This window comes from Platalea leucorodia (assembly GCF_965183815.1).
Source record: "Platalea leucorodia genome assembly, chromosome: 8".
Lineage (NCBI taxonomy): Eukaryota > Metazoa > Chordata > Aves > Pelecaniformes > Threskiornithidae > Platalea > Platalea leucorodia.
Window position 1 is genome coordinate 18,262,393 of NC_138830.1, and position 141,103 is coordinate 18,403,495.

Here is a 141,103-nt window from a genome sequence, read left to right on the forward strand (position 1 = left end):
GGACGCTCCCGCCGCGGGGACCCGACGGGCGCAGGAGCCCGCAGCACCAGCCTGAACGGCTCCCAAACCCGCGAACGCTCTCCCAGCCCCACCAGCCCACAGCATTACTCACCGACACGAAATTGCAGCATTCCTCAACATTCAACTTCTGTATTGTTTCTACTTTTCATTGTTCCTACATTTCATTATACACACACTATGAAAATTCCTCTCCAATTCCTCTTGTGAAAATACCACAAATATCTTACCTTCACAGTTCTCAAAGTCTATAGTCTCTAGTAACTGAAAGCTAGGTCTGGTTCGACAGCAGTAATCATGGAAATGGTCAGTTAAATATGGCTACTTCGTAATGTCGGAGTAGGATAGGCTGACTTTACTTGCTAATTTATCAGCTCGGATTTGTGAGAGGACAAAAAAAAAAAAAATCAGCAGAACATAGGTAAGAGTTGTGAAGCACTAGGGAACTAAAAAACTAAAAGGGAATTTTAAAGCCGCTGATTACATTAAAAAATAAAATATTTACATATACAACTACATACATCTTGAAAAGTGGAGCTTCAAAGTGTGGATAAGAACAAAGCTAAACAATAGACATCATTAATTTGAAAGATAATAGAAAGTTGAATTTCTTTTCTAATCTTTACCCAAATAAAAGTATTGGATAAGTTAGTTTTGTATATAGTGCCCTGTCTCTTTAAGCCTACTTTAAGTTTCTTAAATAATGTTGATATTCATGTACAACTTAAACTTTAAAAGATACAATGTTCTAGTTAAAGTTAGGACAAACAAATTAATGGAAGTTGTAAGACCTGAAGTTAGAAACAGTCCACCTTTCTTTTCCTTTTCTCAAGACTTACCAGTATTTCATCTGCACAAAAGTTCTCCTATCACATTGCCAAATAGATCAACTACATTCAGAGAACCTGACTGTGCCCAACACAAATCATTTTCTTGGCAGCTTTAGGTACATACACAGCACTTATTTTTGTATGTAGCCTAGGACATTCCTATGGAGGTATACCCTAAAAGAGTAACATACCCCATCATACACCTTGAACAGGAAGGATCAACAAGACATTACAGATGTGCATGGACCACACTGGTTCACCGCAGTTTATCCACAAAGTGAAAAACTAAAAGGCAAAAGTCTTCTCTAGCCCTGATCTGGCCCTTGCGTGTGCCTGCCCACACACACCCCCCTCTTCCCCCCCTTTAATTTCTGATCAGCTCATTGCAATTTATCAAGTCTCTGACCACACTGCAGAAATCTCACTATGTCCACGTTGGTTTTGGTGGTTGGGCTGAACTTTAAAGCATCAGTTTGCAAAGCCAAATGACTCCAGACAATCACGCTTATATTGCTGGTTGAGGCAAGATCTTAAATGTGAGTCAGTTCCCACTTGTACTTTAGAAAAATCAGTTGATTCTCTATTCACTAACACACTATTAGAAAAGTCACACCAACCAGCATACTTATCTTCACTGTTCTGTACTAGTACTGGTCCAGTTCTGGATCTACATCAGATTGTGGTGCTAAACTTTAAAAACTAGGCTGGATTACTGCTTACTAACTTGAGAAATTGTTTCTCTTCTCTACCATTTTAAAAAAATACTATCTGTGCTCAACAGAAATGCTACTGAGTTGGGGTTTCAAAATACTAACTTTTTGTTTTTGCCAACTTCAATAACAATTGCTGCTGATTGTCACAGCTGGATTACATATGATTATAAAAGCACAGGAATAATGATGTATAAGAATATGGTATAAATAAGAGTACAGAGTCAAAAATGTGATATTTTAAAAGGAAGGGAAGGGCAGAGACAGAAATTTAATTTCTTAATCCCCTTTTACCATTCAAAATATCATTCAATCCAGAAATGTAGTTTTCCTTGTAACAGAAATAACTATCATTTATCTCTGTAATTCAGCTCTTGGTAACAACAATAAAGTAATATGTACAAAGTTAATGTGAATTTTAAAATTCATTTGAGAAAAAGCAATTTTGGATAACTTGAATGTCGTCATCCCTAATCAAGCCCAGATTTTCTTTGCATTGAGGAACCAGAGAATCTTTATTTGTAGAACTTTGAATACTTTAAATTGGGACCATTCCTACCTTCAGTTACGTTGAATATAATACATGTTAAAACTCACACTGGTTTGATGCTCTAAACAAACTTTTCTGCTTGCCTGGTATAGCAGACAACAACCGAGTTCAAGTTGCTGAGAAGGAAAGCAGCTCCAGGTCATTCTGTGGACCATGTATCGACCTCAGAACATTGCTAGCGTAGAAAAGGAGTACATGGTGCACCCATCCAGCTTTGCAAGTGCTGTAGAGTAATACAAAGTGTGAATAGAAATAAAACTTTTCCTATGTAATCACACATTTTTAAAGCCAAGGAAGACTTTATGCAAGATTTTTGAGTGCATTTATGTATTTTTAAAACACTTTTTATGTTTCAACAGGACACCTAGCAGGTGCCAAATTGACCTTCCTCATGAAGGATATTATTTACACAGAGAGTATTACGAGCAGTTGGAGTGCAAGTTTCTCCAGTTGTGAATCACAGCTTCACCTAAATGGACTGGACTGCCTTCACTAAGGGGAGAGGATGACCAAATCCTCCTGGAATTCCAACTCTCGATGTGTTTCCTAAGACTGCTAACAGAGTATGCCATACACTTCGGCAGTGGCTTGCATGTTGTGCACGTTGGCCAGAGAAATCTGACCTTTGGTAATAAAGTAAAAAATAAAAATAGTTCCGTCACTTCAATTATACTGATCTTAAAGATCTTCTGTTTCTACATTAATCAACTATCAGGTCAGAAGGACCTAAAATTTCCTTGAAAACACTATTAAACAACTTGTAAGATCTTTTGCTCTTACCTCGTCTGATTCACACTTCTCTCAATCCACACTGTCCAATTCCCAAACTCTCAAAAGTCAGCCATAGAAGGAACAACGGCTGTCTTGATGTCACCGAGTCTCTGGTTTGGCCAGAGTTGAAAGATCTATAAACTCAGAGGGCCCACCATATGTAGCCGGCATGACGCTCAAGCTACTACTATCATGCTAATAATACAGCAGTGTCTGATGATAACATGGACTACAGCATATATACTAAAAAAAAACCCCCTCCTTACTCTATTTCCCAATCAGAAAGAAATATTACAATTAAACTACAATGAAAATATTTAGATGCAAAATTGCTTCTGTTTTTCCTCACTGTGGATGTATCTTACCAATAGGCCTCTCTCAATAGGTTCTCAACAGCTATCGCAGAAATTTTGAAAAGATCAATGATACAAAGTTGAAGTAACTTTCTACTCATAAGCTTGTCATTAACTGATAATTAAGTTCTCTGTAACTCATCATAGTCTTTTTTCTCCTTTTTTTAAGCCATCATGGCACTTCTGAATCTGAATTACTAGGACTAGGCGTAATCCAGGGAAGTTTAAAATTAAAACCGCTTTTTGGAAAACTTGAAAAGAAAATTCATACATAATTTTCCTTTGATATAACATTGTATTTTTACACCTTTTGCATAGATGTTTAAGTTTTGAATATACCTGTTCCTAAAGCAAAAAAATTCTGAAATTTAAGCACATGTAATATCTATGTAAAATGTCAACTGCCTTGAAATAGATTAAAAAAAAAAAAAGCCTGTTGTAGTCATACTTCTTTTTTTGAACTTAAAAAATTTGCCTTGTCATCTCTAATTTTTCTTAGCAGGGATGAGATGGAAAATGGATGCAATTCTCCTCTTCAGGACCAAGAGCTCATAAGAGCAAACTATGACACAGATTATGTTTGGGTGCTGTCAAAATGTCACACATTTGCTGTACACTTTGCAAATGCAAACATAAAACACACTGATTTCAATAATTTGGCAATGCTAGTTTTAACCTGTAACCATTCCCTGAACTTAATCGCTTCATGATGCCATAAAGCAGTTTTTCCTGCACAACGGGGCAGGGGGCAGCAAAACAAGCGGCTCAAGTATATAGGAACTGCTCTGGATGCCTATGGGTAGAAAAAGGTCAGTAATATATCAAATGTGGTCATTAAAACAATTACGATCCCTTCCTTTAATCTCTCCTCCTCATGTAAGAAGCCATCAGGCATAACCAGCTTCTTTGCTGAGCATGTCAGTTCAAATGAGATGCAGCTCTGAATTTATTCCAGAAGACTGGGATATCCTTTGATAGAAGAGAGATTGCCAACATGAAACACCATTTTCAGTATTAGGATGGAAGATGTTTTGAAAACTAATTTTTTCAAAACAGAAAGGAGGTAACTTTTGATTTGATATACTCTTGCTTGCTTTGTCTTGTCTACTCTTAAAATCACGCATCTTTACTGTGCAGTGCCAGAACTTACATTAACAGTGAAAGTTGTAGAGCAAATATGATACAGGTACCTTTAACTCCATCCATACTGCTTTATAGAAGTAAAATAATAGTTTCCCAACTAGTAATTATTTTCTTGGCTATTTTATCACCTAAAGAGCTGTATAAAAATTTTCAAGCTGTTTTGGAGAAATACTGTCCTGGCACTCTAGAATTCATCTGTTCCCTACAGACACGCATGACATTAAGGAGGTCACACATGGGAGAGTGGCACAAAAAATGAGAGCTTTTTCAGCGAGTCTTCCGTCTGTACTTTGTCACTGTTTTTAACTGTAAATAAAAACTCATTATTTCAGATTGGGCAGGGGAAGGCTGCATTGGTTTCTCTCATTCAGACTTTACTGAAAATGTTCCAAATTTAGTATCTAAATATAGGAACTTGAACTAAGTTCCTTTAAGCCCACCAAGTGATTGTTCAGCTAGAATTATAGCTGCTCAGCCAATTGTGTGCTATAGAACGGGAAAAAACAACTTGTTTGGCAACTGTGAATGGGGATGTGCACAATAGTAGGTATCCAAATTTCGAATATTGTTTTATATTATACAATTTATAATCCAATAAATTTCTGCAATAATTTCACAGTAAGGATGCAGTGTAAGTCATCAAAGATTGATTCTGGATTCTGATTGTCTCCATGTCAAATAATACTCATTCAAAGCTCCAAGGGGTTGACACCCAACTTAGATAATTGCCATAGTAGTTTTCTTTTCATACTCCTAATCCCATTTCAAATGAATATACAGATGCATCTTCACCTTGTAAGAACGTTTTCATTCTCTGTACACCTTTTAAAATTCTGAATATTGCACAGACGGTGGTTTGGAAGCATGTACAATGCCTTTCATAGATTTTCATTAATCTTTTGAGAATGGAGTTGTCTGGAAATGACCTGACTTTTGTTCTTTTTTTCTTTCTTCTTTCCTCTTACAACTTTTTGAGATTCTGTTGTTGTTTCCACAGCTTGCTTACTCTGAAACATAGAATCAAAGATTATTTTTACTAATAACAAAACTGTTACAGAAATGTCAGTTTTATGATAATGCAAAGAACAGTTATGTAAGTATGTGTGTATCTTGGCCAACTAATGCACGTGCTGGATGGTATTATTACACTTACTGTTTGTTCTGTCAATAGACTAACATATATCAGAGCACTTAAGTACTGAGTCAATTTATCTGCCAAAGAAAAGAATTTAAGCATAGCTCTGTGCCAAAATTATTTCTTAAACTCTAGATCATGTATGCCTCTCTACAGTACCAACAGGAATATGCTAAACAGGGCTATTAATGGCCAGTGCTAATAATACTGTTGCGGTTATAGCTGAGGCCTTGGTACGGGCAGACAGTGGGGCTGCAACAGAAGACGGCACAGAAAATGGCACTGTATCAGCACACCAGCTATCACCTGTGACAAAACCACTTGTAGTGGTTCTTAAGGTTTTACTGAAGCTGCCTGATGCAATTGCCAAAATGGAAAATAGACTTCAATGTTAATATGCACAGTTCCTGTGAAAAGGCAGCATGAAGCGGGCATCCAGAAATAAGAAAGAAAGCAGAACAGGAGTTAGGGATACATACTGCATTTGTGGAACAAATTACATATCACTTTTACACTGGGAGGATCTCATTGGAAGGGAGACTGGAGTGAAGAAATCACAGAGAGATACTGCTACCCAGAATAGCAAATGGAGTTAAAGGAAGTACATCCCCACCATTTTCCCTATATTGCTACATACATATGTGATTTGGCATGAACTTTACAGAAGTCCAGGAATGAGTTCAAAGACAGAGAAGTACCAGTAATGCAGATTCTTAAATGCATTGTGCATTACTCACTAAGTGAAACAAATGGACATCGTGACACCTAATATATAGAAGGGAAATCCTTAAACAAGTTTTACAAAAGAAGTTAATGACTTCTGCATGGGAACTTTTCTGCTTTAATGGGAAAACCCTGTCTACAAGAGACTAAATAGCTCCAGACTTTGCTGAGCTGCTTTAATTAAGTCTAAACCCTTGAAACTTCTCCATACTTCATACAACACCCAGGGTCATCCATCTCCCCTTCTGAAGCAGAGATTTAAAGCCAATGACACAAAGACCCCAGATTACTTTATCAAATTCTACACTAGGTTCTTGTTTGCCAATTGTTTTACTCTCTGAAGTAAAGCTCAGCTATTACTATTCCCCCTGGACAGTGTGGATTTTCAAGTTAGAAGCTTGTCTCATATTCCATTTATTAATTAAAAAAAATTAACTGTGAAGACAAAATTATGCATATTTTAACTGAGGTTAGCTGTTTGAAAATGGAACTACATTCTGAATTGAAAACTGAAACCCAAGTTATGTTGTTTTGCTGTTATGAGGGGGCACACCCCCCACCTATTTTGAAATACTGACACTTCCTATAAATTCAGGAGGTAGTGCAGTTTGTCTTAATATTTTTAACATCTCACCAATATTTGGAACCTGCCTAGTATCAGGATAGACCCCATAAGCCACTGTTAGCAAATCTTGCCCTCCAATCCAAACCTCTCCCCCCCCACCCCCCCCAAAAAAACCAACCCCCGAACTAAAACACTAGCAAGGGAAGCCACAAAGAAACTTGCCTTATGGAAACTCCCTTTACTCACATGTTTACATTACTGGAAGGTATTGCATAAACTTGCAGACATTATGTCCTGTGTACCATGTCACTCAACACATTTTTTGACTTTGAACCAACTTTCTACTTTTAGATTTTGGCCAAGGTAGTGCCAGAATATATGCATATACAATTCAAGTATATATATAAATAATAAATTAAAACAAACAAACAAAAAAACCCCAACAAAATCACCAAAAAACCAAAACCTTGTAAATGTCACACCATGACAGAATGGTGTGACAGGGAAGACTCGACAGGCATTTGAATCAACTACTCAGGAGGAAGCTAGGTGAATTATTTTGGTTGTTACAGAAATCATTGTATGTTTTGTGTTTAAAAAAGTTAGATCTTTTACAGAGTTTTTCAGCAGTACTGGAACTTGTCCTTGTATTTTTCCATTTGTACAGCTTGATGCTTTATTTAAGATCTCATATCTAGGATGAGGATTATTTCTGTTTCAATTTTAAGATACTTGTAAAATCAATCAGGTAATCTGTAACATGTTTGCTCTAATTTATACTAGAGTAAATTAGCAAGATTAGGAGAAAAAGTGAGAGAGGGAAAGGTACAGGACTAAATACAACTTGCAAGATAAACGATAAGCCACATTGCATCATTATCACGGAGCAAATGCTTGTACAAACCTCTCAGCTTACACTGTCACCCTCTGGGGTGTCAGTTCATGACTCAAGATGATTAAAACGACCAAATATTTGACAAAGCATTTTGCCAGCATCTGGCACCATTTAAATACTTTTTAGTTACAGAAAGTACAGGGAAGTACTCCTTCCTCTTGGATTTTTAAAATTTGCATTGCTATACAACACATAGCACCTTGCTATCCCCCAGTGTGGAAAGAGGAGACTGAATTGTATATACTTACCCTCCTTTCATTAAGTACTTCAAAGGTCTATGGATGAAAGATGCAACATAAACGTCAGGTCTGAGTGTTATTGTAGATCACTTGATTTTTATAGGGGAGTTTCCCTCTTTCTAATTTTATTTCTGTTGCCTGCTTTTTGCCATCTGATGAAGGCTTGTTTCTGTATCACCTAGCAACAATGTCATGGTGTCCAGGAAAAGTGAAGGCTGAGCAGGCGGTGTTAAACCCCGTGGAGCTCCCACCCCCAAGCTTCTTAGCCGGCTACCGAAGTAACCCTTCAGGAGTACAGTGTCTGCAGGCTGATCTAGGAGGAAAACACTGCGTGAACATGAGTCTGACTGGCTTTGAAGCCTTCTGTTGTTGTACACACACATACATCCCTCAAAATACCATCATCTGTCTCTGCTCCCTAACAAAGTGGAGTTTGTCACTGAAACACCAACCTGGAGTAAAGCAGGGAATATCTTGCATTTTTTGAGAAACCAGAGCCAAAATCTTCTGCACTACTATTTCAGAGGGACCAGGTAAGAGATTTTTACCTTTAAGTCTTGAATTCAAGTCACACAGTAGATTTACTTTGGCTGTTCTATGATTCTCTCAGCTTTTTTCCCTGTGTAGGAAGAATGACCAAAAATAGAGGATGAAAGTGGGGAACAAAACCACAACCCCTTAAAGCAAACTGAATCGTCTGACTGGATTTAAAAACCCATATAATTAATGTTTCTAAAACGAGAATAAAGATTTATATACTCTTTTTGGTGAAACTGTTAACTAGACTTTATACAAAACTGCCACAGCATTTGCAATAGTAATTATGCTAAAATACTTAGGACCTAAAACAGTTAAAAAGCTTGGTCATACAATTTTATGGAACATCGTATTAAGTAGGACTTACATATGGATGAATTGTTATTTTCCATAAACATTTATTAATGTAAAGAATAGTTTAAAAGCAATTCAGCAAGGTTGTCTAATAATTTTGGGGGTTTTTTTGGTGGTTTGGTTTTGTTTTATTTTGGTTTTTTTGTTTTTGGGTTTTTTTTTGTTTTTTGTTTGTTTTTTTTTTAAATTCTCACAAAGCATATGCATTTCCTGAACACTGCAGCCACTGGATCTTTTCAAACCTTATTCTGATTGTAGAGCAACTGATTATCAAATTTCTGCCCCTGATTTAGGTACATAAAGTGACTTTTTAAACTTCTATTTTTAAACTAAGTAATTTAGCTAAATCACAGTCTATATTCCCAGTTCTTATAGCTCTACCCTCAAACTCTGAATTAATTTTTTTTTTTTTTAGGCAGCTGCCTATATTGCTCAGTCTCAGGAACAGACAAAGTATTTCAGCAGTAGTCTCATCGCAGCTGAACACAGTGACACTGGTATAGTCTCCTTATTGCTCTTAAAGGATTTCTGGTTTATTTAATCTGCATAAGTCATATAAAACTTAGTTAAATATGTTTCTGTAACTATTTGTGAGAACCTTAAGTAAATTGTATGCATTTGTCCATTCTACTGGAAGTTGCTCTTATTTGTCACTGGGAGCTGTTGCTTATTGGCCTGCTTTTTATTCCATATGCATGCTCTTTTAAAAACAATACTGAATCAGTCCTTATCACGTGTGAGAATGTTGCAAACTTTAAAATACATATAAATGAGCAGAAATTAAAGATAATGTCTCCTAAACACTTATTTATTCATATATTATTGATTCTGTTTATTATATATATCATCTATAGGTAGACTATATGAAGATAAATATATAGGCTATAAGTATGCATTTTCTCACTATAGTCATCTGCATGTATGATGGGGGACAAAGATGTCTAGAACTGTGCGAGAAACTAGCACAGATTTTCAAGGAATCCAGAGTCCTAGGAAGAACTTTCTAGCTACAGAGGCCTTATGCTTCTACAATTGCTAGCCTAGCCCACATCTTGAAAGTATGATCAGCGCAGAAGCTACAGATCTTAAATGGGAATGCCCTTTTCATGTATGTCATGGTTTAGAGAAAACTCAGCTTAATGGAACAGTAGGAGAAGGTAGCATATTAGCAGTGAAAAGAATAGATCACTCTGCTATAATCATCACAGAATCCTTACAAAAATTTTTTTAATGTCCACAGAAAAAAACCCTCTTGCTGTACTTCCAATTTAATCTTTAACTTCCTCTGCCTTCTGATCTCTGAAATGAATGTAGCGACCACTCAGACTGGGTCTTAATACAGCTTACCTCAGAAGTAATCAAAATTAATTCCAAAATGGCTGGAAGGTTTGCACCGTAACTCCTAGTAAGAGCTTCCACACCAGCAATAAAGGACAACAGGTCAGCTCTCTGTACAAGGAAACAAAATATCTCAAGACATTAAAACACGCTTGTACAAAATCGTCATATAAAAAATGTCCATAAGCATACGAGGGGGAGAGCAGGTGGCAAAAAAAGTGCCCAGATTACATAAAGAAAGAAGACTGAGAAAAATAAAGACTATTTTTTCCATATGCAATATATTTAAAATAGGTCTGACAAATTATACAGCTGGTACTGGTACACAGGACAGATAATGAAAGACAAATACGTAAGCAAGAAAAAAAAAAATTAGTCATAGAACACTGATAACATACTACTAGATATCCTTCAATACATCAGACCAGTCATTGTAAAGATTTTAAAAACTGCCAAATTACTAAGGCTTCTATGCACACTGTTATGCTAAATGATTAATTTTAATCACTTCTCTCTCCAACCATCAATCTTAATCAGAATGTAACAACACTGTAGATGAACATGCAAGATCCCTCAACTTAACTTTGGGGTTTTTCTTCCTGTCAACTAGATTTATCTCTTTATACCCAACTCCTGTATGTAAACCCCTATTAATTCAGTCTTCAGATAAATGCTAACATTTTAAAAAGCCAGGCCTCACAATAAACACACAGCATATCTCAAGTCTGTTGTAATTTATTTGTGAGTTATTCTCAGGTAAAGTTACAAAACATTTTAATGTCTTGATAAGAAAATAAAATTTAAATAAAAATACATTCAACAATACATCATTATAATACAAATTAAATCTAATGATAATTTACAATCCTAACAGAACTAATTACTGAATAACATCATCTTTCTAGACTAATCAAAATGAAGGCAACTTTTATTATTAATAATCCTACTTGTACCTAATTAAATTCTAGAACATCTACTGCATTTTAAAACATTATAAAATGAGAAATCAAATCTTAATGGTCACAAATATTCAATGGCCTTTGTTTTTTTTCCTAGATATTCCAGTACCAAAGCAAAAAAGTGCATATTTTAAAAAAATGTTGCAAGAGTATACAATTTTTCATAAATTTGACTTTGAAAACAACAGAAAATGGCTCCAAGGAACAGACAATTTGCCACAGGGTTAATCCATATACAGCAAAACCTAACTTTGACACTCAACCACATTCAACTTCGTTTAATGGCAGCTTTTTATTAACGGCAATTAATCAGACCCACTTTACCTTGGCAAAACACATTTCTTGGCATTGCTATATTTCCCCCCCGCCCCCATTTCAACTGCTGGCAAATAAAAGTCCCTTAGAATACATCAAATGTGTGAAAAAGGAAAAGGCAAAAACAGCTGAGTTGATTAAATGATTATGACATTGCAGACACTAGTATTGAATCCCGGATATTCTAAAATAGTTTACCTGGTATTAAACCAAATAGTTGTTCTAACAAGTTACATTCATTCCAAAAGAGATTTTAATCCTGTCTTGCCAACTTGCTTCTATTACAGAAAGCCTCCCTACAGCAGTATAATAAATGTATAGTAATTTAAACATATTACAGTTTCAAGCATTGTGGATTTCTATTCTATTTGTAAGTTACATTCCTAATTAATTTGGCCAAATCATGATTGTAAAAAAAACCAACAAAACAAAACAAACCCAAAAAACCCAAACCCAAAAAACTCTCAGCAAAACAACAACAAAAGACCCCACAGCAAATGCTCCAAAAATAAAAGTACCACGTATTTATTATTAAAAATAATATTCCAAGGAGTACCATTGTATTTAATACTGATGAAGCAAAGTTGCCACAGTAATACCTTTGCTTCTTCCTGGTTATGTAAATGTATGTTCTTTCAACATAAACTTAACTTCTCAGATGAACTTAACTGCTCAGATGAAGTAAGCAAAAATTAATCTTGCTAAAGTCAAGGACGCCAGTTTAAAATTGTGTTCAGTGGCAATATGAATCCATGTAACTAAAGATACAAAAATATTCACTGAAGCATTGCTTAAAGACAACAGAATGTTGATCATTCAACTGATCATAACAAGCAGATACTACAAAGTATCTAAAAATAATCTGGGATAGTCCAGATATCTAAAGTGCTTTGAGTGATTATAGTAGAGATTATTTATCAGATTTGTAGTCAAAAGGTGAGCTGGACCTAGTTATTACCTTTTATAAAAAAAAAAATCATACACGGGATGATGTAAATTCATCAGTACTTAACCACAACCTGTTCACATTTAAATTTTCATATCTGTCGGCAAACTTATTTAAAAAGAATGTTGCTACCCTGCATTTCTTTTTAGATTAAGAAAAAATATGTACCTTAAAAAATCCTAAAGAAAATAGATAGTGGTCTAATGTCACTCCATATATTACTCACCCCAAATGTAAACAAGAGGTACAACATAAGTTCCCTGATTTCTTCTTCTTTAGTACTTAAAAACATAACTAACACTGGGATCTGCTGTCCAGATTATTTGCAGCATACTGCATGATTTTGTAAGACTTCAGCTGTAGATAAATCAAGTCCTGACAACACCTAATACAAGGAAAAAAGTCAAATGAATCGTGGGTGAAGCTTCAGATCTTTTCCATGTCATTCATCTTGGGATTTCTATTTCAAGATCCATATCAGCAGGGCAGGCACTCATGGTGAACTCATGCAAGTTTGCAGTGTATATATTGAGAGATGTAATCCAACCCACAAATGCCGTGTGGATTTTCTTCCATTAAACAGCTTATTTGTTTAGAAAGTTCTTTCCAATAAGACAACAATGGCAAAATAACATTTAGATTTATTCACACCTGTTACTTCAAGAACCCGGAACTTCAAGTTCTTCAGTAAAATGAGAATAAACCTTAAGACCAGATTTCCAAGTAGATACTCTTCTATTAAATATTAAATAGATTGTCAACACAACTAGCATTTACGTTCATTCTTAAATACTTTGTAAAAATGCATATAACGAATTAAAAAAAAAAACAAAACCAAAACAAGACCCCAAAACACTCAAGAACATTTCCAGTTTCTTTTTTCATCCAAGTGTGACACAGTTTGTTTTGGTTAGGAAACTTTTCCAACAATTGGATTTTCTCTGAAAAAAAAAAAATATTATATGTAAATATTTTTAAGGTTAACGTTTGCTTTCTAGTTCTCATCATACAATTTTAATTTATTAAGCAAACATATATTTTGCATAATTTCTACCACTACTTGTGAAATTTCATGGTTTGTGGAAAACCTCACATACTTTCAAGTGAGACCTCCTAATCAAAGTCAATTTTTCTACACAACTTGGGTCAAATACTAAACTAGGCAAACCAAATTGGGGTTTGAGCACTCCTTTTTTCTGGTGAAACAAGCCTTATTGATGCAAACAAGAAATCAGAAAACTTGCTAGTGGTGTTCCATAGATATCAGCTGGGATTGAAGAGAATTGAAAGAATCTGCTCTGGAACAACAATGTACCCAAAGAACAATTTTTTTTTTTTTTTAACTTCACCCAAAATAGTATTTATCATTGAGTGTGGTGAGTGAATTAGAAACAGTAAATACACTGCATGAAAGATATGTTTCTGTAGTTTAATTTTTACAGTTTTATATAACTTGATATTTTAATTATTTCTTAACTGAAAAAAAATTAGAAGGCAGGCAGACAGTTAGGAATAAATTTTGTGTGCACTTCAGATGTTAAGTTGTAAGGAAACAACAGTCATTGCACCCGCTTATGGTAATCTCAACAGGAACACAGATGAATCCCACACCAGAGGAACTTCTTGTATCCCCTAATAACCAGTAAAAAGCTGCATTAGTACAAATGATGCACCTTATTTTCTCCACGTTTCTATTGTCTAAATCTATCTTTAGCTTAATTATCTCTATATGAACAAACCTGGCCTTGTTCTACGATTTATTTTTTCAAAAATACACATTTATATATGTCAAAATGACATAAGATACTTACTCACTACCATATTTAGCACTAGATGATCTCTTCTTTCGGTATTTTTCATGTGATTCATTCAGCTTTTCTACTGTATCTATTATCTGTTTAAGTGTATGAAAAGTCGCTACAGAGTCTTCAATTGTGAAGTTAGAATAATCATCTGGTTCTTTCCGTGGACCTTGATAGACTGCTATACTTCCACAAGCCTCTACAAAAATCACCACAATTATCCCAATTAGAATTTTGATAATTAACAAACAGACTCTTACATAAATAGTGATTCCGAAATTCGAAATGTAAAGTTACTCCAGCTTGTACATAAAATGGGTTAAGACAAAACCAGGAGACAGTATCAACTAGATGTATTTACAGTTCTGTGGCTTGTTCTCTGCTGGTTGTATTCAGCACCTTAGGCATCCAGCTCTCTCCTGTTCACATGAACAGAAGACCAATGCTTTCTTGCAACTCAACCATGTTCAACAGAATTCATAATCAGGAAAAGGAGAGCAAAGACACATTTTATATATGCAAATTCAATTAGAACAATGTGCATGCCTGATGTCTACTGTAATGACATGATTGAAGAATGTCAGATGCATAGCACTACGAAGACAAAAATATAATCTATGTCTCTACTCTCTATTATTTTCAGGTAAATTGTTAAGACATCAAACTGGCGTTATGGGCCTAAAGAATTAGAGCTGAATAACACCAGTCTAATTCTTGTGAATTATTATTTGAGTACCTTCCAACTTCTGTAGTCTAGACATGTTGATAGTGAAAAGTGAGTAAATTCTTTCTGTCTCTCTGTCTCCATCAATCTCAATCTGAGTATCAGCAGGAACATCTCTAAGAGGTGAAAGAAGAGACAGGTAGTCAATATAAATCATTCTTGAAAGGTTTGAAAGCAAGTAAAAACTGATTCTGTTTCAATATACTTAGCCTTTTAATATGTCGACCACTCACAGACAGCTTCACAATTGCTATACAAAACTTAGTATTTGTTGGAAGTGTTCTATAGAAACAGGCATATACAGTTTTGAAGGCAATGAATACAGCAATACTAAAAATTGCTTTTCCCAATAGAATTTATGATTCAGTATATCAGGAGAAAAATATTTCAGCAATATCAAAGTAAGGTTAATTGTTACTAAATGACAATTAAACATTTCTTTTAAAATCTACTATACTTGAAAGGTAACCAGAACAGAAGCACAAGATACATTCCTAAACCACAACAGTTAAAAAAAAACCAGAAAGACAAAACTAACCAAAAGTTATTTAGCAACAGGAATCTTTTGAGCTGTTGACAAACCTAATGTAGGAATGAACTGAGTTACATGGAAAAAGTATTATATATATTTTCAGAAAGTTATCTTGTAGGACTTAAACTGAATTTTAGAAGACTGACTGAGATCTTTAGTCTGTAATTTATGCAACCTATCCAGTTAAGGATAAATTTATTTCTAAAAAACATCAGATCATTTGTTTGTTTTCAGAAATCCACAGCTTAAAGAAAGGCATTAATGCATTATAAGACATTATTAATTTTCCTGAGATACCTACAAAAACCAAATGATTTGCCAGAATCTACATCCAAGATTATTAATCTTATTTTCTTAGTACACCGTGTTTTAAAATATGTGAGGTTCAAATAAATAAGTGACTGTATAAAACAAGACAATGCCATTAGGGAAAGAGACAGACCTCCAGGCTGAGCCCTCTGCAGCAAGATATTTAAATTACTTCATACAGATGATCTAAGCATGGCATGTTTCTGCATTCAGCATGGCATCTGACTAAACCTGAGCTATTAAATCTGTTATTCTGCATGGAAAGAAATCAGCCATTCCATATTTCTGATTTACATGCTGAATTGGTTACCTGCACTTCATATAGTGGCTGACAAAATAATAGACTTGGTAAAATCCAGTACTTTGGGCCTTATTAGTAAGGCATGTTTTTAGTAGCGTAACTTGCTAAAGTAGACAGGGAAAGCCTTGCCTTCAGATTTTCAAGTTGTATAGTGAATCATACATTATTTGTCCTACAAAACGTATGTATTTTCATTTGAGAAGCAACTTACGCAGTGCAACGAGCACAGCCCACTGTGTTCTCTAATGTAGCCTTGCAGCAAAGCCAGTTCCCATTCAGAAAAGCAGAAGGATGGTAAAAACTAAGCCTCTTCTGGTTGCATCTTGTTACCCGGCAAAGAGCTTCTATCCACTCACTAGCTTCTACACAGTTATTTGCTTGGATATAGAGCGGCTTTTCTCCATGTAGTACTTGAAACATCTGTAGAAGGAATGTAACATTATTCTGCTCAATTAAAAAAAAAAAAATCCAGTTATTGAGCAACTTTGAATATGTCAAAATAGATTTCAAAGCTCAGGCAATTCAACAAAGCCAAATTAAGACAGAAGGTGAGATAAGGGAGAAAAGACGACTTTTCACCTCTTTCATTTTACTACACAGCCCTATTTAGAGGAAAAAAAAAAACCAAACCAAACAGCTGCCTGTGTTCTGCCTACATTATTTTCTCATGCAAAAAAGAATCCTTAAAGAATTAGAACATGATGCATTTTCTGCCCTCTTCTTTCACGTATCTCTAAATGTGACCTCAGACTTCATATCCTGAGAGTAACAGAAGATTTCCAGAAGTCTCTCCTTTACCCATCCTCAGCCTAAGTAACAGCTGTACTTTTATCACTGCCTCAGAATTTCTGATTGAAATAACAATAGAAATACTGATGTGTTACAGGTCCAGAATGAGGTTGTAAGCACAGACAACTGTCTCAGCTAATGAAGGTATTGTAGGAAGTTCTCATCAAAAGGAATAAATGTATGTTTGGTAACATCACATTTCTAGTAGAATGTAATATAATACATACTACTAATAGCTTACATAAAAGTGCTTTGTAATAAGGTCACAGTAGTTTTAACCTTCATTCCAGAAATGGGGGGGGGGGGGGCACACAAAAATCATAAAATAAGTCAGAAAAGTTGGTGCAGAGATCCAAATCTCCAGGTTAAGTTCCATGTTCAGAGTACTCGGAAATACTGTGTACAGCTTTTTATTCCTGATCCAAAAAAGACTTTTTGCTGAAGTGTTTAGTAATAGTGTTTTAGTAACTCTATAAGCTAATTGTAATCCTTTATTTAAAGAACACATCAAGAATTACATATAAACTATCTTTTGACTCACATTTTTCTTGTTGAAGGAGTTCTCATCAAGTTTCTCCACTGCAAGAATGTTTTTGATTGGAATAGTGAAAATTGGTTCTTTATCTGTAAAAAATTGTAAACAGATGAGTGAAGCGATTATTAAAAAACTGTTTTATAGCCTCAGTGCACTGATACTGTAGGTCAAGTTCTCAAAAAGTGCATTATTATTGAGAAAATGTACACGAATCAGAAGCATTTGGTAATCGGGGCAAAGGTAACTAAAACATATCATGTGTACTTTAGGAAAAGAAAAAATTTGTGCATTTTAAAAAGCACAAATCAGATGCAAACACTTAGAAAATATTGAGAAAATAAAAATAATTGTAAAATAAACAATTTACCTTGCTGTTTGTGGTAGGTGAATTCTCTACTTGTTAGACAGAACCACCGTTTCTTGAAATTCTTTTTACCAATCCGAGTCCTTCCCTGAGCTCTTTTGTACATTTCTCTGTAAAGACAGAATGAAATGAAATGCAACCATTAGTCTTCTGAAGAGCTTTCAAAACCATTTATTGAGATAACACACTATTGTTCATCATGCAGCAACGTAAAAATCTACTTCATTGTAGATTAAAAAAAAAAAAATCTATTAGTTGTTCAAAACAGCTCCTCAGGATAACCTCCCAATATGGTGATCGTGTACAGGGTTCCACAAACAGGAAAGGAGTTTAAAAAATATGGAATCCAGACTCTTGTTCATAGAGGTAAATTTGGAGAAGGTACTTATTTATTCAGATCCAGAACTCCAAATTTTCCCAAAATGGAGTAAGGTGGATCCAACCACAAGACTTTCTCTTTCCTGCCACTTTCTAAATGTGAATATACTTGCCCTTATCTGGATCAGAAACTGAATATAAATGAAATGATGCTGAACACGACTCAGTAGCAAGGGTAGACACTTTAAGTGTACTCACTGGCAACTATTTTTTTTGAGCAATAGCCATCCATTTATAATACAGATTAGCTTCCAAATTGCTATAACTAAGTGTTGATCCACTACAATTGGCTCCGTCATTTCTATTTAGTATTTTAATAAGAGGTACATTTCTTCCTTGTTTGAAATTTGGATGCTCGTTTCACAGAAGAATCTTTACTTGCTATGAATCTGCTTCTCAGGTAAATACAAGTATTTTTCCCCATAAATTTTGTCTGAATTACTTCATCAGCTATTCTTGATCAACATTAAAAAAGAGACAGTTCATTTCTTAGAGTGATTTTCACCTCAATTTTTATAAAAGCATTTATCATTTACTGTTAAGTATTCCAATTACGGGGTAATTTTTTCCCCTACTTTAAAGGCAGAACATTTAGCTGGCCAGGCTTAAGCAGCACTCAAAGTAATTTTAAATTAAATTAATACGTTCTTTTAAAATACACTTTCACAATCCTGAATAAACCATCACAGAGCACACACTGAATTGTAACAGAAATGCAGACAGGCTTTAACAGGTTTGGAAAAAATAATTAAAAGCATCTCAAAAGTACTTAAAGGATGAGTTATGAAAGTTTACAGCTGTTGGTTTAAACCAATTCTGTAAGCTAACAGAATTATCACAAATTACAAATATCATAATTCATACAGTATATCAAACATTTTAATAAGCATTAATCTGACATTGGCATTAATGAAAAAACAGTGACATCAATTCTGCTTTGCATGATGTAGATTCAAGATGTATTTACCCTTCTTTTAGATGTACTGGCTCACTCAGACCACTGGGCTCTTTACTTTCAGTAGAGGAAACATCGTCTAGGAACTTAAGGAAAAATACAAAGGGAATATATACTATTCAGCAACACAGAACAACCAAAGGCTATTTTGAAAATATACATGCACAGTTTCTCCCGGAACAGAACAATTACTTTATGCAACAGATGAAATGAAAATATATTGCAGGGACTTGGAACAATGTAACAAGGGATACCCACAAGCCACACAAGATTTCTTTAATCAGTTCCTAAACAGCAGATCTAATAATGTCTGTTTCAAAAAATTTATATTACTTTTTTTTTTTTTAAACTGAATTAGCTTAGTCCACTATGTATAACTCTTGTGTATTCGATTGTGTGGATGTTTGGGTTTTGGGTTTTTTTTTGTTGGGTTTTTTTGTTTGTTTTTTGTTGTTTTTTTTAAACATCTGAAACTGACCACAATTTTTCTTTTTCTCTTTAGTAGAAAACTGAACAATAACATCACCTTCTAATAATTAAAGACTGATCAGTTACATCAACCATTAAAAAAAAAAAAAATCTAGTTGAAAGGTACCTTTTTAACAGATTCAGTAAATTTTTCTTCTTGAAATGCTTTGAAGAACTCACACATAAACGTCTCCTTGAAACTTGACTGAAAGAAAAAGTATATTGACATAAACAAACTTTCAAAGAATGCTGCCTATGAAATGAGAAATAACTTTAGTAGCCTTACAAGTTTGCTTTTGGTCAAACTTCCCCAACTCCCCAAAGTCTGGATGGCTTTTGATATAAGAGTTAATGTTCTAGAAGTCTGTGCATCCTAAAATAAAGAAACAAAATTCAGAAGTCACATTTTTTTCACAATTCCAGGTAAAACTTTGATTTAAAAATGAAAATGTCACAAAAATTATTATATTACACAATGTAGTAAAACTGACACATCCTCATTCCTTTTCTTCTTCTCCCAAAAAGAGGAAATGCATATGCGGTATTGTCCTCTATTAGCACTTGTGCTTTGTGAATATATGCAAATTTTATAAGCCACTGCACAGTGTTTAATATTTTACTTACTACCGCTAGAATTTAGTATTAGTACTTGGAAAAATATTTTTACCTATAAAACATCTCAAACCCCTCAAATCCTGTAATTGTTACTATACATCTAATGCTTCTGAACTACTCAAAACTTAATACTAAACATAATGAACTATTGCTGGACAAATGGTAGAAATTTTCATAATACAAAGTGAACTTAAAACTTTGTCTTTAAGGCTTTTGCCTCATTTCTTTGCTACCTCAATGCTTGCATTTTCGTACAGGATTATAAACATAGCCACAGAAAGGGGCCTTGCTGTTCCCTTTAAAATGTTTAACCCTCAAGTGATAAAATCCTGTAATCTTTTTACTCAATGAACTGGATAATATCAAAGGAACGAATTTGAGTGAGATTTTTTTTCCTTTTGAAAGCACAACAGCCTTAAGTAGATAAAATAAGTTAATAAAGATAACCTCTGGAGCAGAAGATTTCATACATATTCTGTATTTTATGTGAAAATAATACAGTATTTTTTTCTTATTTCCATATTCCTGTCTTTGAAGATTTTTTTTTTTTTATGCCTATCTACTTGACAATCTGAAAATTGAAAATGGAAGATTTGGCAACTCACTGCAACTAGTGGAGTCCAGAATAAATACACAGACCAACTATTGGATAACTCTATAACCTCTGTTTAAGACACAAACGGAAATATTTTTTTAAAAGTAAAAGCAACATCTGGATGTTTAACTTCCATGGTGGAAGGAACCAATGCAGTTTAGGCATATGCCTTAAAGAACCCTCAGTCATGTTGCTGTTCTAACAACACAGCACATTCCCAAAAAAGGTACAGTGTCTTTATTATCAATAGCTCTTCTACAGCATTTGAGAACACCTCATAAAGACTAAGAAATTTGATGCTTAAAGAACTGTGAATGTCTTAGTTCCTCTGGTGAGGTATAAAATTGAAAACTCAACCTAGAGACACTTAGTAATCTTATTTCCCAGTTATGGACCCACTGAAAGTAACTTAACGCCTTCCCAGATAAACAGATCTGACGGTTATGAGTAAAACAGAACAAAGCATCACAAAACTTACTGGATGGTGAGGTCGTAAATGAAAAGTATGAGGTGAGACTACGGCTACAGCAAAGAAACGAAGAAACACAAAGCTGCTCACTGCAGAATACTGTACATGAGGGTCATCTGCAGAGAAAAACCATGAAATGTAACATGCACTAAACTTAATAGGAAATAATGAAGACAGTCAAATAAAAATCCTTAAGAAGATAACATCAGAAGAGACATTTATATTTTAAAATAGAATAGAAAAATCAATGAAGTACATGAAATGAGAAAGGTGATCATGGTAAGAAATGTTTACTTATAATGGAGAGTTTATTTCTCTGAAGTTCTGTTCTCATAAAACTGGCTCATCAGCTCCACTACTAGGAATGATGAGATTATTGCAAGCATTTACATACACAGTGTTGATTAGGTACAGCTGTATGCATGTTGAACCAAAAGAGAAAATACTGTAGCAGTTGCCTTTAAACACTAGGGCTATCAGGTTTATTCACCCGTAAAGCTAATCACTGATCAACTCAAATACACCAATGCTGCACAACAAATGCAGTCAACACATATGAGCAACTTCAACTCCAATTCTGAGCTGCAACATAAAACCATGGTGTTTATATAATTTTGATGCTGTAAATGAGGATTTTCTCATTTAATATTTTGGGCATATTTACACCTTTATACTGGGAAATATTGTGGGATGACATCCTTACTCTAATGACCACTTCAATCTGATCTGTTTGGGAAGTTAGCTATTCTGAAAGGCCTGTCTTAACTAGAGGAATTTATGGCATCAGTTCCAGTGAAAAACATGAATCAGAGTAAGGCTCCAGATTATACCAAGTATATTCTTTCTTTGTAGCTTATTATATGACATTTCAGATTTTAACTGAGTGAAGTATAAGAGTATTTCAGACCCGCTACATTATTCCTATATTAAAACCATTCTGAAAGAATAAAACTGTTCTAATACTGGTCACATTACAAACGCATTAAATATTTTATATTATCCACCCTCCCCAAAACCACCCATAAACAGTAAAGCTGGACACTTAAGTTATGAATGTGCTAGTCATAGTTAACATAGTTGCAGTTCATGTAGTTAAGATGTAACAGCAACAGACCAGCTCTTCCAAGTATCACGTATCTTTCAACTAAATCACTTCCTGTATTACTTGTGCTTTTCTTCTAGTATCTCATATTTTTGTTGGTGACTTCTTATTTGCTGCTGTCTTGCAGTGTTTCTGACCTGTTATATTTTTCTATCAGAAAACAGAAAATTCTTGCTGACTGACTGCAAGGCTTTACTATAACTTACAGATTGACAGAAAAACAAATGCCTGATTATCAACGTAAAAGGTTCAGGGAACAGCTTTGGACAAGGCAAGAATTTTAACAATCCCCATATGGTAACTGCAGAAGTTAAGTATTTCACTTGGAACACCATTTTCAAAAGTTTTTAGAGAACACTTACTTGGAAATCTTTTGGCAGCCAGATGCCTCAAAGAATAAAAAACATCACACATTAGGGTAGGACAACTTATACTTGACCGCACAATTTCACTGAATACTTTGTCTACATAATAGCGTAGATTTTCCTGCAATTATGAAAAAAGGTATTTTTTTCAGACCATTAACATTTGCATTTCTATGTTTTTTCCTGAACACAAACAACACTACAATTCATATTTTCAAAACACTGCCTGACTATTCAATTATGTATTTTAGTACACTGCGTATTTTAAAAGCCTCATAATATTTATATAGGATTACTAGCGTTAAAAGATAGTTTAATGATATTCACTTACATTAAAGTACATAAGCAGTGTCTGGCAATATACAACTATCTATCAAAACCCGGTTTTGTAATCTGACAACAGCACGTTACAAGAAAGGAGCACTTCCCATGCATACCTAGTGAATGTTAATTTAGTTTGTTGCAGCTACTATTGCCTTAAATGTCATTCTCTGGTAACAGGCAAGCAGCAAGCAAAACTTCAATGAAAACTGTTAAAGCAGTTCTAATTAGCTACTTCATCATCTAGATGCCAAGTACAGAACATCAGGAATCACAACACCCAATAAATCGGTAAGGAGGGCTGTAATACTCTGTTTAGTTTCTCCTCCCCATCCCGTTTTCCGTTGGACTATTCCTTTGCTGTTTTCATAAATAGGGATGTGAAAATACCACTCTTCCATTGCTTACTCTGGAATTAAAGAATTACACTGTTACCATAAGCTACTCGTTTTCCATTTACACAGAGATGCTTTTTAAAATGTTTTTCTATCAGATTTTGAGGAAGTTTAAATTAGGAAAAACAGATTAGGAAACTCACCATGTTATTTTCTCCATTTTCCCCTTCTTTTAATCTGATGGGATCTATTTCACAGGGTTTAGGAGACTCACATATCTGAAACAAACAAACAAAACTACAGGAGTTCAATTTTTCAGACAGAAAGCATGAAAATGCACCTATTTAAAATCAGATTCTGTCCTAGATTTAGGGGTAAAACTCCAAATAGGTTCTAATGAGCCATAACAGCATGCAATAATCATCCTCACTTTTGTGTGTACCTTTTTACATGGATCAATTACATGAAGCATCATGCGGGTAAATTCTGCAATATGTTAGAGGCTGGAGCAATTGTCATTGACTGCTTATTTTCAAGCATCCGGAACATAAATAACAAAAAGTAGCTCCTCCCACTGAACTTAACCAATTATTGCTCAATTTAACTTTCCTCTAGAATTACCCCAAGTGAGTGATTACTACCACACAGGGAGCTGTAAGATGAATGCCAATCAAAGAGACAGGATACCGCAGGGGGCTAAGTGTCCTGAAAACAGTTTCAGTAGGATAACCTACCTCATCAATAACAGGTTTCAAAGTAACCTTTAGGTAGTGCTTCCCCACTATTTTCATCATTTCATCTACACACCGAGTTGCTAACGAGTTGCCTCTGAAGACTGTGTTTGCTTCTCTGTAAGAAAAGAATAGGTTTTATTTGAACAGGAAAAAATAAGAAGCTTGGTTACAAAATCTGATAAAGTATTAATCTTGCTACTAAATAATTAATATTTTGAAAACATTTTTTCATATATTTCAGTCAGGAATTCCAGAAACTAGATACTCAGCTTGCAATGGTACTCAGGAGCAGGAATAAAAAAAAACAAACCCCAAGAATATTATTACAGATATTGCCAAAACCAAGAACATAACTAAAACCATAAGGAAAAGCCTAAGAAATTTTACACAAAGGTTATAATCCAGTGCTGAATATGAGAAAGAACAATTGGAGAAAGTTCCAAAATAATGCAGGCTTGTACCTCATCAATATACAGTTCTTCCTCCAGTAGTCCTGCTGAAAAAAAACCTTAGAGCTACAATAAATAGCATACTGCTACACTACACTGATAAACTCAGACACTTTAACCAAAACATATTTAATCTAGGGTTATACTTTTTATTCATTACAGCTGTTGAAGAAAACTGAAAGCCAGCTATGCAAAGCAAATCTTTCTAATCTGAGAGATTTAGTTTAATCTTTCTTTGTTACAGTTCAATTGTAACAGAAAGGAATGTGTGTACTAAAATGCAGTTTAGAAAATTATTTTCCATCAATCACCTCTTTCTACACAGTTAAATTGTCCACCTTACTTAAATCTGGAATAAGTCAGCTTTGAAATGAACCATTCTGTGGTGACAAAATCCCTTCCACCTCTCCACAGGACATGACTCGGCACCTCAGTGGCCACTACTGAGGTCTATTTAATTTCTCTCCTAACCACAGAGCTGCAAATTCACAGGCCATACACTGCTACTTGGAAAAACTCCTGTGCTTGCTACTTTCAAGGCATGCAGGAGGACACGTACTTACTTACACGGCATCTTTGCAGAAAGAGTACCCCTCACTTAAGTCACATACTAAAGGAAATGAGATAAGATTCTCAGTAATTTTAAAAAAGTACCAATCTAATGACCAGTAAAATTTGACAACTGGGCAAATTATGACATTTTCAAATAGAATCTATGTGCTTTTAGACACAACTCTAGACTGCTGGCTTGCTATGTTTAGCTGTATACTAGCTCTGAGAAAATTTTACAAAATTTTACCAAATAGCACATAATCATTAACTCTGACTCCCAGCTTTAATGTGATTTTAATGAATGCTTTTATAAACTAGCATTAAAAGATGAATGTATTCAGTCAGTTTTACAGAATGAGAGAAAGAAATTCGACATGCTTACTGATCAATGTTGTATCATGAAACCCTTTGAAACTCAAAGAATAATTTAAAAAGGCATGACATCACTAAACATGAAATACATACTGCGTGTCCTTCAGATCTAGTTCTGCCACTGCAGCAACAAATGGAACTAGCTTATGGTGGTGTAGCAACAATCGTACAAGAGGCAGAACAGCATCATACTTGTCTCGACAAACTTCACTCAGTATGTAGGCAGCAGATGCAGAAATCGGCTGTGAGAAAGCAGAATATTGAATCAAGAGTGAAGTAGTTAAATGTTCTTCATGTATTTGGCAAAGTACATATCAAATCTAACAAGACTACAGATATAGCTTCTTAAAAGAAAGTTTCGACATTTGCTGTATAACATGGCAATTAAAAAGTTTCCATTCTACAGAAATACTTAATTGAAATTTGGTATTATCAACGCTATACTTGACATTTAAGAATGAAATTCAGCATCTACTCACCCTTCGCATTCTCCCTAAAGGGTTAGAATATGGCTTTGTCACAAATCCAAGTAAAAGGCAGTATGCAATTGCTTTATAATAATGTCATATATCTTTATAGGACTTTTAAAACTATAATCAGAGCACATTAAAATACAGTTCTCACACTTCCAAAGTGTCTCTCACCATTCTACAGTTGAGAATTTCAAGACAAAAACTGATCAAGTTATTTCACTTAAGTTAAAAAACAGCTGCTGACTGCTGCTAGCTACATACTCAGCTCTTCTTGAATTCCAGTGAAGTAGTATTTGAGTATGGGCTAGCAAACATTTTAGTCACAGTCTGCTTCCTCTTTACCTTTCTTCTCCTCTGCCAGTACTTCACACTGAAGTGAAGAAAGGCTATAGAAGACCTAGGAATATAAAGCCTGGTTACTATAATTTGATTCCTGTCTCAATGCTATGCTAACCATCTACCACACTTCCCTCTTTGTCACCACGTCCCCATCAGAAATCCAGTCATGCTGATTAACATACTGGGGAAGACAGAAGCAATTCAGAAGAAGTGGAATTAGAAATCAATTCTGAAGCAGACCATTTTTGGTAAAGGTGATTATCTGCCCCTTCAGTGTCAATAATGCCCTGGAAAACCACTAAATCCAGGGGGCCAATAGCAGCCAGTGGGAGAAGACAATGTTGAAAAGAGCAACCAAGGAGAAGAAAGTATTTTATCTCTTCCAGTCACACAGCACAGGTTATTTCACTGTCTCTGCTGGTTCTTCTAAAATAAGAAGAAAATCTTCGTAGTTTGGAGCAGCAGTAAATGCTCTACAAGATGCTCATCTGGTTGTGACAGAAGTAATTTATGCAAAGGAACAAAAAAATTCCCTAGATATGCATAATTCACATTGTCTTATCCAGAACTGCATAATCCACTTTAAGTTTTCATTTTAAAAGAAATTTTCAACAAAAGTACCTGAACATCTGATGACTTTAGCAGCAAGTTTCTTAGAGAAGTGTAATATTCAGATGGAAGCACACAGTCTTCAGTATAACAAATATTTAATCTAAGCGATCCCAAATCATCAGTTTTAGAAGACTTGTTTCCATTTTCTCTTGGCTGAAGCAAGTACCTGAAAGCAACAGGGCAATTCTAAAATATTAGATTCACATTTCATTAATTTGACTAATTCTACAATAAAGCAAAGTATCACATTTAATTATTTCAGTATACATAAACTGAGTCCGAAAACTGGCAATAAAATTCATATAAAAAAAACTTGAGACACAAAAGAAAAAAGAGGAGCAGCATTTGATGCACCTTTAGCACATAATGAAACATTTATCTTCTCATCTCATCCTGAAGAGTGAAATAGGATACTTTTCTTGCAGCTTAACTGGGATAGCAGGAATAGTTAGAAATTATGTTGGACCTTCTCATTTCACATCTAGGTTATATTTAGGTGTTGGACATTGCAGATGGAACAGCTAGTGTGAAGAATTTAAACGGTCTAGTCTGAAACCAGTAAAAATACATAATATTAAGAGGCTGCATTCCTGATAAACAAGTAAGATTACAGGGAAAAAAATTGTGCCTTTTTCCTATTCTCAATACAAAATATATTCAGCAATTCTTCATTGGCTTTTGCTGTAGTTCAACTGTATTCCAACAGGAGGTGCAGCCCTACAAAAATTTTAACAGCTTTTAAGTAGTGTCACAGTATAGTTTCAATATTCAGCCCGATAAACTAAAATCATATCTTCAAATATTCTTTTACAATCATTTATATTTGTATTTCTACAATCAGAAGATCAGACTTTTTTTTTTTAATAATCAGATGCATTGCCCATGAAGGCATGCCAATATAAAGTAAAACCAATTTACAAGGAGAACCTCTACTTGACAGCATGACCCTTAGGCTTATTTTCCTAATATTTAGTACTAGCGATACTATTTTATCTACTGTACTTCAGCTGTATTCAAAAACATTTAGTATAAATTAATAATAGTATAAAGAATCAGTTATTTTTAATCATGGAAGTGTTTTGATGAGCAGATCACAATTGGATATGAGGATGTTCAATACAAGGTATGCCTACAAAGTATCTTAGACACAAACCTCTCTATCAATGCTTCAAGTGAACTAGACATGAGTCAGGTCAATTCAAAAAAGCTATACGACCACAATACACTGGTAATGAGTCCATGCTCATATAACCTTTCTCTTAGCAGGTTGCTAATGGAGGCATGTCATTATGTTAATATGTTCATACAGCTTTTGATCAGTTCAGAGAACTGGCAGAACAAGCCTGTGTCTGCAATACACCATGTAAAAAATTGAAAATACTGACACAAACATTTATTATGTTTTGGATCACATTCAAACACTAAGAATCAGAGTTCAACTTTGACATGTCCAAGACACTTGGAGCCTGAGGTGGGTATGTGGAGCAGACCCATAACGGTTCCTCGCGAAGACCTGTGTTCCATTTAGTTCCTATTTACCCACTTCCTTCATATGTATTTTCTACATCAATATGCGAGGGCTTCCTCCACTCTTTTCTCTGTACTGAAAGGTTCACTAAAAGCAGAATATGCTACACACTTTGAGGCATTCGAATCTGTTGTACTCATCGCTTCCTGCTGCTAAGCAGTTGGGACAGTAAAGGGGCTAGAGATTGGCTCCTGCTTGCAAGAACTTCAGAAGGGAGGTTGTTGCTATGTTATAAGCAGGTATCTGTCTTTCCTGAATTCCCTTCATACCTTACGCTTCCAGCTTTTAAACTTCTGTGCCTGCTCCCCTGAAATTACATTGGATTAGTTCCAGAAGATACTTTCTGAACCTCCCCAAGGGGAAGAAAAAAAAAAAAAAAAAAAAAAAAAAAAATCAGTCATTCTGGAAGTCTGAGTTAGGAATTTAATTACAAGTGATGCAATTCTGAGAAGTTCCACATTTGCTGGTTAGGCTGAAAAGCATACACAGATCACTAAAATACAGCAAGCTGACTGAAAGATAGCTACGCTCGGTCTTCCCTTTCTTCACTCTCTGCACGTTCCCTTCAAATGCACGAACTATTCTGTGGGAGTAGGCAGATGGGGGGAAGAGAAGAGCTGAATGTACCCTCTGGCTAGGTTAATTTATTGAGCAAGGAAACTCTCTAGAAAGACATTTTACCTAGATTAGAACAGAAGACATATTTTAATGGATAGTTAGAATAAAACATATCCTTTGCAAGGGAAGATCTGCAAGATAGAAGCAAATTCACTTCTAAGCCACCATTTCTCACCATGCTTGAAAGGAATCATTTCTTAACACCTTCACAGGAACTTTAATTTCTCCTAGAAAGACGTCTTGTACCAAATTTCCATTATTCCATAGGTCAACCCTGAAAATAAGAACATGGCTTAATTTTTTTTTCTCCCAGAGAGAAATAAAAATCTTCAAGTTAACAGTAACTGCCTTACAGCAATAATCCACATGCATGCAGGCAGGAAATGTTAGAAATCTCACTCCATTCTAATTAAATCAAGAAGAATCAAACGAGTGGCTTATTAACCCACAAAGAACAGATAAAGAAACAAACAGTGAGAGTTAGACTCGCAAACCTTGCATCAGTAAATAAAAGTGATACTGGCAACATATGGATTCTGAGCAGTCTCCACCCCCAAAACTGTGCACATTTCTTCTCAGGTAATTCAAGTGAACTTTTTAACCGATATATTTACATATCCCTATCTAATCGCTAAAATTTGGCACACTGCAATGCCACACCAACACATGCGCTTGTTTTCCAAACAGCAGCTCGTATGCTTACAACCTCAAAAGGAATCACAGACTCCAGACATGCACCTTGGGTTTTTTCTATTACTTCTTACCTCTCTGACATTTCTGACAGACAGCAGTTGTTAAGGAGAACAAACAAAATTAATACTAGATTTGTTGGGGCATCACTATTTTTCTAAATATATTTGCATCTATAATGAAACATACAATTCTAATTAAGATATTCATTAATCTAATAGTTAAAAATGCACATACCTAGTTAGTTCTACAATGGCTATTAAAACTAACTACTTCATTCTTCTGATGTCTGTTAGGAAACATACACTAGCCTTGACTTTTCATCATTCAGCAGATTTGGTGCATGTTATGTACATGAGCACAATAAAGAAAAGAAACTGAGTACAGGGGCTCTCAACTGTTCTAGCTACATAGCACAAATACTGACAGACCTGCTCTAAGGGTAAAGGAGCAGAAAAGGGGAATATACTTTGAAGTATTCTTTGCATTTGCAACAAAAAGATGCAACACATGTTCCTCTAAGAAGCAATGCAAAACACTAAGAATCTCATAGAAGAGGCTTTTCCCTCTGTTTTTATTAGAACAGCCAACTATATTTGAAACCATAGACTAGCATTAGGTATGCTGTTATCCTTCAGTACAAATTCTATTATCAATATTCTGCCCAGACTAATATATATTGATAGGACATCCTCACACCTCTTTACTCACAGGCATGGGAAACAAGTTTAGGCTGCTAGGTATACTCTACCACTATTCAGTTAAAAACAAAACCCCCCATCTTCAGTATGAAACACACTAAAAAATTTGAGTAATTTTATATGTTAGAAGGAGCTTTTCTACAAGTCTGATCAGTAATTCTCTGGAGTTACACTAAAATAAAACCTTTCTTTATTGTCTTGGTGATAAAATGTTATGATTTATTAATGATAAAATAAATCACTTTCTACTCTACATAACTTACCTGACTTCTAGTTTCTCAATATCTTCTTCTTCCACCTGAAACTGGGACTTTTTGGTGTAACTGCTGGACCTGGTTACCTGCAAGTAAATTCCTCCTATTAACACACTTAACTGTTGTATTATGGATGTCAAAAAACAAATAAATCCCTGCCTCTTTAACATTGGTAAATAGTTACTGTTCCTTTTAAAAAGGAAGAAGTTCCATTCACCAAACAAACTGCCTTTTGACAGAAAGCAGGTGAAAAATAGGTCAGGAAGGGTTCATGGTGGAGCCTGAAGAGGGCTAGCCAATATCTAAGGGAATTATAGTATAGCTCTACCAGGAAAAACAAGAAGGAAGTACGACATGGAACTGGCAAGAATTTATTTGGTTTCAGCATGAGCCCCAAGAAATCATTAAAGTTAGTTCTGAGATGTTTAAGGAAACAACACATAAGAAGTCCACTCTTCTTGCCCTAGTTATACCACAATTTTAACCTCTTATTTTAATTTTCCTTGTTTCTTGCCTGATTACATTCTCAGTTTAACTCCAATAAATTTTAAGTCATAAAGTTAACAGAGTGGTTTGGATCACGTTTTTATCCCAATATCTTACTTCCTAAGAAATTACATTCAGCATCTTGAGCGGGTCAACTGATACACATGCCATATGTTGATACTCTATACATAAGTATGGAACAATTTCTCACTCAAGTCCCGCAGCAGGACCAGGATCTATATAAACACAGTAAATTATAATACATTTGAGGCACATATATAGTTGTACCATTTCCAACTCTCAACTGAACAGTATAGTATGCTTACATGCAAATGTAGGTTTTATTACAGAGACAAATCAGATCAAAATTCAAACTTGTAATTTGGTTATTATATGGTAATTCATGTAGAATTGAAATCAAATCCTAAGTAACAAAAAAGTTAACATTTTTTTAATAAAATAATGAAATTAGCCTTTATTGGGTATAATTGCTACATTGTTTTATTAAAGAAATAAGTTTGTTTTTTTTTTTTTTTTTTAGCTTAATGTCTTGAAAATATTTAAATCAAATTCCACAGGATAGGTTAAAGCTCTCTTAGAATTCCTGATGGCAACAGATGCTATATAAAGTGACTCAAGGTAATGAATTACCTTCACATATGTGCCTGTGAGGAAGTAATTTTTCACATAGCAATTGAAGGGGAATGCTATTGTCTGGTAGTCCCCAGAAATGTAAGTTTGTCATTCACTTACATTTGAGAGGCTAGTAAAAGCTCTTCAATATGCTTGAAGAGAGCTTTCTGCATTAGGTACTGCTATGCAGCTTACTTAAAAATATTTGAAGGGTTGCATAAAATAGATAAACAGGCAGAATACCACACAAAAAGTTACCTCAAAATAAAATGTTTCGTTAAACTGCGGATTGCTTGTTTTCTTCTTTACTTTGGTCTTCTTTTGGTCATTCCTGTTCCAATGTGGTAAAATTTTTACCATAGACAACTTAAACACACAATTTTAAAGACATTCTATTGTCAAGAAGGACCCATGCATTTAAGTTAAAACGTTTTTTGTCATTTTAGAGATCACTTTGATCAGTGAAGAAAATGTTAAAATAAAACGAGTTCATCTTCACAATATAGTTTGGAAAGTTAAAATTTTAAGTGCTGTATCTAGTTAATCGTGCGTCTGTCCAGCCCAAAGTTTCTATTTCATTTCACAAATGAATATGACTTACACATATCAGGTAAAACAAATCAACAATTTCTAAAGCGTTTCAAACTTAAGTCTGCAGACAATTTCTTTACCCCTGCTTGCAGGTTACAAGCACAGTTTTTATTGTCTTGTTCAGCTGCCAATTTCTGCTTTTCCCACCCTTTTTTGTTGGGGAAATACCCACTACTTCTTTACAGACAGAGGCTTACACCAAGCCACTGAATGTTTCCTTTGGAAGGAATTGCTGCTAATGCTAGATACTAAATAGCATAGGGTCAAACAAAACAATTGCTCCCCATGCCCTTGTGTTTTATGTAATTTCTTTTTTTAATTTCACATATTTTATAAAAGAATACAGTCTTATTTAGTTAGTAAAGGGCTATGATAGTATAAAAATGCTTTCCAAAAGAAACAAACACAAAATGGGGGGGAAAAACAGATGAGGGAGAAGAAAAATTGTCCTAGACATCAACTAACCATTTTCAGGCGCTGGCCATCTAAATATTCCAACCATGGTACATGAGTCACACATGCATGAGATTGGAAAATCTTAACTAGGAACTTCTGTCAGATTTGCACATATATTCCTATACCAACAGGGTAAATATATTGTGGGGGACCAACATTCACCCAGTTCCACCTGTATCACAGGACTCAAACAGGAAATATATGTCAATTTACCTTCTTTGGCAATTAAGACCATGCTTCCTAGGTATAATGGTCAAATCTCCCCAGCCCTCTTAAAAAAAACCCAACCAACCAAAACAAAACACCCCACCCACCAAAAAACCCCAACCCAAACCTAAACAAAATATGATCATGTATTACCAAGGAGGAAAAAATGCCCCATTCATTCAGAGCTTATTTGGGGACAATCCTTCCAAAGTCTTTAAAACACGCAAGTTTGCTAGAAGACATTCTGGTAATATGCTCACAGTGGCAATTCTTCAGTACCAGAGAAAGTAGATGGACTTAGGTTTGGTGTTGCAAAAAGGAAACAACTGAAACCTAGCTTACTTTAGATGTTATTGGGCAGGGACTTACAGATAGTGAATGTGTGGGATACGGGATTTTTCTTAAATGAAAAACCCCAACCATTATTCAGGATTACTGATCAAAAAAAAAAAAAAAAAAAAAAAGGAGGCATGTAAACTGTGGGGACTTTTAGTAGCATCCTGAAGGTGCTGGCATTAGAAAGGTCTCACTAGAACCCCTATTCTCTTGCTTCCTCCAAGTTGCTAAACATTTGCTGCAAAGAAACTCATGCATTAAGAAAAACAGGGAACAGAGGAAAGCAGGTGAGCAACTATCTCATCCCATACAGGAATTTGACAAAAATTAACAGGAAGTACAGTGCAGATATCAAGAGTCCAGTACAAAACCTGAGAATAAAGAACAAACTGAGCGACAAGTGGTTCTTGATTAGTCCAGGCCATTCAGACAGACCAAACACCTTCACAATCTGAGAGTATGGTAGGGAAGGGAAGAGTACAGTAACAATGGAAGATGTGATATACGCAGAAAGCATTTTAAGATTTTTTCTAGATTTTAAGGACTTTGCTTAAAACCTATGGCTTTCTTTCCCCGTTTAAGATCACAGCATTTTAGATTCATTAATTTTATACTAAAATGTTACCTGGAAGGCCCCACAAGAGAGACTGTGGCGTAAGGGTCACAATTCTGTCCATTTATAAGCGGCAACCCATGGCACTCCTTTATGCTACAAGGAAAAGGCAATCAATAGATCAGTGAAGCAATGTCTTTGGCTTAAAAAAAACCCAAACAACAAAAAAAACCCCAACAATAACAACAAAAAAAACCCCAAACAACCCTTTCTTTTTAAAAGATTTGTTTAAGTTCTGCTGTATTACACACTAATATATATGTTGATCCAACGTAATGTACATACATGAATTAGATCATAATTACAGATCTCTGGATGGTAATACAAGGTAATACTCAAGTGTATAGTCAGGCTTAGGGGGGGCTCTGTGAGAACAAAATTCTTGGAATTGCTTCAATAACAGACATTCCAGTATCACACATGCATGGCAAAACCTTAAGTAAAATGTTAGGGGAAACTGCAGACTTCATTAACTTTTAAATTTGATTTCTCAAGGCCCACAAAAAGCTATTTGGCCTCATCCACATGGCAGCAACTACATTTGGAAGGCATTAAAATGGATTTAAATATTTTGTTTCGGATAAACTACATTCTGAGTTGAATAAGATGAGAAATGCAAAATCATATCCTGAAATGTTGTTTAAAATTAAGCATCCAAAACTATCAGTATATAGTCCTAGCACGTCTAGGTTCCATCCATACTATTCAGCCACAAAGAGAAAATTAGTTTACCTTCGAAATAGTATTTAAAGTTTATTTTCAAACTGTTTTCACAATAGTGCATGATCAGTGTTAAATGGCCCTTTAAAAAATACGGTTTTCTTCCATAATTCATACAGTAAGTTGTAAGCTGGTGTTTAACAGCTACATAGACACACTGTTCACCATTCCTGATGCAAAAGGGACGGGATGGTTCGAAAGTAATGCTCATGGGGACAGAGATACATTTTCTGGACCTTTCCTGAAGGCTTGCAATCTTTCTGAGTTACCACAGCAGCAGCACTACTAGAAACAGAGCTGGGTCAGCAAGCTGGCTAACCTTCAGATGCTGCCCACATATGAGTACTAACTAAAAACAGCTGGAACAACAAAAATAGAGAAAAAAGTTTGTAAATTTACAGCAGAAACCAGACTTTCTAGCAAAATGATGCTCTAATGTAGCCATGCACACTGTAGTATTAAGTCCAGATACATTCAGCAGATTACAAAATTTCATAAACAAGACACAAATGAGATCTGAATGTTATATTCCTGCTCTCTCTTTTAAAAATAATCTATTTTTAAGTAATGTATTACAGGAATTTAACTAAATTAATGCAAGTAAGTTTTGGTTGCCATAATTAGACAGTTTGAATAAAATCCAAACCCCATGTAACTTAAGGAGAAAACAGACTTTTCTACTCTAAGTTCATATAAATAATCAAGTGTCCTAATACTACTATAATGTGGAATAAATAGTTGTGCAGATCAAGTTAAAGTTACATAGCAGCAACAGTAGCTACACATTGTTGTTAAGTAAAAGCCTTCTGTACTGTAGAAAAGCAAGTGTTAAAAGAATAACAAGAGTTGCAAACTCAAACACTCGCAAGTGAGGAAACAAGAGACACTAACACTCCTGTGCTGCCTCAAAACTCCACCCTCTTTGGAGTATGCACGACTATAAACCAGATGGTATTTCCCCCCCAAAAGTCCCTTTGTCTTAGCCAGTTCAGGGAACATTTAGTGCTGAACCACTGCACAATCATTTGTTATTTTTCTTCCAGTTTTCAAGCACATGGCCTTCAGCATTTCAATAATTTTTGAATCACAATGAACCCTACAGTGATTTCAAACCCACCATTTAAATGGGTTCTTGAAACATCCAGTTGTTTCATAAGCATTAATTGATTCCTCCTCCAACACATACGTGACATAGAAGAGTGGCGACAAAATTGAACTGTCTAGACTTTTCAGTCATTTGGGGTATCTGATTTGAGGCAGCTAGGGCTTGATTCTTTCAGACTATCAGGCATTTTGTAGCACTTAACATACTGTCTCTGCAGCTCTCAGATTTTTGGTTTCAGGTGTAAATGCTGAGTGTAACTCTAATCCTCAACTTGAATCTCGTAGAAATTCATAGATGATGGATCAAGTCAAACTTATCTGGATAGAATTAAACTATTTTAACAACACAACTTCTCTTCCTACAGCCTGTGTCATATTCAGCAAGCTCCTGGATTTCTCTAGCAAACAGATATGTCTTACAGAAAGCAGTTTCTTTCCCTGTGTATGAAGTTTCTTACTCCTTCCCCAATCACTGTATGAACGACCTGCATACTTGACATAATGATCCTGTGGGAAAACATCTATTATCATATGAATAAAAATTGATCACAATGCCCTACTTTTGGTTACAGAAACAGCTTGTTTCAGCCTCCCCTGTCTCCTTACAGCTTGACCACAACATACACAAACTAAAGAAAGGCTTGCCTGTGATTTCTTGCAAGTTGAAAAACATTTTACTGACAACTACGCAGCCTTGCAGCAGAACTAGAATCTCCGGATTCATCATATAGATCTGTCACTTCAAGCTGATTTCATGCTCCAGTCAGTCTCCCTGTGTAGGCAGCTCTACCATTTCCTTTTCATCTCCTGCCCAAGTCACAGTTCTGTTGCCAGCAAGTAAGGTCTACCGAGCTTAGACAGCCTACCCTGTTCCAACATCTCAAGAAACAAACAGTATCCCACCAGTCCCCCTGACCATCAACTCCGAACATTCCCAAATCTTTCCTCTTCAGACCCATGAGGCTCAAGAATTTCTTTCAAATTTATCTCACCTCCTCCCCTTCCATCTCCAACTCTAAGCTAGCCAACCATAACCATCCCTTACCTCTCCAGTTACTACCTGGAGTCTGCCTTACGCACATTATCTGATAGCACAGCTAAGGCAACTGAACTGCACCAAAATGAGGGATCCTCCTCTTTCTCTCACACTCCTGCCTTGCATCTAACACCTATGGTGGTTCTGTTTACTAACCTTACAGAAAGCTATTTAAGTTTCAAGCCGATTTTCAGTCAGTTTGGCAACCTGAATTAACCTAGTCATGCAGAAGATCTCACAAGCTCCAAAGGCAGTGTCAGGCAAGTAGCCATTAAGGGTAGGAAGCCATTAAATCAACTCAGCACTATCAAACCGGATTGTTACTCCCTAGGGACTGAATACACAAGACTGAATTATTGCAGATAGTTTTAAGCTACTAAACAAACATCCTGCAGTAAACATGTTTTAAATTTTTTGAAGATGTTTTAAGTGGCTCAATTAAAGTAGACTTAACAGAAATAGAAAAGTGCATCCTCAACAAGTTTACCAGCTAGCAAAGCTCACGGGAATACTGCCCTTCCCCAAAGAATCAGGCAAAGTGCTAGAACTGCAATCTTCTACAGCAGGAAAAAAAAACAAACAAAAACCCCACCAAAACCAACAAAAAACCTCCAAACACTTTGACCAATCAAAAAATAAAATAACACTAAATATACATTCCTATTCTGACAACCATAATAAATATATTTCCACCATATGGTAAACATTTCAGCTTTGACAAATTGTTTCATCTATTTAGGCTGGCACAAGCAATTTTCATTCAGAAAGCATAAATGCATGGAGTTTGAAGAAGTAGACAGGAACTTAAAAGCCTTTTATTTTATATTTTAAACTACTACATCTTTATGTAAAGCCTAAGCAATAACTAACAGAAGGACTTTTGTTCTTTTCTTGAACTATGGATCAGTTACGGCACAGTGTAAGAGATCTTTCAGTTTACATTAATTCTTGCTTCACATCTCAGTAGTTTTTTCTGCAAGAGGAGTTTCATACAGGAAATACGAACCTTTCAGATACAACTGGCATATATTCAGCTCATAAGATGGAAATAAGTCCTTAAAAAGACACAGCCCGCAATGAAGCCCCTCAAGGGCCCTCTGAGGGACTCTACCTCCACCATTCAAATCAACTGAAGTCCTCCAAGTGCAGAAACTAAATAACTGCAGCCATTAGGATTTGTACACTTCATAAAAATGGTTACATTCCCTAGAACGACTTCATGCGGGCAGATAAACAGGACAATAACAAACTGACAGGTCAATTTAAGATAGTATAGCATATAATTTATTTAGAAAAGTAAGTGCAAAAAGAGACAAAATCTAGCTGTAACAAGCCATTTCTGGGCTTTCAAGTATTCGCATTGTAAATACATAAAACTGTTTCTTTCAGAGCTGCAGTCATGTCAAACACAGAGAAGGCAAGTACTACCATCCAATAGCCTAATTTGGCAAGAAACCGTTCAAGTATCGTCTGTTTCAGCAGCAGCAAATATGCAAACAATGGTCACGCAAACTTGTTTTTACAGACTCCCAAAAAGGAGAGCTGCAAGCATATATTTTTGAAATGTGCTACTATACATGCCATTGTGGTTTTGAAAAAAGAGCCCACACTGAGTCAGCAGTTAATCAATTGCATTATCTTTTTCCCCTCCTCATTCACACATTAGAAAAGGAAACAACTAGAATGGGAGACAAAACAAAATTTTAATTCAGAAATGGTCTGTGGGTGTATCTGCATGCAATTTAACAGCAAGTTTCCAATTAATACAAAAATTATGTGTAAAATCAGGGCTTAGCCCTCTGTACCTGGTCTCTAAGATAGCCCTTCACCAAAGGAAGATTAACTTTGTACTTGTATTTCAAAAAAAGTGTAAGGGCTTCATTGATATAAGATAAGCAATTGCAAGTCTTAATTTGACTTTCTCCAGGGAAAAAAAATGTATTTCAATATCACATTTTTAGAATGCTTACACAACCTGAAAGCCGTAACTGACTTCAGAAAGTCCCACCTTAAGAAAATTGGCCACCATTTTTTCCTCTCCCCTGCCCCGTCATCAAGTAAGACCAGATCAGTCAGTTGTGGCATATCTTGTACGTGACCACTTTTTGTCAACTTGAGCAAAAGAAGGAAACTTCCAGTTTTTAAGAAGTGAGGGGTTTTTTTGACTGTTATCCACAGCTTTGCTGACAGAAACATAGTTTGAGATGTATTAATACTTATCCTTCCCCAAGCTTACTTCCCTTACCTAAAGTTGGGGAATAGAGCCCGAATAAGGATCTAAATTAAAAACAAAAACAGAAGGGGGTGCGTTGAGGGATAGAGGACAAAAAGAAACGTGAGGAATCGCATTCCTGGTTCTGTTATAGGACAACTGACCATCCCTTCATCATATGCAGCAACACTTATCTTTCTACAATCACATGTTCTTTTCCCAACAACTTCTTGTTTGGAAAAGATGGTTTTACTATACATACTAGCATGAGAAATTAAGCCTTCCTCCCTCCCACATTAGCTGTAAGAGGCTACCATCCGCAGCAGCTCTCTTGTCCAAATCCTTAACTTTCCAAAACTGCTTCCTACTGGAATCACCTTCAGTTTTTAAATCAATTCTTATCATAAAACCCATCTAGAAGACCAGCAAACAAAGCTTCTACAACCATGTCTACAAAACCAAAATGATACGGATCCATCTCCTAGTCAGGTCTAATCCCTCACTTTCATTCATCCACAAGCAAAAAGGTGGCAGGAGACTCCAGATAACGCTCAGAACCACCACCCTTGAATTACTTGCTATTGTGTGTGCGCTTAACATGATCTTCAATCTTGTGTTGTGAAAGTTATAGCTATATTTTCCATCTTTGTAGAACTTCCGGGCTCTCAGGGAATACATGGTGGAAATCCATTAGAAACTTACCTATGCACAGAAGCCAGCAGAAGTGTCTAGAATTCTCTTATCCTACAAAAAATGTAACTGGTGAAGGTTTAAAAGCTTCCCTGCCTCATTACATTGAGAGACCATTAATTTGGACATGAAGTAAAACATGGCTCTGAAAGGCAAGTATTATAGCCCATATTTTAAGAATTATTTTTTCCATGTTATTTTTTTCTTTGGCCAATACTTTTTCAGTTTTGGACAGATTGAGAAGAAGCCAGGACAGAAACACATACACATGCCCACTCTTTGCCTTTTTTTACTCAATCACAGCTCTGCTACTTCCTATCTTTCAGCTTTTTTAAAGGAGTTACTAATACAATGACTTCTCAGGGCCTGGTGACTAACAAAACATAGCGATAAGTGCATCACTGACTAATTACCCTCAGAAATTTACAAAATAAGCAGACTGTTAAAGAGTTCACATTTTCTGTTAAAGAATCTCACATGTATTTTCTGTAAGGTCCTCATGCTTTAAGATCAAAAAGGTCTCAAAAATGCCCTCACATCCATTTCTATAATACTATATCCAGGGAGAGACTTCTTATTTCTCATATTCTCACATGTACATCCAAAAAATATATTTATGTACAATGTATTACTTATACAGCCAATTTTTTCAAGGCTATCAGCTTGTGTGATAAAATACTACTGAACATTTTTAGTTTAAGGAACTCCAGTGCATTTCATAATCTCAGATGAAGGCAAAAGTACTGATGTAATACTGCAGTGTTTAACGCACAGTCCTCTCCCACGTGTCAGTGAGTGGGTGAGTACAGCAACCACGAGAGAACCCTGGCTTCCTTTTGATCATTTATCTCCGTCATAAAGAGATCCTAAGAGAGGGCACAGTGAGTAACCCACTTCCTACTCAAAACTGCAATCTGCAACAGTAACTTTCTAAAACAACTTTTCTTCATCATATTAAAAATCCAAACATGTTTTAAAAATAAAATAATTTAACTTAGACTAAAGTGCACAGATATATAAAAAAATAAATTAAAAAAATATTCTATCAGAAAGTTAAGTTGGGAGTAAAACACAAAGTCATCAAGCTCCAGCCAGCTTTTGGTGGTGAATAGTCCATGGGGGAAAAGCTGTTCTAATTCTGCCTTGTGCTTCAGGTGGGATACAAAAACAAGAGCAGCAGGACTCCCAGTGAAGCAAGCTGCCACCCACTATACAAGTAGAAACACATTCAGAATTATCTTTAAGTTATAAATATACATTGATGTACAATGAGTTTCCATATCTTACCTGAATTATCAGCCTACAATATCCACTAAAGCACTACCAGTTTCACTGGCTTAGTTCTACCAACGAACTAGCTTCCGTTTTCATACCAAGTAACAGAAAAGCAAAGAGATTATTTTGCTAGGTCTGGCTCCAACTAAACTACTCATCTTCGTTTAGATAGTTGACTAAGACAGAAAGAATGTAATTTAAACCTCATAATGAAAATTACATTAGCAAAATTGACAGTGTAAGGGTCTCTCCCTGCTCCCTGGAGCTGATCTGAACATGAAGTCACTGAGACAAACAGAAGACCACACACCATTTCCTCCCCTCACAGTTTCACGATACAACCCATTCTTTCATACTAAATTCTCAGAGAAGATTTAAAAAAAACAAACCCCCAAAAAAACCCCAAAACCCCACAACAACCCTTACTCTCTGAATAAATATATAAGTTAATGAACAATGTTTGAAAGCAAAATTAAGAATCTTACTACGTTTTGAGTTTTTAATCTTAATTTTCACTTAGTCTTTACACCCCCTGTATCTGTACCCTTTTCTTCACATGGCCTATCCCACAACCTGTTAGGAGACAAGTGCAGAAAAGCTTTTATTTCTTTCTGAAGCACTAAAAATAAAAAAACTGCAGCAAGACTGGCTTGTTCTCCTGAACGTAACTCATGCTGAGAACGTAGAGTCACAAGAGAACACTGTCAGTCTGAGTCTCTGCAAGTCATTGGTTTCCACTGGTCTTTTCAATGAAAGCAGTCTCTCCGAGGCAAGTAACATAGAAGGCTGTCAGACTTCTTCCAAAGTAAAGGATAGGATTAGTTTCTAGAGAGACCAGTATCTTCTAGTATGCCCTTATCAGACAAACTTTTTATGACAGTGTTGAAACATTTTTGTATAGCTGTATTTGCATTAGCTTCTTATCAATTTCTGGCCCTAAGTGTATTGCTTAATAATGAATAAAAAGAAACTGAGTGACCAGTACATGTGGAATTTTGGTCTTCTGTGACTAACATCTGTAACCTGTATATTCAGACTCCCAAAGCCATCACATAGGATCATTATCAAACACAGCTCTAACAGTAACAATACAAGAGTACAGACTGGTTAGTATCTTCCAATATGTCTCATTCTGTGCTTTTTCTTTAATATTGGTGAAATTTGTCTTTTCTGAAATAATATATACCAAAAATGTACTGTTTCCATGAGGCTCTTTGACATGCTGTAATGTCTTTACACTTTGGAGTCAAAATTAAATTTGGTAATGAAAACTCCTTAAGCTGTTGCTACGAAATTTTACTGAAACGTGGCAACATTATGCTGCTGCAAAACGGCAGCTCCTGTACTTTGTTCCTCTATAAACATTCCTTATCATGGTTAACCATGAGAAAGTAATTCTGAAGCAAAACTAAAAGTGGATTTTCACATACCAAACCAAAATCTTACTACCGAAAATGTTTCACGCTGTTCCCACCACCACCACTAGCAGCTCAATTCTGTCAGGAAGAGCAGTACTGCAAGTTCTGGCTGTCAGCTGCAGTGGGCATTCCTAGCTTTCTCACTAGACCCAATTCAGCTGGAATTACAAGACACTGAACTACCGATACCAGATAGCCATGCTGAGTCCTAATAAAAGCGAGTGCTTTGGGAGCAGCAGAGATGAGCAGTTGTGAAAAACTTCTGTAGGAGTTCCCTAAGCATATACCCATTCCCTCAGCATATACCCATTCCGGCAGCAAGGTAGGCTCCAAGGAAAGTCATATAAAAAGAAAAATGTTATTGGTACCAGGATGTGCAGATATTCAGTATTAAGAGAGACAAATCACATAACGTTCTAACAAACAACTAAATATTCAAGGATTAATGGATTTTCTTACTGTACTACTAGTTGCTGGCACACAGATCCATTATCTGTTATCAGTTCATTCAGTTTTAATTCAAGGTGAACTTTTCCCTGAAAAAACAAGAGAGAAAAACAAATAGTTTTAAAAGCCTTTATTTTAAAAGTAGTAATTAGAACAATAACATAGTTTACAGTTAGAAGCTATTTAAGGTAATTCCAATATATCCACTTCAAGCAAATATCTATCCTAAAGCACATATCCTGCAAGTAGGGTATGATGAATGCATTTGAACTTCGAGAGACAACAATAAAGAGAAGCATTATCCTCAACTGCAGCCAGCACATGAATTGGTCAAGCCTCCACAGATTTAACACACACACGCGCGCGCACACACACACACACACATTTCTTCCAGCATGAGGAAGTACCAATAGCAAAAGTGCCTCTCAGCTCTCTTGTCCTAAGCACAGGATGAATCCTTGAGCAAATAGACAGCGAATTTATAAGCATTTCAGGAGAAAGTTCTAAAATGACCTTGGACTCTGAAGGCAGTTAGGTGTATTTAGAAAAGTAGAATAGTATGCAGTAGCCATAAACAGCAACATTTAATATCCAGCTGTGAAATCCTGTCCATCCCACCAGACTGAAGATCATTTAGAAATTTATTATGCATCCCAGTGCAGCTTTCATCTATCTCATGAAGTCTGCTGATATACTCATGGAACAGTAAACACAACAAAGGAGAGGAAATGGTGGCAATAATTGCTAAACCTGGCTTCCTTCTTTCCTTTTTCTGATATGGTAGGATGTATTAAGAAAAAGAATCCACAAATGATGGCACAGCATGGACTAACTTCAGAACTCAGCAAGGGCCAGCCTACTCTGCCCTCTCAATAAAAGGCTCCAAAAACTCTAAACCATGATACGCAACTTTCTTGGGATGACCAAAATTTGGTACCCTAACCTTGCTCCAAACATCTACTGCCTGAACAATACTGCTGCTCCTTTCGGTGCCTGGCTATTTGTGCTGGCTTTCACATCTAAGATAACCAGACACTGACACAGTCCTTCCTCTAAACCATCTTCTCCTCAGTATTCTTGGAATTTGTCTATTTGCTAAATGGAACATCAGGTGACACTAGTCTGTCCACGATTATGATTCTTAGGGAAGGGACCTGGAAGGTAATTTTAAAGTGCGGCAAAGGAAGCAAGCTGTAATTTTAACTACAATTTTGCTGTAAACGCTAAAATGGAAGTAAAACCCTTAGCTGACCTTGCACACATTTCTATAGCACTTATGTTTTGACATAGAACTGAAATGTTTTTATTGTAAATCCCCTGAGGCAAGGGCTGTGTTTCTCTCTCTGTACGTCACATGGGAGGAGAAGTGAAGTTTCTTATATAAGGAAGTTTTAAACGTAACTATTTTGGGATGCCTGCCAAGTGTTTTGCAAACTGTTACTACATGGATTGGAACACAGGTACATTAAGAAAATATTTGTCAAGCAGAGAAACTCAGTTACAAAAATAGATTTACAGGATAAAAACAGGATACTGAGAAGCATGCCAACAGCCTTACAAGGCAAAGCTTTTGAATGACAAATGAAAAGACAACATTAGTAGTATTTATTGTAATAGCTGACTTAACTAGTTTTAGTAGGCAGACCTTGTGAATGGCCTAAACATCTTCCTTTTGCTTTTAAAAAAAAACAACAACAAAAAAAACCACCCAAAACAAACACCAATCGTGTTCTACCCGATGAGTAGGACTAAAATAGAAAGTTTACTGCTCCTGAGAACTATCTGTAGAAGTAGTTTGTTCAAAACTCAGCACCATGATGGCTACAGTAACATGATTCTAAGTAAATATTTCCCTGACATGTATGGAGAGTTTTGGGTACATTTGTTTTGTTTGTTGAGAGCAGTGTGATGGTTTCCTAAAGTGGCTGATCTGCAGATTTATATCAGAACTTTTGACATGATATGCAACCGGGTTTTAAACGTGGTTGTACAGATGGGTTTTAGTTCAAAACATAAAGAGAAATCAGCCATTCTTACACAATAAATAAGCAGTGCACTTTATGTGAATGTACTTTTCAAATCTGTAGATCTCGGGGCTGTTCAAAGGCAGGTAGGTACCATTTTAACTTTACAAATGGATTAACAATCAATTTTCAGATACTGACTAGAGGAAGATGGAACTGTTGATTATGTGGCCAAGATTCACATAGTAACAAAGAAGGCAAAACCAGAGTGTCCAAATCACCATCCTAAACTTCAGAGCTACAAAAACAATTTAGTTACACAGTTTTGTTTTTAGCATTGCTACTGCATTTTAACACTGTATTTTAAGAGGTTTTTTTCTCCCCCCAGTTTCGATATTTTGGTCATTGCCACATTATGAAATATTACAAGTATCCATAATAAATACAATTTTTCTAGTTTTCTAAAACTCTTAGGTCAAAACTGGGCTAGCAACTGTATTTTAAATATTTACGCCAATAGCTGCTCATATACAGTGCCCACATTCCATATACAGAATCACACTACTGTTCCAAGTGTACCACAAAGTAACTTTTGACAGTGTTAGTTTCCTTCATAAAACTTTCTCTCCTTTAAATTCAAGAGGAGGAGATGCATACTCTTTCATCTAAAAGATAGTCTATGCTTGCTTGGGAAAGTTATTGAGGGGGGTGGTGGGGTTTAAACAGAGTTAGAAATGCTAACAGTTATTTTCCAGTTCCTCCCTCAATGTCAGAAACTCTAGGTTACAGTATTTCTCTTGAACTCTCTGTCCTCTTCCTTCCACTTCCCCCAACTCAATGGAACAAATATCACAACTGAACTATTGAATTTGTAAGAATAAGGAAGGTCATCTTTATGCCATACACACTATGTCAATATCTAAGTAGAAGAAAAAAATTCTAAGCCAAAAGTTAGAGAAGTTTAATTAAAACTAAAGAACCTTAAATAACCCAAGTTGTCCATTCAGAAGCATCTTCAGTAAACTAAAGTCCTTGGGGCACATGGAAAGTAAAACTGGGGCTCTAGAATACTCCACAAATTACATAATATTCCCACATTTAGTACCGCCCGAATTGTTAATTCTGTGTGCTTACTGCAAAAATGTCTCTACATAGCAGATACAGGTTCTATTTCCTGGAACTCAGGAAAAAAAGGAGCGCTTACCACCTTTGGAAGAAGGGGAAGGTGACTCAGGAGGACTACAAAGATGATGTGAGGTTACACAGGGAGAAGGTTAGACAGGAGAAGGCCCAGCTAGAACTTAAACTGGCCACCGCTGTTAAAGACAACAAAAATGTTTTTACAAATATATCAGCGAGAAAAGGAGGGCAAGGGAGAATGTCCCTCCTTTGGTGGATGTGGAGGGAAACATTGCCACGAAGGATGAGGAGAAAGCTGTGGTACTTAATGCCTTCTTTGCCTCAGTCTTTAATAGTCAGACTGGTCATCCTTGGGGTTTTCAGGCCCCTGAGCTGGGAGATGGAGATAAGATGCAGAATGAAGCCCCGGTTGTCAAAGAGGTGGCAGTCACCGACCTGCTCCTCCACCTAGATGTTCACAAGTCTACAGGGCCAGACAGGATCCACCCGAGAATACTGAGGGAGCTGGCAGAGGAGCTTGCCAAGCCTCTCTCCATCATTTCTCAGCAGTCCTGGTCAAGCGGGGAGGTCCCGGATGACTGGACGTTAGCAAATGCGACGCCCTTCTACAGGAAGGGTCGGAAGGAGGATCCGGGGAACTACAGGCCTGTCAACCTGACCTCGGTGCCAGGAAAGGTCATGGAGCAGATCATCTTGAGTGCCATTACGCAGCACGTGTGGGACAACCGGGGGACCAGGCTCAGCCAGCATGGGTTTACAAAACGGAGGTCCTGCTTGACTAACCTGGTCTCCTTCTATGACAAGGTGACCTGCTTAGTGGATGAGGGGAAGGCTGTGGATGTCGTCTACCTGGACTTTAGTGAAGCCTTTGACACTGTCTCCCACAGCATTCTCCTGGAGAGACTGGCTGCTCATGGCTTGGACGGGCATACTCTTCACTGGGTAAAAAAAATGGCTGGATGGCCAGCACCAAAGAGTTGTGTCGAATGGAGTTAAATCCAGCTGGTGGCTGGTCACAAGTGGTGTTCGCCAGGGGTATTGGGGCCAGTCCAGTTTAATATCTTTATCAAATGATCTGGATGAGGGGATCGAGTGCACCCTCAGTAAGTTTGCAGATGACACCAAGTTGGGCGGGAGTGTTGATCTGCTGGAGGGTAGGAAGGCCCTACAGAGGGATCTGGACAGGCTGGATCGATGGGCCGAGGCCAGTTGCATGAGGTTCAACAAGGCTCGGTGCCAGGTCCTGCACTTCAGTCACAACAACCCCATGCAACGCTACAGGCTTGGGGAAGAGTGGCTGGAGAGCTGCCTGGCAGAAAAGGACCTCGGGGTGTTGGTTGACAGCCGCCTGAACATGAGCCAGCAGCGTGCTCAGGTGGCCAAGAAGGCCAATGGCATCCTGGCTTGTATCAGGAATAGTGCGGCCAGCAGGACCAGGGAGGTAATAGTGCCCCTGTACTCAGCACTGGTGAGGCCGCACCTCGAGTACTGTGTTCAGTTTTGGGCCCCTCACTACAAGAAGGACATCGAGGTTCTGGAGCGTGTCCAGAGAAGGGCAACGAAGTTGGTGAAGAGTCTAGAGAACAAGTCTTACAAGAAGCAGCTGAGGGAGCTGGGATTGTTCAGTCTGCAAAAGAGGAAGCTGAGGGGAGACCTTATTGCTCTCTACAACTACCTGAAAGGAGGCTGTAGCGAGGTGGGGGTCGGTCTCTTCTGCCAAGTAACAAGTGATAGGACGAGAGGAAATGGCCTCAAGTTGTGCCAGGGGAGGTTTAGTTTGGATATTAGGAAAAACTTCTTCACCAAAAGGGTAGTCAGGCATTGGACCAGGCTGCCCAGGGAAGTGGTTGAGTCGCCATCCCTGGAGGTATTTAAGACGGGTAGACATGGTGCTTGAGGACATGGTTTAGTGGTGGACTTGGCAGCGATAGGTTAACGGTTGGACTCGATGATCTTAAGGGTCTTTTCCAACCTTAATGATTCTATGATTCTATCAGCTTCCATCAGCTTTTTTTCCAGCTTTTCCATTCTAAATCAGAGCAAACATATGTAGTACATTTCAGAAACATGGTATCTTACTGTCTACCACACTGAGCTCCTAGCACTATGTGATGGCTGACAGTTCCATTGTACTAGGAATATCCGTTCAGCTCAGATAACCCCGCGAGGTTTACCTTAGCCAGACCTTTCTTCTTTCCTAGGGTTAGAGATCTGAGCCACTAGGAATCTACAAGCTGCCTTGAGGCTCCATCTCCATTTTATCCAAGTTTACACATTCTACATGAACACCAGGGGAATCTATTAGGAGTAAAATACTTCAATAATTATAAATCATGTCAATTTTAAGAAAGAGAACAATGAATGTTAAAGTTACCTTCAAAAACCCTAGAAGTACAGGAAAGACTTTGACCTTATCAATGTATTTCAGTAGTATAAATCAAAACTCTACAAAATGTTTCTTGCTATGAATAACAAAGATGAAGGGCAGGTTTAACAATATGACCTCATTTCAAATCAGCTAAATGAAGGGGAAAAAAAAAAAAAGGGGTAGCAAGCAATCCTAAGAATTGAATTTTATTAGCATGCTGAGGCTATCTGTATTTTAGAAAACCTGAAGATTTATATGTGTGTGTATATATATAAAAACAAGTTCGCACTAGCTGCAGTTAAATATGGTCTGTTCCACTCAACTTTTCAAATGCTACTTTATTTGCTTAGTATTCCCACATTGGTGTATACTTTTCAGGAACTACTGAACAAAGGAAAAAGTTTTAAGAAAACAAGATGAATATCCATTCATAATATTGTAACCAGCAGCAAAACAAAAAAACAGCTAAGATCAAAACACAGAGCAGATGCTTTCTAAAAATCAAAGTAATTTTTACACACTTTCAATGGCTGGGGAGAGGCCACTCTCCTCCCACACACACTTGAAATTAAATACCCATCACCTTCTTTCACCAGAAACTTATATTAACTCAAGCACATAGTGTTTTTACTCTGCTGAACTTTTAATCACCTCCACTTCAGGTTGCCTGTGTGTACAGAGCTGTGGAACCAGAAGATAAAATGACTGGTCTACAGCTTCTGCATTAGGAGTGGATCGTGACCCTAGAGAAGTCCTAAATTTATTACAAGTATGGTGGTTTTAGAAAATGACTGGTCTGTTTAACACCCCCCCCCCCTTTATTTTCCAGGAATTGACAAGTTTAATTCCATAAAAGACAAAATGTTACATTTAATATACTTCTAAGCCCTTCTAGAAACTGTCAAAGTTATTAACGAACTCGAATGTCTTCCAGTGATACTTTCATTTGTCCTACCAAGGTAGAGCTGACAATTTTGCACACAGACTATAAGAATTGATGAACTGTAAAGAAAACAAAAAACCCAAGATATCCTTATTAGTAAAGAAGACAACAGCCACTGCCAAAGCACTTACTACTTGGTATGGATTTTGTACATCTACAAGCTGTATACCACAATATTCAGTATGTACCTCCACTACCAATGTACCTGGCTGCTCATTATACCAAAGTTAGGCTGCATGAAAAATAGATCACTGGCACACAGAAAGTGCAGTTTTCTTGAAACAAATGAAGATTTAAGGAAAAAAAACAAAACAAAACCCCAACCAGGCAAACTGCAATGTGTCCCACATATAGCCAAGGAACACAAAATACTTCTAAGCCATCCTATTGCCTTGCACCCATCATAAATTCTGGAAAATACTCACATGGAAGGAACCAGAGGAAAAAATGTCAGCTACATGTATGGTGCCATAAGGAGAAGAGCACATCTGAAAATAATTTTTTTTCCCCCAACTGTTATCTAGCTTTATAAACATTCATGCACTTTTTCTGCCCACACACTATGTGAAAGCCTGCTATTTTCAGCCATGTCCCACCACTAATCTTGGGAATCTCCAAGGAATACATTTCAGTACAGTATAGCACATCCAAACCAATGGGATTTCAGCCAAATCTAGCAGATGGAAAGCGGTCTCAGCTCTCCTCTTACAAATTTCATGGAAAACGGAAGCAGGACTGAGGAGAAACCTACCCAAATGCCCTACCTCAAGGAAAGATTAACATAAGGAGCACAACTTTGCAGAAAAGGTCCTCCTTTAATGGAAGTGTCATGCAAGAGGGTGCTTTACACATGCTCCAGTCACAGAAAAGTGTCAATAAGAGCTTACATTCCACTGTGAGCTACAAAGCCATGGAAAATTAAAAACTTTTAATGTCCAATATGTGAGAAATTGCTAAAATCTATTAATGGAATATAATAATTGAATTTTCACACTTACTCATGTATTATGACAAAAAGTAATCTTTCATTCAATACATTTTTATGACTGAGAAAAAATATAGCAAGCATGACAATATTTAAGTCAAAGCAGAAATTGCATTTCAGTTTATACCTGGAAAGGACTTTCTAGAATATTCAGAGTGATTAGATGGAAGAATTGGGAGAAGAATGAGACAACTTGCAGTTGGACTAGATGATCTGTAGGTCCCTTCCAACTGAACTATTCTATTATGTTCTATCCTAACTGAAAGAGAACTGATTTTCAGCAGATATGAGAAAGTGGTATTCAGATGTCTTGAAAACCTGTCTTCATGTAAAGCAAATCACCTGCCCTCCTATAGACCCAACAGCTGCATGCTAAACTTATGGCTCTTAGATGATTGATCCTGGAAAGTAATGTGTCTTTTTTTTTTTTTTTTTTTTTTTTTTTTTTTTTTTTGAGAATTCTGTGCACATTCACCTCTTTGTAAAAGTAGACAGGATTCTCCCTACCCAGAGGGACTTCCAAGTTACTAGAAAAATAGAAACACTGCCAAGTCCAAGACTTTTGCCCTCAGGCAAATCTGAAAAAACTATTAAAATCTAATAAATTGTTTATCACAGCAACAAGGTTAAAAGATTCTCAAGAACACTGTTCTGTTTTCTTCCTCAAACCAAAAAGAGAATTGCTATAACTTCTAGAGCCATCTCATTTTTACATATTACTAGAACAATCCTGTCAGAAGAACTTGAACCACAGACCAAAACACGACTCTGAAGTCCAAGTTATTTGATACTGAATGCAAAAAGTATTTCAAAATAAGATAAAGGAAAACAGCACAAGTACCTCCAGCTTTGGAGACTTTAACCATTTCATGTCACATAATCAGCCAGATAACACCAAAACTGACTAAAAAAAAAGATTCAGTAGTTTCCTAAACAATTCACCTGTCTCAAGTACATAGCTCCTCTTGCAAAGATTTTAGACATCAAAATACTGTTAAGACATTTCCAAAACAGTCGCTTCAAGTCTTCTGCCAGTTTTAAGTATCATGAGGAACAATACAGCCAGTTTAGAAGCGCAGAATATGCATTATTCTCTAATCAAGCTGAAAGACGCAACTGTCTCACAAGAATTAAGACAGATGCTAACCTCTACCTGCTACAGCTCAATATAAACTTCTACCATTACATGCACTTATCTATAATTAATTTTAAAAATGCAAATGTGCAATTCAATAGTTACCTGAACCTCTGAATTAGAATCAACAGGTTGAAGCATAAACCAGTTCTCTTTTCCTGTATAGTTGCATAAATCTTCTTTTTTGATTGACACTTTTCCTGGGGGAGGGGGACAGGGAGAGATAAGCATAAACATCACTTTCATCTGAACAGGACAAATATTTAAATAGTTTTGAAGTTTGATTTCTGTTTAAATTACCTTTTAGGGTTTTTTGTTTGGTTGGTTGGTTTTGGGGTTTTTTTTAAGCTTATGATGCTAAATGTAAAGCTTATGGAAACAAGGAACATGAAGCATAAGTAAAGCAGAAAAATAGTTTATATAAAGCCAAATTAACTTAATTACAATGTGTTATCTTAGATATCACTATTAACAACATTAGGTAAAATAAAGAACACACTTGTGGCTGGAAATAACATAATAAAGATTTGAGAGAACAGTAACAGTGTTGAAGAATGTTTAAATAGGAAACTGAAGGTAGATGCCTTTTACTCTTCTGATTGCTATTTGGAAAGCTGTTATTATACCAAATTATCTGGCATCCTGGTGCAAATTATTTCCTTCCTCAATTCAAGTAATGTGAAGGCTTCTTCCACAGCAGACTGTCAGAGCTTTACAGCAACTATATCCAAATAGCAGCTGCAACAGAGCCATTATGCGGGGGTGGGGGAGCGGAATCCACTTCCTGTAATTTTTCACCTAAGCTGCATAAGTTGCTGCAAAATGCTTTGTAAGTCACCAAGTTACAGGTTGCACCGACAGAGAAAAAAAATTTAAGAAATATTCCACAATTGCAATTACTGTGGAATTATTCTACAATTTATTCTTCAAAGACCTACAGGTAGTGGCAATTATTCAAATATTCCAGTAAAATAGAAGTGGAGAAAAAACAAATAGAATTTAAAAAAATGTATTGAGACTATAATTGTAAGACTATAAAATGTCCTATTACATATTTTAGTATAATAGAATAAAGCAATGAAACAAAATCCTGCTTTTCAAACTTTAAAGGAACATTTAGTTCAAGTGCACTATACACTGTGTTTTGAAAAATGCATCACTTTAGTAATTCTATCCTTAATACCACAGATAATGATACTGAAAATAACCAAACGTTACGCAAGATGTAGACAGTATCCCAGAACTCACCTATACGCAGGTCTTTTTGTAAAACACTTTTATCATAAATGTAGAAGGACAACCACTGGAATGTTCTTGGAATCTCAAAGTAAAACTCTTCCCCAAAATAAGGGCTGAAAAGAAAGACTGAAAGTTAAAACAGAAAAACACTTTATGTAATTTATACGGAAGACAAACATTAAAATGCTACATTTTTACTCAGTCCCAGACCTTGGCCTTTAGCATTATACTTAGCTATCACCAAAGCCATCCACAACCATTTCATTACAAGAACATACAATAACACTGCAAGTTAAAACTTCATGAGAATGCCTTACCTATGATCAAAAAAAGAAAAAATCAGAGCGCACACACAGAAAGTGCTGTCTCCTCTGCAATTTCAACTCTATTTTTCTGTCTTGAAATCATTCTAGTTGGTTCTCTACCCACCACAAATGACTTCCTGAGACAGAAGTTTTGTTTCTTTTTTCATTCAGTACATGATTAAATTACATTAAAACACAATTTATGAATTACTTCACTAACTAACATTTGTTTAGCTCTAACTTCTATGGCAAATTTGATGCTCAAAGATTCAGATCTGTAAAAAGAAGGCATAAGCGTTAGCAACTATAAAACACAATGGTGAAAAAGAGAAATGTTAATCTCAAATACGCATGTTCTCCAGCATGCTGAAATGGTCACCACATTTCTCCATCTAATTAAGTCCAATATGATGTTTACAGTTCGCCCTACTTAACTGCCATTTGCACAGCCCTCTACATAAAAAGACTCTGGGTTCCTCTATGTTAGACTTATTTCACACAATGTGTTCATATCTTCACTCAAGGAATTTATACTTCCATTAAACTTAAGGAGTACTTATTGATGCAAACATAGCTAATAGTCAGAACACTGTGTTTCAAAAGACTGAACAAAACCACAATGTTATTTGTGTCACTGCAAGTTGTGAATTCTGAAAATCAAATGCATTCAGGAAAAAAAACTGCTATTTTGGAACTACTGGATTCTTAAAGACTTAAAATACTTTCAGTTACAACGTATTAACATCACCAGGGAAAGGTGTTCAGCTTCATGAAACCAATTTTAGCCTCTGCTTGCTTTCTACAGAAAAGTACTGTGATGACAGCTATACCAAACCCAGAAACAAGTTGTTTTGGGTTTGTGGGTTTGTTTGGTTTTTTTTTTTTTCTTGTTTCTCAGTAAAGTACCTTTCTGACACTGTATTGTTACAACACTTTATTCAACTAATACAAATATGCTTATGTTTGGAACAATCAGCTCGTATTATTACTTACCCAAAAGGATACCAGGAAGAATAGGATATCATCCCTACTCTCCTCCCTCCAAAATAATTACAGAAAAAACACCAAATACTTAAGGACCAATGGTTCATTGAATAACTTAAAAATAAGAGAAGAGCTGATAGCTAACTTAAGAAGTGGGAAAGAACACAGGTGGTAAAAATCTAGTATTCCAAATTTCTAGAATTGATTTTTAGAAACAAGAGTTTTACCTGCAGGAATTCATTATGAGGAATTCCACAAGTGAAAAATGTTCCTTTCATTCAAACATAGACCATTTACCATAGGCTTCAAAGCAGACAAATCAGTGTTAGCCTTTGCACCACACTGAGAAATAATTTAAGAATTCTCAGGTGAAAAATTTGCTTGTGGTTTTTCAGCTCCCCACTTTTTTTTTTTTTTATTTCAAAGCCAACAAGTTCAGCTTTGATTTCAAGGGCTGGGTTCTTCTTGTCAGCACCACCACTGAACATAAAAATTCATTACCTTTAGCAGCAGTGCAGCCCTAAGCAGGCTCAATTTCCTTATTACCTTTGCTGCTCATTTTTATTGTATTGACACAGTAACTCAGACCAAAAAAGATGAAACAAAGGCTTATTTTAAACTTAGGTCAATTCCATGATATGGCTCCCCTCATAGCTACACAAATAATAGTTGCACCAGTACACGCAAAGAGATACTACAGTGGAAACAGTAAACAGTGAGTGAACTAGCTGGCACACGTATCAAGGGAAGCTCTGCTACTAACTCAAACTTCAGTCAGACATCCTAAGAGGAACACTAGACTACAGTGTACATCAACAACTGCGTATCGCTAAGTGTTCTTGCTGGATCTATATAACTCTATGCATCCAATTATAGTCAGATAATTAGTCTGGGATGAAGACTATTAGCAGAGACTTCCAAAAGCCTATTTAGCAGCCATATCCTATGGCTAAAGACAGCAAACTTCACAACTATATCCCCACCACCACCCCAAAGAATTATCAGCCACTAATAATCATTATTTTGACCTCAACATTACATGAAGGCTCAGATTTGGCAAGAAAGAGCAGATCCATAGTATGAGCATAAATAGAAGGTAACGCATTGTTTTATTCATGTTGATACGTTTTTCCCTACCTAGATTAACACCACTGCCTTACGAATCACTTGTTGATTATTCTTTAGCAAAGTACGAGGCACAGAGAGAAAATTTAAGGTAGAGAATACAAAGGATTAGCAAAGAAATTCTTATGTGGATACAGAACTGGCTGAAGGGGTACAATAGGTTATACCAATGAGGAATAATTAAAATGGAGAACTTACTCAACCTGTTCCTCAGGGATTCAGCCAGTTTAGTACTTTTATTTGTGACTTTGATGCAAGAACTTTAAAGACTGTGATGGATACAAAATTAGAAGATAGTGCTAATTCAAAGGAAGACCAGACTGTCATACAGGAAGAACTGGATTACAGTAACGCAGGAGATTAAACTTAAATGTGTGACATACTCCTTTGCTCTTCCCTTCCTTGTTACACTAAACTAGCAGTTCTACGTCGGAAACGGACCCTAAATCTGTCATTTGATAAAAGCAACAGTTATACCAACAAGAGAATGATTTTTTGCTATAACGTTGCATTCACACAACGTTCAGTTTGGAAAAAAGAAACTGAATTTATTTTAAATAAAAAAAAAAAATGCAACACACACATAGCACAATCCCTCCCCTCCCCAATTCCTCATATTTGACCATAGATATTTGAGGCGGCTCACGGATGTTCTTTAAACCTTCTGAGGGAAAAAAAAAAATTCTTTCTTCAGAACCCACAGAAATCCCACACTGTGTCAGGAAATATTTCTTGAGTCACTAGTCAAAATATCCTTCTTTCACTTCAGTATTAATTCATGTTTTTCTAACTTTGAAAAATCATTTGCTTCACATCCACACTGTAACAACAGTCCCAGTGCTGGTGGAAGCCCAAACCTATTTGCATATTCAAAAAATACATTTCTTCATTAGTTTCAATCCCTGTAGTTAAAGATAATTTTAATTCTAGTGACAATTACTTCCACAGATGTTTAACTAGCGGATATTTGCAGAATACAATTTAGATTACAGCTCATATAAATTTGCAACCCAGAATACAGTGATAAAAACAGCCTATGAATTACGTGTGTAAGAAAAAGCAAATAATATAAAACAATTAAATTCAAAGTTCTATTTATGACTAAAATTATACTGTACTATACCTTACTGAAAAGCAATTTATAAAGTTTTCAGACTAATAAGAGATCAGAGCTTTCATCTTCCCTTCCAGTACCTCTAGGTTAGTACGGTATTGTAGTTTAACACAGTAATAAGCAACAAGATGGTATAATTAAGTTTCTGGAACAACTGTCAGCCTTCATAACTGCATACACACTAGTAATCAAGTGTAAGCATCCAACTCTGGTCGCTGCTAGTAGAGGATGACTTATTTCATTACATTTAATCAGTTTGTATGAAACCCTACTCATGCTGTGAATCTAACTTAATGCGGTCACAATTCAGAGGATGAAGGAGTTCCCTCTGTAGTCAGTGGAGACAGAAAGGCAGCTATGGGCAAAGAGTGACTCACAACACTGACTCCTAATAAAGTGTTCTCAACTTAGAAATATTAATTTCATATCACCTGAAAAATTCTCAATGACTGGGAGGAGGGTGTGTGTGTGTGTGTGTGTCACTTGTGACCCCCCTCCCCCAAACTGTCGTTTTGTTATAGTGAGATTTTTCTTCCTTTCCTCTGTAAAGTACTAATGGCATTGTTTTCATTTAATCAAGTTCCAGTTAAAACTTCAGTACTACATAAAAAAAAATTTGATGGATCTAAGGCAATTTATTTTATCAAATGTTTTACTATGCAATTGATACTTCTTTTACTACCAGGTGCTTAAAGTATATAAATTTAATAATTCTTAAACAGAACATAATAAAAATGTCTGCATAAACATAATGGGTCTGCATAAACATAACAGGTTCTGTTTCTAAGCACAGTAGTAACTTTTAGGGTTTCAATTATTAACACGTCAAAAATCAAACAGCAAAGTCTTTCTTTTTAAAAGATATGTTAGGTTCCCTTTTACCCATTAAACTACTGCCTATTTGAAGGAGAAATCTTAAGTTTCTGCTTTAACAATACGGTCTTTTTAACACTCTTCTCTGAAGGATTACTCAGTTGAATGATTACTCTGTTGAATTTGTTTGGTAATCAATCTCAATTGCAGACAGTTAAATTCTGAAAATTTTCTGGATCTGACTACAGCAGTTACATATCAGGAGTAGGAGCAAAATATTTGTTCCTGATTGCACGTATGTGGTACTTGCTTTTCATGAAGAAGCATAATGAGGCTTTAAAACAACATTTTGAAAAAATAAAATTCCCTGTTTACATTTGCCATATAAGCAGTATGCTGTTCCTCACCTGGAAACATCTAGAGAGCGAGCTCAAAGAACAAACACTAACAATAAAACCACTGGAAACAACAAGAATTAGGAAAACTTTCAAGAGTTTGAACAGGCTTTCTGGGTCTTAAGAGGAAGGTTAAATGTCTCCTCCAGGTAACTGAAACTGTCACTCAGATATTCTGAACAATGCAGCTGCAAGGATGCCTCAATATGGGTCATCAGTGAACTTGAGTTTTGCAACACAAAAGCACCTATGCTACTGCAGCTATATTATCATAACTATTTTGTTTGATTGTTTTTAAGGCTCTAAGACAGTAACAGAACCTACAGCTAAGCACTGCTCAGGGAGGCAAAGCAAGCCATTCTGCGTGAGTACTGGTTATAGTTCCCAAAACCAGAATTTCAGGAGAGAATGAGGCCTATTCAGGGGGACATCCCACAGCACAGAAAACTCTTACAGATGAAAAAGTTCGGGTTCCTTCATTCAAGAAATAGGGTTTACAAGACAGACACTAAAACCAGAATTCCACCAATACAGACCAACTGCATGTCAGAAGTAGGAAATGACATGGAGAGCAAGTACCAAGCCGATTTCTTTCCCTTGAAAACAACCTGGCAAGAAAAACAATGTTACACTGCCCAATGGAACAGAATAAAGTAACAGTGAAATATGTTTTAGCATGCTTCATTTTAAATGCACTGTACTACTCACAAGCCTCAATTTTGTCTTCTTTCAAGTACTCTCACAATTTATACATTGCTGTAACATTTCTGAGCAATTGCCGCAAGTCAGCTCTCATTTTAAAGAGATACAAGCAAAAGCACATGCACATTGATACATATCTTGTTTTTATTCTGAACTGAGGCAGTCTTGCTTATCATATCCATTTAAAAATTAAGCTTACCTTAAAGATTTTTCAACTACCTGTGTACGAAAAACTTCTTCTTGGTCCAAGTTTATGGTACAGAAAAAGTCTCTCATTTTGTTGGGTACTAAGTGTTTGGCATCATCTGTAAATAAAAAAAAAATGACTGTAAATATTGAGGGGGAAAACCCCACAAAACACTAGGCACAAGAATTTTACAGTTTTAATGTGTGTCCAAAATTTACTTTTCCATTCAGTTAGCATGCATTTCCATATTCATTTCCAATTCATAAGATCCAACGGCCTACAGAAATTGCTACATCCAGCTTCACGCGGAATGGGAGCCGACAGGAAGAGGACAGCCCACTGACTCATACCACCACTTCCCACAGCACCTGCACTTTCCCTTGAGAGGTCTCATCTTGGGCTTGACCCTGCGTAGCTTGCTAAATCTGAGAGCCTTGCAGCCTGAGGTGATGTGGCATTAGGTCATAAGACCAAGACATGGTCTGGCTGAGCTATTGTTCACTTCGTATTTTCTCCACAAATACTTTGGCTAAAGGAAGCTGATTAATCAAGAACTTACCCATCAAACCTTTATTTCATTTTCCACAACGAACAGCTGATTTTAAGTTGACTGATGTATCTTCAAGGGTTCAGCTATGAATACTGCTGATTTTTTCCTAACTGTCTGGTCTAGTAGAAGGGGGAAAATCACCTACTGACTAAATGCAACCTGGATAAGAACAAGTCCTTTTCGGAAATGGTTACTTCTAAGTAGTTACAGCTAAAACCAGTTCCCAATGCTCAAATTGGAAAGCTCTTCCAAAATCTGAATGCCACAGACATCTACATTTATTTACAGCAACACTGTCCTTTATCTTAAACAGTTATTTCTCCCCCCCCCGGATGTTTCCTTCCCCTCTGAACACCTTTGAAGACAGTAAACAGACCCTTTTCACCTTTTATTCTGCTAAAAGAAAAGCAAGACAAGCTTTTCCGGTACTCTCTCATATGAGAGCCTCCTAATCAGTCAGCAGCCACTCTCTGTCCCAGTTCCACTTTAACTGTTATCTTAAACACAGGCAACCAGAATTGTATTCTGCAGTGGGTCTTAACCAGGGCCTTTTACAGTAGCGTTCATCCTTACCGCTACTGGAAATACCTCTCCCAATGAAATGTGGAATCAACATTATCTAAACTTTTATATAAGGTATTAAAAAGTAATGAAAACTACATCAAAGTATGGAGTTTCAATTACTTATCATGTCTGAATAACAGATCACCTCCACTTTCAAAGACCACAGCTTGAAACTAGATTTGAAGTGTCATACATATGTTGGTTTCTTTTTAAAAAACTGCAGATATGAAGCACAGTGGAGTAAGCTTTATTGTCTATGCTGTTAACATGTAAAATCAGAATTTTGTTTTCTCTCCCCCCCCCCCCCCCCCCCCCCCGTTTTTTTGTTAAATAGATTACTACAGTCTTGAAAGTTAAGTAAGTAATGCCTGGCATTGGAAAGGCTACCACAACTCTATCTGAGCACAGAACATGACAGCTTAACAGGAACAGAGACTGAACTTCATGCATGATCTTTTCCAAGTCAGGGATATGTACACTGATGGAAAGCATGAACAGACACTTAAGTAACTTCCACAGTTAAAACTTGTGCTCTCAGAAGCATCAATGAGCTGTTCATCAACTTGGGCGTGGGAGAGGAGGAAGTATACATATTATTTTTAAACACCACACTTAATGTTGACAGATTGAGAGACATGAACAGAACCGGTTTTTAATGCCATTAGACTCCAAAAAGCAGCTAAACTCAAAATTACCCTTAAGCGAGATATTGCAGAAGAACCAAGAAAAGCATCAATGACTGAACATTGCCTTTAAAAAAAAAAATCTATTTTAATAAAACATATGAAAGAAAATACAAAAATAAATTCATGAAAGGCCAGTAATCCCCAGAGAGCTTCTGATACTGTAGTTTGCAATTAATATGCATTAACTGTATGACAGTTGTTCCTGATAAGAATCTTTATTTTTTTAGTTAATACTCTGTAACTTCACCATCCTATTTTTTACACAAAATATTTAAGATATAATATTACTTAATCGGCACTGTAAAGGCACTGTACAGTGGACTTTGAAAGGAAATTACAATTATTATTGTTTCATGTTTTCTTAAGAGTACAAATTAAATATTTTTACTAATTCACAATTTTTATGTCTACTATACTGCAGCCCTTCAGTATTAAAAGAAACTTTCTACCCAAGGGAACAGAAGAAAGAAGTTTGGATTTTCTAATGAGATAAAAAGTTTTATTTTGTAGCCCAAGTGTTTAGCTTTAAGGCACAGACAAATTTACTGAGGTTTTTGGGGGCGGGGGGGATGATTCTCAGTTCTGAGTTAAAAATAACCTCAGAGCACTTGTCAGGTGAAGTACAGAGCATGAGATTTCACATCTTTCCAAACACCTCTTAATATCTGTGATTGTTGGGAGATCTTTCAGCCATGCAGTGGCCCAACTCTACAAGAAGCTTATTTTCTTTAAAAAAAAAAAAAAAAAAAAAAAAAGCAGCACAAGCCTTTGATTGATTGATTACACTAAATCTTACTTTTTCCTCAAAAACCAAAGGCTATAATGGTTGCATAAAAATCAAGTATGAACACCAGACATCTGCTTGCATGTTTAGATTTTCAGTGCATTCATCAAGTATGCAATTCTGAATTCTGAAGACATGTTTCACTGTTCAAAGGATGCAAAGGAAAAAAGGTAAGAAGTGAGACAAGTATATTGAGGAAATGTACACCAGTGTTTTCCAAGGATTTGTTTAGAAAGTGTAGGTAGTACAAATAGTTAGTCAGAAACACCAAATAAAGATGTTTTGGGGAGAAGAGAGAAATTAAACCAATTTCAGATCTAACTGTGAAACTATATTTCAAGCCTCTTCACAGAGGCTGTCATTTAAAACTATATAGTGTGATACTTAAACTTGCAGTTCAGATGGTGAAATGTGCAAGTGATGAAACAGCATCAATAACAGACTTATTTATTTTGTATTGACTGTATCAATTCACCAGTTTCAGTCACTAGACTAACTTAAACCAGAAATTATTTTCACACGACACATTTAGTATCCTAATTCAATAGGGAAACCATGAAACACATCACTGAAATAATAAACATCAATCTTTTTATTTTGAAAAGACAGAAGTTCACAATTGCTATTAGTTACCTGACTTTTAAACTAACTTTCTTTATTGTCACTCAGCTACTCTGGGAAAACAGCAAAGAATAATAATAGTAATTTAAAACAAAACAAAACCCCACACTTTAGCCAATTGTGCATATTGGTTTGGATATTAAAATATTTAGAAAATATTGTTCAGGTTCTCTATATAAATACCTAGTAAAACCTCACTTCAAAATAAGATTAGATCAAACCTAAACGAAAGGGAAAAGCTGCAATGCTAATAAAAACTCAAGTGTTAGAGCAATAGGAATTCAGATGTACAACATTTAATAAACTCAAACTCTCCACATTAATGTTATGAGTTAGTAATAACAGAGTTAGTAATAACAGCAATGGAGCAACCTACCAAATTCAACAGTTCTGTCAAACTCCCTTGCCTGTACATCATTTGTTAAACATAGACACTACATGAAAACATCAAGTTAAAGCTTGTTCACTGTTAACAGTGCATCAGAAACTAAGCAAAAGCAGGAGGTGGGATAGATAAATGCTATCCACAATATCCTCTGTCAAGAGAAAGTGTGCAATTAGCGTACATCCTCTGACAGGCACCCAGAACAAAGAGATTTAGAAGACATTTATGCACACAAACACCAAAGTATTCACTTCACAGGACTAAACATATTATATAGCAACAATTAAATCCACTTCAAGAGTGCAGCATAATCCCAGATAACCACGCAGTGTTAACGACTCAGTGCAAGAAGTTTGAAAAAGAATGCGTCCTGAATTTTGTCAAATGACCTCTGGGAGACGACAGAGACATCTTCCAAGTGCTCCACTAAGGCACGTTTCAGTAAACACACCAAAAATCAAAGCAACTAAAATAACTTACCACCAAAAATGTACTACTGTATGTCATAAAATGAGAACAGATGCTAGTTATAAAGCTTAAAACACCACACAATGAGATACGCCTAAAATTACATGATATCCGCTTACCTTTGTAAAGTGGTTTTGCCGTTACTATGACATAAAATAGAGCCAACAACACAAAAGAGTCATCACAAAGAAAAGACAGACCGTTAGTGGATTTCTGATGGAAATCTGCTAAAGTGTAATACCACATTTTCAAAAGAATATTATGGGGTCTTAAACTGGTAACACCAGTTCATCTTGCCTCTTACTTGAAAGCCGGAGACTGGCTGCAAACACTGGTATCCCACAAAACAGAGAGAGCACCAGGGACTGCAAATGTGTTCCTACTCCGTTTTTTCACTGCTAGGTATGTAATAGCTACTTGAGCCACCTTTAAGTATATGCCTCAATTCTAAATCTGTTGTGATGATTTGTATAACATCACTAACATTAGATTTTACCATCTATTTGTGTATGGCAAAACAAGAGCGTAAATAAGAACTTACTGCAGATGGTGTTTTCTGTACATGCAGAATTACATAGAACTGATGTTACCTCATTAAAACTACCACGTTCTCTCATGCAACACACATAAAATGAGTCAGTGTCAAGTCTTGTAGTAGTTTAAATGCCAACAAAGCTGAGGCACCGAAATGTATTCCACTTCTAAGAAACATGTTGCAAGGAATTCTTACAGACTATGAACATCAACTTCCCAAAGTGATGTCTGCTACTGCTTACCCCTCCAGATCAAGGGGGATTACATTATTACATTTGTTTATTACTGTTCATTAGGAGGGTTTTCCCCTAAAAACACATTAGTAAAATACTAGCAAGAAGTGAAAATAAAACAGTACTTGCTGTGCAAAGAAGCTAAAAGAGCATCTAGGGATTCGAGGGTTCGCAAACTTCCACAGCATATTTAACTCGTATCTTTTTTTTAAACAGTGTTTTTCTTTTGTTAGAGGAAACAAGTAGGTTTACAAAGCGATTTTCACACTGTTTCAAGACAGGTCTTTTATTGCAGCTATTACTTCCACTCATTTTCCCAATGGGCTCCTACAGTTCTTACAGGTCCATCTTTGGCAACCAACTTTTTATGTATTCCCTAGGAAGCAGGTCCTCAGTTTACCATTACTTTTGCCGAGTAACGAAACATTCAAAGTTACGATACAACTGCAGGCTCACTCCAGAACACATAAATGGGACAATAAAACTAGTTTCAACATAAGTCTCGAGACATTTTGGGGTTTGTCTTTTAATGCTAAATGGAAAACTTTTATCAGGTTCAAGTATGACAAAATGTAAAACTCCTTGAACGCTGCATTGTCCAGTGTTGGCAAAAACCTTATGATAAAAGTTAGGAAGCAGAATGGTGTCAATAAATAAGTCAGCTTCAGTAATTAGTGCCTGAGCCCCAAAACTAACTATTCTTTTTTAAAGGCAAGCTGACATGTATTATTTCTGTGATAATTGCTAACAACATATGATCTCAGTAAGCGTGTGCTCAGCCTTGCCTGCTCAACAGGCAATCACTCTCTGTCACTAACACTGAAGGGAGAGTACCTCCAGCTATACTTCATGCAGCCTCCTATTCTCATGACCTAGTCTTCTATTTACTGAAGACATATTCAGGTCTATATTGCATGACGATATTTAAGTAAACACGGCTCCATTCCTCCACCAAACCTAATCCTTCCAAAGATCTGCACAAGCGGCTCTCAGTCCCAGCGCCATGCCCAATTCAACTTGCTTCTCTTCATTCTCAAAAAAGTCGATCGACTGTGTGAGAAAGGAAGTAAACGGGTTGCATCTGAATTGTATGAATGTATTTTGATACCCCTTCAGGAAGCCACTGCACATCCTGTTTCTCCTCCTTGCTTTGAAGTCCTCCCGAGCCGCACCACGCTATCTGCTCTCCTCCCCGGCTCATCCTTTGGTTTCCCACGTTACTGAATGTATAGGTATTTTTAGTCAGCACTTCCTAACCACCAAAATAAAGTCACCAGCCTCTCTCTCTGCCTCCCTCTCACTCGCACACACGCTACACAAAGAAACAGAAGCATTAATGACCGTTTCCAGAAGGGCCCTCCACCACCAACTTCCTGCACATCAATAATTTCGCAATTTCTGCTTGACAAACAGACTCCGATGCCCGAGGTCTGGACGGGAGGGGGCATTTCTGCTCGCCCGCTGACTCAAGGAAACCCTCGGAGCAACGGATGCTTCCCGGCCCCGCCGGGGCTCCAACGGCCCCGCCGCATCCCGCCCTCCCTCCCGCCCGGCCCCGGGGCCGCGCAGACCCCGGCCCGGCCCGGCCTGCCCCCGCCAGCACGTGCCGGCCGCGCCCGCCACAAAGCCCCCTCCCGGCGCCGCCGCGGCGCGGCCCGGGCCCCCGCGGGCCTCCCCTCACGGCTCCCCGCAGCGCCCTGAGGGGCCGCTGCCCCCGCGGGGCTCCCCTCACCGCCCTGAGGGGCCGCCGCCCCCGCCCCCCGCGGCCTCAACGGCCACGGCGCGAGAGCCCGCCCGCCCCTCCGCCCGCGCCGCGGAGCCAGGGCTGCAGCGGGCACCTGAGCGCGGCGGCCCCGGGCGCTCGTTCGCTCGCTCGCCCGCCCCGGCCCGGCCCCACCGCAGCCCGCCCCGGCCGCAGCGCCGCACTTACAGATCTTCCCCCGCAGGTTCTGCAGCACCCGCACCTCGTCGCCGCCGTCCCCGGCCGCCATCGCGCCAGCGCCGCCGCCTGCGCAGTGCAGTGCGCCGCGGGGGGAAGGGAGCGGCCCGGCCCGGCCCGGCCCCGCCGCACGCCCGCGAGCCGCCCCGCGCCGCCGCTGCCGCTCCGCCCCCGCCGGCCGCCGCCCTCGGGGGGCACCAGACACCCAAGCGGGCGGGGGGCGGCGGGGCGCATGCGCGCTGGCGCCCGCCTCCCAGCAGGCCCTTGCGCGGCGGCTCCGCCTCTGCGGCGGCTGCCGGCGCCCCGCGCCCCGGCCCGCCCCGGGCAGCGCCCGGCCCGCGGGGGGCTCGGCCCGTCCGCCCCCGCCTCGCCCGCGGGTCTCGGCCGCTTCCGCGGCCTGCCCGGCCTGCCCCGTCCCTCTGTGTGCCTCGCACGGCGGCAGAGGGGCTCTGGCTGCCGGGCACGTTGGACGCCCGCATTCACCGGATTAACATCCATTGCGTCCAACGGCTGGAACGAGGGACGGAGCCGGTTGCTTTGATTTCTGGCGTGCTGAGTGCCTGTCCCCGTGAAGAGCACGGGGCGGCTTCTGTTGAATCTCCTCTGCTGTCACTTGTTTACCTTTGCCCGTTCGGCCACGTAAGAAGTGCCATAAAAGAAGTAGGAAACGGTTCGGTTTCCAGTGCCGCCTGAGAAGGCCGGCGCCGAGCAGAGCGGCTGCCGGCGCGCTGGCAGCAGCCGCGCTTGGCTCGCTGGGGCCCTCAGGGCCCCGGAGGCGCTGGCGGACGGCGCCCAAAGCGCAGCAGCAGCCCACCTTCATCAAGCATTAAAGGGCTTTCGCCTCACGTTTTATACCAGCGTTTCTGGAGGCTACAGATCCTCATGTGAAACCCTCTGGGGTCTTGCTGGCGCCTGGAGGTTGCCCCCGCCCCACGCTGCTGGTGGGCGTCTGTCTCGGGTCTGCGGGATCCAGGCAGCCGCCCGCTGCCCGCCGTGGCCGGCTGGTGCGGTGCGTGCTGAGGGTGCACCCGCCTCCGCGCCCTGTAGGCACAGAGTCTGGTGAAAGCCTTTAGTGACTGACGTGTCCCAAAACAGAGGTAGTTCACTGGGCTAAAGCTGTTTCAGAAAGCAGGAGAGGACTAGGATTCCTCACTTTATGCCTAGAAAGCCCTCTTCAGTCTGCCCTTCTGTTAAAGCAAAGGGAAGTTCAGAAAGTTTCAGGCCAGCATCTGTCATTTGTCTCTACCTGAAGTCCTCTGCCGCGGTGCTCTGACCATTTTTTATTTCTCCCGCACAAATCTTGCCGTTATTATTATGATATGGCATTGAGCCACGTAATCAGTCAGGCACTGCCGTGCCTCATTCCTTGGTGGCTTTTCCTGCATCCAGCTTCTCCCCTGCTGCTCCTTTGGCAGCGGTGAGGCTCCTTCCTCGTCCCCACGCTCCCCGTCCTGGGTGGTGGTCGGGGGAGGACAGGTACGTGCCCGAGGTGGCGGGCGGGGGCTTGGTGGGGAATAAGCTGCTTCATCCCACCAGTAACGGGTGTATTTGTATGCATGCAAAACCCAAATCTGCACAAAGACATGAGTTTGCATAAGCTGAATTTTAACCTGTTAGAAATGAGAAGTTCCTCTACAGTACAAATTGAGGATTTGATTATCTACAGTTGGCTATCTAGGTTGGCTGCCCTGTCTGACCAGTGGCTGGTGAACTGCGGCTAACCCGGGCGGAGTCGGAGCTTTGATCTGAGAAACGTAGCAGGGTAGCACTCCGAGAATGAAGATGCATGCTTAAACCGTGGTTTGCAACATTTTAAAAGTTAGATCGTGTGACTCTAGTTCTTCCATGCTTTCTCAAAAGTTATGATTACAGTTGGAGTCTACTGTTTAACTTAGCATCAGCTCCCTTCGAAGCACGGACCTCATATCGACATTATCAATGCAACTTTCATTTTGCCATTGCCTAATTCCTGACACTCCATTTTTTTTTTAAAGTGCCTTGTTTTAATCTAACATACTATATTCAGAATATTGTTTCAATTGCGCAATGTTAATTTTCGGCCTCTCTTTAAGTGACATTTTAGGAACATCTCTACAACAGGTAGATCTGTTCCGCTAAGGACGTAGTTAAGCACTACTGTGCTAAACTGCAAACTTAGGGGAAAGATCCCTTCATTTAAAAATGAGAATGTAAGTAGGGGGATCTTTGCTTTTGTGAGGTAACTTTTTATGTCAGCCAAGGTGTTGAATTGTCACTGATAACTGCTGTACTAAGGAAGTTTAGAACAATTAAAAGTCATGATGACGCTTACTGGCTTACTTCATATGCTTCTGCCTGTAGTTTAGCTGTGTCACGTTATCTCATGTCACAGACGACAGCAATAGCATTCAGTATATTTGTTCTAATTTGCGGTATATCATAAATGAGGATTGACCAACAGTTAGTTTAGATGCACAGACTTTGGGATGATCCACTTGTTTTTTTAATTAGCATTTTAAATAGAGAAATATATATATGTAGCAAACTTCTGAATTTTTTTTAGTTATACATCTCTCCTGAGGACCATCCCAAAATGACCTGCATAATTTAGCTTAAATTTAATTTTTAATGCAAGTTACAGACTAGTGACACCTAGCTGAAGGGGGAAGTACTTTGAATATGCGTAATCTTCTATGTTGTATATATCTTCATATTTCCTTATGCAATTAGACATTTGCATTCTGGACTGTTTCTTGACAGGAGTCCCAAAAGATTTGAAGTACAGTGTGTAAAATACACATTCTGTACTGCAAGGTTACTATCAGAATTGAAAAGAAAAGACTTTTTAAAGCTTCGGGTCCTCATGAAAACATGTTTAAGATGTTGCAAAGTATTAAACACAGCCGTCCAAGTCCTTTAAGATACTGAGCAGGTAGATTCTGTTCACCTCAGCATTGCGTTCACCCTTAATGGTACGATGCCAGGAGATACCATCACTTCCCTTGAGCTCTGGCGTGTTCTCGATTCACTGTTCTGACCTTAACGAAGGGAATGTTTGGTAACCGTGTTGCTTAAGCTTTTAACAGAATAACTATTAGAAGATACATATCTCTGGATCTTCTAGATCTTGTAAGTATTAACATAACTTAAAAAATTGAGAGACTTACAGAAAAATAGGAAGATGTTATTTTAATTAAGCAAAAACAGAGTTATAATCACTCTTTCTAAAAATAAAATTAGACTCTTTATCAATCCTTAACATCTGCATTTAATATTTTCTTCTAAACAAAAATACAGATGCGATTATGTAGCAAATTACAGTCTTTGACAACGTATAGTATTTACCTTCTCTTACACTTACTTTAATTCTAATTTGGTCATTAATACTTGACTCATTACTGCAACGTGTTACTTGTTGTAAAAGTGCCACAATTGAACTATAAACATGACATTGCCATCTTAAAACTGCTTTGCTATAAACTGTAGAGAATATACAGAGTTACAAAGTCATTGTGTTTTTATCAAAATATACAAACCCCCCCGAAACCTAACACAAGCTATCAATATTTTTCTTATGAACTATACAGTTATATAAAATATTTGTAAAATTATCTTTATATTTATAAATATTCTACCTTATTTGCTTTGGTCTATAATTATCATCATACAAGTCCACTTAGAAGTTATCTTTGTGTACTTTCTTTGAAACATCATCGTACTTTCCTGTGTTTATTCTTCTATTATCCTTATTTAAATGGAACCAAAGCTGCCATGAAACCAAAATTTCTCAAGGGGTTCACAGCATTCACCAATGATAGAATAAATAAGTGGACTATATTATTACTTCAATCAATACTGTATTATCATTTCAACTGTAGTTTTATTGTACCCAAGGGGTTCATAGCATTCACCAATGATAGAATAAATAAGTGGACTATAGTATTACTTCAATCAATACTGTATTATCATTTCAATTGCAGTTTTATTGTACCCAAGCTATAGTTTCTTTTAAAATATTCAAGACGACGAAGTAAGTAAACAAACTGCGTACCATATTTGCACGTAGAATGAAGTTGAGGTTCACTAACCTTTGTCCTGACTCAATTTTTTAACACTTCAGAGAGATGAACGTACATGACTCATTGGAAATGCAGATACAGTACAAGAGAGCCCTATCATATAAACTGCAACTTGTACACATACACCCTCTTTGACTGTTTTAAAATCTCTTAGTTAAAATTAATCACATTTTCACAAAATAATATTAATTGTAATATTTTGGTGATGTCTTTCAGAAGCCTGTTCTCCCAGTTCTGAGCAAACTGTGAAGCCGTAAGGCTCTCCATAACCCTCCGGTGTGGCAGGATGAGGGAGGCAGAAAGGCCAACGCTCCTTCCTCCCGCAACTCATCCCAGGCACCTCTCTGCTATGGGCCTGCTGTGCTGGGCCGGGCCAAGGGCCGCTGCGACAAAGCGTGCCTGGGGCGAGCCACTGGCGTAGTCAGGGGGATCACTGAGAAGGGACAAACAAAGGTTAGATGTTGTATTTAAGGCATGGGGATGACAGGAAAGCCCACAAACTGGCCCTATCCCTGTTTATACATAGGGACCGTCTCAGGGATATATATAGAAGCAAGAATCTAAGTATTTACCTCCTCCTGTCAAAATCAAAGTATTTATGGGGGATTTGCTCTGTCTTTTGCTGTCCAGGCATTATTCCAGGATGAGGAGGAAGACTGTCTAAATCTCCTCTTCTTCTGCTGAGAAGAATGGTGTTTCTAAACGACAGGAGTTGCAGACCCACCAGGAGGTGGACATTCACATACAGGATTTCTCTAAACTACGCTGTTTCATGAGAACAATTTTCTTTAGACAAATGCACCTGAATAGCTCTACCAGGCCATTGACATTGGGATTTATGCAGTTTGGAAGACTGGCTATTGTGAGTTCCACTGAATCTTTATTAAATGTCTCAGAGATATCATAAATCTGGAATACTTCCACACAAGCACTCAGACTTAACGGTTATTATGGTAACTACAAAACTGAACATGGAAAGGAAAAGAGATTTTAACTCCTGAATATGTTTTGTAAATGTTGAGTTACAGAAAAGCACGCCAGAACTCAACTATACTTCAGCATACCCAAGTTCATGAAACATTTCCCACCTTCACTTTAGAATACACTAAATCACAATTATTTTGTTTATAAACACATTTTTTGTTAAAAAATGCAATATATATGGTTTCTGCAGCAAAAATTCCTTCTACAGAGTACACTGTGAACCTACGTATTTGTTTTGTCTAGAATGATTCTCACTCAAAAACAGCACTGTAAAATAGTTCAGTGACTAGTTTCCTATAATGCTAAGTAGAAGGGTTTTGGTTGGTCATATTTTTTTCTTTCTCTCTCTATATAGTTAGAAGTCTATTGTGGCAAAAGTATTTTGGGTCTTTCACATTAAGTTTGTATTATTGCAAATACTAGTTTTTCTTTTCTGTGTTATTTTTCCTTCTTTTGCATATATTGACACGTTTAGATGAAGAAATTTGATCTTAGTACGTGATACTAATTTGAGCTGAGATGTTTCCCCGTTCAACACATCTATGTTTTCTCCAATATACAGTTTTGGATTTTTCTTCTCTTTTGCACAACTGTCACTCAGAGTATAACTTCTGGAGTTACATTTTGTATGTTTTTTACTTCACTTCCTTCTGAGCCAAGGAAACGTGGATTTTCCAAAAGTTTAGTACTTTCACTGCAAAACTGTTCTTTTCTATCTTGTGGACCTGGACTTTTGAATAGATGTTTCTTCTGGTGCATTCCCAGAGCAGCTGCTGTCTTGCAAATTTTGGGGCACTGAAAGCAAGCGTATCCTTTTCCATTATGCTCACGTACATGTCTTTGCTCATGGTTCCTTTTGGTAGAAAGATACAAGAAGCTCTGAAAGCAGAACTGACAGTGGTAGCGTTTTTCTCCAGTATGAATTCTTTCATGTATTTTGAGTGTTTCATTTAAAGTGAACGCCTTATTACAGTATTGGCAGACAAAGTCTTTGACACCCAGGTGAATACGTTCATGTTTCTGGAGATTTCCAGGAATTGAGAAACATTTACCACAGGTTTTGCAAGTGTACGGCTTTTCCCCAGTGTGACACCTCATATGCATTTTTAAAGTGGATGGACTTTGAAATTGTTTTTGGCATAATTCACAAATGTAAGGCTTTGACGTAGCTACATGCCAGTGTACGTGTTCTTGAATTTCTGCAGTGGAAGACTGATCTCTTTCACAGAGCTCGCAATGCAGATTAGGCATTTCTGCGTTCTCTTCTTGACTGATCGCCTTTTCCTCAGGAGCATTCCTGAGTGCATACTCTCGACTGCACGTGTTGTGGCTTTCCATAATGGTGTTCTTGCTTCCGTGCTTTTTCCTCCATTTAGTCTTTTTCATTTTTCTTAGCTGTTTGGATTTCTTTTTTGGTTTGTAATTGTAATAGGGTCTCCAGGGTTTATCACTGGAGTCCTGGTCACTTACGTCATCACACATTTCTGTCAGCTCCAGGCATTCTGAGCTATAAAGCCTAGACGGGCTTCTTTCTTTTATCTCCATTTCCGATTCCTCAATTAGATTGTCCTGTTTGGACTCATGTTTAGATTTTCGGCCCCTTTTACAAAACAGCTTAGATCCTAATATATGTCTTTTTACAATAGCCTCATTACCAATTTTTACTGTTATTTGACAAAGAGGTGCAACATTGCTGTCAGTAGATGTTCCAGGTAAGGCAGGCTTTGCAATGTACGTTTCAGTTTTACTTGATTCTTGGACAGTATTTGTTGTTTTGCTAGATGAACCTCCAGATCCTGTGACGTGCTGCGTATCCTCAGTTGCTTCTGCTCTGTTGTACAGCAGTGTTTTCTTTTTCTCCTTAATAGTTTTTGATTTTGTAACGCACTTCCCATAATTATCCGACCCATATTTACAATCATCACTCACAGACTGACTAGGTAGATTATTTGAAGATTCTGTCTTATTGTTTTCTACAGAAGTGACTGTTTTACTGTGCATTATTACTGATGAAACTCTGCTACTGTGCATTATAACAGAGGGTGCAGAACTGCTGTAACTGATGACAGATGTTGAATTTTCGTTCACATTAGTTAAAGACACAACCGAGGAATCGCACTCCTGAGAACCAGAGTCATTTGCAGCAGTGGAAACCCTTTTTTCGGCTGCAAAAAAGTCCCTTTGAAGGTCAGAATTTAAGATACCTGCTCCCCAAGAGGAAGAATTCTGAGTATTTGTGGAAGATGCTGTATCATTACATGAAGATGTATCCAAGGCAAGAGTTCTGTTGTTTGCTATTACATTACTTTGAAAATTCAGCGGTGGTAGCTCAGAGCCAAGAGAACTCGGAATGAAACAGTTAGTAGAAGCAGTTTCGTTAACCTGGCTACTCGTTTGAACATTTTCATATGAAGCATTCCGATAGGACTTATAAGGTAGTCGCCTGCATTTCATAGGTAAAAGTCGATACAGTTTGTATGGGTACATACTTGGTTTTAAGCCTCCGTTGGCTGTCTTTTTATTTACTGAGAGACGATGGTCAATTGCATGGAAAGACTTCTGATGATTTTTTAGTATATAGTAAGTCATAAAAGTCTCCAGGCAGAAAATGCACTGATACCGTCTTTCTCCAGTGTGCCAGATCTCATGTCTGGTGCGATACTCAGCTAACGCAAATACTTTATTGCAGTAGTGACAAGGATATGTTCTTCTCCATGAATGCACGTTTGCATGTCTTCGAAGGCTAGACAATGTTACATAACTACGCTTGCAAACGATGCACGTATATAATATCTGCCCATCAACGACTTTAACCAAATGATCTGTTTCTGGTAAAGTGCAGTTTGCATTAGAATAATCAGTGATGCTGTTTTCAGACAATAGAGGCTCTGCATTTGCATATGAACTTCCATTCCTTCCGTCCGTAGCAGTATAGTTATCTGCAAAATTTTGTTCGTTTCCATTGTGAACCGATAAGCTACTTGATCTCATGCAGACTTGTTCATGACTTTCCAGTATATTTAGATTTGCAAATTGTTTGCTGCAGTATTTGCATATGACAGTTTCCTGATGCTCTGAATGGAGCTGAAGATGAGTACTGAGTAACACCCTGTCATTGAAGGATTTTGCACAACAGTTACAGTTGTAAACAGGTGGAACAACAGTTGCCACGGATCCAGAGACATTAGCAGAATTGTTTTCCTCTTCTCTTGATAAATGGAAATCTCCTGCTTTATTTTGAGGTTTTGGAAAGGAAATAATTGTCTGATCAGTAACTGCTTCATGTTGGGCTTCTGTAGTGGTTACTGTAGAGGCCGGTACTTTTGCTATAGCCAAACCAGTACCCTGGGGCTTAAAGGCTATTTTAGGAGTACTACATGCTTGTTTGCCTGGCTGAATGAGTGGCGTGGCTTGGAGATTTTCATAGTGGTCTTCACCCATCTTGTATGAAGGGCTGCTGTCCTGTTCAAGAAAAGGTGTTCCTTGAAAAGTATCTCCCCCAGAAGAAACTGCATAGGAATGTTCGGCCAGCGTACTGGCTGGCTCAGCATCTTTGCAGACGTCGCTTCTGTCGAGGCTGATGGGTGCTTGTATTGTCTCAGATACCTTTTTAAAGCTTGCCCTCAGATCAAGTGGAGAAAACAAAGTGTTTTCAGTTTCAAAAATTGAGAATGCATTTGTAATTCGTGGTCCATTTGTCACAGCGGAGTCTTCATGTCTCTTTTCATGTTTTTCCTCTTTGACAGTCCCTTTTTCATTAATGCAGTATGCATAGGGGCAGGGGGAACTTGAAAAATTAACATCTGTAAGATCTTCGAGAAATGATATCCCCAGTTTTTTCCCTGCAGCTGCAAGGTCCGTTACAGTCTCCTGCCTCTTAACAACTACTGTGGAACTGTAGATGTAATTCAGTATTTCCGTAAACACTTCAGCTTTGAGATCATCTAACTCCAGTACATGACCTGAAATACAGATAGTACGACTCCAAAAAATGTTTTTAAAGTAAAGGCTTGAAGCTGCCAGCACATTACTATGGGCTTTAAATTTAGTATCTTCCACAATTATGGTGACATCACATAAAATACCCCGAATGCGCTGTTCATTTAAAATAGAAAGTACAGTGTCACTGTGGAAGTCGTCCTTGAAATCCTTTGAATGGGACATGACTGTCATCTACAAGAAAAAAAAAAAGAATGTAAATATATTTAGAAGGCGTTTTTCATCCATTTCAGTTACAGATCAAGTTTATAGTTATATATTTATTTTATATATTTTTTAATTTATTAACTTTTAAATTTTAAGAATGAGTAAAATTTTGTCATAGCATTTCAGGTTGAAGTCATCTTAGGTTCACTCGTGCCAACAATCCTGAAGGTAATCCACGTACAGATCAAGGATGCAGGACCCCCAGCAGGAGGCAGAGGACCTTCTCTGTGCCCGTACGGGTCTGTCGCCCAGCCCGTGCCTTTCACTGGGGACCGCAGCCACCAGCTTTCTGTTATGCCAGCGGGTGCATCTGCTCAGGTTCACGCTGAATGACTCACTGAACCCTTGAGGTAATTCCCCCAGCACGTGGGTGAACTATTTGGTAGATGTTATGGAGAAGGCTGAACTGCTGTGGTTCTGAGGATACTGAGGACTTTGTTTTCTGGGGCTGTTTGTCAGACAATGACTTTACAACACAGCCGCATTTGATGCCCTTATTAAACTGATATTTAAAGCAGGGATCAGAGATCCCATGCAATAAAGTTTCAGTTGCAGGATAAGGCTTTATAAACAAATGAATGCACAAGCAACACAATTTTGTAAACTACAGCAGAGCAGGTATAACACTATTTATGTAAACAGAATATTATTTTTTAAATAGTGATTAAATTGTATTAGATAAATAGTTTACACTTACTTTAAAATGACTGAAAATTTAAAAGTAACTGAATTTACAAATTCATTGATTAAAACAAGTAGAGAGTAACAGAATGTTTTTTCTTCAGTTATAGTTTAGATTTATAGTGTTCACACTTTATAATTTGATAGTGTGTTCTTAATTTCTACCAAATAATAAGATTTAATCGCAATAGTAAATACCGTTCAATAACTGCCAATTTATAATGAGGTTTAATGATGACAAAAAAAGTTTAGATTAGCCAGGCTGCTACTGTATGAACATACTGGTTTATTTAATTGAGATAAAAAGATGCAAAATATGAATTGAGATAAAAAGATGCAAAAATGGATGAATTTGACAGTATGTATCTGGAGAAAATCTCTGACTTAATCAGATGCATTGTTTTGTGCCTTTAAATCTTAAAATCATAGTTTATCATTTGTTTGTTTATTATACTTATTTGGCTTAAAATAAGAGATATTTATTCATTTGGAATGATAACTTGAAATTCACAGTAGTTAGGTATGGTTATCTGCTTTGGTTTGGGATGTGAAAACCCATATATAATTGCAGATAGTTTCTAGCTTCTTGAGTCTTCTACAGAAAGAATACTGACAAGAACAGCTTTCTTCAAGCAAGCAGCCACTATCCCATAATTGATTCTTTTTTCTCATTGACAATGTCCGAGATTACATCTGACTTGCTCATGTGATGTGGTATTAGAAACCAACTGTCAGACATCAAAAACATTTCACAACAGGAGCTATTGACAGAGTTATTTCCTGAGTATAGGAAACAAATGATGTCAACTCTACCTCCCAGTGAACTGCCCCATAGGAACTTGCCTGTGTTTTTTCTGTTTCTTTATTAGAGACAGCTGGTTTTAGTTCAAAGACACATCATCTGACATACTGTTGGCTAAATATATCAGACTGCTACTTCTATACTAAGAGGCATTTATAAGCAAGGCCTACAAACCCAAGTCTTTTTAGTAGAAGTCTTATTATTCAACTAGTTGTTTCAAAATTTATCCTCCTCAGGAGAAAAGTGAATATTTTCAATTTCTACTTGCACATACATAGATTGCCAGTTTTGTAGTCCTGGATATTTTGGTATGCTCGGTAAACCACCAAACTAGATTCCTTGTGCAAAGATAGTAGAAACTATCATTTGCTATTTGGACATTTGATTTTTTTGCTGTGTGCTAAACCATCTGCTATATATCTCATTGGAAAGTTATACAGAAAAATTCCGGAGCAAATTGATTTTCAGAGCCAACACTTATTGCTTCTCTGTCTCACTCTATGCATTCCCCAAGTAGTCCATTTATTCATGTGTGTAATGATTCTCTACTGCCTTTTATTTTACCTGTCTTGCTTCTCGCATTTGTGAAAAATGCGTGTGAAATGCTATAAAAGCAGAATGCTCTACCTAGCACACACATGAATGGAATATTTCAGGAATATTTTACATTCCACTTGCAGTTCACACTGCAAAAGGAAAACCTGCTCTTCAGTTTCCAAGGGTGCTCTAAGATACACAGAGATTGAACTTTTCAGATGTATTATTATTATTACGTATTTTTTATTAAAACACTGGAAAGTCCATTTGGAATGTTACTATTCTTCTGTATCATTTTTATTATAGAATTATGGAAGAAATTCTAGTATTATTTATAAATGTTGCCCAAAACATAGGTAAATACCATTTGACCTATTAAAGGTCAACAAAAGTCTTCAGCCTACTAAGCCATCCTTTTTTCGACACAAATATGTGTGTTATTTTGATACTTTTTACTCTCAATCCACACATGAATAATTTCTTAGCAATCTGAACAGTACCTTTGTAGTATAACTTAATAGTCTGTGGTGTACCTATAGATAACGTTAGCTTCCGAACAGAATTTTTGATTGGGAGTTACCTTACTATTTACAGATTTTCTGTGAAAACAATAATAGACTTAACCTGTCATTACAAGTTGTTGAATCACTTTGAGAAATAAGATTTAAATATTCATCTGAAACTTAAGTGTAATGATCAGTAGGTTGATTAAACTATAATGTTACCTTTTCTGACATCAACAGAATACCACTCCAAGACAACAGTCATAAGTGAAAATAAGTAATATTAATAGTTAATGGAAAGATCAGAGATTGATGCATCCAAATACAAATTTGACTACTTATGCCTTACAGATGACACTGCTAATTATAAATCCTAGAGCAGCCAGCTCTTCACGGACACTGCAGATGGAAAAAGCTACTGTGATTTTTTACATTAACATTACTTTGAAGTAAATAAAGAGATCACAAGAAGTTTTACTGGCCAATGAATACCAAATATAACAAATATAATTTTTTTTACTACCAAAGAACTGTTACAATCTAGGAATATTGTTTTTAACTTTTGCTAAACTTTTGTAATCCATTGCCAGGCAAGTGTACCCCATTACATACAAGAAGAGATACTTTTATTCCATTTCAGTCGCTTAAATTTGAAAGACAAGCTAGTGGCATCAACAAAAAAAAACCCATTAGGGCCAGTTGCCAGTACGCAGGCAGAATAAAAAACCAGCAAGATACTTGACAAACTGTAATAACAGTTCTCTCTCTGTTTTCTTATTCCATGCATTTCTACTGGGATCTTAAAAACGCTGGTATTTTCTGGTACTTAGCAACATGACACTAGGCAAACACGTTCACTCCATAGTTTTCTTATGTTCAGTTTCATTCCACTCTATTAACATACTTCGTAGGCTATCTCTGTTTTGTTTCCGGCCTGTTTCCCCAACTGAGAAGGAACATTCATCTGTACCTAACTCTCCTAAAGGGCACTATTTTGTTTGAGAGCAGCAGCGGGGCTAGGCATCACAAGCAAACAAAGCAAAAAACCAAAGAAAAACAAGTACACACACCCTACATCCCCCCCCCCCCCCCCAGCTCTTATCCTGATCCTTGCCTACCTGGAAACCTACTGCCCAACCATCACTTTTTTGATGGTCGCTCAGTTTTTTACGGAATTACTTCACCGGTCCCATCTGGGCAGCACGGCTACGCAGGGCTGCCTTGACCAGGGTCCCTTCAGTCTCCTTACAACCTCAGGCACGCAGGGAAGTTTTAATGATGTCTAATTATGTTTAGCAGCTTGCAGTGGCATGTAGCTTAGTGCTCCAGTCTACACAGGTACACATTATTTCTACAAGTACATTCATATGTTTTCTCTTTTAGACTCTCGCTGCTTGCATCCTTCCCCATTAACACAGAATACTTGCCTTTTCTATTTGTTATAGCCTCATAAGCATTATAGACGTCAAATCATTTTTTCAGCCACACACTGTTTCCTCTAACTTTTAATTCAGACAGCTGGGGGGGGGGTAGAATTTAGCATAAGAATATTATGATAGAATTAGCAAATCTCTGAAGCCACCAGATGAGCCATTCCTTCAGAGTTGTAATTGTTTCCTATTATTAGCATCCCTAACTAATTCTCTCGCTTCCGACTTTAGGCTTTTTGTGATCATTCCTCATCACATGGAAAAGAGCCTTTAAAACCTTATCAGTGCTCAGAGCAGGCTTATGCTTTTTATTAAGTGATGTTTCTCACTTTGAAAACCAAAACAAGTTCTCTCTCCGTAAGAGGGCACTCGGTAACTGATCTGGCTCTAAAAATAATTAAAAAAAACCAACAAACCAAACCAAACCAAACAACAAAAACCACACATCTCTCGCTGCATGCCCGGTTCTTTCTGATATCAAAAGGTTTCATCCTTTTGTCCCAGTCCTTGCCGAAACTTTTAATTAGCCGAGCCGAGGCCCCCTCAGGGGAAGGAGCAGGCGGCTCCCTCGCTCCCTTCGCCCACACGGTGGAGCTGGGCGCGCACGGTAGCTGCCCCGTCCCCTTTTCTTATTAAAGCAAGACACGAAATAAAGGCTTTTACAACTACATTAAATGTGGACTGCTACGGCAGAGTTCAAATGCGATTGTCTCGTAATCCTGCACGAATTACATAAAATACAAGCTCCTGCTGCAGCACGTTAACGTCAGTACATTCGTCTGTCTTAAAACGGAGCCTCTTGAGACATCAAACGTTTGGCAAGCCGTCAGCCGCAGATAGCTTGAAGACACTTCCTGTTTATGGGCAATAACTGTACTCCGGACTAAATTAAATCTCTAGCCGAGGAAGCAACGCATATTAACCTGCAATATGATTTTTCCCAGCAGCTACAGAAACGCTGACGCAATTTTACGCTCGAATGTAGAACGACTCACTGTTTTTGAGCTACCTGGCGATTAAAACCATGTCTTTGGGGTGTTCTCTAGCAGGGAGGAAGACGAAGGCAGCAGCTCAGCGGGAGGGTGCGCTGGGTGCCCGGCCGCGGCCTGACGTGACAGGTGCCATCTTCCCGGCGGCGCGCGGCCCCTGCGGCCCGCCACCCGCGCCGCGGCGCGCGGCCCGCTGACGGCGGCAGGACGGCGCAGCAGCCATTTTGCTCTGATAATCCCCGGTAATCAGATTGGCCTGTGGCTCGTGAAACACGGGCTGCTTCCAGCGCCCCGGCTCCCCTTCTTCGTTTGCTAACTGCTACGTTGTTTTTCACGTGCCTGTTTTACAGCGAATGCTTTGTGCTTAATTAACGCAGCCAGCTGGGATATTTAGCGCATCGGCCAAGTTGTTTATATGCGACGACTGTAAATTTAGAAAGATGAGGAAATGCAGTGTTGCCTATATCCAGCCCCTTGCTCCACGGTCATCAAAGCAGTTTTGTCCGCGTCATTTAGAATTCCTCTTAAACCTAACAAAGGATTTTGATTGTCTTCCTCTCCTTCAAAGCCTTTCTCATATGAAGAAAGAGAAAGAATTTATGGAGCGACGTAGCTCCGTGCATAACTTCTGCAACTTCCCACTAAAAAGGAGAGGTTAAATACTTCCGTGAAAAAAAAATACCCGAAATAAATTACACTTGGTTACTGAAGTATAGTTACATTTAACATATTTTCCTTATTTGATTATATTAATTATCTGTTTTTCTAAGCGTACATAGAAACTCATACGGTATCATCAGGATGTTTATTTTAAGCAGTAGTCGTATTCTCTAATTTTGGTTTCTTCAGATTATTCACTGCCTCAGGAAACAAGTGCAACAATACTATTAGCACTTCAGAAGCACTAACAAATGCTTACCTAGATAAAGAAGGAAGTAGCTTGATTTCATTAACCAGATGCTCCAATAGATTTGGCACAGTCTTCCTATATATTCTCTCTCTCTCTCTGCCTCTCACGTTAAATAGTCAGCAAAACCTGTTTTCCCAGGTACTTGGAATCATGAAGCTAAGAGGAAAACTGGTCTTTGAGACAGGTAGAAAACATTGTTAGAAAAATGGCCAGTTTGCTTTTGTCTTAAAGCTTGCTTGAAAATATTAATTTTGCCCAAGGCTAATCTGGGTTAATTTTTACAAGCTATTGTGCGTGAGCTTTTACTGGACATTTACTTTGTTTTCAAATCTTAAGCCTATGCATTAGAAGCACTGAATAGTAGGAACTGATTCATTTTAGGAAAAAAAAAATAAAATAAATCCAGAAGCACAAACTATTTCACCCTTGTCACCCTTGATGGGCCTGGAAGTTAGAACTCTGCTAGAGCCCCTTCATGATACATGCTGCTTAGCATCTGAGGAAACTATTTAATGTCAACATAAGATATACAATGTACTGTAAGGAGGGAAGGTCTTTTTTCCAGCATTCTGTCTTGGAACTATCATATGCTTTCCTGGTTGTTTAAAAGATATGGAAAGAAATTTGTTCTTGTCAGGAAATTGTCATAATTCCAGTGGCTGATCGATACATCCCTCTTCTTTCACTATTTTACACAATCCACATTAAAAGATCATCTTAGCAATACTGAATATCTCTGTGGGGAGCTTAATTACTGCTTCTGGATCACTGGAATTCTTATAAATAAGTTCACCTACTGAAGCAATGAGTATCTTTTTAGTTTAAGACTCTCTGCTACCAAAAAATAACCACCTTTCATCTCATGACAAACTGAGCTGTTCTTATCAGTAGCTGTTCACCAACAGCTATGGGAGATGGAACAAATAGTTGAAGAACACAGCAGCATTGACTGCAAAAGCCAAGTGCATCCCAAAGTTTTCACAACCTTCTTTTTTATGCCGACCTACTTAATGGAGAAGCAAAGTTTTATACTCACATGTAGGCTACTTTTAATCTTGGACTTTGTCTATTGCTTATTTATTATTGTTTTAGATGCGTGTATATATATTAATATGTATTAATGAAGATTTCTATTAGAAGTATTTGTTCACAAAGGTGTTGTCAGTAACAATACAATAATATGGATTAAACCTGTTGTAATCCTTTAAAAGAAAGAAATGCATTACTGAACAACATTAGATACAAGCATCTTTTTAGATTACATGAAACAAATTTAAGGAAGATTAGATTATTAATTCCCCCTAAATCTTAATTAAAATTTATTATTTTTAAATTGTTTTGAAAATCAGATCCGTAACCGTCATTTGTATAGCAGATACCCTCGACTTAGAGACATTAATTTATTTGTACTTGACCATTTGATGCTCTGGCAGTCTTAGTATCTGTAGACACTATAACAGATTTGGAGAAAACTAACTCGTTTTTTCTTTCTCTCTTTTTTTTTTTTAATTGATAGGATGTTTTCTTAAGGCAACTTCAGCTCATCCACTAAAAAAAAAATCACCTTTTCTGTGACTAGTACTGTAACTGAAGTTACTACTTTCCATACATATATTTAATTTGAGCTATTTGGAATTCACAGTCCCATCAGCTCCTTGTCTATTCAAAATATTCTTTAGAGTAAGAAATTCTTTATAAGGCCATCTTGGCTGCACCCAAGATTTTACATTCTCATTATAATATTTCATGTAAAACCAATTGCATGCAAAGAAAATGGAGGAACTGGTGCTGCAGTCAGACCTATGTGAATGGACTACATCAATATCTGTGAGAAGTTGGACAAGATTTATCTGCGTCTGCAGTCTTGATTTCAGGGTGTAAGCCACAATACAAATTATATACTTTAAAAGTAGCAGTCTTACTAGTGTATGTGTACCAATTCCCATTAAACATATAAATGATTGCACATAACATCACAGAACTATTCTGTACTTTTCAAATAGAAGTCCCAGTAGTTTAGCAGTGAATTACTTCTTATATGGTAAAATTGCAAGGTATAGAGAAAATTGTCAGCGGACTTCTACTTCTTTAAAATATATAAAACAGTTCCAAGGTTACTGAAGTGGTGGTGTTTGGATGCTTTGCTGAAGTCTGATAATCTCACTTCTGCAACTCATGGCACGTGGTATTCTTTCCTTAAGAGTATTTCAGACTGCCTAGGGAAAAAATGTTCCAATGTGCCTCTCTAGTCAAGCAGTTTCAGTTCTTAAACAACAGCAGGAAACAACATATATAGCCTTACCAACTCTTGCAAATTCCTCATGAGTGACAGGATTTTGGCCAGGGCTTGACTGGTTTCCTTCTTAGTGCCTAGACCAGGCTGGCCTATCCATGAGAAAAATGCTTGGATGGACTCTCTTCTTAATTGCTCTCACTGCTGAGGTCAAAGCAGGCAGTGATGCTGCTGAGGAGGAAAACACAGTTCCTCTTCAGCCCTCAGGCAGACCAACACTTCACTCAGAAGTGGGGTGCAAGAAGGAGACAGCAGCCCAAAGTGGCTTCACTCCCCTTTCTGTTACATGAGCAAGGGAAAGAGTTCCTTTGTGTAACCCTTCTCCTCGAGCATCAAGTGGAGGGAGAGGAAGGGAGAAGGAGCACAATTATGGAGACCTGCAGCAGCTGCCTGCTCCTCCAAGTCTGGTTGAGAGGAGAGGAGCCTGGCAGAACTCATTTAGCTCTCAAACTGTGTGACCTGTGCATCTGCATCAAAGAAAGTCTTTCTCCAAGGTACATTGCCTTCTTACAATTTAGGCACGGCCTAATCTGAGTCCCGTTAACACTAAACAATGCATACAAGCAGCTTTTAAATGTATGACTATACCTTTGTCTCTCCACCAGTCTAAAAAAGAAAATGAAGCAACAGCAATAACTGACATAAATCCAAATTCTCCTTTTGCACAAAATAGAAAAGCTTATGTTGTACTGCTACTAAGAATCAGCTGACTTTACATCTTGCTATCTCTGAACAATCTCAGTATTATTTTCCACTTAAGTCTTTCATTTTTTATGTGCTGCTGACAAGCCGCTTTCTAGCCTCCTACACTTCTGGGACGTATCGCAGTCCTTAGCTAGCGTAGATCAATTGCAATCATGAAGCTATGTTTACAGACAGAGTGACAACAACAGACATTTTTCTGTTGTTGACTGTTGTCAAATGTAGTAATTTATATATTTGAATAGCTTTAAAGAAAAGTAGCAAATTAAACATTTAACTTTTGTTCATTTTGGACAATTACTGTGTGGTATTCTGTTGCCCATTCAGTTATCAGAAAGACAAAATAAAAGTAATCAAACCCTGCCTCTCATTCTCCAACTTCGAGAGGAAACATCCTTTAAATATCCGAACCAGCATCCACAAGAGCAGCAGCCAAGCTGCACGCTCAGGGGCCACTGTTATTCTCAGCCAGGTGTGCTGGGGGCCAGGCCAGTGCAGCCATTCTTGCCCTTTACTACAGCTGAGGCAGCAAATCACACTAGACTGAAAACAGAGCTAAATCCCTTCCCCTGGAAACACCTGAGTTAGTTGGTCTGCTAGATGGCTGGACACAGCCATTTTCAAAACTCAATTGGTCTTCAAGCTGTTAACTGGCCACCACTGATCTCCAATGTTCCTTAAAATATTGCAAAATATTTTTTTTATATTGGTAAACTTCAGTTTGCCAAAACCAACACACAAGTGATAGCTATTACTCTGAATCATCACTTAAATGTGGCCATTTATTATGACAACTTATTTGACACACAATAGCTTTGGCTGTATGCTCTTAAATATTCTTATGCTCCGTTTTGTGCTGACCTAAGGGGCCCAGCCCAAGCCCTACTCCTCCTCTTCCATCCTGCTGCACATTTCCAGCCTAAAAGCCATAGCAGGGCCTCTGCTCGTGCAATGCAGGAGGACTGTAGCAAAAGCAGGCAGCAGCTGGCAGCAAGAAGAAAATCTTGATGGCTCCAGCGCTGGTTTGTGCTCCATGCTCTGCCACCAACGGGAACTGCCCCAGGCACAAATCCTGGCCTGACAGTGAGCTCAGCTCAGATGGGCAGCAACAAATAATAAAAAGAAAAAAAAGCTGACTTGCATCTCCCTAATAATTTCCCAAACTCTCATTCCCTCAAGAGCCTTACTAGTAGTGTAGCACGTGATGGTATATAACAACATTGTTTATGGTTCAGGATCGTGAAAAGATTCATGTGACAGTGTTCAAATGATCTGGAATTAATACTAGATTCTGGTACATTTGACTGTTGAGAGTTATGGAAATGCTTAACATTGTCAGGATAATCTTTATTTGCTAAATCTCCTTGTTATGTATGAAGCCTTCTCTCTTATTGCACACTCCAAAAAAGTCAATGGGAATCTTTTCATTGATTTCAAGGGAGTTTTAATTAGGCTACTGGTCACATAAACAACAACTCAGATTACACCAACTGAATTTAAGCTCAGGATTTGCAGATTCTCATTCTTCCTGTCTTTTCAATGATTTGCATTTTCAACGTACTTCTTAAAGTTGTATCATCTTGGTAATCCATAGTAATCCCTGAAGGGTTGTATACGCTTTTCATTTTATATACAAATGAATACTTTAAGAAGAAAGGCCAAAAATAACCCGTACATAAACTTGCTGAAGTCCGGTTACAAATTTGTCAAAACTGATCTTATATATCTGAGCTTCTTTTAAAGCCAGGAATATAAAACAAAATAGCACGATACAAACACTTGCATAGAAAGCGTGAGTACTGCCTAAATGCCACATCCAAATCTTATTCTGATAAGTCCATGAACAACTGCCATTTTGACTTGTACAGCTTTTTCTCCCCACCTCACCCCGCTGCCTTTTTCTGGTGTTGACTGTTAGAAGGCAGCACTCGGTCATATCTCTTTGCCTGGATACGCTGGATAGAACGAGAGTGCTATGAGCAACAGCAGTTTCATTTTTATTTAGTGGCTTTAGTTTGTCACTGTGTAAAACAGTATAATCATACTTGCTTCTGAATGCTGGTGCAAGATTCAAATTTAGAATGCCTGAGCATTTCTGAAAGACACCATAAGCCTTCATTTCCATCTGTATTTTGTTGCCTTAAAGCAGTGCTATAAGTTTTCAGAATCTTGGAGAAAGGTTTCAATTTGCCGACCAAGCCTACCATGCCAATTTTGTCCAGTTATTGCAAGTCCAATTTAAAGTGCAATGAAAAAAAATCACAAGAGATATTTCCATTGAAAACATGAGGGTTTTAGGTTAAAACCTTTGAGTATTAAGAATCCACATTGGGCCATGGCCAGAAATCTTTTTATATGGTGATTTTCAAGATGCATGCATTATTGTGAGCACATGGTATGTAAATGCATTGGGCTGCTTAATAAGCATTCACTGACACACATCTGCAGCTTTGCTAATGTACCTTTTATTCGTATGTGGTTGCCAAGGAAACAGGTTATGGCCCAGTATTCTACTGCAAATATACTGAGCAAGTGTTCTATGATAATATCCTTAAAATAGGTACAACTTAGATTTTGTAGCCCATTCCTTCCGTAAATCTAGGTAACCTGAATTTATCTAATTTATCTAATGTTTCGCTGATTAGTTTAAACCATCAACGCCATCTTATCGTCTCTGAAAATCCACTACCATTTTCTGCGTCTTACAACATTCTGTATTAGAAGTAAACTTAACTACAGAAAACATTTTGAGATATTCTAGGAATTGAAGAGGTTTTTGTTTTGTTTTTTTTTAAATTTGGTTGCTTATCTTACATTTTGCCTGGTAGCCTTAATTACTTATTTCTACTTACGAGACATCACCGCATTAATGACTATGATGCAACAAACCGTTTCCTACAGAAATTTGTGCAAATAGCGCCACTGAGATCAATGAAACTAATCCCTTCCCATAACACAAATTATGATACAAAGAAACACGTTGAAAATTAATGAATTCATCAGGATTTCACTGATTCTTTCATTCAATACATACATATCTCAAATCTAAAGCACAGATACCAGACATTTATTTTAACCAAGATGATTATTGCACATTCACAGTAAGAAGGAAACTGCTAATATTTGAAAAAGCCATACAAAATGTGAAACTCTTGTTTTGAAATATCCTGATTATTTATTACAATACTGTACTTGAATTTACAAAGTGCTCTTTGCAGCTCACGATTCAAAAGGCTTTTTACTACCCCTGATTACAGTCATGTACAAAGGTAGAGATTTGCCTGTTTTAGATGAACTATATACAGCTTAACCAAAACAACAATATTAGAAATGGGCATTGGCACTAAGAGAGTTCCTCTACCTTTATTCTGTGGCACAGGTTCGTAATGAACACTAGTGACTGGGATCCAGAGTTAACATTCTGCCAAGCTCAGGAGGTTTGCTCGCCTGCCAATATGTTTGGTTTGTACAGATCACTGGAGGCTGTAACAACCTGTTTCAAAGATCTGTTCTGCCTGGTTTTGTTTGTCCAACCTCTATGGCAATAAAAATCCAGCAGGAGCTGGAAAAATCCAACAATATTGACATGAGAATAGAGCAATGCAGTACCATAGTGAGAACAACCCTTAAATGATTTTAAAAGAGGTAAAACTTTAACTGAGAAAAAAAATAATGTAATGCTGTGGTTTTAAAGTGTTAAATATTTTAGCACTATTTCTACATGAGTTTTAAAGAGATTTCAGCTTGCTATAATCACCCCATAAACTTACCCACCTAAAATCAGGTTGTTCTTCGGTTAGAGTCTTTTAAAAGTGGTATCGACAGGTATTTTCAGCAAAACCATCTCAGTAATTTTGTGAGCTCTGTGGCTACTGTGTATCAGCCTGCAAAGGGGAAAATCCAAATTTAATGACTAAATTATTAAGACAAGTACTAATTTCCAGATACATTGTGTAACTCATCTAGATTTTCCCTGGAATGCTGTAGGATTCCAAATCTACATCTGGGAGGCTTACAACATACCAGCGATAGAACAGTACCGTTAACCAAACTACTGTGAATACTGCTTCTGCCTGCATTGTTTTATTATGGTTTAACCGGTGTAGTGCAAACTGGACATAATGGTTCATAATATGTTCTAGGCAGAAATGTAAGGACGTTTTCAAGTTTAAAATAAATCATTGGGATCACTGGAAAAATTAGGCTAAAACCAATCCTTGGTTCTACTTCCTTTCCCCAATCTCAACTATGTCCAAATTATTCACATATTTACCTAATAAGACATCAAATAATGGAGGCTTCACAGCTTCCTCAGTTAGTCTGGTCCTGAGTTTCACAAGGTAAAGTCAGTGGAAAACAAGTGTATTTTAAGATTAGCTTCACAGTTTGTCAGTTTAGTAAACAAATCATGGTACAAGGAGAAACAATCATCATTACTAGTCAACTCCCTTGACTCCACATAAACTGCTGAAACCAATTACAAGTCATCCTTTCTCTTAAAAGCCTCCACGTTTTTTTTGCAGTCTTTCAGAAGGCCTTTTCTTTCTCCTCTTTCCATTCTGTCACTTATCTTTTGGTCTCTTTTGTCACAGATATCATCACAGTATCTGTGATAATGACATTTCTAGGCAACTCTTGTTCTCTGGAATACACTCCTGCATTTCTCTGCTTAAATGATTACTCATCGTTGTCAAACATCCTAATTTTATGTTATTATGTATCAAACATCCTAATAAGGTTATCATGTAATAGTGTGAAAATTATTCAGAACAGGGCTTTGTTTCAAAGATACTAAACAAAATTAAATTGTTCCATAGAGCAACTGCAAAATCTTACACATAAGGCCTTATGACTCAGCTAACAGGCATTTATATAGCAGCAATTAAGAATACATAGATCCATCTTCCATTTGCAAATATACCACATACTTTTATAAATAACATTATACAGGAACTACAGGATCCGTTACTTTGGCTTTAAAAGGTAAGAAGGTCAGCTAATTTTTTTTGTTGGTTTAGCTGAGTACATTTTTAGTCTATCTTGGTTTGAATAAGTATTCTATAGCTCACATCTGCCCGTAACAAAGGCCAGAATGCAAGAAAATTGCATTAAGCCATTATTATTTCAAATACCAGTAAAGTCATATTCACAAATGACTGTGAAATATTATGGTGAATGGGAAGCTTAAATATCACATTTGGAGGAATCCAGCAGTAAAAGATCTTATCAAAGCTAAAGAATTCTCAAGTTTGGTAATACTAGAAGTCAAATGTAATGCTATACATAATAAAGCCCTTTTAGAACATAATAAAGCAATTCACATGATAAAGTACAACAGACACTAGATGCCTCAAAAGGGTTAATTGGTACCTGCTCATTACTACCAGAGTCTGTCTAACAGTCTGACAAATATTATCTGAACACAGACAGTTTCACACTGAGAGATCTGCAGTTTCAAATCAAAATGAAGTTTAGAGGCAGAAGTAACCTTAATCAGAAGAGTCATTGAAAAGCAAGTAGGATAGTGTCTGAGTGAATGATTTTTAGTTTGATTTCGTTTTTACTCATGCTTTGTATAGATTTTCTGTTAGGCAGAAATGGAATTCGCATGGATAAAAGAACACATATCAATTATAAAAGGGAGGACTGAGTACCAACAATTAGACTTCTATGATAAAACTGACAAAAACCTCCAAGCCCCCCCCCACACTAACATTTGCAGGCTGTGCTGGAGGTGTGAAAAACTGCACCTGCTCCTCCGTGCCCCAGTGAGCCCCCTTAGCCAAAGAGAATAAAATGGATGAAGTTTACACAAGATTTCTTGTGGCACCTCTGGCTATAACATTCTGACACTCTGCATTAGCTAGATGCAACTACCATTAAAATACATACAGCAACCCACGTATAATAGTCAAACTGGAAACAGCTTGCTAATTACTAGACGACTCCTTAATAAATAAATCAGTTTCTTTAGCTAGAAGAAATTACCGTTCACAGGCTGCCGATGAGTTTTTCCAGACTCATGAAAGCACTTGAGTTCAGTCATATTAATTACAAGAGGACTTGCACCCCCTAACAAAAGAGCAAATTTGCAAATGGATTTAAAACAACCATAGCGAAGCATGGTCATGTAACGGAGCTACACTTTTCTTAAATGCCTTGAGTGTGTATGTTTGAACACAAAGATGTAATAAAACCCGTTTATCACTAAGTGCCTCATCTTTTCTAAAGATAAATATCAGCGGCAATAAATAGATTGCTTCTACATAGCATTTGCTCAGCAACTTCCTTTAAAAATAACCACACAAGAAATAAACAAAGAAATGCAATTTTGATAACTACATGTAATGGCGCACTCCATATTAACATTTCAGACAGGAAAATAATCAGCAGAAGCAAGCTACTGGAGATAAATCAAATTACAAAAAAATGCAAACTTTAATATGGCACTTGAGAGATGCTGTTTATTACATTTTCAGTTCTGCTTCTTTAGGTGGAACAGGGGAATATTGCAGTGCGTCAAACTAATCTCGTAATTATGAATCAAATGGGTTTATTATCATTATTAAGCATTGAATGCCTATCGAGACAGATGACAAGTCATAATCCCGAACAGTTATACTCTGTTTATTTGGAATGCACTGAACTGATCTATTTAGAAATAAATGAAAATGAGTTTGATATTACTGACACTGTCAAGGCTATTATTGATAATTGGCTGTGCTTCCAAATACCTCCTCTGCATTAATTTTCAGTGCTGGGTCCTCATCCACACAAAATATACTTAGTCATTTTAAAGTCAAGGACATGAAAGGAAAATGGCTACCCTGCTGCAAAAGTCTCATTGCAGTAGTGAGAATTTCTCAAGCCACGTACAAAGAAGATTCACAAGGAGATACACTACGTTATAAGCTCAGTGGAGACATTTAGTAATGTCTGATTCTGTATAAGCAGTTACCTGTGGTACATGTAAGATTTAACTTTACTGATACTGTTAAAAATATTAGCTAAAAATAGAAATAAGGAATTATAATACTTAAATTTTGCAAAATCTGTAAGGTCTGCAAATTACCGCAGACCACAAGTGAGCTTATTCTATAAAGGCTTGTTTAAGATCCGAGAGAAGTTCTTTTCCAGCATGCTTAAACACAGTTCTTTACCTGAACTTCAGATCGGGGCCACTATTTAAAGAAAGGTTTATTAGCATTACTGTGGCTGAATTCAGCAAAGGTGAAAGAAGGTTTAAACATACTTCTGATTCTCTGCACTTCTCAGCTGCTAAGTATTTCAGTGGTACTTTTATACTTGTGATAATGAAACTATCACTTTATAGACACACAGAACAAACCTTGACCGACATGCAAGACTAGGCTAAATTAAAAAAAGAACCCGGGGTACGTTTCTGGAAACAACCAATGCAAAACAGGAATAAAACAGTTTTTTGTTGTGTACAGCTTTATAAACATGGCATCGTTTAAGAAATCATAGCCGCATGGAAACATAAAATGAGATCAGATTCTCGTTTAGAACTGAAAGGAAGCAACTGCAAAATTTCCATTTGCATTGTGATATTGCTATTAAAGAGAATAACATCTTTCTACATCTCTACTATTGCACCTTTTAAAAGGATTTGGTTGCCAAGGAAACTGGTTCTGGCCCAGTATTACTCTGAAACAAATATATTACGAAAGTTGGTGTAAGTAATACAATACTCATAATTCCTTTTATTCTTAATGCTCAAATTCAGGTTTCTGTACCTAAGGCTGTTAAGTTTTTAATTTCATTGCCTTTTTTGTGTGAAGTAAAACACACTTCAGTGAACTGATACTCAGTTTAAACTGACAGGGCCACTTATATCAATCTCTCTCTTTAAAGTCCTTCTACCTTAAAATAAAAAGAAATACTGCAGGTTTATGTTTGTAGCTAATACTGAAAATATAAGCATTAAAGCATATTAATCTTTATTTAAGATTTCGCACAAAACACAAAACCGCTTATGACAGAATTTAAATATTTTTCATTTTTCTTATCTACCTCAATTTTTATTTCTGCATTTTAACTGCAAGCTTAGTAATGCTTATAGTCAGCTTTAAAATGTAACTGAATCAATAGGGTTTTCAAAAATTCTTTTGTTGCATAAGCGTTGCCACGCCCTTAGTACATATGATTATTTTAACAGACATGATTGCTCTACTTTCACAATAGATTTTTTAAAAACAGATAAGAACAATTGTCATGCCAATATGTGAAGCCAACAATTTAATATTAGGTTGTTTTCATTAACAGTTTAATACATTTTTTAACTGAAAGCTACATTCCAAAGCCCATTTCATGTTCTTGCAACACTGACCAAGAAATCAGTAAAACATGCAAATCTCAACCTACCTGCGTGTACCACTTAGTGCAGTGTTAGCATGGCAATGCACCCAGCCATTTTTATGTAAAGCGATGGAGATAAGTTCTATTCTTGGTCTTCGTGATAATTTTTTAGAAGCAGTTGTCAAAAATCAGATGGGAAGCAGCTTGAATAGACCGTGATCAGGAGAACCGAGTTTATCAATAGGGAAAGCAGGAGTGGGGAAAAAAAAACGTCCTCATTCAAGGTTTTCCGAAACTGCAACACAAGGTTGTTTTTTTTTTTTCTCCTCCTCAGAGGGTTCAAAGCTTGAAGCTGACCACTGCAAAGGCCACTTGTCACATTTACTGAAAATCAGCCTATTGATATCACAGCTGAAAATATAAACTCGACAACCAAAGCCCATTGCACAACGTGGACTGCGTAAGAGTTAAAAATAGATTTGACGTGCCTCCTACCTGCATAATAAATATGTAAGTTTCAAGAGCTTTAATTCGATATTCACATTAATTAACAATACAATATACATTATTTAAACTACAGTAAACGCAAGAAGAAAAAGGGTGACACCATCTGGAAGCACAGTTTGCTTTTTTTTTTTTTTCCTTTCCAAGGGCTAATAATGTAGTTTGAATGTGATGACAAGCTAACAGCTCACCACATTACAAATGAAAAAAGAATTCTTAAGGTGATGCTCAAATATCTAAGCCTGTAATGAAGCACAAACCAGTCTTCACTACTGCATGACATGGCACACAGACCATTTACATACTCACATTTGAGATACTAGGCACAGTATAATGAATTCAATACACAGCATGCACACAGCACAAGCAACGTTAATCCTGCCTGCCATTTTAGGCTTGCAGGAGTAAGATACATACTGCAGCACAGCTCTGGTAAGGGAGGAGGCAAGGGACAGCTCACCTTAAATGCAGTATCTGATTAATGTTGTAAGTGACATTGCGTATCAGCTACAGAGTCTTGGTTCAACTGGGTGGGAGGGAACAAAGAAAATTGTCATCAACTGGTGATGCAAGATGAGCTCCAGTCACTAACACTGTTAGCAAACTCCAAATTCTACAATGATACAGTAGTAGGCATTTCAAACTCTTATCAAAATCTGCCTGTGCAATGGCTGAGTCCGCCTGCCGAGGAAAACAAAACAATCTTCTTGCTTATTGGAGAAACGCTGGATTGACTACAGTAACATCCTCTCGATGCAGAAAGATTTCACGTCGCACATATTAAATCCTGGACGCATTTGCTGTGCTTTCCTAATTTTTAAGTCTCAGTATTAAAAAATAAAATAAAAAGACAATGACAGCAAAAATAGCATAACTAAAGGTCTAATGTTCATACAAATAAAACATTTCTTTTTCTTTCCTTTCTGTTTTCTCTCTTTTGCAGTCCATCAAAATCCTGAGCAGTATTGACAAACCACACGAGCACAGGGTCTGACTGCATGATCAGCTGTCTGTGTCTACGCTACACCCTGTTAACCACAAGCAGTGTTAGAGCTAAATATATCTGCAATGCAGAAACGGTAGGTGCTATGTGGTTATACAATTCTGATTAATTATAAAATATTTTTCTATCCTCAGATATAACAAATAAAAGAAAATTTGGTGCTGATCTCTGTCAGGCACGGTATCTGTCAGACTTACAGAACATAAAAGCTATCCTAAGTATACTGACCTAGATAGCACTAAGAAGACTAAGCAGCGTACAAGCATACTCACTGTCAAAGCAAGGAAAATGAAACAATGATTGTCTAATCAAACTGAAAGCAACAACTCACTACCACAGTATGAATTCCAAAATGCTACGTACTGTATATGCACATCTCATGTTATTGGAAGATGCAAAGCTCCTTTGTTTTTTTTTTTTTTTCCCTCGGAGGCTTTTCTTAGCTACGGTTGCACAATGACATTCTGACATCATGGAGGTCAATGCAGATACTAAAGTGCTGTTGTCTTTAAGAAAAAAATAATTTTGAAATATTAAACCACAGCTGCAGAAATAATAATAATTACATATTTCACATCGTCTACTTAACATCTTTCTGTTGCCTTCTGAGATTAATAGCATGCACATTGTTCAGCTGCGTACGTTAAATTGGTATCACCCTCTGCACAGACTGCAAGAGTAATTGTGGGAATTAGATTTTTATAAAATAAGTGTTAAAAAAGGCTTATTTTCTGGAAAACTTCACAATACAATAAAATATTTTGCATATATAGTGAAAAATATACTGAGAAAAAAGCATTAAAAACTGCTAATCTGATTTTTTTTTAAAATGCCTAATAAGCAAAACTGTTTTATTTTCATTGTCCCTGTGTCTCCAATGGGAGAATGAGAGAACCATGCCGCAGTTTACTATAACCTGAATTACCTTTCCAGAAGGCTAAACCATCGGGCGAGGTAAAACAAGCTGTAAGCTCTACCTGGTTAGAAAGCAGAATCCCACACACACTATTTCAGTGACTTCTCACAGCTTCCTATCTCTCTACCTGCAAATACCGCAAGCTGATACCCAACACACGAACAGAATTCTGAAGATGAACGTGTTAGCTCTGAAAATATTTCACTGAAAGATTTCTTTAGGTAAATATTGTTTACCATATGTGTAAGTGAATATAAATTATTTCTGGCCAACTGCTGAAATAAATAGATCCTTGTGAGGACAGATTTGTACAGAGAAGCGCTATCTTTCATTCGACCTGCCAATACAGCTGAGAAAGAAAGCAGCCAACTTTTCAGCCGCATATTCTTTCTCTAGGAACCTGTGTACCCTATGATTTTTTTTTTCTAAAAGAGCACCTGTTTTTAAAAGTGAAAACGAATACCAAGTTAAATTAGAAAATGTTGCACAGCAACAACTAGACTGCTCTATGTACGTATTCACTTCTTGTAAAGAATAGGCAATCTGATTTTGCTTTTTTTCCTCTTCTTTCCTTTTTAACGATTAAATAGGTATCTATTTAATTTGGAGGTTTTTCCTTGGGAAGTTATTTGGCATTTTGTTCTCTTTCATTTTAAAGGCTGGGAATGAGATGATCCTAACAGTCAGTGCTTTAAAATATTCAGAATCCCCTTCCATAAATAGCACATCTGTCACACAGAAAGGGAACCCAGCCAGCAGAAAGGCAGACCAGACCGGGAAAAACAACTGCTATTCCAATACATGATTACAAAATAAGTTAGGATTTTAGCAACCCTTTATTTGGATTTTTTTGTTTGTTTTGAGCTTTTTAAACTAAGAGCTGTCTGGTTATATACATGCCACCATATATCACCTTTAAATTAAGAACGTTAAATATGGATTAATTTTGAGATTTTTTTTAAAATGTTCATCTCTCAGTCAAATGTATGCTATCAAGCTAGTCATGCCCCCTTTAAAACCATGGCAAAGCTCCTAGAGATTTCAAGAAGGGAAGATTTGGGCCTTATATAACAGTCTGTTAGGTTTATGAGAAAGTATGATATTAAGATTTCGGTAGCAAGTGATAGGTTTGTTTAAAGACAATGATTTTCAGCAAAAGATTTCAGTGGAATCTCACAACAAATATATCTGTTCCTGCATTCTTGAGGTTAGCATTCTCATCCTCCCAGAGAAGTACTGTTCTGGGAGAGACACAGCAAGGTGTTTTGGGTTGTGTGATTTAGGTAATACTAAAAGCCTGCTGGCAGTGAACGCAGCAGAGGAATAAACACCTCGCAGTGAACAGGGGAGTGAGCTTGTCCAAATCTTTATGCATACCTCTTGCTTTAATAGGCCATTTTGAGTGCTTAGTAATAATTTTCCAGGCTTACGTTTGCAATGATTTTGCTACAGACTCAACATAATTTCAGTTCAGAAATCAGATTCTAGACCCTTCTACAGCTGCATGATACATGGCATAGTAAATAAATACATTTTAAGAATTGCACTGGTAGATTGCACCAAGTAGGCCTAAATTTTCAAGGTAGAGATATATTCACCCTGGTGAATATAGTATTTCTCAGTTAGAAACTTGGATTTAAGCTCTAACCTGATTTGTGCCAAAATTGTTATAGTCCCAAGGCACTGGCTCTCCTGATTCTGGACTACAAAATTCCCTGCCTCTGCTGAGTCAGGACTATCTCAGCCCATGCTATGAGCTTGTGCTAGTTCTTTATTCAATCAGCTTAAAGTGAGGCTATTTCAAGTATCCTTGCTGGATCTCACAGACCGGTTGTGCTGTAACCTTCCCCACTTTCAAGCTTCCTACTTGTAAACATGCTTCCTCTTCCTCTATCACCACTCGAGGGCAACAACATCTAATCTCTCCTCACATACTATAGCTTATCAAAATTGGTGAGGAATGAGAAGTCCCAGTGTCACTTTGTATTGCAGCCTCCACCTTGCGGTATATGGTTTCTTAGAGGAAAAGTCGTAGTCCTCCAGACTGATCATTTGGAGCGGAAGCAAAAGGAGATAGGGTGTGTAAAGAAAGACTCCCATAAAGTCCCTAAAAATGTACTGATTTTTGTCTGAAAGTATTGCCACACCTTGTCATCCTAAGAAGGAAATACATGAGGGCAACCTGGTACACTGGGAACTCTGCCAAGGACCAACCTTGTACCAGTAAATATCTCGAAGACTAGCAAACTTTGACAAACGCTTTCAGTTTTATATGGATCAGCTGACTTCTGTCTTTATTCGACACGGGCCCAAGCTGGACCAAGAGAGTAAATTGTCCCTCTAGCTAGAGAGGACACCCTGGATGTAGGAGGTATGCTTAATAATATATAAATGAATGAGCAGACCTACGTGCGCTTGGCTTCATTCCCACCTCAGTACTTACTTTTTTTTTTTAAACTGTTTGTCAAGTAAACAAGCAACATACAGAAAACAAAGGATAGAATCAATCCCAGCCCTCAAGAAACTGTAGTCAACTGTTCTGTGATACCCTCCCTGCAAAGCAATGACAAGGGGACATGAAGCACAGCTGGGAATCCAGGGTGGGTGTTTCCAAAAGTGCATACCAGAAACAGCTACAGCCTTTCAACAAACCTGCTCTTGGAATGACTGTTTCAGCCTCTGAATTTAGCTGCATCAATTATATTTGTCTTTTCAGTCTGCTAGTGCCATTGCAAAAAACACCTTGTTCATGAATACTCACTTGGAAATTAGAGTTATTCTGGAAAAGAAAAAACACACCCTTGATCATGAACTAAACAACTGGGGAAGGTCATGGAGCAGATCATCTTGAGTGCCATTATGTGGCACGTGTGGGACAACCGGGGGATCAGGCTCAGCCAGCATGGGTTTATGAAAGGCAGGTCCTGCTTCACTAACCTGATCTCCTTCTATGACAAGGTGACCCGCTTAGTGGATGAGGGAAAGGCTGTGGATGTTGTCTATTTGGACTTCAGTGAAGCCTTTGACACCATTTCCCACAGCATTCTCCTGGAGAAACTGGCTGCTCATGGCTTGGACGGCCGTACTCTTCACTGGGTAAAAAAATGGCTGGATGGCCAGGCCCAAAAAGTTGTGGTGAATGGAGTTAAATCCAGCTGGTGGCCGGTCACAAGTGGTGTTCGCCAGGGGTATTGGGGCCAGTCCAGTTTAATATCTTTATCAATGATCTGGATGAGGGGATCGAGTGCACCCTCAGTAAGGTTGCAGATGACACCAAGCTGGGCGGGAGTGTTGATCCGCCTGAAGGTAGGAAGGCCCTACAGAGGGATCTGGACAGGCTGGATCGATGGGCCGAGGCCAATTGCACGAGGTTCAACAAGGCTCAGTGCTGGGTCCTGCACTTGGGTCACAAGAGCCCATGCAACACTACAGGCTGGGGGAGGAGTGGCTGGAGAGCTGCCTGGCGGAAAAGGACCTGGGGGTGTTGGTTGACAGCCGCCTGAATATGAGCCAGCAGTGTGCCAAGGTTGCAAAGAGGGCCAATGGCATCCTGGCTCGTATCAGAAATAGTGTGGCCAGCAGGCATAGGGAAGTGATCGTCCCCTTGTACTCGGCACTGGTGAGGCTGCACCTCAAATACTGTGTTCAGTTTTGGGCCCCTCACTGCAAGAAGGACATCGAGGTGCTGGAGCGTGTCCAAAGAAGGGCAACGAAGCTGGTGAAGGGTCTAGAGCACAAGTCTTAGGAGGAGCGGCTGAGGGAGCTGGGGTTGTTTAGCCTGGAGAAGAGGAGGCTGAGGGGAGACCTTATTGCTCTCTACAGCTACCTGAAAGGAGGTTGTAGCAAGGTGCAATTTGGTCTCTTCTGCCAAGTAACAAGTGACAGGATGAGAGGAAATGGCCTCAAGCCGCGCCAGGGGAAGTTTAGGTTGGATATTAGGAAAAACTTCTTCACCAAAAGGGTAGTCAGGCACTGGACCAGACTGTCCAGGGAAATGGTTGAGTCTCCATCCCTGGAGGTATTTAAAAGACAAGTAGACGTGGTGCTTGAGGACACGGTTTAGTGGTGGACTTGGCAGTGTTAGATTAACGGTTGGACTTGATGACCTTAAAGGTCTTTTCCAACCTTAACAATTCTATGATTCTGTAAATTCTCTGACATAACACTCACATTCAGGAAAGCATCCATATACCCAGACATTCAGGCTAGCCATGGACTCGCTGGCCAAATGCCTTCCATCCAAAATCCTACTGCTTACTACATGACTTAGAAGCTACCCTCTTCAGTAGTGAAACCTCAACTAGTTGTTGTAGGGCTGTAGAAAACAAGGCGGGGAAGGAAAAAAAGGACTGATGATAGAACCTCAACAGTTTGCCTCTCTAGAGCCAAAGTAAAGCACTTTTATACCTGATCCAGCTAACATGCCTTGGACTTCCATTTGTCTACACATCTAGCTCAAGTTGCCCCAAGGATACAGACTAAATCAGGTGAGTGCTGACAGTTTTCCCAGGCTTTCCCACAATTCCTTCTGTGTCTCTGTATGGGTAAACAAATCCTTCCATTATTTGCTTGGACAGGAAACAGTTGTTCTTAGTTATTCCTATACATGATTCACAGACCTTCATTCTTAATTGCCACACTTACATAAACAGGCCATCGAAAATAATATCTAAGTGGTCTAAGATGCAAGTTCAAACTCCTTCTATTCCTGTTAGATGGGCATGTTTTTCAGCACTACTGAATTAAAAGCAGAGCAGCATTTAAAGGCAATTCCTCTTATAAAAGGCAAATACTGAGGTTTTACAAAAATAGCACATATCTGAATATTATGAAATATATTCTGCTTTGTATAATGCAGATTCATAACACATGGATGAAAAAGCATGGGCTTGCCTAAACCGAAGAATCACAGACAAGTCATGTATTAAGATATATTGAGGTTCTGTATATGCTTTTTTGTGAAACACTTCTAACAGCCACTTACAGTCTAGTACTCTATAAACTACACAATTGTTAAGGATTAGAACACCTGGGATTCACTGTAAACAAATGGCAAAGAGCATTTCTTTAAAAACTGTAAATCCATCCACAGAATCTGAAGAAAGTGATGCCTTTACAGACATTTGCGCTCACCTTTACAGGTTGTATTTCTGTATTTTCTGTGTAACATGACACTCAAGATAGTTAGCAATAACGAGTGGCTTTGTCTTGCTTTTTCTCTGAATAGTGCTTTAATTACTGATGAGCATGGTCTCTCCCTCTAATTATACCTCCTAAGGCCCTATTTGCTTTCTAAACTGCTGCCAGACACTATGCCAAAGGTTTCAAATTTCTGTCTGCTATCACTCCTGGCTAATTTACCTGATTAGTGAATTTAGGTATTGTATTTTTACTCTGTTCTTATCAATTTTATTTTTCTCTGTACTAAATAGCACAACTTGCTTGGTGCCCATACCTACACTTTTCCTGTGCTTCCCTTGTGTTGATCAGCACTTCCATGTTCACATGACCTATTTCTTCTCCTCCAGTTTTAAGGGGCAGACTTTTCATTTAGAGAGTAACAGACTCAAAGATTTGATATGGAAAGAGGCTTCACTTAGTCACATAAAATCCTGGAGAGAGATACAGACATTTTAGCCAAATCATTCTTATTAATACTAGACAGTAGACAAGAAGGGCAATAAGAATTAGGGTGAAAAAAAAGCAGCTTCTCAGAGCAGTCAACATAAAATCTATTCTTTGCAAAAGAAAGTTCAGCCATTTTACATCTTCTTAGAATTAAATCAGCAGAAAATTTCCTTTTATAAACTCCTGATTAAAGTTACTTCTGAAACATGACTTTAAGCAGGGTAAGTTTTGTGGACACAGTCTCTCTCGATTATTGATTTTTTTTTTTCCCCATAAAGTTTGAGTAGGGACTATTCAGCTATTTTGAAGAACAGACAAGATGAGAATAACACACATTTCTCATTATTAAAAATATTAAGAAATCAATTTTGAATAATACAAGTACCAGAACAGGCAGGAGTAGGAAGCTGAAGTATGTCTGCAGAAGAGAAAATGTTTTGGAAGCTCCAAGAAAACTGTTTAGCATTTGATAAAATCAAATGTCTCCTAATAGAACAGAGAAATCTTACTTCCTAAAACCCATGTGTATAGATGACTGTCCCACAGCTCCAAACAGTCTAACAAATGTAGAACTAACACAACGAAGAATCCATTTCAAGCTTACTTGCTCAAGCTCAGCTATCCATTATGCTGTTAAGTGTGGGCTGCTCTTTGAGGCCAGTAGATCTGCTCAAACCATTTCTCGCAACCAGCCCACTTGTGAAGTTTGTTCCTTCATTTTTCATCTGCTCCTGACAAATGGGAGGGGAGTTCTAAGCCTTTGTCTTCCAACTTTTAACCTGGTATATGTAACCAAAACCCAAGAGCATTAACAATGAACCCCAGACTACTGATCTTTACCTCCATAGGTATAGATTGAGATTTGTCTACTACCACTCTCTTACACTGCTGTCATTTCCACAGTTAAGGACCATTTATATTCCCAACTAGACAGGTACCTCATTTTAAGAAAACTGTTCTAAAAATCGCAGCTCTCTGAAGTCTGAACTAGTACAGCCGGAACTGAGGTCAGTGTAAATGAGGCCCTGTTTAAAAAGCTTTCAGTCCTAGATCACTTATGAAATGACATCATTTCTCTTCGCACAAACTCTGCAGCTCTTCCATGTTTCAGAACTGAAACTGTTCTTCTGATGGTATGAATGAGTCAGGAAGAGAAAGGGACACACTGACAGAAAGTTGTATCCCATTAAGTCCTTAGGAATTTCAATGAAATTTTAGGACTAAAGCTAGTGAGCAACGGTAGTGCTGTTAGAATGCAGCTGTACAAAAGGCTCTATTAACAATAATGATACACTTTTACAGCATGTTTTATCAAACAATCTCAGAGATCATTGCAAACATTCATCGAGCCTAACTATAGCCTGTAATAAATTAGCATTATTATGCTAATTTTATGGATGGAAAGAGAAAAAGACAGAGAGGTTAAGTGATTCACTCAGGAACAGAACCCAGAACCATAGGCACAAATGGGTTATCCTAACCAAGAAGAATTCTTGTCAGACAAATGGAAGTGGGATGTCAGACACAAACATCATAAAAGGCTTCCAAAACCATGATATAATTACTCTGAGGAAGCGCTCACCAGACAAGGAAATACTGTTGCTCTGGACTAACAGCAGGTAAGTTTCTCTCATTTGTTCTTTTACTTTGTAATTCTCACTGGACCTTTGCAGGATCATTCATAGGCACCAAGAATTTCTTACTAGTTATGTTGGTTTACTCAGCTGCAAATCTAAAAGTGGAGGATATTTTAAGTAATGGCCATTAGGCCTGAAGCAATCATCTGTGTTATTCGCGTTATTTATGACTTCAAAGAAGAGGACAGCATGACTGTATCCATTTTTCTTTAAAACATCAAGCTGGATATAGAAAGAAGGGCAAAACAGTTAAAATAATAAAATGTCTTTCCAAGTACCATTCCAATCTTCTTCAACACTTTCAGCTTTTGGAAAAAAACATTTAACAGCTGTTTTGGCTTCCTTTCCTTACTGAATATCCTGGAAAATGCTTAATCTGGCACTCATTAATCTTAATCTGATTTAATATAGCTCATAACAATATGTACAAGAGTTTCATCTTTACCAAGCATCAGGGATGCTATTCCAGTCAAAAATAACCCTTAGTCTTTCTTCCACCCTTGATACCATTCATCATTTGCACCTTACTTACACTGGCAGTTTGTTTCACATGCCTGCTTGGTTTTACTACCCTTTAGACTGCCTTTTCAGTGATTCCTAATATGTCCATGATATTTGATAAATTCTGGAACTTCAGAAGTTTCTAGAATACCACAATCTTTATGCAAATGTATCTTGTTAGTGCCAAAGCAACTAATTTTAATTAAGTCCTTAACAGATTCCTCAATATTAATGGCAGAAGAAAGCAAATGGTCTCTTATGAATACCCAACAATAAGTAATTTATGAAATGTATTTTTCCCCTATAACATACTGAAAAAATTACTGACAATTACCATTTTCTCTCTTCATTAATCTTCTTAAAGGTTTCTTACCTGCTGATGTTGAAGATACCTTTTATTTGCTGGGCAGTTCTGACTTTATCAGTTCTTATGAAAACTTTCCCTCCTTCCTCATTTAATAAAAATTAAGTTAGCATAAGAACTGGATACTAAAGACATGAAGCAGATCCAGAGTAACCAACTGCAGTGCAAGCTTCCTCAGCATGCCTAAATCCAGATCCAGAAAGAACACCTTAATGATCAAGAGCATGGCTTAGTCTCCATTTCCAACTAATCGCTATATTCCCTGCTCCAAGTATGGTCAATGGTGAGAGCTTTTTCTTGGAGTTTCCACTTAATGGGTTAAAGATGTCAGAAGTTAACATCTTCTGAACACTGCTGGTTCAGATACATACCAGTCATGACATTACTTCCATGCTGATTCTGACAGAAGACAACATTTGAAAAGAACAACAGAAATACTAGGCAGTAGAAAAACCCAGAACAACCAATCAGTACTAAATGGGCTGATCCTCACACAACTAAGTTGGCAGAGTCAAGCACAGAACACTTAGGTTTTGACCCTCTCCTCATTCAGCATGAACTGAAAGTAAACCCTGTGCCCAGCACCTTTGGGTCTAGATGAATATGTTTGCTGCTTTGTTTACTTACTGTAAGAAAGGCCTAAACAACCACAGCTACATTGCCAGTTGCAGGATGTAACTGCAGCAGCACCTTCATGCCTGAGCTAGTTTGGGTAGTGACAGAAAGGAAGACATGCCATCACTCACATCAGCCTAGGCCAATCACACAAATTCCCAGGATCCCAGGCAGACCTGGTGTGATCACAGTAAAACCCCTGACCTGGGTAATCTTTCAGCCAGACTTCCACAAACACTCGATGCTGAGGCTATATCAGCCTCTCTTCTCAACACTAGGCGCTTGTTCCTGCCCCAGGTAAACCCATGCCTTGTTTTCTGCAAGAACCAACTTCATTATTACTTTTGTTTGTTCCGGTTCACTGCCTTGCTGCACAAATGCATGTGCTGGCACAAGGAAGAGGGGTGGGAACAAGTACCTGTGGTTGGGGAAGGGGCAGGACTGCTTCTTTTGGGAGGCAACTCCTGGAAGAACTAACATGTTTGTTGTTACTGCCACCTCTTAACACTCTTGTAATTAGTTTAGACTGGCAGGAGCCAGAGACCACACTGCTACCAGTGCCTGGTCCTTATCAGGGAAGGCTGGCTGCTCCCTAAGGGACAGGGAGATGTGTCACAGCAAGCAGAGCAGAGGCCTCACCAGACACCATCCTACTGTCCTAAAATAAGGGAGCAGGGCAGGTTAGGGATAGTAGCCAGGGTCAAACTAGATCATCAGGCAAGTTCATGGCAATAAAGCAGGTCCAAGGCCAGGCTAAGAAGTCAGTTTGCAGGTCAGGGTCAGACACAGGCCTGTGATTGCCAGGCAGGTCCATGGTGCCAGTACAGGGCTGAGGTCAAGCCAGTCTACAGATCAGGACGAGGCCCAGCCTCGTGATCACCAGGCAGGTCCACAGTGACAGGAGAGAGCCAAGGTCAGGCTGGGAAGTCAGTCCACAGATCTGAGGTGAGGATAGTCCATAATGACCCAGATCAATAGGATCTACAGACAGGGACAGGCATGGCTGTGGTAGAAATAGGTACACCTGAACTTAAATAGAGGCCCTGGGCCTATGGGCAGGGGTGTGGGGAGGCCCCAGGTGGGGACAATAAGGGTTTATTAGTGCCTTCAGGGCCCTGACAGTCCTACTCTTTCCCCTTTCCTGTGTCTTGTTCCTTGCACCCTCCTTATGCTCGCCTTAGTGCTGCTGAGGCTGCATGTTGAGTCAGACCAGTTCAGCCAAAAACTAACCCTCTGCTGGTAAGGTTATTTCTGGTTATATTAGTAAGCTCATCCATCTCACTGCACTGCTGTATGAACACTAGAACCAGGGCTATGGAGGCAGCTGGAGCATGTGGCTCGGGGTTGAGAATCAATGGATGGTGGCAGCGTGGCCTAAGTGGGGTCTATGCCACTTCTGAAACTACACCCAGAGTTTTCTGGAATAGCTTGGATATGGATTTTTGTACTGCAATTACCTCCTAATTTCAGAGCAGGTATATTGCAAGTGTCACTGCAAACAGATATCATTATAGAATTGATTCCGTAAGTTTTCATTTTTAAATTCATATAGTTCTGCTAGATGATCTACAGGCAGATGGACTAGATGATTGTTGTAGTTCCCTTCCAACTGAAATATTCCATTCCATTCTATTCTATTCTACAGACACAGCTGTGGATGTACTTACATTTGCCTAAAAGTGCTAGAGGACACTCACTGTCTTAAAGAGCATAGTCTGGAGAAGAAACATTAAAATAAAGGAGAACCAGACACCAGGAAGAAGAAAGGGAAAAGGAAACAATGTATTTTTTTTTTTAAAGCAGAGCTTGCTTTTTCTTTCCACACCCTGTGTAATAACACAGCAATGGAATGCACATTAACATTCATGGGTTTTTAAACAATAGCCTTTGTGTTCCAAGCCACACTGACAAAGCAGAACAACCCAAGCAAAACATGCTCACAAAATCTTTTGCCAGCAATGTGCTAGCCAGCTTTGTTGGAAACATCTAATGCTGCGAGCAAATCTGTTTTGGAAAGTAATCATGTAAGTTCAACTTCTCTTTACTCAGCTGAGAATCTCTTTCCTTCTTTCTCAAGCTGAATTTCAATCTGTTACATCACTGCAAATTCAGTGAAGTCAATATGGTCCTACTATTAAGTGCTACTGAAGCTCTAGGCCTAGGAAGCCAGGCTGAACATATACCAGTAAGGGCATAACTTGATTTCCAGGATCTCTGTTATCAATGAAAAAGGCACTGAAAAGCACACGGCTTCACTGTCAGAGACAACACTACTCACTGTGCTTGCGAATACAGAAAACAAGACCTATCACCAAACCCTATCACCTTTTGATTTGAAGACACTGAGAGAGAATACTCATGATACACAATGCCAGCTTTACTTCAGACTAGAAACACTAACAGGTAACAGTATATATAAAAGCATGCTTTCTCCTGAAATACCTAAAACTTGGAAAAATAATACCATGATTGCAGTTACTGCCAGCAGATGTCAACTCCTGTGGATAAGAACGTATTTGCTGGTCTATTAAACTGCTGTCTAGCCTCCACCCTATTTAGACCCAAGGACTGTTTTCAATCAGCACGTGTAAAATCTCCCAGCCCATCTTTACATGTGGGCAAAACCACATTGCTTGAGAGAGCTTCCTGGAACTAGTGTTGAAAAGCTTTGCAGGACAGTAGAACATTTGTAGTGAAGGCAAGCTCGAAGATACACTCCAAGGTGTTTCTATCTACATTCTCTGAAATGATAACCCATCTTCATCGCTCTGAAATCCTCTGTATAAATCGTCAGAAACATCCTCTCCATTAACAATGGAGAATATATGAATATATCATAACCAGCATAACAATCATAATCCACTGAAGGGAAAAGGATCAGAACAAGGACAATCGGTCCCTATGTCCCTTTTTTCTACATGGCATATAGTTTTCAGCCATTTCAAGCCTGTGGTTACTCACTGTGGGAAAGCAGGTTGGCTGCTTCTGCTGTTTGAGCTTCTCTGCTGCTATAAAATGGACCAATGTCTGGACAAATGCAGAGGAAGAGCAGGGACAAAATAGCTAAAGCATAAAAACATAACAAAGCAAAAGTAGCAATTTTAGAACACTCATATAGGATAAGGGGATAAAGTCAGAAATGAGTTACATCCCTTATCAGCTTTTGCCTACTTGACAAAAATTCCACTGGCATTTCCATTTACTTTCATTAGGAGGAGCTCTATTGGAAAAAAGGATTTGATGCTTCTGGAATGTTTAGCATCTTGTTAAATATAACTTGCTGTGCATACTTGTTTGAAAAGGTCTGTGGTTGCCTTAGCTTGTGGTCTATAATCACCTTACTAGTGATTAAACTATGCCAAAATCTGGTATTACCTAAAAGTTTAACAACTGGAATTTAATTTAACTGTAAACTCTGCCTTTAGAAGATACCGAAATTACTATGGTAACTAACAGCCACCAAAAATCTGCACTAGTGACTGAACTTGGGACCATCTGCTCCTAGGGCTATAACCCCAAAAAAGCCATAGAAAGGGCAAACTAAGAACGGCTTCCTGGTATCTTGGGCGTAAAAGACTCTTTGCCAGGGCAACAAGCGCTTGTGAACAAGACACTCAGAAGAGAGACCCCCTCGAGCACTCTACTCGTGTTACCAAAATTCTGTAGAGATGGAGAGTTTCCACCACTATTCAGGTTTCAATTTGCGGTTATTCTAAATCTAGTAATGTATTTGCAATGCAGTTAAGTGATACTCAGAATAGACCGCTTCATACTGTGTTACTCCCATCTTCAAACAGACAGCACTTTTTTCCATCTATCAGCTTGGACTTTCCCCACCTCCCTATAGCAGGACTCTTCTTATCTTTTCTCTCCTCCCCTGTTTCAACACTGTGCATAACAAGATGAAATAAGAAAAGGAGCAGGATTTCAATTTATTTATGGTGAAAAAAAGTATTAATAATTAAAAAACACATCTTTGTTGCTTTATTTTCTAGTATTTGTCTGACATAATTTTTAACTTCCATTGCTAATATGGACCTATGGTATCATATAGCTTGTTTTCATATTTTTACATAGCATTTCAGTGATGCTGAAATGTGTACATCTCTGGAAGACACGCATAGTAGATGTGAACGTGCACTTCAGAGTTCCTGTGTTGTTTCTGACATCCTGTGATGTTTTCTTCACTGAACTCTAGGTTCAAACGAGCGCTCGGGAAACCGCAGTCCCACAGCAGTCTGAAAGGCTGCCCCGAGCAGCCCAGCCCGCGGCCCTCCGTGCTGGCTGTACAAGGGCGCGAGTGAGCGGCACTGCGCTGGCAGCCCCAGGCAGGTGCCTGCCAGGCACTGGGCAGCACTACCCTCCAAGCAGGGCTCAGCTTACACACAAACCTCAGGCCATTTTTTTCCAAGTCATTACTTGGATACCATTCTCTCTGTTTATGCTATACCGTGAGGCAGGAAACCTTTTTTCCCCCATCATACGTAAAATTCAGGGCTCATTCCAACTGGCAAAGTGGAGCTTATTATCAGCTGGCTTTAGTTTTCAGTTCCTGTGCAAATCATGCTGTACTTATGATAGTAAGCTAGAATAAATGCCAAGCTGAAAACAACTTATCTGCTGCCTGATCACGGAAGAAATTGGCAAGTGGTTGGGCTCATACTTCCTCATTTTTTTTGTACTTTAGGTTTCAGTGGAGGATCTCATTGGTTCATCTAAACTCACTGCTAAATAAGCAGTTCTCTTCTTCTCTTTTTCATCTGCTTGTTAGATCTGCAAGTAAGATCACATACACGAGGCCACTGCTTTCAAATTTAAATGTCACAAGTTGAGCATATAGATATGTAGTGAATCATACAGTAATGCAGCAGTTACTGAAATTTTATCCTGAAGTACAGTGTAACTTTTTTTCCTCATCACAGCATCATGGGATAGGATTCTGGGATTCTATTATTAGGAAGAATATTAGCTTTTATTTTAAAATTTATTTGTTTATTTTAAAATAATTTAGTTTCACAGATGTATATCAAAGCTAAAAGCATGAATACTCTAAAAGGTTAAATGTTAAAAGGCAAGTGAACGCCAGATTCACTTTTCTTTAGTTTTATAATAATTTAAAAGCTGACAATTTGTTTTCTGGTGTACGTACTCATGAATGGGTCTCTTGGGGCTGACAATGCTGGAAAAATTTCAACAAAAATTACTCTAGTTTTTCATATTTCTATGTCTAGGTAGCATCTCTAAAAATAAAAAGTCAAAGATTTTATTAGCTTTACCTTACTCCAGAAGGCAACCTCTAGACTTTTCAGGGGATACAGTGAATGTGGGGAAGCAAGAGGTAAAAAATATGTATGTCCTTCTCTCAAGTGCAGCCACTTTTAGAGGTCCTACAAGAACAATATATCAGCCTTGTTAGATGAAGAACTCATTGCTTCAAATAAATAAATAATTAAAAAGGATTAATATTCCTAACTTTGATGTATTTCAGAATTCAACAGTAAAAGGAACAAATTCATTACAAAAATCTTAATAAACCCTCATTGTTCTAAATGTAATGAGTAAAGACAAAATACATCTTTTCAAATATTAAAAACCAATTCAGATTCTTGATTCTGCAAGTTGATTTTGCATTTGGAAAGGCTGAGTTTCCCAACTTACTTTACTGCTTTTATTTTCCTATCTAACAATAGTTACCTGCAGCTGGATTCCACTGTATTCTCTATAGTCATCACTTTTACTACAGCCCAGTGAAAGCAGGCTTCCATTTCTTTTAAAATAAATCATTTTAGATCTCCTTTGGCAAACCTGTAGCATTTTCACATGCCAACTCTTACTCAGTCTTCTGCTTGATCTTGTTTCATAGTAAGCTTCATAGTTGTATGGCCATAATAACAAGGATCTGAAAACTGTTAAAGTCAAACAGTTCAACTTCCTTTAAGTTCCAGCCAGTGCCATAAAACCACTTTGTGCAGGAGTATCCGAGGCCGCCTTCTTTATTTTACAGTGCTGATGACCATACTTTCTTAGAAGGTGAAAGAGCTAGAGTTTTACATTTACGATCAGTCACCTAACTCAGAAAACTAAATAGCTGCTATGTCATTACTGTTTGCCATGTGGTGAGTAAGTGCACCAAATCTTTGCCTGTTGAATAGCTTGGTTTGCAGCTCTTTGTTTCCCTCACCATAAACCACAGGGTTAAAGCATAGTGCAAACAACAAAACAAGAAAGGCTGATAAATGTAAAATAGTGTTATCAGGGTGTCTTCCAAAAGCTGTTACCAGAAGTAGCAGAAGATGCAAACTCATTTGCAGTCCACGAATAATGATAGTTTTTCTTGCCTTTTTATTTGAGCTATGTAAATGGCCAGCATGTTTTCCTTCTCTGCAGAAGAGGCAGTAGCTAATTACAATGATAATTATAAGAACTACAATTAAAACAATTGCAGCTGTTCTGGCAAAAGTAGCTCCAACCACGGTTGACCAAGGAGGTTCTGTTTTTAATATATCTTCCGGTCTTTCTTTTATGCCTTCGATTAGTAATAGGCAAGTATCTTTAAGCTTTGTTATAATCCAAGCACAAATGATGACTTGGTGTTTAACTGAGTGCCCCAGTGGTAAATATTGCAAAGGCCAGCATACGCAGCAAGACACTGGTTAAACGCCATCCAAGTAAAAGTTCTTCTCCCACTTGCTACTTGTACTCCAAAGATTATTCAGATTACAAATTGTGGAGTTCTCACATCAAGTACTGGTACTGTCTAACAGATGGCACCAAGGTCACAGAAGAGGGAACAACAGAGGAGGTGACGGCACAGGAGAAAATATTGAACTTCTTTCTTAATTTGAAAGCATTTTCAAAACATCTTTCATATTAGCAACCTAACTGAAGTAATAAAAATGAAATCAACTGTATCAAGGGATGTTTTTTACTACATTTTCTATATGCACTGATACTGAGTGTTTTCCTTCGGATTAATTACTGAACATGTTCGTGATCTTTAAAGCCAGCTCCCAGGTTCTGTAACAAAACAAAACAAAACAAACCCCAAAGATATCATAATTTGTACAGTGAGCTTGACGCTATTTTTCCCCACAACCACAAGCACAGTTACCAGCTATTCACAATAAGAGCTTTGTCTGCCTACATTTGTTAGCAGATTTTACTGTAACATTTACATGTGATATATTGGTTTTCATAGCTGAAAGAATATCATACCAGAACCCGTAAAGCCATCCTTAACTGTCTCCTTTTGATGGCCATTTAGCAGCAAGATGAATATGGAGAGTATGGAAATGAGAAGTATCCTCATCATAAAAAGCACCATTTTTGATAGCTAGATTGATTCATTTGATGCTATGTCATAGGGCAAAGCAAGGAACAAACAAATAAAGAGAATAAGCTGCTCGCTGAGCCTTTTTGGTGGTCCCTCAATTGGCAGATGGGTAGTGTAGGGAAATAAACTTGCAATACAATAGCCCTAATGGCTAAAATATTTCAACCTCCAAAACCATGACTCTAGAATCTTTCACAAGTACTAAATTTGCTAGAAAAATAAGGTACATTCATGATAGTATCTGTCTGGCACTTAGTATGACATAGTCTGCTCTGAATGTTTGCTTTCAAATATCCAAATAGATGACAGTTCTGAGCAGTTATGAGATAAAATTTTTGTCAGCAGGATGTGATTTTTCATTTAAAGACAAATTGACTTTGTCAATTGTCACTAGCAATTTGCTTTACTTACCACATATAAAGCAAAAAAGCCCCCACATATAAATAAATAAATAAATATAAATGTTATGTGCACAAAGTCTTTGAAACTATTCTGTTGTAAGCACCAGTCCTCCACTGAAGTCTACCTGTCTCAGGGTCTTGTATTTCTGATATTTCAATGCCTCCCCAACCTCTAGTATTTTCTTAATCTTATTTAAATGTACAATCTTTTAAATGCAGTCTTAAATGCTGGGTTTCCTAGAGATAACTTGCAATTTATTTTGTGTTTGATTTTCAGACATCTTTAATAGATGCTCCCTGTGTTTAACCAAAGTACACATTACTGAGAAGTCTGAATTTAATACTTGAGAACAGACAAGCACTGAAAAAAAGGTATTTCAGGGGCAACGAGGATACTGTAAATGATCTGAGGAGTCTCAGCTTCTTCTGTGTGACCATCAGTTAAGAAAGTACGTATGTACACAAATACTACAGTTTAAGCATTTCCAAAGCAGTTAGGTGATTTCAGCGCACAAGTCTTGTTTTCAAAAGTCATATAATAACTTTGATGCAAGCTTTCATTTTGCTCATGGCTAGTTGTCGCTCAGCTGTTAGCCATAGGCTTACCACAGACAAGCAGGTTTCCAGGCTAATATGGCTGCTTCTCGAACACAGTGGCCTAATTTTTATTACATCTATGACCAGCCTGTGGTTGGTTGTCAGATAACAGTAAGCCATAAACACAGGTACTATCTATACTTTCTGACTTGACAAAACTGCATAGCTAGATTTTACATAATTCACCTATTGTTCTCTTCCTCAAAAATATTTCCGAATACTGACAGTATATGGATGGGGCACTGTCAGCACCTTCTTACTGAGTCTGCATGGTTCAAGAAAGTGACATATAGTCTCCATAGATACATGTGGCCTTTGAGCATGTGGGGAAGAGATAAGCATGCTTTAAAATGATCTACACATGCTGCAAAAAACTTTGGGAAAAACACAGAGTATAGGAAGTTTATTTTGAGGAATATATCAGGGGCAGACATTGCATGTGTACTTGCTTTTAACAAAAAGAGAAACATTAACATTTTTTCTTTTATTTAAGCAAAAGGGAAAGCAGTGGCCAGTGACTACAGCTTCCCTCACAGGAGGCAGAGTCACCTCTTCCTGCCATCCTGTTAACACTAATGCATCACCTCGGAGTTACGGCTCCAAAGCTTGAAACTACTCCAGAGAGGCCAGCTTCTGTTTTTACCGGGGCTCTGTACAGTCATACAGCTTCAGTTCAACAGTGTCAATACTAGCGTCTGGAGCTATTTTTAAAATGCACTGCATTGTCACAAATTGGCCTTCTGGTCTCCTAGTATAATCTGTTTAGCAAGTGGAGCATTTAGCTACTTCAGCCATATATATATACACAGACACGTACACAGAGTAGGCACTCTGTCTTCCATTTATTGTGTAGAAAAATGAATTCATTGAAAGTATGCACTAAATAAGCAGAAAACTGCTATTGTTTTTGCTAGAATATGCAGAATAGACATAGTAAAATTAAACCACTGTCTCCTGTGGCTGTCAGGAGTCCTAGAAAGTCAACTTTATATGTGCATAAATAACTAATGCTTTGCTTAGTCATTCGTCTATCTTGGTCATTTCCTATGTATGGGCAAAAGGAAACAGTAGCTTAAGGGTCTTACCTGCAGTTTAGATCTGTATGCTGATTTAGATCAGTATGCAGGCATATTGTAAAATTTCAATTTATGAATTTTCACAGCTCTTGAAACGGAGTCATGGGGCCTGTTCACAAAGTCTTTACCCACAACACATTCAAGCACGGCTTCACACCCAGTGTGGGCAGCAGCTCCATGCTGTCTGCAGTGTTTCTAGCTGGCATTTAACAGGAACCTCAGTTCTGTGCTTAGATGTAAGATGGCTATTAGGAGGTAGTCTGCAAAATCAGAAGGATCGTTAACAAGAATGATCAATATCAACATGTCTCACTGCAGTGAATCTTTTGTGAATGCTACAAACTGATTCAATACAGACACTCAGCATTACCATATTACAGCAAAACTTTTACACGCTACATATCCTTATTACTACCTGTGTGGTTAGAAATCCACAGAGTTTTTCACCTATTGTATATATGTCACTCTTTGCAAAAGTGAATTTTTTTTTTGTTTGTTTAAAAAATGCAAGACTAAATGCATGGTCTGGGATGGCAGAGCCTTCTCTGACATAGCATATCAGAGCTTCCCTGGGATTTTCACTGGAAATTTGAGAGTTGAGGCACTGGGATGGAAACAAGATTTTGTTTTCATCTGCCACAAAGGAAATCACTGTCTATTGCTCTTATTTAGATTGGACTGGCTTTACCCTAGTGTGACTACATTAGCTTAATAGTAATTATGTGTGGGTAAGAAATACTGAAACAAAGCCCCACAGGTTTTACTTGTCTGGCTGAAGAAACAGGATTTCTGAGATGTCAAAGTTTTAAGCCACCTTTGAGCTGTCCTATTCGGTAGACTATTCAGCTACCAAAATAACCAAGAGCAGTGTTGGGATCATCCTGGCAGACACCGAGAGACAGATTACGCTAATTTAGCAGTTTCTCTAACATTTCATGAGCTTCACCACAATTCCACGATATCTTGTAAGGCCTAGATTGCATATCACTCAATGCCACACTGATACCTTTCTAGGATATTCTAGGAATTTTTTTTCTAGGAGTATTTCTGTTCTTCTAGGAAATTTTCGACAGCCCTCTGCCATAGTTGAAGGAGTTTCCTGGTATAGAATAGTAATCTTCATCTTGCAGATCTTCCAATATTACAAAAGCTTAAAAAATGTTAACACTGAATTGAACAGGAAATGAAACCTGTTTGTGCATCAGCAATGTTTATACATGAAGCTTCATTTTAAAAGCATCACAGATTTTGTTTGGAGTTTTGAATTAGACTATCTATAGAAGTTAAAGTTCTTCCAGTTTTGGGACTTACGCAAAATAATAACCGCATGATATGTTAGTTGTATTATTTCAGGCACTACTAATGGGCATTACACTGCTATTACATTGATAAATGGATTAGGAAAGATTTAAAGGAAATTAAAATCAGATTTCCACTCTAACCTGTCTTATACTATCTTTTATAATTGCCACATCTATTGACTTTCAAAACTCCATAGTAATTTTGACTAAACCTGTTTGCAAATTTTTCATAATCTGAATAACTGAAAATGTGAAAGCAATGTTTGGTCACTGTGGAAATAAAAAGATTTATAACACATATATTTAGCTGCTGAAGTGGTCTGGTAATACAAAGCAAAAAGAACACACTTCAGCAGAAGGAAACTCCACCCTCTCAAGAGGGGCAGGCCAGTCTGACTTTCAGGACCTAGTATTCACTAACTGCTTCGCCAGTATCATGGTGAAGTGTCCCTGTCTGAGGAGACTATGTGGTTCCTCCTGCAGTCAGTGATGCTGCTATGGGACGTGAGAAGGAGCTCCCCTTTCAACAGTGGTGGTAGCTGTGACAGTACTGACTCCACACTGTCTGCTTGCTGACAGTATGGAGGGGATTTCACCTGCCTAAAAACAGGCACCTAGACAGTGTCCCACATTCCACCACTTTGTGCTCCAGAAGAAGAAGGGTCTCCTTATTCTGACAGCCCCATATGGATATCTTAAGCAAAGTGTTTTAGAAGGCCCTGGAAGCCTCTATTTAGGAAACTGATTTTCATCCCAAATAGCACCGTATGAACAGCTCTGATTCTGGTCTAATTCTAATTGTAATCCTAATATGGGAGAGATTTCAAACAAGAAAAAATGTGAATTACAATGTGAGATGCTAGGAAGGTATTTCTAAACTTTTCGTAATGTCATAAGGCTGACCCAATCTAATTCTATTCTGAAGAACTATCCACATTTGCAATATGTCTGTAGGCTTCTCTGCCACCTATGTGATAGGTGGCAACACACACATTAGCAAGAACAATGTCTTGTTGCAATACAAGACTAATACAACCACCATGTTATTTAAAGACAAACATCTCTCTACAGTGCAAAAGTTCCTTATTTACTTATATCCTGATGACATCTTTCATCTCAGAACTATTATATATGTACCCAGAATGTTCTATTATTTACAATCTGAACTCCTGATCTCTGATTTTTCATTTCCTCTTGCCTAGGACCACAATGATCCTCATCATAACTAAGAACAAAGGAAACCTGGATGCTTGGAAGGAGACTTTCTGATTTCTTTACTGTCCTTAGATGTAAATAACTACCAGAGACCAAAATACATGATGCCAGAAAATTATGTATAATTCCTGCTAAAATAATGGGCTCTTTTCCACTGAAGCAAAAGGGTACTGCTGCTTTCGATGGGACAGGACTGGATTGAGATGAAGTGTGCGAATTGATGCTGAACGCTTTCTAGTTTGTGTCCCAGTTTTATTCAGATTCATGAGAAAGAATGTTGTTAACTACAGGTAAAAAGTTAAGAAGATGGCACACATTCAAAGGTATTTTGGTTTCCTACCAATAATCTATTCTGAAGTTTAGGAATGTCATTTGGAGAAGTTTCACAATACCAAAAGGGTATAGGAACACAGTGAACTTAAAATTATGAGAATGATGAACTAAAAATAATTCAGCAGTAGGAAAGTTTGATAAGTTTGAACCTACTAAAGCAATATTTAAAGACATACATGTCATCAAATCGTAGGGAGCAGACTCACTGAAGAATATCAAGAGTAGTTTTCAAATATATTCTGCAGAGTTTAAATATAAAAGTACATTTTCCAGAAATAGTTTTTCTTACTGCTGAGAAGAATAGAATCATAAAATCATAGAATCGTTAAGGTTGGAAAAGACCCTTAAGATCATTGAGTCCAACCGTTAACCTAGCACTGCCAAGTCCACCACTATCCACTACTAAACCATGTCCTCAAACACCACGTCTACCCATCTTGTAAACACCTCCAGGGATGGGGACTCAACCACTTCCCTGGGCAGCCTGGTCCAATGCCTGACTACCCTTTTGGTGAAGAAGTTTTTCCTAATATCCAACCTAAACTTCCCCCGGCGCAGCTTGAGGCCATTTCCTCTCGTCCTATCACTTGTTACTTGGCAGAAGAGACCGACCCCCACCTCGCTACAACCTCCTTTCAGGTAGCTGTAGAGAGCAATAAGGTCTGCCCTCAGCCTCCTCTTCTCCAGGCTAAACAACCCCAGCTCCCTCAGCCGCTCCTCCTAAGACTTGTGCTCTAGACCCTTCACCAGCTTCGTTGCCCTTCTTTGGACACGCTCCAGCACCTCAATGTCCTTCTTGTAGTGAGGGGCCCAAAACTGAACACAGTATTTGAGGCACGGCCTCACCAGTGCTGAGTACAGGGGCACTATCACCTCCCTGGTCCTGCTGGCCACACTATTTCTGATACGAGCCAGGATGCCATTAGCCCTCTTGGCCACCTTGGCACACTGCTGGCAATAATCTGGTGTATTCCCACCCTTTTGAAGTTTAGGCTGCTGGCTATAGTTTTACTCTTTCAGTGCCGCACAAACTGTAGTCTTAAATTCACTTCTACTGTTAAGAGTTTCATGTAGAGAACATCCAGGCTTTTATCTGAAAAACATGAATTTAAACAAAGAAATAATATCCGTTTCAACAGTACACTCATGCCCATCAACACCTGATAATTAAAGGAATATGATGTAATTTGACTGCACATTTGAAAAAGTTAACCTACCTTGTATTTTGTCTCTGTTGAAACTGGAGTAATTCATGCTTCTGTTTCCTTCTCTGTGTTGTTAAAATACTGCTCATTGTAAAAGAAGCAGCAGAAGAAATTAAAGAGACGCTAAAATAGTTACTTTAAAAACCAAAATGTCTAGGATGTCTTTAAGTATTTAGAATGTGAGTCTTTCTCTAGGCATTTACAATGTTTTTATGCCACCACAGACTCAACCAGAACATTTATAGCAAGAGATACAAATATTGTAATAAATACAATAACCTCACAGCTATCATAGATTTACCATGGTTGTCTGAAATTTTACAGAAACAGGAAAAGTAACAAAATTCAGATGCTCTTAATTAATTATTTGTGTTAAGGAGAATACCTGTTAATAGCCTATGACATATTATACACAATTGAGCCGCTCTGATTCTCTTTCACAGAAAAGGGAACATAAATACTCATCCTTTTTTTTTTTTTTTTTTTAATTTGAGGAGGACATTCTATCACTGTCAATATTCTTTGGGTTCACAATATGTTTCTAGGATTCCTCTCTGAAAATGTTATGAAAATCCTTCTTCCACCCAGGTAGAATAGAAAAAAAAAAAAAAAAAAAAGAGCTTTTGGTATTTTTCTTATGGCATGAATATATAAACTATTTAATTGCATATAGTTCACCTCACCTGTCCCTTCAGCCAGCTTAAACAGCTCAAAGACAAGCCTTCAAAGCAGTTTCAGAATTTTCTAAAAAATGCATAAAAATATTTTAGAAATAAATCCTCTTAAATAATGGAATATTAAAAGTAATATAAGAGGGAATAGGGAAAATAATAGCCCATGGGAAATAGGTTGAGTGATTCTTACAAGGTCATGGCACTCAGTAAGGTAAGTATAGATGAGCAAGATGAAAGGTGTGACTGAGCAAGCATACCTCCTTCTACATCAGCAGTACCCATTCTCACTGCTTATTACTCAATTCTGCATCTGAGATTGGATCATTGCTGTTTTTATGGAGTACTATGACCTTCATTTGTCCAGGTAGGTTTAAGAGAGCATCTTCTAAGTGCCGTAGAAATAAATACATATAAATAACAATATCACTGAAAAATTAACTCACCTTTAATGAAAATTCCTTCCTGGGACTCTCTTCATCACTTTCGAAAATCTCAAATGTACACAGTGAATTTTAACTGTGGATGAAAAACACAAGTGGCCTGGAAAATGGGGGTGAAACAACCACAAGACCTCCACATTTTTGATCCGAATTTTGCTTCCAAGCCTGAGAATGACAACAGCCTTTCCCCCAAAGCAGACGTCTATGAAAGTCCTGAAAAGTTAGCTGGAGCACGCCTTGCTTTATTCATGTCCACTACCAGCTGCAAACTGGTATCCTGTGTAGAAAACAGCATTCAGCAAGCAGGGGTATCTGCACCAGAATATTTTGTGCAATGACAAGGGCATTGGGTAAAACATGTCTACCATCTTCTCTGACTTGCCCTCGAAAGCTCCTCCTTTGCTCTAGCCACCACAGATTTGCAGACAGAATTTCCTTTTGCTGGTTCCTCATGCTGAGCATACCTTGTGGCTATCTCCATGCACAGTATATGCTGAATCTGACTTACATTACTACAACGCACTACATTTTGTTGATATTTCTCAGACAGAACTTGTGACCTGAAAGGGGCTGCAAAATGCTTTCAGCAAGACACTAGCGCACTTGCCAGCTTTGGGCTTTTTTGGATATAATTATATGGAATTGGGGTCATAAAATTGTTCTGGTTGATGGAACAGATGGAACACATCTGAGAAGCAGGTTTGTTGCTATTTCTGAGAAAAAAAACACTAGGCAATATGCTGCTTATTACCACCATGAGCGGTAGTGCAATTACTAGTATTCCACCTAGCAATATCAAAAGGTAAGGGCAGAGAGGATGGGAGCCCTACGTCTGTCAAGTTATTGTCCAACTGAAGATTATCAGGGTACTGTTAGCACAAGCTGTCCTCACTGGGTGGCAGTGAGCAAAAACTGCAAAACCGGTAAGGAAAATTGCAACAACACAAAGCCTTCATTCAGCTAACATCCTACAAGAAGCTGCTACTGACATTAAATTAGCAATGAGAAGCAACAACATGCAAGTTAGAGGGGTATGCGCTGAGGCAGTGAGCAGGCCTTTTCATAGCATAGCGCATTCGGGGTATGCTGTAATTGAGGTTTGCTAAGTGTGCTGCAAACTCAGGAAGTGCAATTTGCACCTTCTTGTGCCAGAAACTGAATGAGTCAGATCCTTAAAGCTTCCATTTTAGCTTTGCTTCTGCCTCCTCATTGTTCTGACTAATACAATGTTATCATAGCCAGCTAAGTACGGTAAAAACCAGCTGCATAGCCTCTAGGTTAGAGCACCGCCAAGGCTCACGCTGGTGTCAAAGCTAAAAAACACCCACAGATTTCAGAGGAGCAGCTGCAGGCCGCTCCAGCTAACTGTAAGGAAAGAAGTTACTAACTGCACTAAGAAACACAGAAATCAACATACATTTAACAACACAACACACTGTACTGCTATTAAAGCATCAGAAGTCATTAGCATCTCAGTTTTTAGGCGTCAAATTTGAAACGTCTTAAAGAAGCCAGAAGTTCAAAAGAAACTAAGTAGATAGACATGACTTCTAAAATATTGAAAAACTAATAAGCCCCCAAAACAAGAGAATTAAAATAGGCAGCAACTTGAAATGAGAATCTAGCTCTCTAAACATAAGGAAAAAAAATCTAGAAAAATATTCTGTATCATTTAGGCCCCAGATGTACACATTGCAGGATTAGTGTCACACGTGTTAACTTGTTATGGACTTGGCCCTGTGTAACAGGCAATAATGAAACTTCTGTCTTTCATGAGACTCCGTATATAAAGACTTGCTGGCAATTTTCATAGTCGGTGTACACATTTACAGAATCCAGGCGTCTTTCCAATTTATTCCATTATTTACTATAAATAAAGTATTTCATAAAACATTTTTTATCAGTGGGTAGGACTTTTTTTCTTCTGTTTATAAATGAACTTTAGTAGTGGTGAATGAAACTGAGGGTGAAATTAGTTAAAATAATTTAACGTTTGAAAGATTTAGTAGCAGTTTTCTTTCCCTGTGCTCTCCCACTGAAACCATGACTTGGCAATTGGGTGATGACTGTTCCCCTTTCTGATCTTGTGTAAGTCAAAACCGTGGTCTGACAAATGATACTGTGAGAACAGTTATCCAAAACTGCCTGGAGCTCTCTGGCAGAATCAGGCCAAGGGACTTGATGCTAACTCTACAAACGGTAATGAAGGTTTGCAGTTGGCTATTGACACAGTAAGATTAGATTTGGTTCCGTAAAGCTGCTGTAACTACTGAAAATGAAGACCTCGCCATTTAGTAGTGTTACTAGTTAGTCCACATTTTTTCTCAAAAAGCGAGGATGAGGTCAATGGTGAGACCCAGAAGCTTCCCCACCTCCCCTGGAGTACTGCAGGGACAAAGACCAGGATAATTTAACTTTGACACAAAGGTCAGGCATATACTTTCTGTACTATATTCTATACTCTCAGAACACTGCGGCTGACAGCAAGGAACCCTCATTTCTAACAGATGTCAGGTGTATTTCAATAAATACTGAAACCATGGATAGTTTTCTGAGCCTGATGTGAACACCAGAGATTCTAAGGTTTACTGCACACCATTTGTAACCTCCTTAGAGGCCCAGGATTATCAGCCTTACCCGCCTATCAAGCACTACCCCCTTTTTGGGTCAGAGAGTCATCAAAGTAGGGTCAGAGGACGAGCTCATTATTTCCAGTCTTCTCAGCAGTCTGCTCTAAGAGTGTTTCTTGGCTTCTCCCTGATGTAAACGGCATTGTTTGTGAAACAATACAATGTTTATAATGATTTGCAAAGCACTATGAATTGTGCATACTAAAGATACTCCACAAGCATTAACAGCTGTTACTTAGTGCAACAAACTTTTATAAAATTCCAAGGCTGTTGACCAATTATTTGTTGAACAATAAAGCCACTTTTTCTATAATGGCCTTACTTAAATCACCTATCAAAACTTCAATAAATTGGCAATAACTGTAAGATAAATTCATATAGGAATTAAAGTATCTTTTTAATCTAATTTGCTACATCTGAAGTAGCAACATTTTCAGAGGGATTTTGGTTAAAAGAAATATTACAAAATAGTGTATCCTTACCAAATAATTCAACACCATTTTCAGAAACTATAACGTGCCTAATTCCAGTGTGACCTGCTGTCACTCCACTGATTTAATTGGTATTACTGCCGGCTCACACCTGACCGAAGAGTCTGGTATGTCACATCTGCATGTGACGCACCTTCCTGAGCCGCTGTTTCTACCCGTGACAAAATAAGGTTAAAGATGTGCCAAATTCTCGCTTCTACAAAACCAAGCAAGCAGCCGCCAAGGTAAAAATCCTCTCACTACGAGGCTCCGCAGCGGCAGCCCCCCCGCTCAGGCCTTGCGCGGGCCGCCGCCGGCGGGCCGGGCCGGGCCGGGCCGGCTGCGCCAACAGCGCCCCCTGGCGTGGCGGGCGGGCGGGCGCCCTCCAAGCCTCCGCGCCTCCTCCGCCGTGAGGCGCCCGCCTTTGGAGGGGCCGGCGGCGGCCCGGAGCAGCAGGGCCAGCGCCGGCGAGGGGCCAGCGCCGGCGAGGGGCCAGCGCTGCCTCCAGCGGGCAGCCCTTCGGGGGAGCGGTGTCTCCGCAGGGCACCGCGGGGAAAGGAGCAAGCGGGGGCGTAGAAACCGTGCTGGTTTTAGGGACGGTAAAATGTTGTGGTGGCCGTTCATTCCAGGAAGCCTCATTAATACTAATTATAGCTTCTCATTACAGTCTCATTACATTGCTGTTAAGAAATAAATTAAAAAATACAAACTCGGGGAACTGTCAGGTCGGTAATGAAATGGGTAAAGTACGTGCCTTTTTAAAGAAAATCTTGAGAAGTGGATCTGCAATATTTAATCTTGAAAATGATGACAGTACACCTGAAAATACTGAGAGGCCGAAATAATCATCGTCTCAAAGTTAGGAACACATTAACTGGGTGAAAACCCATTTCAGAACATGGACGTGAAGTGCTTCCAAAATGATGCTTATAATGGTTAACAATCATTTCCTTTCTTAACACGTAAAAAAGTTGTATTAAAATCATATTTGCAGTCCCTATTAATGCAACGCCACAGATAATCAATAGATGTAAATTAGAGAACGTTTAATAATTTTTGTTCTTTTTCTCTTTGTGTGTTTGGTGCCACTTCAGCTGGAGCCGCCACAGCAGCAGAAGGGGCATCTCCAGACATCTGCCAGGTGCTTTGGAAAGTACCGACCACTAGCGCTCCGGACTCCATTTTGAAACCACGGAAAAGGTAACAACTAACTGAATGCCCCAGGAGCTGACGTGCTCTCTCTCACAACAAATAATCTTTATTACAGTCTTGTTACACTAAAGGGAAAGGAATACAGCATTTGGGAAAACATAACCAACAAATACAGGCTGGTGTGTGTGGTGACGTTACTGCGTTATCCTGGCCAGCAATCTGTTACTTCTCTTTCCCCGCTTGATAATATGAACAGTCAGCGGACAAATGCCCCTTTCACACTCTGCTCCTCTGCTTTTTGTTCTCTGTCACCCTCCCTAAAACACCGCACAAACTAACCAGGCCCTAAATAGTTTGGCAAATTCCAGAGCCCGGGACGCGTTTACGCCAGCCCGTCTCTGTGGGGATGGAAGCGCAGAGCTGCTGCGGCAGCCACAAAAGCACTGTCTCTTACATCCCTCTGTCCCCCCGTTACTTCTCTTCTCCCTGCTGGAGGAGATTTTCAAGTACCAATACAGTCAGGAGGCCGCACTGGCATTTCTGAAGAGCATTCCACCATCTCTTCTGTATCATCTCTTAGCGCACTGTTTCACCCCACTCTTTTAAGTTTCTGTGCTACTTATAGCAATTACAACTCGAGTGACTCATGGCACTGCAGTCTCTGGAGGCACTCCCCCATACAAGAAAATAAAAGCTTTTTCTCCTTGCTAAGTACTTGAGTGGGACAGTGGCAACCCAGAACGGTCACCCAACATTGCTTGTTAGGTAGCGTTGTTACCCTTTAGTGACTTGGTAAGAACAACAAATACACAAACTCAAATTCATTTGAAATAAAATGCTCACAGTGACACACTTGGTGCAAGGCAGTGACTTGCAGGTGGAGAAAGCCCCTCTCCCTAAAAGCTGAAGACTGTGAAGTTACCTACACGTGCATCGTCTTTTAGATTCCCTTGGACTGGCAGCTTCTCCACCTACCTGTGTGAAGTTTTGCATGGCAACAAGGAGGGGAAAGAAAAATAGTAATAGAGAAAGTGAGATAATAAAACCACGAAGTATAAAAATATGCTAAAAAGCAGCTCAGCAGCAGAATAAGAAAACAAACTTTCCACTGAAAACAGTAACAGGAATCTAGCCAAGAAACAATGGTCTTGTTATATTTTGGAAATTAGAAGTGGAGTAATTATAGGCACATCTTGTTTAATCAGTAATACATAAGAAGTATTTTCTACTACCCTAATTATGGACTTAGTCCTGTAAATCATTACTTACATAAGCAGTTTGCACTTACAACGAATACTGAGTGCTTGAGAGATGTTTATGCTGTTCTTTAAAAATTTGTTTATTAGGAGACTGAAACAAAACAGTAGATTGCAACATCTAATTTTGAAAAAGAGATGGATACACATTGCATCCAAGTATTGTGGCAGCCTCCTTCTTCTCTTAAGGTGAACACCACAAATGCTGGAAACATTTGGATTAAAATAAAAATTTTATCATTTAGGCACATACTTTTTAAACTGAGGATCAATCTGGCAAAAAAACAACATACAAGCTGCTCCCGTGTTCAGCATTAAGCACACTGTATTTTACTTTTGAGATTAGGGTTAATTTTTAATCTTAACTGCTGGACCTTTATTGTTATTTTAAAATGTGTCTAGATATCTGTAAATATTTACACAAATATTTTACAATTCATATCATTAAGGATCAGTGCACCTGCAGAAAAAATATTAACATGAAAAGATCTCTTATTAAACTACTAGTCATATAACATTTATGTTGTACAGTAAACACAAATTATGATATATTCTTGTTCAGAAAAGCTTTCAACCTCTGATAGTATTATTGAATGGTTTACACATGCAACAACGGAAAGAAAACTATTTTCTTATCCTCCACTAGAGGGAGAGAGAGCATCTTTTGTTGCTAGGCAGATTCTGAAAGCAATTTAATTCTACATCATTTAAAGCAATAATGTCAAATCTGGAAAAAAACCCCCAATGTAGTCCATTATATTACCAAATACGAAGTAATATCTAAAATATTAAAGCAAAAGTAACAGAAATGGTGACATTGAAAAACAGTTACTAATTTGACAATGAAACAAAATGACCTATATTATATTTTCCGTTCTGTACTGGATGGGAACCGTTCTTACAGCTACTGCATGGTCTTCACTGCTTGCTTAGAAATCAGAGCGTGAATGCAGGCTTTCCACCCAACTGGTCACCCTCTATCTCAGAAGCTCAGAGAAGTCTTGCCTCCCCAAAGACAATTTGAGAGTAACTGCTCAGAATTTGTGGATGTCTCCTTTTCATATAAACCCCTTATGATCCAGACCATGACATCCACTCAAATGATCTATCACTTTTAGTCCTACGAACTCTTGATCCTGTTGGCTTGCAGTTTGTCGTATGGTAAGAAAACAAGCGATAGTGACCTGTGTGCCCCACACAGCACGTGGGAACTGCTCCAGCTCACAGAAGTATGAGACACTCAGTCTAGCTTTAGAGACTATGGAACAAGACCAAGTTTCTGATGCATGTAATGTCTTTTGGAAAGTAGGTGCAGGATGCCCAGTACCTGTGGGACTACCATGGATGGCATATAATCAAAGGCTGAAATGCTGACTTCACTTAGAGCCCACTGGAGAAATGTACTGCAGAAAGGGTAAGAAGAAATGTTCTGGGAGGGGTTCATATGTGGACTGGCATAGCGATAATGTAGCACTGGAAGTTTAATTGACTTTGAAAAGTTGCAAATATTTCTTTATATACCGAGATATGGACAAATTAAGCACAAGGCAACAATTGTTTAGTTTGCACTCATATCAGTTTCAAAGGAAGCCCTCTGTTTACTGCTCAAGAATGAATACTTAACAAGGAAACATAACCTAGGCCTTACTATAAATGTTTGAATTTCATTTTGAATTTTACAAAATGCTAACAAATAAAAGAAGCATAAAATATATTTCTATTCTGCACTCCTGTTTGTATTTATTTAAATTTTCTAAAGATCTTCAGGCAGTTTAATAAAGATTGAAAAATGATAGTCCTAGGATTATGTTCCTTTTCCCTAACTCTGTTTAGGGAAAACTGTGGCTGTTGAAAATATGAGTGCTACACAGACAAAGATTTAAAAAAAAAACCAACAAAACAAGCAAGTGACATCAGAACAGTTACTGAGAAGGAAGGAAGGACTCTTATCTTGGACACGTAATGTCAGCTTTTGTACCAATACTTCTGGCTGAACTCTCACAGCAATCTCTGTTACAGGATCTCTGGGTTTTCTCGGCCTAATGCAGATCAGTTACACTCCGGCCCTCCAAAACGGCCCGTGCAGCTCTGGAGAGCATAACACCAGCAAAGTCCAGGAGCAGTGAGAACACCCTGGCAGCTTCCCAGAACCTGAGAATATCTGGTTCAAGTACTGATGCAGACAACCTTATGAGATTTGACCCACTAATCACACAATGCAATTAGGCTGTGAACTCAGTAAGTTACCTACTGTAACTTGTCTAAAATATTTACAGCTCTCGTTGCAGTGGAAGACAGTGTATGTCTCTCCTCTTGTCTCTAATCATTGTTTACTTGCTCTGTTCTCATGAATCATAATATTATTGCAGTTCTTGTGTTTAAAAAATACCTTTTCTGAAAAGATACTGCTTTGGGATTTTATACACATCAAATTATTAAAATTCTGATGTTAGTATTTCATAAAAGCTACAATATTTAATGAACTGTTTATAAAAAAAATGCAATACTTTGGCAGTGGTGCTACAGAGAATAAAAAGAGAAGCAGAAAAGAAAATCACACAGTTTAAATCCATCTCAGAAGAACTCAAAGTTTACAAGCACAAACACTGTTTTATATAATATTTTCAAAATGTTTACAGATCAGGAGATTCTTTTGACCTAAGTGTCTGTCAAGATAAGCATAAAGCAAATTACAGAACAAAGCTAGCAATATATTTTAAAAGCTATGCTTAGTCTGCAGTAAAATCAAATTTATTGGTTTAGACAAGACATATGCAAAACATTTACTTCATAGCCACTGGAGTAAAATATTTCAAGAGTAAAATTTTAGGAAGCTACCGCGCACAGATTAGTACTGTAATTTGAATGCCACAGACTGAAGGACTAAACGCTGGTACCACTGAAATCAATACTTTAATTTGTATTAACTAGTTGAGTGCTAATTTGACCTTACTGGAATTTGCAGTTAATTTGGTATATTTGCAACAGGTGCCACCCATGACCAAGTCACACAGTTCTCACTGAATTCTCTCGGATTTCTTACATGCTCAGGTTTAACCCAGAGGAGGAAGTGGCTGCAGCGCAACTGTGAGTCATATTGGAGGGCCCCTGGGTTCTTTCTCCTACTATGGGACTTCTGATGTTTAACCAACTGCAACCACGCCCTTATGCTCACACGTTTTAAACCAGAAAAGCGAGACAGCAGCATGTGTTAGTGTTACAACAGCATGACTAATAGGATTTTTTGATAAGATAGTTTATTTTACCTTCTCAATATGCAACTTGGATTGCTAGTGTACAAGGCTGAAATTAAGTAATGCTGCAAAAAAGCACTGTTTTATCACATCTTCCTTTGTTTTGTGAGCAAGTGCCATTTCTTGTGTGCTGTGAGTTTCTCAAGCAGGGAAATAATTATAAGGAGTCACAGAACATGCATTTTCCCATTGGCTTCTTCATCTACAACCTGGAAACCCAGGTTTGCTGCTGCTGCTGCCCTTGAAGGACTTAAAAGTATGTGGGTGGCAGCAGTTCAGTTCAGAAGCAGAAGCCACTATACATACTCCTACCCATCCAATGTCTCCTGCCAGCTCTCTAGGCTTTTTCTCTAGCTCAGTGTCCTTTTCCCACTCACCTTCCCTCTTCATTCTTGCTGCACTCTCCTTTCCTGTGGCAGGAAGCACCTGGCCCCAACTCCTCATGTATGGAACAGCAATATTCAGTTTTGCTGGGGGAACCTCTAATGAGAATCTTGACAAGACACTGATGAAATAGCCATACCATTCTGAGACAGGATTGTTAACCTCTTCAGCATCCCCATCTGCTGAGGACCGTCCTTTTATTAATATACTCCAGGAAACTTTCACATCTCTCACAGGATACACATACACATATACACATATACATACACACACAGTTTTTTGGACATGATGTCTCTGAAGGATCTAGGAAAACTGGACAGGACCTGCTGTTTAATATCTTCATCAATGACACAGACAGCAGGATTGGGTGCACCCTCAGCAAGTTTGCAGATGACACCAAGCTGAGCAGTGCAGTTGACACGCCTGAGGGATGGGATGCCATCCAGAGGGATCTGGACAAGCTTGAGAAGTGGGCCTGCGTGAACCTCATGAGGTTCAACAAGGCCAAGTGCAAGGTCCTGCACCTGGGTCGGGACAGTCCCCAGTATCAGCACAGGCTGGGGGATGAAGGGATTGAGAGCAGCCCTGAGGAGAAGGACTTGGGGGTACTGGTGGATGAAAAGCTGGACAGGAGCCAGCAATGTGCTCTTGCAGCCCAGAAGGCCAACCGTATCCTGGGCTGCATCAAAAGACGCGTGGCCAGCAGGTCGAGGGAGGTGATTCGGCCCGTCCACTCTGCTCTGGTGAGACCCCACCTGAAGTACTGCGTCCAGATCTGGGGTCCTCAGCACAGGAGGGACATGGACCTGTTGGAGCAGGTCCAGAGGAGGGCCACAGAAATGATCAGAGGGATGGAACACCTCTGCTATGAGCAAAGGCTGAGAGAGTTGGGGTTGTTCAGCCTGGAGAAGAGAAGGCTGCAGAGAGACCTGATTGCAGCCTTTCAATACTTAAAGGGGGCCTACAAGAAAGATGGGGGTAGTCTTTTTAGCGAGGCCTGCTGCGACAGGACAAGGGGTAATGGCTTTAAACTAAAGGAGGGTAGATTTAGACTAAACACAAGGAAAAAATTTTTCACGATGAGGGTAGTGAAACACTGGAACAGGTTGCCCAGAGAGGTGGTAGGTGCCCCATCCTTGGAAACATGCAAGGACAGGCTCGATGGGGCTCTGAGCAACCTGATCTGGTTGTAGATGTCCCTGCCAATTGCAGGGGGGGTTGGACTAGATGGCCTTTAAACGTCCCTTCCATCCCAAAGCATTCTGTGATTCCTGATCCCTCCCATATCTGTAGCTGCTATAACGCATCAGCTCTTGGAGAGGGAAGAAAGAGAAAAGACAAGTAGTTATTGTCCGAATCGAAATCTCCATGCCAGCAATGATAAAAATGTTGCTTTTTCTTCCACTTTTGAATTCCATTCCCATGGTCTACCCTCAGTCTTGGGTGAACTTGAAGACGGCAAGTTAGTTCATTCTTTCCCGTTTGGGTAAGACTCTGCAGCTATCATGGGAGGAGCCGGGGGAGTTGCTGAAAATGTTCATACTTGCTCAGGGTATTCTTTGAGGATGTTGTTTTGTGGTAAATTCACCAAAGATACCAAGGATTCTCTTTCAGAAAAGCAGTGGGAAAAAAAAAAGAAAATATGCATTATTTCTGTTTGGCAGTCTGGAGCTGCCAAAATGAAGAGGAACCACAAGCTTTTAGGGTGTCATAAGAAAGCTGTACTACTGTGCAATCTCTATGCCAAATTAAGATATTAAGGTGTTTTTTTTTTTTTTTCCTTTTTAACCCAGGACCAACGTAACATGCCCTTCCAAATATACAGAATTCCTCAGTAACCCAAAGACGTTACTGAAAGAAAGAGGAGGCGAAATATTTAAATACCATAAATTACCTTTCTTTTTAACAATAACTGTGCAGCAAGAATTGACCAGGTTATTTGGTGATACTTTGCACCGGTTAAAAGTTCAGGGATCAAACAAAACTGGGAGCAAGATGCTTTTTCTGTTCCGCATCTTGATGCTGCAGCAACCAAGCTGTTATTTCAAGTCTTTATTTCCTTATCAATCACTGCAGTACTACCATTTCATGGGAAGTAGGGTGACGACTTAATGAGAACTTTAGCAAAGAGAGTAATCAGCACTGCAGCAATAGTAGAGGAAAAGTGCTGGGAAGCTAAATCAGTACTTTATGTTTTCATCAATACACGTTTTCAGAGGGCTGAACAGTCTGTAAGCTCTCCAGCACAGCTGCCATTTTGACCAATGGGGATTAAGCAAGTGGTTAAAGCCCAAGGTGAGGAAAAAGCTGAGCAGTATGGTCTGGATGAATGAACTGCTAGATGGGTTGAAACTGGATGGATTGCTGGGCTTGAAGGGTAGTAATCAATGGGCTGATGTTTACTTGGTGGCCAGTGCAAGCAGAACACTCTGGGGTCCATACTGGGGCCAGTATTGTTCATTACCTTCATTGTAACTTGGATGATGACACAGGATTCACCCGCAGCAGATTTTCAGACAATACTAACTTAAAAGGGGTGGTTCTCAAACCAAACAGTGGAGCTTCAGTTTAGAGGACTTTGAGAACCTTAAAAATTGGGTCAACAGCAACCTCATGAAGTTTAACAAGGAGTGCAAAGTTGTGCACATGGAGCTGAATACTGCCAGGCACCAGCGCAGGCTGCCTCAGCAGTAGCCCAGCTGAAAAGCATGTGGCTGTTACAGTGGACACGAAGTTGAATATGAGCCAACAGGGCGTTTTCATTGTGAATAAGGCAAACCATAGACTGAGCTACATTAGGAAGGGAGCATGTACAGCAGATGAATAGAAATTATTATCCTTCCTTATTCAGTGCTAGTGAGTCCACGCCTGGGGATAGGATGTCCTGTTTGGGGTTCCCCAGTTCACAAAGGATGTCAAGAAACAGGAGAGGGGCATGCCAGAGGGCTGATGAGATGGTAAGTGGCCTAAAGCATATGACTTGTGAAAACACGTTGAAGAAGTTGGGCTTGGTTAGGCTGGCAAAGAAGAAAATAGGGGGAGATCTACAAGTACCTGAAAGGGAGTGGCAAAGATCATTGAGCAGAACCCTTCTCAGCAGCAGCGAGTGGAAAAACAAGGAGCAAAAGCCACAAATTGAGTCACTGGAGTTGTGACTGGATGCATGTGATTGTGCATGGGTGGTGCTGCACAAGAACATACTGCCGAGAAAGGCTGTTGAGTTGAGTGTCTATCTTTTAAGGCTTTCAAGGGCAGGTTAGGCAAAGCCACGGCTGACCTGAAATACCACAGGTCACAATCCTGCTTCCAGTGGAAGGCTGCACCGGGTGGACCCCCGAGATCCCTTCCACCCATCACTTCTATGACGGTAAAAGTCTAAGCCATCATAGTGGCCCCCAGACAGTAAACAAAATTGAGTTACCAATTCCTCCTACTCCTGCCTTCTTCCCTCTCTCCTTCCCTCTGTTCCTCTCTCCCTCTAAGTTATATTACGACATGTAATTACCATCATGTTTAAGGGACTAGTAAAAAGTCTTTCCTTTTTCACAGAAGTTACTGTGCTTGCCATCCAACCATTTTATACAGTTACCATTTCTAAAGCACCAGGGTCTGTCAGACGTCGCTTACATCTTATTTTACTAGATCAGGCACCTTCTGCATCTTTGCCAAAAACTGCAAACTTTTTCTGAAACCATAGCATTATCCTTCCCATTCTTACAAAATGGACTTTTTTCCTTACTAAACATCATTTGTACCCTCACTGCTAGACCTGCACAATTTAATGATTAAAATTCAAATAGATCCATACATACTGATCTTCCCAAGAGACAATATAAATCAAAGATTTTAGCCCAGAACGACAATGACATATGAACCAGAACCGCTGAAGCAGTATGACACAGCTAAGTGAATCTCCATCAGATCAAACTGTAAAAACAGAATCTCTGTTAGCACAAGGATTTAAGCACGCAGATGGCATGTCGAGTACTAGAGGGAACATGGGTTAACAGCCAGTCAAACAAATATATTTTTAATATTTTGTGACTAGTCATCCCACAATCCCAGTAAATCTGTTTCTGTGGTAGGTTTAATAAAGTATGTTAGCATGTTAGATGATTGACAAATCAAAATGTATGTGTCTCAAACTTGGGTAATAACAGTAGCCAATAAGCAGCAAATTTCAAGCGTCAAGTCCATAGCATTAAACCTTTTAAGAAACCAGACTCCAGCCAAAAAGCTAATGCCAAATTTAAAATCTGGGATACAAATGCCCATATACTGTTGGGCAAGGTATTGCAAAACACAAAGTAAGCGTGAAAATGTATACTTCAGAATGACGTACATTTGCAATGCAATACCGTAATCTTTTAAAATGGGGAATCTAGTTTTGTTCATGAAGGAGAAGTAAATGAACCCAATCACAAGTCTCTGACGCTAATCTAGTTGTTTGTTCTGGAAAACGATTATCTTTTTAAGACTACAATGCAAAGTTGTATAACATTTATGTAAAGACTGAAGCCATAGCAATAGCCCATAGTCTGCCACACAGTTGAACGAAAACCAGATAGAAGTGTTTCATACAGATATATTTGATGGACTAGATATATAATGGAACAGAACATTACACTTTTATGAAAAAATAGATGAGATTTGCATGTGTGAACGGCACATAGGCCAAAGAGTATGGTCAAAAATGTAGAAAAAAATATATAAAAAGTCCCAAACATGTATTTTTAAAACCACCCAAAACAATTTTCTTTAACGGAGTCTGAACCACCATGTTATGCACATAGACAGCATGTACGCCGCCATTAAAACATTCCTGCTGGTCTCTCCTATTTCCTCTTCTCTCAAACTACTTCTTACGTCTTCTTGAAAAGCCGTTATTTATGCTACTCAGTGCACTGCTGTAGGACACCAAGATTCTCTGATGATGAAAGTTTTGTACATTAAAGCAATCGCTTTAGCCTGGGTAAATACACTGCAAATAGTCAAAGCAATGTATTGCAGAATGTATACCTTATTAATGTCAGATTATTCAGAAACATACAACTGAGGTCCGGATACTGTTTTGAAAAAGTAGCAGTATGTTTCTGCAACTCTTCTCCTAAGGGAGGAATATTTTTGAAGCTTAGTTATTGCACGAAAAAGGTACTATACATTGAAGCTTTCAAGCTTCATTCTTAGGGTGGTTTGGCTACATAAATTCAGCCAGCCTCTTTGACGTAAACATAATCCAACGGCCATGAAAATCTTGATACTGCCTGCTTTCATTGGATTATATCCTCTAACTCTCTCAGATGTAAATTTCCGGCGATAACCTGTGCAGCAATAAACTTCAGTCAGCCGCAAGAGTGTGCATGTGAGAGGACTGCAAATCTCCTCCGCCAAACCAGAATTAGCCGGTATCGCAGGAATGAAAGCGCGTGGAGATTTGAAATTGCAGGGAATGGAGACAAGGCGGTGCAGAAGACGAGCTGCCTGGGGGGCGAGAGGCCCACGACCGGTGCCAGACTTCTACAGAAAATAAGCCCCGGGGCGGCGAGCAGGGGCGAAGCTGAGGCGGCGCGGCCGGCTGAGCGGAGCCGGGCGCAGGTGGACACCGGAGCCTGCAGCAGCCCTCGGGGCGCGGAGCAGCGCCGCGGGTCGGGCTGACAGCGGGGGCTCGGCGCCGCGGCGGGGCCCGGCGCGGTGAGTACCTCGGGGGGAGCCGGGAGCCGCCGCATGGCAGCGGCAGCGGCAGCGGCACCGGCGCGGGCAGGGGAAGGCGCAGGAGCCGCGCCGCCTGCGGCAGAGGCGGGGCGGCGCGGCCCGGCGCGGTGCGGTGCAGCGCGGCCGCGGGGCCGGGGCGCGGGGCTGCCCGGGGGCGGCGGCGGCGGCTCCTCCGTGCCGCGGCGGGCTGGGAGCGCCGCCGCAGCGGGGTCACTAGCGGTCATCCTTTGTGCTCCGGCGGGCGGGCGGCGCCTGCAGCCGCCCCGTCCTCCCAAACGCCGCCCCGCCGCCCGGCCCCGCCGCAGCCCCCGCGGGCAGGGAGGCGGCTGCGCCGCAGCCCGGCCCCCGCCCCTGCGCCGCGGGCTCCGCGACAAGCGCTGCCCCGGGGCAGCCCGGGCTCGGGGGGGGCAGCCGTCCCCGCCTGAGCCGTGCTCTGCACAGATGAGCTTAGCTTGAACGCTGGGGAGGGCGTAACGGGTAAAGCTCCCAAATTTGTTCTCTTCCCTGCCTTCGGGCTGCTCCAGCAGCGGCCTGCAGCCGTTTACAAAGCAGAGCTACAGCGGCCGATGCAAGCGGGCCGTTCCCTTGCACCAAGGGGAGAAAAAAGTTTATTATCTGAGCCTGCTCCCGCTGCCCCCGGGGACGTGGGACCACTCGTGGGTCGCGCTGAGGCAGGACAGCACCGAGGGGTGTGCCCGAGAGGTCCGCTGAGCGGGGCCTGGGACACAGCTCAGGGGCAGAAGGGTAGCAGCCCCAGTCTGGAAAGTGAAATGCCGCCGACTTCATGCAAGCTTGTGGCCGTGGCAATTAGCTTAGCGTTTTAAGCATTTAATTTCCCTGATTTTCTCTTCCTTGCTTCCATGCACAGTGACGCGCTGTGGCTCTGATCTGCAGAAGTGGCTAGTATCCACATCTCCCGGGAAGTCATTGACAACCGAAGTGCTTAGCAAGTTGGACTGCCAAAACTTATGGCACCCAAAATAAACTATATTTTTAACAATGTTTTTTCTGTATGTCTTCAAAAGACAAATAATTATGTGTGGCACGTCTACTGGGAATACTGTGAAGTAAAACTCATTACTATTTGTAATGCATTTATGAGTTATCCATTGGAAGTGCCTTTAAAGTATGATTTTCTATAATTTTTAACACTGAGGCAACCAGGTACTGGAAGAAGTTACCAAAGTATACGTAAATTATTCATAATATGGACTTTTTATATCAAGACCAGATGTTTTTCGATGATCCAGTTCAACTACAAGCTAGAGAGCCATAGCTCCAGTGATGGTACAGGGAACTTTGGTGTTTTGCTGCTAACTTTGGTCTTATTACAGCACCTGCATTTGTCCCTAAAATAGCTCATGAGTCAGATTTCAAAAAAGCTCAGCATCTTCGTGGGCACTAACATTTGGGCCAGTTTTCTAAGAGCTCTGCATGCTGTGTGTGCATACAATACAGAAAGCTTTTCTGAAAAAAAAAAAAAAAGATCTAGTTCTTCTCCAGCTGACCAAACAAGAATCCAGATTCTCCTGCCTTTAAATGCAATCCCTTGTGAGGGGCTGTATTCAAACACTGTTGCTGTGAGTGGGTCTTTGCTGCCTTGCTCATTGGGAAATGGGGCTGGCTTCACAAATCAGCTGCTGTCATTTTTGTTGCAGTTTCTCTAGGATTTCACAATTGCAAAGAGCCCCTTAGGCTTCTGTGCCTTCCGTGATACTGTGTTGTTGGCAGTGCTGTGGTGCGGGAAGAAGGCGGAGGGCAGGTAAGTGCATTTCTCCTGGGTGCGACAGGCCGCGGGCGATGAGCCAGTAGTGGGGAGAGGATGCAGACATCCAGTCCTTGCTTTATCCAGAGCCTGAGAGTTTGTGCAATTGTTGGAAATTACCTTCCCTGCTTTTGAGTGTATTCACTCTGAACTTGTGACGCTAGTGGAAAGTTAGTAGTATAACAGTAATAACAAGCAAGAATCCAGGTCAGAGGGAAAATATATGCATTTTCTGAAGATTTGTGGGAGTTGATGTAAGCACGACATTAACTTGCATCCGATCAGTCTAAGCCCATTCTGTCAGTAAGATTGCAAAGATGTGTCATATTTTTTCATCTCAATGTCAATTATTTTTGCTTTAAATCATTTAAAATATATAAAAGATGTATGTATCTATTTCCTGTCCGAAGAAGAAAGTTTTTGTATCCAGTATCAGTATTCAGGTGCACACAAAACCAGTCAAAAAGCATGAAGAAAGGTGAGGCTCCACATTTACTCCTGACTCTGGATCTTTAGTTATGTAATTTTGTATTCCATTATCTAAGATGTACTGTAATATCCATCATATATTTTCACTAATCTTATCCAGAGTATGTTTAACAGCTTGCAATTTTCCTTCATTCTGCTACTTCTCATTATTTCCCATTAGCATGATTATTCACTATCTTTATCACCTTTATGCAGTTAGTATTCCTCTCTCTTGTGAGTGGGCTGAATCCTCCATAAGTAGTCATATAAACTACATCAGTGGGGGATCTGGCTCCTGGTACATTAATAGGAAAGAGTTGAGATGTCATCTTTAAGACCTACCCTCTGTAGGGGAAGGATGAAGTATAATGTTAACTAAGGCCATCCCAGGCTGTCTTCCTGTGTTCAAAAAGAAGTCTGCACCACTACATGGCTCTGACTGCTACCCTTCCCCTCACCTTGTATACACTCCTGTATCAAACACCCTGCAGGTACTCTAGAAAGACCTCTAAGCATAACCCCCCTTCCCTCTGCCTCTTGATTTGGAAAGAAAAAGCCAGTAAGTCATTTCAGTGTGTGTTTTCACTGGCACTCAGGTGTGGACTCAGGTGGTCCCAGCTTCTCTGCTGATGTGGCAATTGTTAAATGTCCACAGTTCTTGTTCTTCCTCACTGTGTCACCAATACCTTCCATGGCCAAATTAGGGCTAGTGATAACTCAGACCATAAGGAGTATCTATCTGTGAAGAATTTGATACCAGGAGTACAACATATTTCAGCTCCAATTCACTACGAGGCAAGTCAGTGTGCTGTTGGAGCAACTAGGTGTTCCAGCTGCCCTTAGCTACACATAATTTAAGGGATATGTGGCACTTAACTACGAAGGTAACTTACCCAGCAGCCAGTCTGGAGAGGTTACGTATATCAGCAGGTTTTCACTGTTGTCTGTGACAGAAATGGTAGCTTTGACCGATCAGCTCTGACTCCATCTGCGTATTAGCATGAAGTACTCGAAGGCCTTCTATGTATGTTTATCTAGCAATAAGAAAAAAGTAAAATAGTTTGGAAAGGTAGTAACTTGAGAAGCAAAATATACTCATGTATTTAAAGACAACAGCCCAAATTTTCAGTTAGTACAGAATCTCAGTTACTCCATTCACTGCCAGTTTTCAGTAGTGAGGAGCTAGCCCTGAGGCACACCTTCTGAGGGCTCACAGAATACGTAAGAAGCTTTTTTAAACAATTCTTGATAACTTTCTTCTCTCTTTTGACTGTTGTGAAGCTGATGGCTTTTTTTATTTCTCCAGAGAAGAAAAGAAGACAAAAAATTACCATCTCTGGTAATTTGTATCATTACATTTCTAGTCTCCATGGAAACCTATGTGGTGCTCTACAGTGGGCTAACATTTCAATATGTTGCAGCAGAAATCAGATGGAGGGAAGACTGGGTTCTGCACCTTGCCTGTTAAGCAATTAAAAATTGTTTTGAAATTATTTTCCCATTGTGTTGCAATCTTCACTTAGAGTAACAATGGAAGAAATCAAAGTAATCAAATTAATCTATTATGGCCTGATCCTACATACACCTATGCACATAACTCTGCCACTTAGTTTGATTCTGATAGGCATTGACATTAATTTAGAAGAATTCTTTGGTTTTAGTAGGATTAAATGGATTAATACTATAGAAACTGAAAGCATAAAACTGCTTGTCAAGTTGACTCTAATAAAAGTTTAAAGCTTGCCAGAGAGGTAGTAACAATCGCCTTGCTGTAATTTATGTGAGCAAAGCATTTTGAAAATCAGGAACTTTAAATTTTCATCTTTCTCTGTCCTCACTCTTGTTCTTCCACTACTCAAAACTGGTTTCCTCTGAAAAGATATGGTAACTTCATCTGTCTGCCTCTTCAGGATTTACTTTTTTTATTCCAAGCTTTATCAACTTGGACACAAAGGCACATAATCTTACTGGGACGGCAGAAGGTGATACGGAGAAGGAATATACAGAGAGACACCAGTCTTTTTTCGTGACCGCAGTCAACCCATGAAGAGTGAGTGCTTTCAGCCACCTACAAGTAAGTAAAGTATATAGTCATGGAAATAATGCAGCCTACTGTCAACTCATAAATGCTCCTGCATAGACAGCCATGATAATAAGGTACAAAAAGAAATATATTCGTTAGAGATTTTTGTAAGCATTTTATGTTTGAACAATGAAAACCCAGTATTTGCTTTACAACTGCACACACAATGGTGAAATATGGTTGTGATTTATGCCATTCATTGTAACCAAACTACAAAATCTGATCATTTTGTCTGTATTTTGAAGGTATTTACTGCATTTGTTTCAGAATACCGTGGAGAAAATGTATGCTAGTCGAGAGGATATTGGGTATGATTTTGGAGATGACTCAAAAGTTGGAAGTAAGCCAGCTAAGCCTAATCCAAACATCGATGGAGGATGGGCTTGGATGATTGTACTTTCCTCTTTCCTTGTGCACATACTTATCATGGGGTCCCAAATGGCCCTTGGAATACTCAACATGGAATGGCTTGAAGAGTTTAATCAAAGTCGTGGCTTAACAGCGTGGGTTAGCTCCCTCAGCATGGGCATTACACTTATTGTAGGTATGTTCCAGCATAATTTATTTCAAAACTACAAAGATTTTTAGAATATGTTTGCCACTCATCCCTCAAGTATTTTCTCACAGTTTTCCATTTTATTAGCAGACCTGCCCAAGTTCTCCTGAGTTGCCTTTTTAAAGTCCCCAGGACAAATTTTACAAGTTAGAGGGAGAAAGGGAACAACAGGGAAGATGATAAAGAAGACAATTACTCCAGGAGACAGCATGAGCAGGAAAGGATGCCTGTGACTTCAAGGTCTCACTAGAATTGAGAAAACAGACCATCTGTGAAGCTTGTGGCCCTCCCCATACTCTGTCTGGGAGGAGAAAATGTTGAATTTGGACAGTTCATGTTTCAGTTTGAGAGCTGAACTAGAATTTATTTTTTAAGTTGTGGTTGGATCAATCCAAAATAATATCTAGAGGGGTATGTTTATGTATATATGTGTATACACACCTCTGTCTCCGTAAATTAAGATTGAAAAAGTTGTGTTTAGGTCTGCGTAAAATATTCCACCAAAACCAAAATAAAATGTTTGCTTTCTAGTTACTTGTGAAAAAGGCCTGCACTCACACAGCATTAGTATTGGGAACAACGGTTTCAGTTTCTTCCTCTGGTTAAACTGTCTCTTCTCCATGGGGCAACTTTGATTTTAGGTTGTGCAGGTATTTACTAAGTATTTGGTTGGTTGGTTGAATTTTTCTTCTCATGATTTTAAACAGTAATAGGGAAAATAAACTGAATTGCATGAGTAGCCTGATGTTTAACATTTTGTTTAAAACATTAAGAATCTTCATGTGAAAAATTATTAAAGGGTGTAGAGAATTAAATAAAGAAATTGACGTTTTTTCATGTTTTTTAACAGGTCCTTTCATTGGTTTATTCATCAGCATGTGTGGGTGCCGCAAGACAGCTATAATTGGAGGGATATTGAATGCCCTAGGTTGGATACTGAGTGCCTATGCCTCAAATGTGCACTACCTCTTCCTTACGTTTGGAGTGACAGCTGGTAAGCCGTACTAACATTTGAAAGTTCTTTCAATTATTTTTGATTCTTTTGAAGGTTATCTGGGTGAGTAAAGAGGGAAGTTAGAGTGTAAAGTTATCCCAGCTTTTCTTTCAGGCTCTTTACAGCCTGTTATCTTTTCAGAAAACTTAATTATTTACTCAGTCAGTTGGGCCCAGTGACTTCTGTTGTCATTTAAATCTGCCACGTGAAGATGGTATTTTTATCAGTTTCTCCCAATTGAATGTATTAGGGGACATTTTTTATTAGAAGAATTAATGTGGCCCAGACTCTAACAAGTGGAATTTAAAAATGTTAAAACACTGTTGAATTATATATCTAGCTAGCTAACTCCTCTCTTTGTCACAGGAAGAAAGAGCAAATGTTTTCTACAGGAGCTGCTCCTCATTAGTAAAATACCAGATTATGATAACTATGTCCTGCTTCAAAACCCATTTTAAAGGATGTTGTGAGTTACCAGGCTGCCGGTAGGCAGCTAAGCCTCACACGGCTGCTCGCTCACTCTCCTGCAGTGGGATGGGGGAAGGGTAAAAGTAAGATAAAGATAAAGATAGTTTAAAAAGCAAAAGCTGCACGCACAAGCAAAGCAAAATAAGGAATGAATTCACTACTTCCCATCGGCAGGCAGATGTTTAGCCATTTCCAGTGAAGCAGGGCTTCGTCATGCGTAACGGTTACTTGGGAAGACAAACGCCACAACTCCGAATGTCCCCCCTTCCTCCTTCTTTCCCCCAGCTTTACATGCTGAGCATGACGTCGTATGGTATGGAACAGCCCTTTGGTCAGTTGGGGCCAGCTGTCCCAGCCGTGTCCCCTCCCAACTTCTTGTGCACCCCCAGACCACTCACTGGCAGGGCCGCGTGAGAAATAGAAAAGGCCTTGATGCTGTGTAAGTACTGATCAGCAACAGCTAAAACATCCCTGTGGTATCAACAGTGTTTGGGACACAAATCCAAAACATAGCACCATATGAGCTACTATGAGGAAAATTAACTCTATCCCAGCCTGAATTAGGACAATGCATGTGGCCGTATTTCATACGTAGTTTCTAATAAAGGATATTCAGATTACATCAACAACCACTAATAAATAGCAATTAACTTTGCTACATTTGTTTGCAATCAAAATCACTGAAAGAAGTAATATTTTGTCATTTTTATTGGAATTAGGTCTCTAGAAAACCTTCTGACATGTGTAAGAGCCCGATCAAAATATGAAAAGGCGTGTGTGTTTAGGCATCTTTCTTGAAAACCAATAGATCCTTAGTGCCTGAATGCTGAGTTTCTAGCAAAATGTGGCTTCTTGAGAAAAAAATCAGTTACTTTAAGAAAATTATGTAGAAGAACCCACTATTATCTACTTAAAGCACTCTCCATTTTATTCGCTGTTCATTTCTGGAAAGAGAAACTGTTAATAGATATGAAATAAAAATGTTAAAGTAATCCAAGTGAGAAATACAAAATTTGGCCTTTAATTATTTGAGTAACACTGAGCAATTCAAGGGGCTTTGAAATGTTACTCACTCCACGGATAACATGGCCAGTTATGTTTGCAAATGAAGCATGGTATCTGTGTTATACGTGACAGACAGAAGGGTTATGAAAACAATTGTTTGCGATACTAATAATAGCTTCAGTACCCTCCATTCCCTCAAACTACCCTTTCACAGAATTTCACAGAAATCTGCAGAATTTCTGTACATAATTTTTTATCTAGCTCTCTGGTGGGAAAAAAATTGAAACTAGCAAGGATGACTGTGATGACTCTTTGTACCACCATACCATAGATTTCAGTAATGTTGTAAATTCCTGAACAAAGAACCATAATTACAGGCAGGGTTCTGCCCTTTTTGGAATTTCTGTTTCCATATATATTGAATATAATCAAGCAGACAGGAATCTACACACTCTTTCTCTCAGCCCTTGCTCCTTTTGAGAAAGAGCCTACCAAAAATACCAGACAAAAAGGCAATAATTATACAGAGAATTTAAAGAGGGGTGAAAACCATATTTTCAGAAGAAAACTGAGGCAAATTTTTACATGAGGTAGAGAAGGGAGATGCTGTTGCAGGAGTAGCTATGGCCAGAAAACCAGTGTAGATATGTCTGAGATGTTTCCTTTAGCTCCATGAGACCTCCATTCACCATCCCCTCACTCACCGTCCCCTCACCATCCCCTCACTCACCGTCCCCTCGCTCATGATCTCCTCACTCACCCATGGCCTCAGTCCCCGTCCCCTCACTCCCATCCCCTTGCTCACAGTCACCTCACTCACCGCCACCTCAGGGAAGCTTCTTTCATGTTCTCGTGGCCGCTAGATGTAACACTGCCGTTCACTTAAGGTGGCTGCCTCCCGCTGTGGTCACTTTTGGGCCTCCATGCAGTGCTTGTGGGCTTACTCCTGGCTCCTCTTCTGTTGGTGACCCACTGTGCCGGATGCCCTCATGCAGTGCGTCCCCACGATCCCAGTCTCGTCCCCTGGCCGCAGCCACCCTGCCGCCTCAGCTCCCATTCCCAAAGCGCCCCTCACCTCCGTGCGGTTCCCCTCCCCCAGCTCCTCATAGCGTTTCCCCCTCACCTCATGGCTGCCAGCTTCCTCCCAGCTCCATGGGCTCTCCTCCTGCAGCAGCGGGGGGGGGGGGGGGGGGGCAGAGGCGCCTTCTTCCCCCGCACCCATCCCGGGGAGCCCCGGGGTGGGCGCCTGGAGCCATTGGTGCCGGGGAGCCCCTGTGGGCTCAGGGGCAAAATGTCCCCTGGGGCCCCATGGAGAGGGAGAGCAGAGCCGGCCCTGCCGCTGCTGTCGGTACCGGGTGACAAGTCTGTGAGGAAGAGGAGTGGAGAGGCTTGTGGCCCGGCATTTGCCTGTGAAGGTGGCATGTCTTTGCCTGTGATTAGACTACATTTTGCTATGTAGCCCACAGAATGAAAAGATAAAATAAAACAGTTTTAAAAATGTCTTATGTCTCAGGATGCACAGGGAAGCGTAATAAACACTAACAGAAGTATGAGCCTGGGCTGTTTTTTCACAGCAGTCGACAGCAGTGCGGTCTGCCGAGGCAGGGAGTCTTCTGGGGGGCAGAGGGATTTCCCTAGAGTTCGTGGCTGGGTTTGGGGAGGGAGACCTTGTGCAAAATAAAAACCTGATCATGTATTTG

The 141,103-nt window shown here is 38.7% G+C and overlaps 3 protein-coding genes across 7 annotated transcripts in view; 1 reads left to right on the forward strand and 2 right to left on the reverse strand.

The window, feature by feature from the left end:
• Positions 1-10,916: 10,916 nt before the first annotated feature.
• On the reverse strand, positions 10,917-65,154 carry RASA2 (RAS p21 protein activator 2). The gene is made up of 24 exons (XM_082319769.1): positions 65,041-65,154; positions 58,298-58,403; positions 52,670-52,773; positions 51,527-51,621; positions 42,899-42,975; positions 33,997-34,080; positions 32,040-32,112; positions 30,672-30,748; positions 29,193-29,291; positions 26,881-27,037; positions 25,541-25,689; positions 24,075-24,189; positions 23,544-23,618; positions 22,682-22,805; positions 21,227-21,333; positions 19,825-19,911; positions 19,666-19,743; positions 19,083-19,156; positions 17,741-17,847; positions 17,380-17,462; positions 16,261-16,469; positions 14,920-15,023; positions 14,193-14,382; positions 10,917-13,322 (listed from the first exon to the last, which is right to left on the reverse strand). The coding sequence occupies exons 1-24, from the start codon at positions 65,099-65,101 to the stop codon at positions 13,292-13,294; spliced, it is 2,466 nt and encodes an 821-aa protein (XP_082175895.1). The 5' UTR covers positions 65,102-65,154; the 3' UTR covers positions 10,917-13,291.
• A 3,121-nt stretch (positions 65,155-68,275) lies between these two features.
• On the reverse strand, positions 68,276-92,443 carry ZBTB38 (zinc finger and BTB domain containing 38). Of its 5 annotated transcripts, none has more exons than XR_014229002.1 (3): positions 79,260-79,418; positions 69,680-74,264; positions 68,276-69,540 (listed from the first exon to the last, which is right to left on the reverse strand). XR_014229002.1 is itself a non-coding variant. In XM_082319829.1 (3 exons), exon 3 carries the CDS (start codon positions 74,262-74,264, stop codon positions 70,689-70,691), a length of 3,576 nt encoding a protein of 1,191 aa, XP_082175955.1. In that variant the 5' UTR covers positions 86,919-87,028; positions 92,428-92,443; the 3' UTR covers positions 68,276-70,688. The 5 variants fall into 5 exon arrangements, 4 of the variants coding, with proteins under 4 accessions (XP_082175955.1, XP_082175952.1, XP_082175953.1 ...); XM_082319829.1 differs by lacking the exon at positions 79,260-79,418 and adding exons at positions 86,919-87,028; positions 92,428-92,443 and having other exon boundaries at positions 68,276-74,264; XM_082319826.1 differs by having other exon boundaries at positions 68,276-74,264.
• Positions 92,444-136,360: 43,917 nt separating this feature from the next.
• SLC16A14 (solute carrier family 16 member 14) overlaps positions 136,361-141,103 on the forward strand; it is a gene marked incomplete at its 3' end in the record, with an annotated part of 8,661 nt that continues 3,918 nt past the window's right edge. The window contains exons 1-3 of the mRNA XM_082318968.1: positions 136,361-136,371; positions 136,648-136,924; positions 137,787-137,930. Coding sequence (XP_082175094.1) covers positions 136,663-136,924; positions 137,787-137,930 — 406 coding nt within the window. The 5' untranslated portion in view covers positions 136,361-136,371; positions 136,648-136,662. The remainder of the gene's footprint in view (positions 136,372-136,647; positions 136,925-137,786; positions 137,931-141,103) is intronic.

What these genes read in the sequence shown, in the direction of transcription:
- ZBTB38 (XM_082319829.1), bottom strand. Translation starts at nt 74,264, where the DNA reads ATGACAGTCATGTCCCATTCAAAGGATTTCAAGGACGACTTCCACAGT.
- RASA2 (XM_082319769.1), bottom strand. Translation starts at nt 65,101, where the DNA reads ATGGCGGCCGGGGACGGCGGCGACGAGGTGCGGGTGCTGCAGAACCTG. An exon ending in TGAAACCTGTTATTGATGAG is followed by an intron (nt 23,619 to 24,074) that starts GTAGGTTATCCT and finishes TGTTTGTTTCAG; the next exon opens with ATATGTGAGTCTCCTAAACC. An exon ending in GTTTGACCAAAAGCAAACTT is followed by an intron (nt 19,744 to 19,824) that starts GTAAGGCTACTA and finishes TTTTTCTTTCAG; the next exon opens with TCAAGTTTCAAGGAGACGTT.